General features: G+C 40.1%; 1 protein-coding gene across 2 annotated transcripts; it reads right to left on the bottom strand.

Annotated features, from left to right (window-relative positions):
• Positions 1 to 99,573: 99,573 nt before the first annotated feature.
• Positions 99,574 to 143,090, bottom strand: MACC1 (MET transcriptional regulator MACC1). 2 transcript variants are annotated; one of them, XM_089533103.1, is made up of 5 exons: positions 143,001 to 143,090; positions 120,363 to 120,472; positions 116,256 to 118,306; positions 110,854 to 111,042; positions 99,574 to 101,855 (listed from the first exon to the last, which is right to left on the bottom strand). In XM_089533103.1, the coding sequence occupies exons 2-5, from the start codon at positions 120,460 to 120,462 to the stop codon at positions 101,643 to 101,645; spliced, it is 2,553 nt and encodes an 850-aa protein (XP_089389229.1). In that variant the 5' UTR covers positions 120,463 to 120,472; positions 143,001 to 143,090; the 3' UTR covers positions 99,574 to 101,642. The 2 variants fall into 2 exon arrangements, with proteins under 2 accessions (XP_089389229.1, XP_089389231.1); XM_089533105.1 differs by lacking the exon at positions 143,001 to 143,090 and adding an exon at positions 138,336 to 138,403.
• Between the last annotated feature and the right edge of the window lie 1,089 nt (positions 143,091 to 144,179).

Genomic DNA, 144,179 nt, shown 5'->3' with positions numbered 1-144,179 from the left:
TTGCATCTTTAAATCACACACACACACACCAGTGTTCTCTTAGCAGTCTGTTAAAAACATAAAACCACCAGCAAGACAAAAGTACAAAGGGGGAGAAGTTCTAAAATATGCAGAAGCACTGAAACATTTAAATCAGTGGATGGCTTACTTCCACTTTTGCAGACTTCAGATTCTTTACAGAAAAAAATTCAGAAAATATGAAGCACAGATACAATGTCTCACACAGTGTATCTACGTAGATTTCAGTGTGAACTTTCATCATATTCTTTCTCGTATGTGAATGCCAAGTCATTTCTTAACAGATGCCCACCATCTGACCAACCACCTGCCAATAGATTATGGTTGATTTTCAATGACCATGTCAATTTGTTTTACACAATTCATTTCTCCTAAATATCCCCACTACTGCAGCATTTTATCAACACTCTTACATTCCTGCAGAGAACAAACACCTCCTGTCATAAATCTAGGGTTCAGTTCTTAAGAAAACCAGCAACCAGAAAGCCATCCTGCATAGTTCTAATAGATATTAAAACCATGTAAAAAGTAGAACGTCTGGAAAGAACCAGGCCATTAGAACAACTAGAGATCAGATAGGAGAACTAAAAACTGTGTGGTCTGTCTGACATGCTGCACCCTGTCTGTGGAGTTCTTACATTCACAAGTTTTCAAAGATGCATGGAATGGAGCCATTGAGGACATAGAAAGCACTCTACTCCTCTAATATGGAACTTGTGTTTTTATGTCTTTGGTGAAGATTTCATGTTTTCATAAACTAGGAAATAAATTTGTATGTTTAAAACAATGGCTGCTATGATGTTGTGATGAAAAATAGGAGAAATGTCTTTCAGATAGCTAGATAATTCCAGGAGTAAAATAATCCAGTAGCACAAACAAATCAGAGCTCTCTGCGAGATCAAGCTGAATACCTCATCAAAGTATAAATCTCAAGATTCTGTAGGATAGAGTCATGGCCGTAAAAGTGGTATCAAATTGCTTTCATTCTGCAATGTGGATCCATCCTAAGTGGTTGTTCTTGCATTGTGGCAAGGTTTCACACCATCCCTTCTTTTTTTGTAGAATCTGAAGCAAACTTCAGTGGAGTACACTTTGGCGGGATACAAACGGGCAGGGGAAGACGTCTTGGAGGTGTATTCTGCTGAATACGGAGCCTCCAGACCGCCCGCCCCGGGGGCGTGGCTCAGGAGATGGGGCTTCCACATGGGGGGCAGTGAAGACGCCTCACCTGGGGCCGTTTCGGACCCGCAGTTTCCAAACCGCCACCTCGGAGGACGCTGCAAAGAGAGAGGCAGCTTCCTCACGGGCGGCCAAAAACGGGGCTTTTTTTTTTTTCCTTTGCCGGCTGGCAGATGCGCAGCTGCGCAGCTGCAGCACTAAGCAGCGGCGGCAGAAAGCCTATGGGCACATTTAAAGTGCCCAAGCCCCTTTGAAACTTTTTCCCCCGCTCTGCCCAAGAACAATGGTGGTCTCCTGCGAGCTGGTGATCAGCTGGTGTTGGCATCCTTGTCCGCTTGCACTTTGCCAGTGTCACCAGCATCATGGATGCCTCCTCTCCTTTGGTCCCCGCGCTCCTGCTGAATCTGCAATGCACAGCCACAGCTGTCGCCACTGCCACCGCTGTCCCCCTGCCATCCCCCATCACCTCCCTTGTATATATGTAAATATTTACAGTTTTAGCGGTTTTTATTGTTAGGTGAAAATGGCACAGGAATGTGTGTAGGGGCTCACTTTAAAGTCCAAACTTTCCAAGCAGCGCATGCGTACATGTTGCTCTAGGGTTAGGGTTAGGGTTAGGGTTAGGGTTACGAGTCTTAACATGCGCTGCAGCTGTGCTGCAGCTTCCACACCTGCATGGCAGCTGACGCTGCAATTAAAGCCTGACTGCAAACTGCGCATGTTCCAGGACCCCAACTCATTATGCGACGCAGCAGACACGGAGCTTTTAAATGGGCAACTTAAATTAGCGGCATAGCAATTCTGGCGTACCGGTGCAGCAGCTTACAGACGGAGCTGCGCAGCTGCGCATCAAACGGAAAAGAAGCAGAGAAAAGCAGCACCTTTTTAATGCCGCCTCTTCCCGCTTGGGGCGTGCAGGGGGCGTGTTCATGGCGGCATTCAGGTAAGGCCCATTTGAAGGCTCTACCTTCATGACGTCATGAATACACCCCTTTTTGCCCGTCTGTATCCCGCCCTAGTTTAAAATAATAGTCTTGTTAGTCTCTTGCTTCATAAAAATGAGGAAGGAGGAGGGGGAAATGTGGCAGCACCTTGGTTTTTATTTACAGGTGAGCTTTTATGGTTGTAAACTCAGTTCTTCAGATGCAGTAAAGAGTGATAATACATCTGCAGGTATAAAGCAAAGTTGTGGGAGTGGGATGGAATGTAAAAGGATCCAGAAAGATGCAAACCATAAATCTTAACCTAAATTTTCAAAGGGCTGCACAATGTGATACATTTTTGTTCAAAATGTCATGAAACAAATGGAAACTGTGTACTGGTTATTCATCTTCCTTCTGTCCTGAAGGAATTCTATAAACCTGTAAGACATAATCTTTGATGGATAAAATCTGTTTTGTTGAGAATGAAGGAGGTGATGATGGTGATGGATGCTGATAGTGATGGTGGTACAGTGTGTGTGTAGAAGGTAGAAGGATGTATATTTAACTGCATGTTTCAAAGATGTTTCAAATTACTGTTCCTCTGGACTATTTTATGGTAGCTATACATGTCACACATACATCTATATTGTAGGATGCCATCTCCATAACCTGCAACCATAAAGATCCAGGCACATTGTTCAATTGTAGATGATATTGTCAGAATGCTATAATGGTATAGTGTAGTGATCTGCCAAATAGTGTTTGTGTTGTGTTGTATTTTCTAATAGAATTCACTTGTATGGCATTTCAAGTGAATTCACCAAAGCTTGCTAGTAAATTAATCTAACTATTTTTCCAAATTACAAATCCCAGAATTTTGTAGGACGAAGCCATGACTGTATCAAACTGCAATAGCTGCATTGTGCAGAGGTACTCAGCAAACTAGCTGCCATGAAGCAGGTCTGGAACTTGTCAATGCCTGGATGGAAAACCACTTCAAATTCCACCACAGAAACAAGAGAGGATATAAAGGTATACACAAGATTATTTATTTATTTATTTATTTATTTATTATTATTATTATTATTATTATTAATATAGCGCTGTAGATTTACACAGCACTGTACATAAAAACAATAAATATAAAAGAGAGTAAACCTGCCTATGGCGTGCAATCTAAGAAATAATAGGATAATACATATAAAATACATAGCAATACAGGAAATTATTCAATAAAACAGGCAACAAAACACCATCAAATAGCAAGTGACAATCATGCAATGCCTGAGAACGCTGCCCTGAACAGGATGTTCTTCAACTTCGTTTTGAAGCTGGTTAAAGAAGTGATGGCCCTTGCTCATGGGGGAAGAAGTTTCCAGGAGTGAGGGGCAGCAAGTGAAAAGGGGCAAATCCAAGATGGGGCAGAGGAAATCCTGGGCTGAGACAGCAGGCCTTGACTACCAGAATGGAGAGCCCGAGTGGGAAGGTGAGGAGAAAGACGGTCTGATAAGTAAGGAGGGGCCAGCCCATGGAGGGCTCTAAACGTTGACAGCAGGAGCTTATACTGAATGCGGAAAGGGAGGGGGAGCCAGTGAAGGGATGCCAACAAAGGAGAGATATGGTCAGAGTGGTGGGTGGATGTGATAATGCGTGCAGCTGAATGCTGGACAGAAATTAAAGAACAGAGGTGAGAAGAGGAAGCTCAGCCAGAAGGATGTTACAGAAATCAAGTCGTGAGACCACTAGGACATGGACCAGAATCTTGGCAGTAGAGATGGAGAGATATGGTTGGATTTTGGCAATATTGTATAAAAAGAATCTACAAGCCTTGGCTGTGGCCTGGATCTGAGGGATACACGACAGAGAAGAATCAAAGATGAAACCAAGACTGCGGGCTTGCTGGACTGGTTGAATAGATCCTGTAGATGACAAATTAGTTGTAAATTGTTCAGCTGGAGTATTCTAAATGCAATGAAGAAGAGCTAGTATCGATATAAAAGTCTAACCACACCTGCATTCCTAAGTCACACCACAGAAATATATGGTAAAAGTAATGCTTAGCATGGCGTTGTTTCCCTCTCTTCCTCTGACTCTCATATACACATAGATTATCCAGTTCATGGTGCTGCCAAGATGCTAGCAGAGGGCACAGAAATGCTGGATGTGATGTCATAAATAAATTCCTTTTGTTAATCATTTCTGTACTGGAAAGACCATGGGGGGGAATCATTGTGTAGCTAAGCCACACGTCCTCTGTTATATGTTAGATCCAGAGCCACACTGGCAAATATTGTTTCTAGTGCTGTAGGAACACTCAACGTATGACTGTTTTCAATGAAAATGCCCCTTTTAGGCTTTCATGCTATTTTTAAAAACTCACTTTTTACTCTGCAGTTTTAGGGGGGAAACAGCTTTTTTACAAGTATGTCCTGACAAAATCTGGATTGGCATGGCATGGAAAGGAGGGGTGGATGGGTGGGACAGAATGGTCAGTGGCATCCTCTGTTTGGCAAGCTTGCTTGTGTGTGTGTGTGTGTGTGTGTTATATTTTTCTTTCTCTTCTCTGGGTGGCTACCCACACCTTGGCTGAGCCTTACTTGCAAAGTTGCAAAGAAGCCAAAGTCTTCAGCCAGAACAACGGCACAGCCACCATCCTGCCCACTAATCCCACTTCTCTCCTCATCCCTTTTGTGACTTGCAGTTTTAGTAATGTGTGTGCATGTGTTGCAATTTTAACTGTGTTTTTAGGTAGATTGTTAGTTTGTTGTAAAGCAAAATAATGACCGAGTACTTGACGTCACATACACACACATGTAAAACAAAATAATGGTGGTCGTGATAAGGGAGAATAGGGTATTAATAATAAGTGAGGCTAAACATGCCAGAGATGGAAGGAAGGGGATGGGATGGGGTGATCCTTCTTGAAGGGTGGAGGGGGAAAGGGAGAGGAAGGATGAAAGGGTTCCTGTCTCAATAAAATAAAAAGTTTAAAAATTCAAAGCCTCTCGGCAGTTAGGAGTTCAGCACAGAGAGGCACATGAAGGCAAATTCCATACAGAAATGGGATTTTTAAAATCTGCAAAACAACCGCAAACGCAGGTTGTTTTTTAGACACATTGGCGGAAAGAGAAATAACATGAAAATAACCCGGACAGAAAAGTGACAAAAACCACTCCTTTCTACTTTCAGAATTTCCCGAAAGTAAAAAAGAGCGGGTTTTGTCGGCTTTCCATTAAGATTATTTTCACGTTATTTCTCTTTCACGCAAATGTAGTCTGAAAAACAACCTGCATTTGCGGGTTTTTCCTACTTTCTGTCCGGGTTAACCCCGAACGTCATGTGAAAAGGGACCCACAAAAGCGGATTTTCACTTTAAATCTAGTTTCTGCGTGGGATGGGTCCTGTGTGATAAACTCCTTAGAGAGAGAAAGAAAAGGAGGGAGGGAGAGAAACAGTTTGGGCAATGACGTTTAAAGTCTCTCCCCCCTCCCCCATCACTAGGGTGGGATTGGATGGGGGAGCCATCCAATGGAAGTGCAGAAAGGGTGGTCCAAGAAAGGCTATTGGATTATTTGAGTTCAGATGGAATTAAGTACATTTGCATGCATGGTGATAATAAGAAATAAAAGGCAGAGCCACTGCATTAGTGTGACCGAAAAAATCTCATGCAGTGATCATATGGACCTTGTGGAACTCTGCCTTTTCTCCTGAAGTGAACAGGGGTGGGAGATGGTGTACATGTTAAAACATATTTGGTATGGGTTATAACAGTTAAATAGGACACTAAAGGGAGTCAAACCAATGCAGGATTCAGTGGAGCTGAATTATTTGGCTAGTGTGGATCCAGCCTTTGTATCTGACACTACTTTGGCATACACCATTGCTTTTGTTCATGGAGAGAATGTGACTGGGGTTATACATTTCCAAAAATACATTTGCTGTCCTAAACTGTGGCCTTAAAAGAACCCATGGAGAAAGAAAAGGCCTTCGGTGTCCAGTAAAGAGGGAAATGCCATCTACAGAACAGGATACCAATCACAGTGTCTTTTTTTCACACCCACCTCCCTGCAACACTTGGCCTCTGTATCTCAAGGCAAGAGATGAAAAATGGCTGCTTAGGGAAAGATTGTTTTTCAACTGAATGTGCTCATGTTATCTTCAATTCTACCAAATGAAGGTAATTGTATTTATTGAAACTCCTCCATTCCCCAATGCACAGAGGGTTGGGAAGGAAATTAAAAAGGAGACTCGATGTAAGGTGGATTGTTCTTGGAGAAGGCTAAACCTCCTTATATTCTGGGCCCTTAATTTTTTAAGATGGTGGGTTGCTTATGCCTCGTGAGATTTTTCTGCATTAGTGGTGAGCAGACCAATGGATGATTCACACTACACAAATATGATGCTCTTATTCCATTTTAAATGCCATGGTTCCATACATGCTACTGGTAACTGTAGGTAACTGGTTGCTGCAGAATGTAAATGGGTTGATAGTTCTTGTGCTATTAGTTCAAACCAATGAAAATGGTCTTGGAGCTGGGATCTATCAGTGATAAGTTAGAGAACTACTCCCATCTCAGTTTTATCTTCCTTTCCACTTTGATGGATACTTCAAACACTCTATGCATTTCTATAGGCTTGTGTATTTTGTGCATTGTTGGACATTTGTGTATTTTGTGCATTGTTGCACAGCTCAGCCTATCCTTCCTCAATAAGGTATCCTCTAGAATATTTTAGACTGCAACTACTACTATCCCTAGGCTGCATGCCAAATGGCCTGGTGACTGGGGATGATAGAGATCAAGCTCGACACACCCAGAGGTGCCATACTGCAGGAAGCTGATCTGAGAATTTGATTCTCAGATCTGAAAGAAAAAAGGTTGTCTGAACAGCACACGAAAGCAACTGAATTGTTTACAGTGCTTTTTATCTTATTGGGTATACAAAAACAAACAAACAAATAAATAAATAAAAACAAGATGTGGTCAAACTAACAGATAAGCAAGGATTTTAATTATAACTATCTGAAGACTCATCTACTGAATGTACGTAAAGGTTAGCCAATTATAGACTCTGGCCTCATTTGGCAGCACTTTAGGTCACAAATATGAAATATCTCATTCTCTCAATCCTCCAGTGCTAAAGTTCTAAACTCTAATTAGCTGGCTGTGGTTAGTTTTAATAGTTTAAAAATCTTACTTCTGCACTCTCACATCTTAAGCCTGGTTATAATTAAAAATTCCACGAGCCCATATGTCCCCTTGATCTTTTAGCTCGAATCCTCTGCAGGTCAAGGGAAACAATAAAGTTGGGTTCAATGCAGATTTTATATTTAATAGCATATGCAGACATATGTCAGTTTACAATGCCAGAGACATAGAAACTCCTTTTTACAAAGTCTTTTAATAACCACATAGCCCTCCTTTTCCTCCTCTGACTAGTTGCAGATCTTTTAGCAGCTATGGCAAATTATTCAGCCAAAAGTAAGGTCTAGAAATTTTTACATTCTCATACATGCCATTATTGGAATCTCGTGTAACAAAGTAGAATTACTCTGAGCAGAGACTGGAAAAGTTTCAGAATCATTCAGTCAGAATAACTGGAACAATCCAGTCAATATGGAGTTGGACAAATGAATAGTATGGTTCTGAAAAAATTATCCATAACCTGCAGACTATAAAGAGGAAAGCCTCACTAATGTCAGATGAATTTACTTCTGAGCAGTACATATAGAATTGACCTATAAGGGTTATAAGATGTTTGGATGAAAAGTGGAAAGTTGCTTCAGTTGTAAATGTGTTCATGATGTGCAAGGCACGTCTTCCTGGATAGTTTTTCCTTGTTAGAACAGCAAGTATATATTCACTTGCCTTCCTTTCAGTCTTCTCACTTCATTCCTGACCTCATGTATAAGCACAGCATGCACAGTGAGCCCTAGTACCAGTGGGAAGCTTTCTGTCATCCAGAATTTAAAGACACCCCCCCCCCGCCCCATACACACACACACATTTCCTTCAGCATTGCTTGCCTGGTGATTTGTCTCGCTGCCCAAAACCTGGGGAAGGATAGTAATTCTTTCTGATTTCAGTTAGTACCCTGAGCTCTAGCAACCCTAGAAAAGATACATAAAACAGGACAGATCTGGTAAATGTTTGTTACAGTGGTACGGCTGAATCTCAAATAATGAGGTGTATGAGTTCTGTAACAGAATGGACTAGCCAAATTTAATACCACAGTAGATTAGCACAGATTGGTCTACACATCTGAGCATTAAAAATAAGTGGCAGAAAGCCAGACATGTTGGATACATGCCCATATAATGAAAACACCAAAGTGATGGGATGCAAAGGAGGAAGAGGGGAGACGGATTTGCGCATTGACAGCTCTGTCACGCAGGCTGGGGCAGGAATCTCACAGCACTCTTCAAACACAGAGTTTATGGAGCAGATTTATGTAAGGTCATTGACATTACATATTACTTACCTCCTCCCAGTATCCTCTTTATTCTTTGTTAGTAGCACTCTATAAAAGAGCAGTAGTAATGAGTGGTCACTAGTTGCTTGTCATCTGCATTTGCCTCATTTTTTTTCAATTCTTATTGTTTTGTTGAATAATTTACCTTAATCTTCTGTTTTTCTTGTTAATTTTTTTAATGAGCTTCTGTCCATTTATGCAATATCACCTCAATTGCCCTTAGTTATTGACATTGTTCTTGGTGATACTTTGTTGTTAGTTGTAAAGTAGGCCATCTGAGTCATCAGAGAAAAGTCAGAGAATTATCTAGGGTCATTCTGAGGTTGGAGCAGTTCCCAAGATTGCTATCTGGCTTCATTGTAAGCGACAAATAGGCAGGGGTAAAAACAGAAAAATAAAACTACCTCATGGCATCAAGAATCTGATGCAGCATCTTAAGAAGCAGAATCAATGAGTCTTATTCAAGGAAGAGGCAGATGAAAACTCTGAGAAGTCACTGGTAGGTTGAAAGGCCTGATTACCTTGAACAGCTCCTGTTCTACTTGCACTATTGTTGTTACTAAATATATTTTAATTATTCTGCTATAGCTTTCCCCCCTCGATTTTGTTTTTAAAGACTGTAGCTATGTAGTATTTTTTGTTTTGTTTTAATCCTCAATTATTTTTTTAAAAAAGAAATAAAGCTAGATAGAGGCAAACATTTTTAAATGATTTGTGTTTTACTTTGGCTTTCCAAGGAAAGGTTGGATATATAGCTCTACAAAAAATAAGTAAATAAAATGAAGAAAATATATGTCCCCATCCTGGATTCTGTTTGCTGGCTATGCTAAGATATGACAGACTCTTGAGAACTAGTTTATAGACATAGATTAACTGGAAGGACAAAGCCTATCAAATCAAAATAACCACATATTCATAAATATCTAGAGCAGGGGGGGAGAGAAACACAGACAATGGTGTGTAAATTTCCATTCAACACACACTGTGAATATATGTTCTTGGCACCAGTGAGAAGAATGTATTCACAACAATCCCCTTGGCTTAGATCCATACCATTATGCTGGTGCATTCTAGGGTGAAAGTCTGCAACAAAGTAAGAAACACTTCCTTCCTTTCAAGAGCATACAAGCATGTGCTGCAAAAGTAAATTAGATGTTTTTGTTGTTGTTGTTGGATGGGTAATAAATGGCAGTTAAGTGTTTCCTTTCACCAGTTGCTTCTGAATCCACACAAGGGTCTAAATCCAGTTGGTTAGTCCTAGTTAGAATAGAATTATTGAATGTAGTCTTAAATCATGAGTCAACATTAATGAAATTTACAATGGTTCAATAGGTCTACTATAATTAGGAGTTTCAGTAGGAGTCAGGCCACAATGTGTTTGCAACTACTTATAAAGGTAAAATGAAGAGTCCAACTTCACTACTACAGAAATTCAGCCCAGGTGAATAGAGGACTTCAGGCTTACATCCCAGTCATAAATGTACTGGTCACAGTCAGCAATGAGAGATTTATGCTTATTTCCATAGATACCACTAGAACCATCACAACCTGAATCATGAGCTTTGTATCAAGGAATTTCCTACTGATTGCAATAGAAGGATATATGTCAAAATATATTTATAGCCTATGCAACTCCCCCCAACCTTTCACAAGGTTCCAAGTTAAATTTTAGTTCTACTTCTGATTAGTGCTAATGAGTGACAGCTTCAGCATCTCTTCTCAAACTTTTATTCTTTGTTAAAACCCTTGTATCCATCAGTTCCTTCTTCATTTTCTCCTAATGATTTTGCTACTCACTTCTTTGCTAATATTGATTTAATTCGCAGGTTTTGAGGCCCAAATTATAGATTTTGATATGACCCGTGGATAAGTCGAGGGTAAAACGTAGGGGCAGGCAACAAGAAATCTAAAGGAGGAAGCAAAGGAAAACTATGCTAAAGAACTTACAAAATTCCAGCAAACATTACTGTTTGTGCTCAGACTAAAGGCTGGATGGATAAGAGAATGGAGGAAAATCAGTGCTTCCAGGACAGATAACACTCTTGCCTTTCACCAAGGGATAGTTCCTGTTTTTTAATAAGAGTTCAAGTACAATACTTACAGTGACCCATGGGTAAGTAGAGTCAGATTTTTTGGGTCAATTTTTTTGACTTAAATTTCTAGACTTATACATAAGTATATACAGTATTCATTTTTAAAAATCATAACCTGATGTATCATCTACTCAGATTCCAGCATGGTGTGCAACAGGTGTGAGCAATGTGTGGGTATGGACCCAAATGTCATTCCCCATCCTTTCTGTGATCCCTGACTCTCTACAAAACAGGTTTGATGTAGTAAAAAGAAAATGAACAACAATCATTTACAAATAATTCTACTCTCAATTAGGTGAAGACACATCAAGGGGCAATTTAGACAGAATTTCAAATGTTAAATATATGTTTGAACTTGGTTTATTTTTTCCTGATTCTTCAATTGCTTTTTAGCTTTTGGATTTTGTGGATTTTTAGCAATTTTTTTTACTTGCTGTATGCCACTTTGAGTCTCAATCTCAGGGAAAGGCAGGATGTAAATATATATGGTGGTGGTGGTGGTTTAAAGTATATGGCAAAATAGAAACAGGTTTTTGTGTTGATGTTTTTACCTTGTAAGGAAAGCAAATGCAAGGTTTCACACACATGACTGCTAGACATCAGCTGTAGTTTTTTGACAGATGGTTTGCTTACATCCTAAAGATTGTATCTTTGCCCCAACCTTGCACTCATTACAGATGGTATACAAAATGAAGGTTAACAGGATCCCCCTGTACCACTAGCTCAAAAGATGACAAAGAACAGACATTTGGAAAGTGACAAAATTTATTTTGGAAGGGGAAAATGTTTGTCATGTAGGTAGTTAAATTATTATTGGAATAGGGTTTAACCACCAATAAGAACAAGAACACGAGACATACATTTTTGGAGTGAGTCAAAACATACAGGGTGTCCTTTTTCTATGAACACACCATGAATCTAGATTTGGTGCACTGACAGCTCATCAAATTGAGCTGTTTATGCTGTTTCTTTTCTTTTTCTACCTGGTTCAAAGAAATGACCCTCTTGCTTCTCAACCTTACCACATCATGTTTGTTGGAAAGAAGACCAAGGCTTTAAATTAAGACTCAAACTACACATAATCCCCCCCCCCCCACACACACACACCTTTCCAATAGGCACTGTATAGCTAATGTTATCTGTGGTCCCTGACTCTACAAAAACAGGTTTGATGTAGTTAAAAGGTGGTAGTGGGGAAACCCAGTCAAGACCATGTTATATGAGGTGGTGGATTGTTTTTTATGGTACGGTACTTTTACAGAAATTCATGGGGTCACCATAAGTCAACAGACAACTTGACGGCAACACACACAAACACACTTCTTACTATATGCTTCCCTAGTATGGCTTAGGGGTTAAGACACAAGTTCTGAAGATCAAACAGTCAGAAGGTTGGCAGTTTGAGGCCCAAGCATGATAGGGTGAGCTCCTGTCACTAGTCCCAGCTTCTGCCAACCTAGCAGTTTGAAAGCATGCAAATGCAAGTAGATAAATAGTGGGAAGGTAACAGTGTTTGGGGCAGTCATGATGGCCACATGACCACTATAGTAATCTTCAGACAACACTGGCTCTTTGGATTTTAGTAACGGAGATGAGCATCGCTCCCGACAGTCGGTTATGACTAGACATTCATGTCAAGGGACTACTTTTACCTTTAGCTAGTATATGCCAGCATGAAGTCCAGATTAAAATTTAAAAAACAACAACAAATCAATAAATAAGCAAATGAAATAGTCAGAAATTTGGGTCATTACTAAAGAGCCTGGTAAAATAGCTCAGCAACTGTGGAGCTAATATCCATCATTTCACATTTTGCACTGAAGGGAGGGAGAAAAGAGAAGAAAAATAGATTTCTTCGATCAGCAGAGGTGAACATGCAGTTGTCAGAAGTGGGATGAAGGGGGAGGTTGCATTTAAAGACAGGAGAAAGAAAGAAAGAAAGAAAGAAAGAAAGAAAGAAAGAAAGAAGGGCACTGCTTCTGCTACATACAATTTTACTTAGATTACTAGGTAGCCATCCCAGTTCTGAAAACATTATATTGAACAAAGCTTAACCTGTGAGCCAATAGGATGCATGAAGAACCAAAGTTTTAATGGCACCAAAGCCAAATGGATTTTAAAAAGAAATAAAGAAAAAGGTTGCTGTAAATTTTGCAAATCTAAAGTCACTGACAGCTGGAGAAGACTGAGTGGAAAACGGAGCTATTGAGTAAAGTACCCTCTAATGAAATAATGTTTAAGGCTATAAACCCTGAAATGTAATGCAATCTGCTTTACACAAATCTATTGCTTCTCTTAGTTCATCTCTCAGGGGAACCAGTTGTCGGTCCTAGCACAAAGCTATCTTAACTATATTCAGGATATTTTGTACACTTGACAGCCTTTGCTGAGAGTTATCTGAGATCAATATTGGTGTTATATCATACCACAAATCTATTGTCAGGGAGCTGTTTTCAAATTAAATTTTGGCATCAAAGAAAAAAGAAACATCTATCTAGTTTCAACACCAAAATAGTTTTGGATTAACAAGGCATTCCCTATGGCCAGGGAGAGAAAAGACAGATCATTTGAAAATACAATATTGTGCAGATTTGCAGAAAAGGTGCAGGCCATTTGTAGGTGGAGGGGGTTGAAATTTAATCTCCTGAACTAGATATTTGATAAAAATCGGGGAAGGAAAACCTAAAATAAACACATGATTGGTTTTTGAAATATCTCTGCTCTCCTTTTCCTGGCATGCAAAGATCTATTTTGTTTAAGCAGGCATTTAATGATTAATTGCTTGCAGGGAGTCTTTTTAATAGAGAGTGCTGTATTTTTTTAATTTTTATTGCTATATTTTAAAATTATTTTGTACTTTAAAATTAATGGCATTTTAATATGTCAGCCTGTTTAATTGCACTTTATCTTTCTTTTTAATCAGGGTTTTAGCTCTATCTTATTTTTGTCTTATGCTGAGATAAAGGTGGGATATTAAATAAACAAACATACAGTAAGATCTGCTGGTTCAGTAAGAGCCCTCTTAAGGTTAATGGTTCAGCTACTGAGATGTTCGTGTAAATGACAATCATATTCAAATCATGGTTTTGCCAGGGAATGTTTGTGTTTGTCCACAGACTGTACCATGTTTGTATAAGAGTATATTTGCATTTATGTGCAGGTTGCTTATACATGTGTGCATAATATTGTCGATGGATCTATTCCTTTTCTCAGTCTAGTGTTTCAGAATGGTATGGGCTCGACACAAGTTCAGCCTCCTACTATACTTTTTATACTTTGTGTTATAAAGACAAATATAGTAGTTCTTATATCGAGAAGTTGCTCTGACATGTTAAATTCAACATATGGGCGGGATACAGACGGGTAGGAGAAGACGTCTTGGAGGTGTATTCTGCTGAATACGGAGCCTCCAGACCGCCCGCCCCAGGGACGTGCTTCAGGTGTTGGGGCTTCCACATGGGGGGCAGTGAAGACGCCTCACCTGGGTCCGTTTCAGACCCGGAGTTTCCAAACCGCCGCCTCGGAGGACGCCGCAAAGAGAGAGGCAGCTTCCTCACGGGCAGCCCAAACCGCGGCTTTTTTTTTCCCCTTTGCCGGCTGGCGGATGCGCAGCTGCGCAGCTGCAGCGCTAAGCAGCGGCGGCAGAAAGCCTATGGGCACATTTAAAGTGCCCAAGCCCCTTTAAAACTTTTTCCCCCGCTCTGCCCAAGAACAAAGGTGGTCTCCTGCCAGCTGGTGATCAGCTGGTGTTGGCATCCTTGCCCGCTTGCACTTTGCCAGTGTCACCAGCATCATAGATGCCTCCTCTCCTTTGGTCCCCGCGCTCCTGCTGAATCTGCAATGCGCAGCCACAGCTGTCGCCGCTGCCACCGCTGTCCCCCTGCCATCCCCCATCACGTCCCTTGTACATATGTAAATATTTAAAGTTTTAGGGGTTTTTTATTGTTAGGTGAAATTGGCACAGGAATGTGTGTAGGGGTTCACTTTAAAGTCCAAACTTTCCAAGCAGCGCATGCGTACATGTTGCTCTAGGGTTAGGGTTAGGGTTAGGGTTAGAGTTAGGGTTACGAGTCTTAAAATGCGCTGCAGCTGTGCTGCAGCTTCCACACCTGCATGGCAGCTGACGCTGCAATTAAAGCCTGACTGCAAACTGCGCATGTTCCAGGACCCCGACTCATTATGCGACGCAGCAGATACAGAGCTTTTAAACAGGCAACTAAAATTAGCGGCGTAGCAATTCTGGTGTACCGGTGCAGCAGCTCTCATGGCTTCTTCCACTTCTCGATATGTGTCAGCATTCAGGTAGGACTGCTCCAGTTTCTGCAAAATGTTTGGCTGGGACCATATAGCTATGAGGTCAGCCGTCTCAGTATGAGACCAAGACGTCCCCCTGCCTTTTTTCGGGGTGCTGGTGGATGGCTGTGCCATCCTGCTTGGTGGCAAAGGGGAGCCGCCACACAGCTGTGCCAGGAGCAGCCGAACTGTGCCCGTTCCCAGGTGAAAATGGCGCAGGAATGTGTGTAGGGGGACACTTTAAATTCCAAACGTTCCCTTATCACTTTCTACAACCAAAACATCCGCCGGCAAAACTTACAACTTCCTGCGATTCTAGCAACGCATGCGCACAAGTGGCTCTAGGGTTAGGGTTACGAGTCTTAAAATGCGCCGCAGCTGTGCCGCAGCTTCCACAGCTGCATGGCAGCGGACGTTGCAATTAAAGCTTGACTGCAAACCATGCATGTCCCGGACCCCGACCCATTATGCGACGCAGCTGACACGGAGCTTTTAAACAGGCAACTTATATTTGCGGCGTAGCAATTCGGGCGTACCGGTGCAGCAGCTTACATACGGAGCTGCGCACGTACGCCGCAAATCAAAAAGAAGCGGAAAAAAGCAGCACCTTTTTAATGCCGCCTCTTCCCGCTTGGGGCGTGCGGGCGGTGCGTTCATGACGGCATTCAGGTAAGGGCCGTCTGAAGGCTCTACCTTCATGACGTCATGAATACACCCCTTTTTGCCCGTCTGTATCCCGCCTTAGTAAGCCTATTTTGCATTCAGTATTGCTATTTCTTCATGTAGCCAGCCATGAGACAGCTACACTCATGTATATTCTTAAGTACATATGAATACAGCAGCATGTAAAAAAATGAAGAAAGCAATCTTCCCCACATATTACAAAGTTACTGAGGCCTTTGTGTGCATTTCTAAAGGCAATAGTCAATAGAAAAGACAACATAAGGCATTTACGTAGCACGTTACCATTTTAAATGTCTTTCAATATAGACCAAAAATCCTTACTGCAGGAAGAAGAAAATCTCTAATAGGTGACCCCATTAAAGGAGATTAGTGCACATCTTTAAAAAGCGACTTACTGCTGCTGATTTCACTTCAAATTTGGGATACATCTGGATTTTATCGCATGCATTTTGCCGGCGATGCTGCTAGTCAGGTGCAGCCTGGGCAACTTCCGGCTAGAATCTGAGTTCAGCCAGCACCTTTACAAAACTAGGAAACTCCCAGATTTGCAAATCGGCCAGCTGAGCTCAGATTCTAGCTGAAAGTTACCTGGGTTGCACCTGGACGGTGGCATCGACAACAAAATGCATGCAATAAAATCTGGATGTATCCCAAATTCTATTGAAATTGGCAGCGGTAAATCAGGTTTTTTATCTGTGTGCTAATCTCCTAAATTTAGGATTTATTGATTAAATACTTCTCCCTAAACTGCAAATCCCATGATTACATAGGACAAAACCATGATGGTTAAAGTGGAATCATAGTGGTATAAGGATTCTCTTGCTTCTCTTCACCGGGGGAGTAGTGACACACTGAGTGTTTTGCCTGCTGCCCTCAAAGAGGAAAGGTTAAGAATGGGCAAATCCACCTTCTCCATGGCAATAACTGCAGGACTCTTCTTCCACCTTGGTCAAGATGGCATCACTCTGAGCAAACATCTCTTAGTCTAGTAAAATCCACATATAGTAAAGCCAGTTTCCCCAGGGAAGTACAGAAAAGCTCCTGGTGACACATTGGCCAGGGATTAAATGGTGCTGGGGCAGGGGTTCACCATCTGATATCAGGGGTGAGGCCCTACTCCCAATGTCATTTTACCCACGATGGATTGGTGAAGATCTGGAGAATATTTCCCACTGTAAATAAGTTATCCCATCCATACTTTATGGCAACCCTAAAAGACAGAAGAGTGCCATGAATCTTGTGCTGCAGATAGTTAGCTGAAGTTGACAAAACAAAACTTCCTTAAAATGCTGTATTAAGTTCTTTGCACTCATTGTAGTTTGAGTTCTTCCTTCAGAAACATGAATGAGCACAATGGAGACAAATGTTTCAAGAACACAAGTATCTTTACCAGTCTATTCCAGGAATCACGCCTTATGTAATATGCCCAAGAATCACACATTCTTTTTTTGTAGCTACAGTTTCTCAGGTATTTCATATGGGCTATGATCTGTTTGTGTCCAGATGATCAGACCCTATTAAAAACTGTCATGGAATGCATAGCTGTACACATTGTGTGGTTAAACAATAAGATGTCTAATCTGAACTTGCTAGTTTGGGTTCATAAAGCCATGCAACAACATTTCTGTCAACACATTTTCCCACTCTAATTTCTAAAATACTTTTAAGTTGGAGGAATGTGCACTTCTGAAACTGTGTAATAATTGTTTTCACTTAACATCTCATCCTCAATGCCAGAGGGAAATGAAAGTGCTTCTCATTTACAAGAGGCATAACATAAATACAGTTTGAGGCATCCTAAAGGAAAGCCTTGGAGAATTGAACTGTGAGTAGAGGAAAGAGCCGTTATAAGAATCTTGCACTTCCAAGGCTAGGTCAATATAAGATATATGTATTCTAACCATATTTATTTAATTCTGCCCAAACAGAATTAAATAAAATGCTGGTAACATTCTTGCCCAAGTACAGTGTTCAGCTGAGTATATCTGGGTAGCTTCCAGCTCTTTGTTTCTGTACCAGTACCCATTTTTCATTACATACAAAAGATGCACATATTAAGAAAGCAGGAAATGTCCAAACAAATGTACCACATCCCACCCTTTTAAAAACAAATGCTACAGACGTCCTTATAACTTGATTTGTGTATGTGTCACTTCAGTTAAAGTACTGTAGTAGGTTATGATTAAATTAGGTTTATGTTGTACAGCATGGAAATATTTTTTGGTATTTGGAAGAAGAGTATAGTCCTTTTAATCTTGGATGGCATGCTTAATATAAAATAATCACTGGCAATCCATACAATATACCCTCTTATGGCTTCAGTGAAGAAAAGCTGAAGGTTCAGTGACGTGCTATGCCTCTCAAGGACATGTTAATAAAAGGTAGATTGTTCATCCCTATCAGGATTTTACAATATGCTTTACGCATCTATAGGGACAGCCAGGAAGGCTGATGGTTCAGCAAATGCTAACACAGACTGGACCTCAAGGGGAAAGGGGCAGCAGTAGGATTTATGGATCACATGCCACTCCCTCCAGTTATTTTTATGGCCTCTGAAGAGGTACCAGGTAAGTCCCAAATGCTTAATTTACTGTAGTGGCAGCAGAAATATTTCCTTTTTTGCAAGGAAAATGAGGCACACAGGTTATGGTGAACTGTGCCTCCTGGAAGCCACTGGGAAGAAAAATACACCCATCTTGATTTAGCTATATTTAACAATTAGGGGGTTGCTGTTGTTATTGCGACTAAGCAGTGTATCTGAACTAGTAGCTCACCCTGGTGAGCAGTTGCAGTGAGCTCTAGATTTTAACCTAAATTTCAAAAGATTTAGCCAATATGCTTTACACTGTTTATGAAATAGGCTCAATAGCTAGAATTTGTTACAGTTAACTTCCATCAAATCAACTTGAAGTAATGTTGATCTATGAATGAGAGAGGCCTCCAAGTCACCTTATCATCAACCACTCTGCTCTGGTCTTGCATAATTCCTTCATTGAGCTAATCCATGTGGAGTGTGGTATTTCTTTTTTTCCTACTCCCTTCTGCTTTGCTAAGCATTGTTGTCTTTTCTGATGTGTCATACCATCTGATTATATGGTCAAAGTACAACAGCCTCACTTTAATCTTTTTGGCTTCTAGGGGTAATTCAGGCCTGATTTATGTGTCTTTTTAACAGTCCACAGTATCCACACAACTCTTCTTCAGCACCACATCTCAAATGAATTGATTTTCTTCATATCTGCTTTCTTCACTATCCAGCTTCACAATCATACATAGAAAGGGGAAATACAATGGCACGGACAATCCTAACTTTAGTATTTAATTACATATCTTTACACTTCAGGATCTTGTCTGGTTCCTTCATAGCTGCCTTTCCAAGCCCTAGTCTTCTTCTGATTTCTTGACTGCAGTCTTCATTCTGGTTAATGACCGATATGGAAAAGATATGGAAAATCTTGAACAATTTCAATTTCTTCATCATCTACTTTAAAATTATCTAAATAATTTGTGGTCATTATTTTTGTTTGCAATATAATCCCTTGAATAGTTTCTTTAAAGTTTGGCCTGAAACACAGAGAGAGTTAATCTTTTCACTGAAATGTGAACCATTAGTAGCCACGTTTGATAAGAATATGATGATAAAAGTCGAGGCCAGGTAACAAATGTTATAACAAATGGCTGGATGAGGGGAAATAGACTCAGCCTGAATCCAGAGAAAACGGAAGTACTGGTGATAGGCTCCCCTGGCCCGGGTAAGGAAATTTTTCCACCTGTCCTGAATGGGGTCACACTCCCTGTGAAGGACTCTATTCGCAGTCTGGGGGTGCTCCTAGACTCGTCACTTCACCTTAGCTCTCAGGTGGATGCGACGGTCAGGAGCACCTGTTTTCAGCTTCGGCTGATACGCCAGCTGCATCCCTTTCTGGGCCAGGGGGACCTTGAAACCGTGGTACACGCTCTGGTAACCTCTCGATTGGATTTCTGTAATGCGCTTTACATGGGGCAACCCTTGTACCAAACCTGGAAGCTTCAATTAGTGCAGAATATGGCTGCTAGGCTGGTTACTGGATGTTCCAGGGCCAGCCATATAACACCAGTACTGAAAGATCTCCATTGGTTGCCTATTCGCTTCCGGGCCGAATACAAGGTGTTGGTTATTACCTATAAAGCCCTAAATGGCTTGGGCCCAGGGTACTTGGAGGACCGCCTCTCCCCATACAGTCCGCCCCGCACTCTCAGGTCGGGTGGGAAACATCTTTTAGGAGTTCCAGATGCTCGACTTAATTCATCCCAGAGGGCATTCTCAGTTTCGGCCACTCAGCTCTGGAACTCTCTCCCCCATGAGCTCCGTACAGTCACCACCCTTGATGGTTTTAAGAAGAACCTGAAGTCCTTTTTATTCCGCCAGGCTTTTCCCCCATGAGCCTGCTGGCATCTTTCTTCCTCCCCTGGCAATGTAATTGGTGGATTCCATCTATCCAGCCATTTGTATGGGGTTGTTTTGCATGGTTTTAACTGTTTTTAACTGTTTTTAATTGTTAACTGTTTTATTGTTTTTTTTGTAATTGGATATTGTGTATGTTGGGGAATTGGGTTATGATGTTTTAATTGTTTTTGTTTGCTTGTTGTGCACCGCTGTGATCTTTGGAATAGCGGTATAGAAATAAATTATATTATTATTATTATTATTATTATTATTATTAGGCTTAATCTCTAATTCTAGGCCTTTTTATTCAGCAGTTTAGCATATCTTAGTAGGGAGGGGGAAATAACTCAGAAGTCAAGTTGGATTTACATCCGAACACTTTTATCTATCACCCTTATTCAAGGTCTAGGTCACACCTACTTGAGTGGAACAAGCCCAAGAGTTAGAAATACAGATATACACAGACTTGCCAGTATTTTAGAGCTTCTGGCAGAACATTTCTTAGTGGCATTAATCAAAGTGACCTGGAACTTAATCAGAGAGTTCTTGCCCCATTAATGATTGTCAGAATCATGACAACTGCCCAGAATGAAGCAAATGAACTGTAATCAGATGACTGGTAATATTTATGCATGTAGAGTAGGCTATGGTTAATGTATATGGTTCACTAGCCATAATCGATCAGCCATATCTCAACAGTCCAGCAAACATTTTTTTGTTTATTTGTTTCAGTTGTCTTCAACCCTTTGTCATTTCTGTAAACCCACAGGACAGTGTTGGACAGTTGTGAAAACCTCTAGGACAGATTATGGCTTTCAGATGATGTACAGCTTCAGATGACTTCTGACGAGCTGATAACAATTTAAGGCCTACATGTGTAGGGTTCCAGGTTCCCTATCCATGGTGCAGAATGAGCACCACTTTCCTCTTTTTATTTTTAATCTGGTTTTCTGTGAACATGTGTTAGTGACCTGACAGCACTCATTGGACCTGCACAACCTCTCTTCACTAACAGGCTCTTCAGACCAGCAGTAAGTGCCAGCTTGGGGATGGCATTGGCACATGGTGTTTGGACAACGCATGCCCCGATGCTACCCCCAAACCGGTGTCATGCCGCCTGCCTGCCTGCACAGCGGGCAGCATTACGGCGCTCCTTTGGCATGGCATTCACATGCCTCATGCCAAAAGTAGAGCAAGAAAGTGCCGCCATGACGACACGGACACCGTTTTTCCAGGTCAAAAAGATGTGGCATTTTCTCACTTCTTTTTGCCCCAAAAAACCACCAGATTGGGTCTGCAGGATGTGATTGCCATGGCCCCGATCTGGTGCTCAAAGGGGTAGCAGCAAGCCACTCCTTCAGGGCAGACTGTTTCACCCCTAAGTCTATTTTCATCCCCATGACTTCTGTCTCATCATATTCCAATACAGGATAAATGTCATCACTTTAGGGGAAGAATTATAACTCAGGGTAAACCATACACTTTGCATATCAAAGGTCTCAGGTTCAGTCTCCAATATCTCCATTTAAAAGAACCAGAGATCCTTTCTCACTACACAGTTATAGCACTATGATTCTACTTTAAGTATCATATCTGCATTGTACAAAATCCTGCAATTTGCTGTTGAAGGGGTTTGTAGAGGAGTTCTCTGGCTGAAAATGCTAAACACCCCTCCCTAAACAGCAAATTGCAGCATTCCAGAGAATGGTACCATGGCAGTTAAAATGGAATCATAATGCTATAATTTTGTAATGTGAAAGGTCCCCAATTGCTAAGCCCCTGCCTGAAGCCCAGAGGATAATATAAACAGTACCAGATGAACAAATAGTCTAATGTGCTGTAACACAACTATGTATTAAATTTAATAACTCTCAAAAACACTTGAAACATTTGGGCAGGAGGGTTCACCTTGACTTATGGATGCCCATTATTGCCACTTTCTTTTCTTTTTTCCTGTAGAGGACCTCTAAAAATAACAATGACTCTTTTTCAACAGCACAATCAGGTCCAGCAGCTAAAATGAAAACAACTTGTGCCTCAGAATATATTACTTTATGATCCTAGGGAGCACTTTTTTTTTTTTTTTTTTTTTTTTTTTTTTTTTTTTTGGATATGAGAGAATTTTTTGCTTTATCATCACCTTGGCAAGTTTGTTTTCTTTGTAAACTTTCCATCCAGATCCCATTCTTGTAAACTTCCCCTCTGGTCCCACAAAAATAGCTCTGAATTAAGAGGGCATTATTCTGTATTCTCTGTCTGGCAGGGAAGGGGGAGACCAAACTCCCATCTCTTGTGTCTGGAAGAAGAGTGAAGTCCTCCAGTTAGTGAGATATTTCCTTTAATAGCATGTTGTTTATTGTGCTTTCAAATGCAGCTTGTGTTTCTGTAAGATAATTGCCAATGACTGTCAGTTAACAATGTCCTCTAGACTTGCACATTTTTCTTCTATTCAGCAAATACCTTGTACCTATATTCATCTGCTTGTTTCAGCTCATTTGAAGCAAGTGTGTGGGACTGCTTTATACTATTACAAAGGAAGAGAGTGCCTTCTTGGAGGGCATCAGTGTACTGCCTGCAGCTAACAGATACAGGCCTCTGGAGAACAGGCTTGGAGGCTTTGTGTGGACAATGCCATGAGTAATCAACATCTTTGGTGCAGCAAAGCAAAAACAATCTTGCCCCCTTACTTTCCATGAATGCTAGAAGTACTGCTACATTCAGCATGTTTCTCACTTTTTGGATGCTGTCAGCTACTTTCCTTTTCAATGTTGGAAGCACATTAAGCCCATTGTCCATGCTTCAGGTAATTTCCCTTTGTGGATAGTGTTCTGGATGAGTGTGCCTCCATTTAGGAAAATGAAGACAATGCAGAATTGGAATAAGAAAGGTTAGTATTAGCATAGCAGCTCTTAGAATGAGCCTAAAATGATCCTTAGTGTTGGTGAAAAATAAAGAGGGGTAAGAGGACCAAGGAACAACTTTATGTGCTGATCTGCCTGAATCCTAGTGGGAGCTAGTAGCTGGATGGATGGATGATGAATCTGTTCTAAATTTCAGTTCAGCTGTGAAAGGTATTACAGTCAGCCCTCCATATCCACATATTTTTTCATCCATGGATTCAAGCATCCATGGTTTGAAAATAATTTTAAAATATATAAATTCCAAAAATCAAACCCCGATTTTACCATTTTATAGAATATTACCATTTTACTACGCCATTGTATTTAATGGGACTTGAGCATTCACAGATTTTTTGGTATTCATGGCGAGTCCTGGAACCAAACCCCATCAGATACCAAAGTCCCATTGTATTGAAGAATTTATCTGGAGAATAGTGCCTTGAATAGTTTGTTTAATGTTCAGATTAAATCCCAGCATGGATTTACCTCCACCACATGACTGGTGACATAGAAGTTACCAGTCATCACTTTGTATCTAACTCCTCTTGTTCAGCTCTGTGTTCCCATGCAGCCTAATTCTGTCCCATGTCCTATTTATAATCAACCACAACAGCTGCATATTGCATCACTGGGTCTGAGCATGATTGGAAGCTGAGTTCAGAAAGTTGTGCTTTAAAAGCAATTTGTTGTTTTAAAAGTAATTTGTTCCTGTTACTTGATACAGTGTTAAAAGAAGTATTTGTTGCTATCACCAAAACCAAGTTTGATACAGAGATGACAGGCAGAGATGTGATGTGTATCAGAAGTAGAGTGTGCTGTTCTCCCAGGTGTACTGTTGTTCTGTTTGTGCATGTATATACTGCACAGCTGAAGGTCTCCAAAAGTTAATTATGTAAGCACAGATAACACCATTTAACTATCTATATCAATGTCTCATCCACACAAGAATTGCATGCTGTTAAAATAGAGCACAAAAATAAATGAGAAAGGGTTTGTACTTTGGAGAGGCACCAAAGATCTCTGGCTGAGAATTCCAGGTACCCTTCCCTAAATGGCAAATATCAGAATTCCATAGGATGGAACCATGGCAGTTGAAATGGAATCATAGTGGTATTATTGTGTTGTGTTACATAATTCTTTTGTATAAAATGGCTTCTGGAATCCACCAGAAACAACAATCTATTTTAAAATAGGATTCAGCCCCCCCCCCCTAGTGTTTTTCATTGTTGTTATTTACCATCAAGTTGACTTCAATGTATGGCAATTCTATGAATGAGAGACCTTCAAGAGCCCTAGATTTTACAAATTAAGGGCGTTGTTTTCCATGACTGAATTAATTAAACTCTGTCTTTTCCTGATGCTTTCATTTTACTAAGCATCATCAGCTTTTCCCATGAGTGATGTCATCTCATGGATCTAGGCTTGTCATATCTCGCCTGGGGGCGGGACTTTCCTGGTTTGGGGCGGGTCCGCATGGTCCTGCCCCGGTTTGCACCCACCGCCGGGACGCCCCCCCAGCGAGGCCCTGGAGGCGGCTCCGCGATCGCGGAGTCCTCCAAGGCTTCTCTGGGGCTTGGGAGATGCTGTCTCCCAGGCTCCAGGGAGGCCCTGGAGGCGGCTCCGCGGCAGGGGAGTCCTCCAAGGCTTCTCTGGGGCGTGGGAGATGCTGTCTCCCAGGCTCCAGGGAGGCCCTGGAGGTGTCCTCCAAGGCTTTTCTGGGGCTTGGGAGACGCTGTCTCCCAGGCCCCAGCCAGGCCTTGGGCAAAAACGGAGCCCAGTCGGGGGGCGGAAAGCCTCCCTGAGGGGAGAATTCCTTCTCCCCCTGGGCTCTGTCCTTGGTGAGAACGGAGCTGAGGCGGAGAAGGAATCCTCCCTTCAGCAAGGATTCTTTTCTTCCTGGGCTCCGTTGGCAAAAACAGAGAACAGGGGGAAAAGAAAGCCTCCCTGAGGGGAGAATTCCTTCTCTGCCTGGGCTCTGTCCTTGGTGAGAACGGAGCCCAGGCGGAGAAGAAATCCTCCCCTCAGTGAGGCTCTTTTTCAAATGTAGGACCCAAAAAAAAAGGTCCTACATTTGAAAATTTTGTCCTACATTTGTCCTGGTTTGGAGGTCCTGACTAATGGCAACCCTACATGGATCTAAAGTACAACAGCCTCAGTTTAGTCACCATGGCTTCTAGTGAGAGCTGTACTGTTTACATTCATTTAAAAAGTTTTTTTTTCCAAAAGTGAAAGTGGATATCCAGTCATTTCTAGGGTTTCTCCCTCCTTGTTTTGGGCAGAAACTCATGATGGGGAAATGGGTATGTACCAGAGCTTGGAAAAGTTACTTTTATTGGACTACAACTCTCAGAACCACCACCACCCCCAGCTGGCAAGGCCACTGGTAACTGACTCATCTGCAGCAGAATAGACACCTAAGACCTCTTTGAACAGTTTTAGGCTGTTATCCTATTTGAAGAGTTTGGAGAAATTTCTTTTTGGACTTCAACTCTCAGAATTCCCAAGCCAGCATGGCCAATGGCCTTACTAGCAGGGAAGTGTGAGAGCTGTAATTCCAAAAGTCCAAGTTTTTCTTCTATGCATATCTCCTATAGGTACTGGCCCACTATACAACTGTAGTGTAAGCTGGCATTGATGGAAGTGAGAGCTTGAATGGGGCATTGACCAAACCTCCAGTTTGCCCCGAGCACTTAGGCTACCCTGGTTGATGTTCTCCACTGTTGTGAGGTGTATCAGCTTTGACTGTGTGAAATTTAGGTTGCTAGGTAGCTCTTACTTCTGCTAATACTTTGTGAAGAAAGATGACTCACTGTGGATTCACATAATTATCTTTCCTCCTCCACTTCCCTTTGCTTGGTGACTTTTTGCTCTCAGATTAAGTCATTCATGCTTCCTGCTTGTTAACAGATAGGTGGCATAAAGCCACTGTGGAGAGGAAAACATACCTCATAGTGAGACAAATGATTGGTTTTGTTGTGGAGAGACCCTCACAGGAAGGTATTTAGTACTCTGAAATTAGTTTCTTGTCTTTTTCTTTTCTTTTTCTTTTTTGTCTCAGCATTCTGCTATCTTTAAGAATGAGTGGGAAGAAGGAAACAATATACCCGGGTTAAATTGACACTCAAATTGTATGCAACACAGAAGAAGACAAATAATATTTTTATCTTTAGGAACTGACCGTGAAGCAAGTGTGAATGAATATATGTTCACTTCAGTTGTAGACATGTTCCTTTTAAGAAAAAGGAGATTAACATTGATGATGTTTTTCAGCAAGGATATCAAAATATCATAGCTTCTGAGATTGATTGGAAGAGTATATTTGTAATCTGGAAGTAATATTATTTACTAAGTGGAAAAGAGGGTCTTGACAGGCACATCTTAAAATTAAAATGGTTTATTCTACAACAAAGGTTGCATCTCGTTCTTTTGCAGAGATGCATCTATAAACATATTCTTCAATGTACTTGATGTTGCATCATTTGGACATTGTAAAATCCATGAGCAGATTCCTCCCCCCAACTGGTGGGATTTTTTCCCCAATACTGGATTCAGTTATACACAGGTGTGCATGCATACATGTGCACACATGCACACACACACATGCATGCATGCACACGCGCACACACACACACATATAGAGAGAGAGGTAGCTGAAATATACCTGGCAGTGCCCACATCAACAGAATCTTCTGTGTTTCTATTGAACTTAAAAAAAAATCATTAATTTTTCCAGAAGTACTGGTTAGTACTGTTCCTGAATGGGAGACTGGCAGTGAATATAAGGTGTGGGTGGGCTATATTTCAGAGGAAGGAACTGGCAAAACCACCCCTGAGTATTCCTTGCCTAAGAAAACCCTATGAAATTCATGGGCCATAAGGCATTAGACAACCTGTAGGTACATGCACACACATACTTCAGAGACATACCTTCAATATTCCCACCATTTTTTAAACCTCAGGAATCTCAGAAGCAATGCTTTTGGCCTCTTCTTTTTTCTGCTTCAGGAATCTTAACAGCAGTGTCTTAATAACCCTTCTCTTGTTTTCTGTAGCTTAAAAAAAATATGATGACTTATGACATGCCCCTCTGTCCTGCTTTTAGGAAGTCCCTCTTTGGAATTTCAAATTAAAATTGGCCAGAGGAATATGGACCACAATGAAAAAGACTCTATCAAAATTAGAGATAGCTATCCAATTTCACAATGATTTATGGCTAGCCCCAGTTCTGGTTTCTTTGCAATTGTGACTTCAAACTAAGCAATGCAACTTGAATGACAATCAAAGCCACTCTCCCAGATTTTGAGCTGTGAGCAACAATTTCCAGATGACTTCTGGCTCAGCCCTCCACCCATGTTTTTATTTGAAATTTGACATTGCAAATTGAGATAATAATAATAAAAAAGCATCATTCCACATTTTGATGCATGTCGCTTATAAATACAGGTGCAACCTGCTGTAGTGGGGTTTAAAGTTTATGACGACAGAACCAGAGCTTGAAAAAAAAAATACTGTTGAAATTATTTACCATTATATTTTGAACATTCACCTCCCCATATTTTGAAAATTCCCCCATTTACTTTATAGCTGCACTTCATAAAGTAAATCTTTCACTGTTCTCAAATAGCAGATACTTATAATTATTTTTAAAAAGCCATCAACATGCTATAAGTTCCTGGTCAGTGTTAGGAATCAAACTTTTTTTTCCCTGACAATCTTGCCCACCCACAACAGAGTATGACACAGAAATATGAAGCATGGCACAAACTAGCATGTAAGACATGTCATATTTCCCACATCTGTAATGGCATAGCCCTCTTAACATTTCACAGATGAAAACCAGGACACGTGTGGCCAGGCTTCAGAGTGTGGCAATGTCAGAGTGTGGTTAAAATAGCAAAAGTTATTGAGAAAAAAAACATATAAGCTAGGGGAAGCTACAGTTTTCAGCAAGTATAGTATGTTGAAGACAAAAAGGGGATGTGGGAAGAAGAGAGACAATCTGGGACATTTTCAAAGCAGCTCCAAAAGTGAAATGACAGAAGATTAATCAGGACTGTCCCTGCCAAACTGGGACAATTGGAGGTGATGTGACTATAAAAAAACCAAAAAGGTTATAGTTATTTAATAGGCTATTTCTTGAATTCTTGCTCCCTTATGTTTCCATCCACCAAAAAGTATTTTGTTTTGTTTTGTATTTCTGCATAACATATTCCCAAAAGCATCACTATTACTTTGTCTTGTTTTCCAGTTCCTTTGGGGATGTGGGGGCTACAATCATTTGAGCATTCATCTCCAGCATTCATGATCAGAAGTGATTTTTAAAATTGGTATAATATATGTCTTATAACATGTGTTTAAATTCTATGTAAAAGAAGTAGGGTTATTGAGAAACTATACTTTGGTTAAGTCGATGTTTGTTTGATTATCTGGGAATGGTATACTGGTAACTTCATTGTGTTCATTGCTTTACAGCCAAGGTAAAAAACATATGACTTTCCAAATGGGCTTGGGCTGCAACCTGCATGATCTTTCATTCCATTTTCCATGGATTCAAGCATCCACAGCTTGAAAATATTTTTAAAATGTCTAAATTCCAAAAAGCAAACTTTAATCTTAACATTTCATAGAAGGGGGACACCATTTTACTACACCATTCTGTTCAATGGGCCTTGAGCATTCACAGATTTTGGTATCCATGTGAGCGTTCTGGAACCAAACCCCAGTGAATACCAAGGACCAATTGTAGATTGATAGGGTTTTGCAATGAATCTGCTAGAAACTACATGCCACAGTTGCTCATGGTTTGTCATTCAAACACACAAATACTCAAACACATACACAGATTCAGGGAGACACACAAACCATCTTTCTCTCTAGAAATTAAAACATAAATCTTAACACAGAGGGTTGATCCCAGATCAAAGTGAAAGTAGGGAATTATTCCTTTTCACTTAATTAAGGAGATGGGACAAGGAACATTTAATCTAACCTACTTGCTTCTAACCAGAAAGTGAATTCAGAGCATGGTGGAGGGTGAGCCCTGGCACCAGCATTCCTGGGAGGGAAGAAAGAAGTAAACAAAGGCCAGGTACATACCTCCCTTTGCGTTGCCCTCATCACGTGTGAGGGTTGCCTGGGAGGCAGAGTGCCCATATACCCCGCAACCCTTGCACGTGAGGAGGGCTTAACAATGGCAGCACCCTGTTTACATGGGTGCCACCATTGTTACGTAAGTGCCATGCGACATCCGCATAGAGCTGCATGCACTTATGTAATGAGTGCGCCAGTGATGCACTTGTTACACCACTTCCACGGCGTAAAAAGAAGCTGCTTTTTGTGGGTTCTTTTTCTGCCGGTGATAAGTCTCACTATTTGGTGGCTGAGGCTTCCCTCCAGCAGAAAAATAGGTGCCAGCAGGTCGTCCTTTTTGGGTGGTCTGTAATACGCCCATGGCCTGGTACAGACAGGCCCCAAAGGATGCCCTCGTCATGTGTGAGGGTTGCCCCGCCCACACTCCCCTCGCCCCTCGCATGTGATGAGGGTGTCCTCGCTGTGTGGCACCAAATAGACAGCACTCGTAGCAATGACGTTACTGCTGTGCAGCCTCCAGATGGAGTCATGCAGCAGCGACATGCTCATGCTGCCACCAGCTGTTTGCAGTGGCGCAAAAAGGAGCCGCTTTTTAGCGGTCCTTTTTTTTGCGTAGCAGCACCATGCAGTTTGGTTGCTGCAGCACAGCTACGCAGCAAAGAGAGGTGGCTCCTGGCCGCCTCTTTCTGGAGCTCTGTACTGCGCCTAAATAAATATATAGCCTCCTTGGAGAGTTTTTGAAAGCTATAGCAACAAATTAGCCTTGCAAACTCTAGCATTGAAAGACCCATGAACTGAAAACTCAGGGTCAGACTCTGCGCTTGAACCCTATTGGAAGATCACACATTTCACCCCTGTGTAGAGCTGTATGTATTAGTCCATTCCACAGACTGAAGTTCAAATCCTAAAACAGGGGTGGGCAACTCCAGTGGATGTGGGAGGTGAATTGCTACTCCTGGAGGTTACTTTCTTAGCCTCAAAATGATTGACAGGGATGTTTGAGGGCCACATGCACCCCCAGAGCCCACCCCAAGCCTAAAATAATGAATCATATACTTCTTTTTATCATGACATATAATCATTTGCAGCTCAGTAACTATTCATTGCTGAACACTGTAAAGACCCAGCTATGCACTTGAGGTGGCAATCTCCCCATGCAAATAGTAAGGATAGAATAACTCCAAGATAGCTTTAGGCTTATAGAAGTTTTCATAAGGTGAAAAGACCCCTAGGCCAACAGTGATGGAAACTGAAGTTTTCAGCTTGTTTAAATGCAGAGTCAGCTCTGTCACCTGGAGATTAGCAATAGCCCAGCTAATTTGGCAAGTTACAAATTTCAATTTGTCACCTTCCTGATAATGGTTCTGCTCATGACTCTGCCTGAAATGAAGCAGCTTTGTTCCAAAATTAGCTTCACCCGAACCTACAAGCAACAAAGGGCAGCTATAATGTGTCACCATGCATGGAGGAGATTCTTTTGAGATTCCACTTCATGTGCAGCAGTCCAGATACTGAGGCAGTGCTGGGGAAAGTGCTAAAACAGACACTCTGCTCTGTTGCAAAACATAATGATTGTGGCTGCATCTGCACTGCAGAATTAATGCAATTTGATACTGCTTTAACTGCAATCATTCAATGCTATGGAATTATGAGATTTGTAGTTCTATGAGATGTTTAGCTTTCTCTGTCAGAGAGCTCTGGTGCCACAACAAACTACAAATCCTAAGATTCCATAGGATGGAGCCATGATAATTAAAATGGTGTCAAACTGTATTAATTTTGCAGTGTGGCAACAGCCTGTGACTTGAGTTAGGTGATTGGAACATCACTTCATATGCTAGTTTTATGTTTTCCCTAGTGGGCTTAATATCAGATGCTAAAAACAGCTTTGAGCAATAAGATTGTGAGTCAATACACAATAGAGGAGTCCCAAAATGTTCTCGGTAAATTGCTTGAATAAGCATTCCATGGACAAATGCCACTCGGTAAATATAAAGTGATTTGGACACAAAGAATCCCAACTTCTATGCACTGATGAGATCTATACTGGCAGTGTAACTGGAAAGGAATTTTGGAGTCATCTTGGTGGATAGTTCAGTGGAAACAGCTTACAACTGTGGGGGGAAACCCAAATTCCAATGATAGGGATCATTAGAGAAGGGAGTAAAAATAAAGATGCCTCTTGTCTACACAAATTGATGGTAGTACTTGATGGCAGTACCATGACACCTCATTGAAAAGGCGTATTAGAAGGTTGGGGGAAGGTGGGGGCAAGGACAATCAAAATAATAGGAGTTGAAGCAATATGTAAAAGTAACAAAGTTTGGAATTATTTGGTTTAGGAAAAAAGCAGGTAAGGGAGAAACAGCCTGAAGGTATATACAATTGGTTGCAGTGTGATGAAAGTGAAATTAAATGGAAAAGAAGATAATAGATTACCTTTTAGAAGGTTATCAGTGGCTACTGGCTCCAGGATCAGAGGCAGAGGGAAAGAGAATGTTGTTTTAATTGACCTTGATAAATGAAGTTTTATCATCTATGACAATGGACTGCATTCCAACGCTTACAGTGGCTACTTGATCGACCGGTGCTAAAAGCGCACTAAATCAATTTTGCTCTAAGTTCCACTTGTACTCATCACAAACCAACAGTGCCTTTTTTCCTGTAACTTGATCCCCACCTCTCCCATGAATTAATGTGGTTGAATCACAAGTTTAAAATATCCTGGTATGAAGGTTGCTGTCTATGGTTTCACACACTAAGTCAATGTATGGATGAATGCATCACACTTGAAGGATGTCACTGGTTGGTTTGGCTGTTAAGATATTTATTTTTTCTTTTCAACTGGGATACCTCCAGTGGTATAGATATATACATGTGTTCCTGCAGGACAGTGCATTCAGAAACCTTAGAAGGAGTGGCAGGAGGGGCTCTGATTCTAAGACTGGCCAGTAGTCTAAGCTTCATCCGAGATGTTCAGGTAAAAATCCTGGGTCAGTTGATAAAGGAGGAGGAAACTACCAGTCCGATCATTCGGTGGTTATCTCAGGCAGCAGTTGTTGGGAGGTGGCAGCAAGGTGCTGGTGGAGAGAGCTGTGTGGCTCATGGTTTAGCCTGAACCTTTTAAGTAGCCTGCTGCAACCAGATATGATGGAGGATATTTTCCCAAGAAAGATTTAACTGTGTGAGGCCTTCTGCCTTTTGCACCTGGCATAGGTAGGTATCATATGGTTTCTTGTCTCAGGCAGTAAACAAGCAGGGCATGGGATGTGGCCCATGTTCTAGGATCCAGCAGCCAAATGCACTCTCTTGAGTACTGTGCCCTGGGAGCAAATCTTTGACAGCAAGAAAGGAATTTTGCTGAGGGCAAATGAGTAGAGAAAGAGTAAATGATATATTGTTTTTGGCAGATCCATTCCTTTGTGGCCAATACATCCCAGGCTAGGTTTGTCAGAATACTCTGCACTTAGTATATATCGTTGAACCTCAGTTTTCTAATTAGGGAAAGCAAGGACAGTCAGAGGGTAACATTAGAAAGAACAAATTGTAGTACAGTAGCATCTTCTAAGGTTGGTGTGAATCTGAAGTTTTATTTCCAGGAGTCCTAGGCCTTCAAATCCTTTGCAGGAAACAAGAGATAAGGCTGACTGTTGAAAACACAAAGGCTTGAACTGGAAGCTTCTAGTGCTTCCACTATTCCATAATCTTCATTAACATTGTGCCTTTTGAATTTAAGTCACAACTTAGGGGCTATACAGATGGGCAGCTCCATGCCACCCATTTTTTGCCCCTTGGTGGTTCACGCCAGCTGCACGGCATGGCACCGATGCACTCCCTAAGAAGGAGCCATTCTAGGAGGCTTCTTTTGAAGGGTGTCATAATGGCGCTAGTGTCATGACAACAGTGCTTCCAGTGAATATTGTTTGTTCGCTTAGAAGCCCATGTGTCATCGTCATGCACCCCGTGTGGATGGGGGCATGGCAAGATGGTGCACAAGTGCCAAAAGTAGGGCTGAGCACGTACGGACATCCAGACCTACCGAGCCCTAAAATCAACCCCATGCCAGCGCAAAGTGCTAGTCTATACTCCTTAATACTGGAATTGCCTTGAAGCTCCATCGCCTCTTTGAAATGCTTATAGTGCCCAGAGCAAAATAAAAAAATTAAAAATGTAACTTTGTGGACTACAGTTCCCAAATTCTCCAGCTAACTTTGGGATTTGTAATCAAATTCTGCCCCTTCCTGCTGCAGTGACATTTGCTTGTGACTCTCCATTTTCTCTGCCATTTCTCTGACAATAGAAAAATATCATTTGCATTTAACACTACCGTGCCAGTATGTTTGCTTGAAACATTCTGTCCATCAAATGATTTTAATGGAGAGAAATGAGTCAAATGTTTGTATTGGCCAAATGCAAAGAAACTGTGCACAAAAAGAGCTCATCGGGGTGTTTTTTAATAGATGAATGAGAAATGGACAGTTTTTACCATTTCAAACAAAATTGACTCAAGAGTATATTATTTGTTGGTGCAAATCTTTGTTAGTTATGGTGCTACCAAAGTTAAAATTCAAATGGGTGAACCAAAATTCCTGTGGGGACTCCTTTAAAGAAGTGTTCTTTCAAGTCTAGTAAATTAAAAAAAAACAACAACTCTATTTTGTAAGGAAAGTAAATGTAGCACTCTAACACTATGGGGAAGTTGGAAAACAAAACTGACCATATATTATTATGGTGTTGTTTTTTCAATTGCCTCTAAAAAAGAAGGCTAAACAGTCCTTTTGAAAGCAGTTATTTTAGGGTAATGAGTTGATTATATAAAGTATCCAAATTATTCCAATTGATTACAAAGCCAAGCAAGACAGGGTCCAACTTTACATTTCTAAAGAGCAGAAATTGGAGCAGAAACCTATTGCTGGGTAAGAACAGATTGTGTTCTATTTGAAGTGTTTAATATCAGCAAAAATGTCAACTGAAATCTGCTGCTTTCTACCTTGCTATAGAGAGCTGGGAAGTTAGAAACCCATGTATAGATGATTTCTTCACTGCTGCAGTCTTGTAACATCCACAGATATCAAGACAAGAAAAGAAATTGAAATGCTGCCTTTTACTTACTACTACAAATGAATATTTTGCATTTGACCAAAAAAAAGTAGTTGTCCTATTTCGTATACATGTGTGAACAGAAACATTTGTTTTGTTTTGTTTTGTTTCTTTCAAGTTTGTTTGCTTCCTGGTTTGTTTAGAAACTATGTTTTTGCTAGTAATATCACTTAGTAATATCACTAAAAATTATATTGCTTGGACCTTCAGCCAATTGCAATATGTTGATCATCATTCTCAAAAGCTCTGAGCTTATTTGAGTGACTACTTTTCATAACTTGAAGTGAGATGAGTAACATAAATTTGTATTTCCCGTGTGTTTTGGATGACTATGCATCCAAACTCCATAATCTTTGTATATATTCAGATTTCCGTTACTCTATGTTCTGGAAAAATTTGAAACGCCTTGTTGTAATGCATATATTTTAGTTACTCTTTCCCAAAGGAACAAGTCATGAATTATGATGAGGACAGTTCAGCTATTGCTAGTTTTTGCTAGTTGTGGATGAGCCTTCTCAGACTGAGTTAACTTGGGCTATAGTCAGAGGCTGCTGCCACACTGCACGATTAATGCAGTTTAACACCATTTAACTATCATGGCTCCATCCATTGGAATCCTGGGATAGGCTGTTGTGACACCAAGGCTCTTTGACTGAAAAGGCTAAATATCTCACAAAACTACAAATCCCAGAATTCTATAGCATTGAGCCATGGCAGTTAAAAAAATATGTCAAACTGTACTAATTCTAGAGTGTAGAATTACACTGAATTGCAATTGCAGGAGCCTTTTAAGAATTACTCCTCCCATAATTCACTTGGAATGCTTACTTAAACATTATTTAAAGTCATTTTGTTAATACTTAGGGAGCTCCAATCACTAATATGTTATTCCTAATAGTGAAAAATCTTTATTCTGTCGCATTGTTAGGTTAATTGTTGCTTTTACATAAAATGATGGTCTGCATTCCAGAGCTCCTGCTCAATGCAGATCCCTTCATGTCTGCAAACCTCATGACAGGACACTGCAAAACCTTCTCAACATTAACAGTGCAGAAGAAGAGCTCTTTGGCTGAGCAAAAGAAATGAGAAGATTTTAAAAACCTGCTTTTTACACCAAAAAAACAAACAAACAAAACAAAACTGCAAGTTGGACAGTGAAAAAAGCTGAGAGGAAGAAAATCAATACATTTGAAATTGGTGCTAGCAGAGAGTTGAACATGGACTGTTAAAAAAGTAAATGAATGGGTCTTAGAGCAAATCATACCTTAATTTTCCCTAGAAGCCAAGATGGTTAAAATGAGGCTGGACATATCATGAGATAACATGACTCACTGGAAAAGACAACAATGCTAAGCAAAGTGGACAGCAGCAGGAAAAGAGGATCGCCACACTGCAGGTGCATTGATTCAATCAAGAAAGCCACAGACCTGAGTCTGCAAGACCTGAAAAGGGCAGTTGGTGACTTTGGCTCTTGAAAGTCTCTCATTCATAGGGTCACCATAAGGTGAAGTCAACTCAACAGCAAATAACAGCAGTTCAACTTCCTTAAATTAAAAGCAAAATGTGAAGTTCTTTCCCCTATTTTTTTTAAAAATAATTATTTAATATAACACATTATTCCTAACATTATTTTGAAGCTCTGCCCTATTATCTCCTGCTTCTAGTTGACTGGCAAGCACTTGGAAAAACAGTTGGATGACTAGGTAGAGAAAGAGCAGGAGGACCTCTGTCTGCTCTTCTCTCCATTGGCCTTTACTGTTGGTTGTACTGTTGCCACCAAGTATAGAGAACAGAAAAAAGTGGGGAGAATGCAACTGATGCAGGCATTCGCAACAGAGCAGGAATGGTGATACTTCCCTCCTATTCAGAGCAAACCCATATTGGTGGGAAATTATGCATCCTATTGAAGCTCACTTCAGTTTTGAAGTGGGATTTAATAAATCCCAGAAGTTTAAGAACTTTCCCCCTGTACACACCAGCCATAAAGGCCAGCATGGGGGTGTAGCGTTCTCATGATGCACACCTGATTCTGCCCCCCAGGATGCCCTGATACCGCACACCATTCCACATGGTGTGCAGCATCAAGGCGGTCCTCTGGCACTGTGTCCATATGACACAACACTGAAGGAGCGCCATTTAGCTGCAGCAACACAGCTATGGCGTCCCTTCAAGGACGTAAAAAGGAGCCACTTTTAACTTTTCTTCTCTAAAGAAGCAACAAGTAATTTTTGCAGTTTTCTTTCTGCTGCAGTCTTCCTATTGTAGTTTTCAAAAAACTGTTGGCAATTGGTCTTATTCTGCACAAAATTTGTGTTTGGTTAATTCATATAGAAAAGAGCTGTTTCATGTGCAAAAAATATTGTTTTCCATGCAAATCAACCTTTTGCAAATTTTGCACAGAATAAATCCCCAATTACAGCATTTTCTGAGCAGGAAAATGAGCAGGTATTTCCTGCACAGAATAATATTTCTCCATTGAAATATTATTTTCTGTTCAGAAAATGCTGTTTTTTGCACAAAGGAACCATGCATGAATTTTGCAAGGAATAAGTCCCCAAATCATGAAGAATTTACTCAGGCCAGGATTATTTTTTGGGGGTCTCTTGACACTCAAAAATGCCAAGCATTTTTTGAATATTATAGAAAATCTATTCTATCCCTACAATTCTGATGTTATTGTTGATAGAATTTATAATTTTTTTAATGTATTTATTTATTTATTTTATGCCACCGTTCTCCTAGAATGGGACCCAAGGCAGCTCACAGTATGAAACTAATACAAATCCATAATGCAATCTTAAAAACAATTAAAATAATTACAATTAAAATAACATAAAATCACTTTAAAACATACAAAGGCTTTTTTTAAAGAAAAAGTCTAAGAATTTCTCTTAGGCTCTTTTATGTCATCCATATGGGCAATAATCACTTGATCATGTGGCAGTCAACACCATCATTTCACTACATCCCTGTCTTCATGTGCCAATCTGTTAAAAGGAGATTACAATCAAGGATAAAAGTAAAAAATAAATGAATCAGGAAGACATTTTAAAGAACATGAATGTTATGACATGCCAAAGTTATCCCTAACTAAGCAATGGCCCCAGCACATCATCCTATCCATAGTTATGGATGGATTTGGCTTGCCATTATAATATTTCTTCTTGAGGGCAATGTTCTTAGCTCTGGAAGTAGAAGGTAAACTTGATTTTTTGAAGAAGAAAAAAAAAGACACAGAGACTATCCTATTACTAGTACAATAAGTTTCCTCTTCCTAAACCACTTTCCATGGTTGGAGCATGTTTCCCAAATCTAAGTATCAATACAGATGCTCACAATTACCAACTTTGAATGGGACTGGCAAATTAGAGCAGCTGTTTGGGTACTGGCCTGTTGTGAGAACACTTTCTTGCTCAAAAGCATAATAAAACATGAAGATGGGTTCTGAACGTGCTGGCATTCGGTGCCAGTAACTCACCTTCCTTGACCTTGCCTTAGGTACTAATCTGATGAATGCTTAATTTACTTTTTCTGATGGGATCATATAATGAGCATCTGTTTACTGTTTCAGTCACAGCTGGCCCCAAACATTTTTCTGCCTGAAGACACAGCAGCAAATGCTCCCTCCCTTCCTCCCCAAATTACATTGATACAAGTCAAGGTGCATAGTATCTAAAGAAAGTCAGATTAGTCTGGAACCTGAAGCAGAAAATCCCTTCCTAAGCATAATAAAAAACAAAAACAAATCAAATGAGCAACCTTGCTGTCCTTACATGAAACATAGAACCAGCTTCTAGAGGTGTCTGCCACAATCTGCCCAATAATATATCTGTCTCTGCTTTGACTCAATGTATGAAATCCATAAATGTTTCCAACCTGTACTACAGTAATCTTAAAAGAGCACTGGAGAGGCCTAGAATTGGCCTAAATACCCAAAAGCCAAGATCCTGTCTGATCTTGGAAGCTAAACAGGGACACTTCTGGTTAGTACTTGGATGGGAGACTGCCAATGAATACCAGGTGATGTAGGCTATATTTCAGAAGAAGGAACTGGCAAAAGTATTCCTTGCCTAAGAAAACCCTATGAAATTCATGGGGTCACCATAAATTGACAGGCAACTTGAAAGCACATGGACACAGATGCTTACAGTCATATTTAGGAGGAGCTATGTGGCTGCATACTGAATAGGGTTGCCAAATCAAGACTCTCCTCACCCTTGATAATTCAGCACCAGAACTGGAAACATAGGGGTAACCCCTTGTGATATCATAAGGATCAAGCTCTGGTGATATCATTAATCAATTCAAACCAAAAACAGCAAGTCTAACAAATGGGGAATAGGCACACACTCACACACTTTTCAAGACTGTGCTCTCACCCTGAGATTCATCACCCTGAGGACTGGGGAATAAGGTCTATAGGTTCTGATAGCTCACACATCGATACTGAAAACTTAGGAAATTGTTCGTGACATTTCTGTTGTAAACATTAGCCTTAAAAATAGATGCAAAATACCTGAATGAACATGTAACGAATACAATAAGACTAGGATGGGGAAGTGGGCAGATACTTTTGGAACCTCAGTTGAACCACTAACTAGGGTTTTTCCACACAATGTTTCATCCAGGAACTTTGTTCTTCCTACTTGCAGTGAAGCATTTCAACTGGCAAGAGCTTGCAAATGCTGACTGAAAGTTTGTGGCCTCATTCACTGTTTTCCATCTCAACTGAGGAGGCAGAGTGGTGCACAAAGAGGAATCCCATCATTATCTCCAGTCACTTCCCAACAAGTGGTGGAGGAAGGAGAGGGGTTTGGAGAAACCAGAGCCTATGGCGGGCCAGAATTTGAACTTCTGTGGGTCAGGGTAGTATCCTTTCCCCTCACCCAATATAAAGTACTGTTGGTATTGTTGTGTGCTTTCAAGTCATTTCCAGCTTATGGAGACCCTAAGCTGAATCTACCACAGGGTTTCCTGAGAGATGAGAGTGTGTGACTTGCCCAAAGTCACCCAGTGGGTTTCCATGGCTGAGTGAGAGATCAAACCCTGATCTCCAAAGTCATAGCTGAACACTTAAGCTGCTCAAGTTGAATGCTGGTAGTGATACATAAATTATAACCTGTGCATTCAAGCTTTGTAGATAACACACCACATAAGAAATGTTTTTCCTTTTACTGTAGAGAACTGGAACAAATCAATGTCTCTGGTATTGATTAAACTGCCTTAGACATATTATCACTTCAGATGCACATATAATACATCACCATCGTATTCACAAATCATACTGAAGGAATTGTGCTTGATCATGGAAGTGCATTACCACTTTCTTATAAATTGGCTTCTCTGTAACTTACAAATAACAATCTATCTAACTCAGAATCTATCTACTGTAACTCAGTTCATGCTATAAGGCAATGGCTCGTGTGCTTCTGCACACACTTTCCATTATCCATATGAAGCAGTGAGAATCACCCACCACTTTTGATGATGTCCTGTGGCCCTTTGTAATGCATAGCAGCCATGACTTCAGCTGTGGCAAGGAAGAAACAGGAGCTTTCTGAGAGGTACAGAAGAGGTAGCTGGTTCAGTTTTCTACAAGACTGGCACTTTTCATCAATTTTCTAGCAGCTTAAGCTCATCCATGGAAAGAGAGTTCAAAGCAAATGTTAAAGGTTATCTCATCAGTAACATTAAGAAGAAGCCTCGAACCATTTTTTTATTCCAGAAAGGAAATAATTGAAGAGTCAGACCTTCACCAGACCTTCTCATTTAAAAATAAATCTTTCTAACAAAATGAAAATATCTCTGCTGGATCAGGTCAAAAACTTTCTAGTTGTTCTCTGTGGCAAGATGAAGGAATGAACCTTTGTGCTACAACTTCCAACAGCCCCAGCCAGTGTGGCCAATGGAAAGGGATTGTGGGTGTTGATCCAAAAATCTGGAGGGCCAGAAGTTCCTGACCTCTGCTCTAGTTAAAGGCATGAATTAAACAGTCACAACCAAATGAACATTTAAGGCTGAGAATTATAAGTAAGCAAAAAGGTCAGTTACTAAGCAAGGTAATTCCAAATGCTCTTACTCATTCCAAATGCTCTTATTCCCTGTGAATCCAACACCACATATGTATTTCTACTTTTCATGGATGGGAAGGAAATGTTATAAAGCCTGGCATTCTCTGGACCACTTGCTGAAATCCACTGATCTTGCCAGGGCTCTTCTACCTCCTTTAAATAAGCAAGTAATTATTGAATGTTAAAAATCGACAAATATTTTTTGAATAAACACAAAATACTAATTAATATAGCACCCTTTTGTAGGACATAGCTGGGATTTTTTCTTCTAAATTCCAACATACCTAAAAGAAAGCACAAAGGTGATGTGAGGGAATGTACATTTAAGGCTCAAAGCAAATACCCTGTTGTCAGATCAATCTATCTAATTAAAAGAAAATAATGTGCTTGGACCTATTCAAATAATCAAGTTCACAAAACACAACCTGACATGTACTGAAGCTTTAGGACTTGTTCAGCCTTGTTGTCATTGTTGTTGTGTATCTTCGTTTTTTCTGATTTATGGTGACCATAAGGCAAAGCAATCATGGGGTTTTCTTGGCAAGATTTGCTCAGAGGAGGTTTGTCATTGTTTTCCCTTGAGGTTGAGAGCATGTGACTTGCCCAAGGACACCCAATGAGTTTCATGGCTGAGCAGGGAACTGAACCCTGGTCTCCAGTGTCATTGTCCTACATTCAAACCACTATGCCATGCTGGCTCTTTATCAATAATGTAGGGCGATTCTTTCCAAAATATTTTAAAATGAATTTGAGTTACTATAGTTGCACCCCATCCTTCCACCAAAAAATTAAGAGTTAGATGGCTTAGGGATACAAAGTACAATCAAATTTTGCTGGACCAGACCAAGTGACCATCTTATTTAGTAGGATCTTGTGATAGTAATGTTTGGCCAGAATCCTCTTGGGGAGTTACAAGTATGTAACTGACAGTTACAAATTCATAACTGCAAAGGATTCACAAACTGTATGTGATCTTGCATTTAGGGATTACGTAGGGACTTTGAAAGTCCACCAATTCTTCACTTACCTGTAAGCAGTTGCTAGGATCGACAGGGGTTTGATCCCATGTTGCTTGAGAAGTGGCTTCCTGATGTTCCTATTCCCTCCTCCCATGAATTCAAGAGATCATTTAAGGGAGGAAGTGGGAACATCAAACAGCCACTTCTCAATCAAGAAGATAGAGGACCCCCTTTGATTCTAGTGGGTGCTTAACAGTAAATGTGATTAGAGGGGAAGATCTGGCCAGAATCTGCTATGTACCACCAGAGCTATGGTGCTACATAGTACATAATGGTCATACAGAATTCCACTGAATATTACTACTCTTCTTCCAAATGATATTAGTGGGACAAGTCTTATTTCACTTTCTTTCCAATCCTGTTGGCTTCCAGGTATGTTGGATTTCCAATTTCCAATGACTAAGCATCAGGTTGCGAAAAGCTGACTCAGATCAAACCATCTTACATGTGCATTACTCCATGAGCCACTCTTCACTTCAATTTTGATGTTACTGTGTATTATTTTATTTACACAGTTGTCCCCCACTTGCTCGCTTTTTTTTATTTAGCTTCTGAATATGGAAGGACATAAAGATTTTAAATATTGTTAAATAATAATAAAAAATCATCCTGGACTAAAGAGTTTCTGAATCACATAAAGTATACCTTCAAATAGGGTTGCCATATCCCGCCTGGGGGCGGGACTTTCCCAGTTTGGGGCAGGGGCACACCGTCCCGCCCCGGTTTGGCCCTGCCCCCGAGAATCCCCCCCCCAGCGAGGCCCTGGAGGCAGCTCCACCCCTCCCCGTGGCTGTGTCCCACCCTCCCTGCCTCCCTGCCTGGCTCAGCCTAGAGAGCAGGTCTTCAGGACACCTGCCACTCAGAGCTATTGCCAGCCCACTTGGTATATATGTCTTGCAAAAGGCATTACTTTCCAGGTTACAGTGAGAGAGAAAAAAGGCCATAAATGGTTCATGTTTCAATGGGAGTCTAAATGTCTCATCTTTTAAATGTATACCACTCAGTATTGTTGTAATTCTTTATCACAGGATTGGTTTTGAGGCCCTAAACACCTTTACTTGTAATATGCAAATTTCTCCCAAAGCTGACCAATGGGAAAGAAGCAATCAGCCCTCCCCTTGGGTTGGTTTTCAATGGCTTGGAAGGAAGAGCTTTTGCCTTGCTTGTAAATAGGAAGGGCTTTGGGGTAGCAAAAGGCTGCAGAAATAGTTTGACCCCCCCCCCTTAAACATCCATGGCTCAGTGCTATAGGATTCTGGGAATTGTAGTTTCTTGTGGCACCAGAGCTCTCTTGACAAAAGGAGGCTGAATGGACCACAGAGCTACAGTTCCCAGGATTCCATAGCCTTGAGGAGGAGGAGGAGGAGGAGGAGGAAGGGTGCCTTGAAGGGCAGAATTGGGGCAGAGGAGGAGGAGGAGTTGGAGGAAAGCTGAGTCAGTGGCCATTAGGTCTGCCTTGGTCTTTTGGGGTTTTTTAATTATTTTTAAAAATATAAAATACTTATTTTATTTTATTTTATTAATTTTTATTATTGCTTTTTATTTTTTTATTTTATTAATTTTTATTATTGCTTGTTTTTATTTTATTTTATTAATTTTTATTATTGCTTGTTTTATTTTATTTTATTAATTTTTATTATTGCTTGTTTTATTTTATTTCATTAATTTTTATTATTGCTTGTTTTTATTTTATTTTATTAATTTTTATTATTGCTTGTTTTATTTTATTTCATTAATTTTTATTATTGCTTGTTTTATTTTATTTTATTATTTTTATTATTGCTTGTTTTATTTTATTTCATTAATTTTTATTATTGCTTGTTTTATTTTATTTCATTAATTTTTATTATTGCTTGTCTTTATTTTATTTCATTAATTTTTATTATTGCTTGTTTTTTATTTTATTACATTAATTTTTATTATTAAATATATACACCCCGCCTTCTTTTTTTAATTATTTTTTATTATTAAATATATGCAAGTGCATTTTCTGTGTATTTATGGCGCTTTGAATGCTAACAAGTCTGCCTTTCTTGGCCAATTATAGTGGTGATGATGATGATGATGGTGGTGGTGATATTGATATCAACAAGCCTCTGAGGCACGGCCAATGTAACTTGCTGTGATTTTTACAAACTCATGCGCAGTGAAGAAAAACCAAAGTCCCTTGACCAAGTACACACTTCTGAGAAGTACAGTTGAACCCGAGGGCAAGTCCATTTCTGCCATCTGTCTAGGAATAATGCCAAAATGTCCTCCATTTTGATCATGCCTAAAAAACATGCATTTATATTAAGATTTTTTAAAAAAAACCTCAATTTTTTCGCATGTCCTCCATTTTTTAAAAAATGTGTCCTACATTTGAAAATGTTGCCCTACATTTGTCCTACATTTGTCCCAGTTTGGAGGTCCTGACTTATGGGCAACCCTATCTTCAAAGGATTGTAGTAGTCCTATGGTTGTAATATTCTTTGGGATAGATTGTGATCTCCCTCTTTAAACAGTCTTGTCTACTACTCCAATTACTTCGAAATGGCCTCACGATTCCACCATTTTCTATGATGATAACAGAGCTCAAAAAGTTCCTTTATCGGTCACTGCACCTCTCAATCATCATGACCAAGTAGCTTTTCCAATACCTGCCACGGTGCATAGTTCTTCATATAATTTATTTCTAAAAAGTCTGTTAAAACAATTTTATTCAAAATTTAATACATAAATATAGACAAACAACCCAACTCATTTCCCCCTCCCCTCCCCTCCCCTTCCACCCTGTTTTTATAAAAAGACTTACTGCTTGCTCTCTATTTGATTTCTTAGATAGTAATATTTACCTCACCCTTCATTCTTCTAAATTCCTTTTCTAATCTGACTAATTATAATATTATTAATCCACATTCCTTCCATTTACTTTTTAGTAACAACAACAAAAACAACACTTACACACAAACACACACATATGCACAGATAAGAAAACATGCACAAGAAAAACACACTAAAGGAGAACTATTTCTTCATATACATTCTAGCACAATAATGTTTTTGGAACCCCTCTTGCTTCTTCTGTTGTATTAGGTCCTGGCCTTTTGCCCTAATGTTCTGTGTGAGGGCATGGCTGATCATCAACTTTGAGGTACATTAGGGTGACAAAGAAATACTTGACCCTAACTATAACTTCAGAGGTGGTACAGTTTGTTTTTTTAACTTGGGTTTCTCACATCCATATTATAGATGTTATTTCGCTTCACACATTGCATGACACTCTGAAAAACACGACATACTGCAGGTGGTCAGCAAAATTTGCCTTCATGCGTCATCATAACGCCAGACCATGTTTTGTCCCCCACACCATCTGCCCAGGGGGATATTTGTGGGAAGGCAAACCTACACACTCCCTACTTAAAATGTGCAGTGAAATGAATATGTCAAAACTTTTCTTAAAAGTTTCCAAGTCCCCCTTAAAAAGAACATTGACACCATAAGTGCAACAAAAAAATCCCTCCAAAACTCTCACCCCATTAAAGTTATTTTTTAAAAATGTGGGGTTTTTACCCTTAGATTGAAACAGAGAAAAAAAAAACCCACCCCATGAAATCATAGGCCAAGTTCCACTAGTTTGGTCTTTATACTGTTGGTAGTAACCCATCATTGTATCTTGGAAGATCTTATAGTACTCTTCACACTTGGAAGCATCTTTAGTATCTGATCCAGAGAACTGGGAAACCCTCCAGAACAGAGTTTCAAGTGGTGTAAAAGGCTGGGGAAGAGGGAAGGAACAAGACTGCTGCTTTGCTAATGTGCAAGAGCTATATGAGGAGTGAGATTGGATGATGGGATTCTTCTGTCAATGCAATGACTCAATTAGATCCTGGACCCAGATAAATAGCACAGTCCTCCCAGATGAAGATGTCCTCCCACTTTTTCAGCTGCTCAGATCTTGAACCAAGCAGAGAAGCATTAACAGGAAAACATGACCACGCTGAATGTTCCACAGTTCATAATTATTTTATCGTTGTCTCTAGGAACTTCTGTTTGACTGCTCATAAAGCCACTAAGCCCGCACTACATACATCTCTACAAATGTTAACACTGAACCAGTATATCCTGATTTTGGCCATGAACCATCAAATGGGAACAGTGAAAGCATATTTCACATATTTCAACACCAGCTGAAGGTCACTTTTGAGGATTCTGAACTGATGGCCCTGAAATGCAGTTAAGCCATGGTCTTTAGCAAGGAGGGCCAAAGCTGCAATATTAATAATTTGATAGCTGTGATCCATATTTAAGACACACTGTCTCTGTAGATGTACCCATGTACAAGCTCAGGGGAGGAGTGCAGGCTACATATTTGTTATTTTGACAGAAATTATAGAAATTAATTTGCCTTAAGCAGAACATGGATCCTATTCCAATTAGTAAAAAGGACATCATTTTTGCATGTATTAATTGAGTCCCAGTCCTGGGAAAAGAGTGGGATGCAAATAAATAAATAAATAAATAAATAAGGTTGTTGAATTTGTTTAAAGATTCATATAACAGACTATTTCAGATGATGATGATGATGATGATGATGATGATGATGATGACTGGAAAATAGGGAATTCAGTGCACTGGAAAAAATAAAAAGTCTCATGCTGTAGAAATAGATGACACAGCAGATGAATCAAAGCACTAATTTAACCATATTTCTTTTGAGCATTCTACTTCCTGTATTAGTTAACACACTAGTAACTACATGTTCATTTCCCCCCTTACCACTGTCTTTGTAAGAATATATTTCTGCATTCTTTCCTAAGCTCCTCCAGTTTGCAGACTGCCAAAATTAGTGCTTGCATGAAAAATAGAGGCCATGCTTCCATGAAACTGTGCAATGACTGTATCGGTGTTTTCTTTATTTATTTCCTTGAGGGAAATCAGGCAGAGCACTAGTTAGAATTCCGTTTGAGGAAATCCTCGGTGGTTGAATGTTCTAGCTACAGACACTTCTAGCTACATGTCAGTTTCTAATCACTGCTGGTAAATATGTCTGCCTCTAAGAAACCCTATGAAGTTAGATATCACTTTGTACACAGGGTTAAGTTAATTTTGTAGATATTGTTTGTACAATGAAAATAAACTCTTCCTCCCATGTACTGTGTAAAGGTCAAATTACAAGTTTAAATTGTAATATGCAGTTGCTTTTCTGTTTCTGTTTTTTCAGATGTTAGCATGCGGGCGATCTAGACAGCGCACAATGTGGAGGGTATTTAAACTTTTTCCAGCTTGGATTCCACCCCTCAAACTGCTATTCCGCTGTGGCAATTACCTATTGTGAAAAGGCTCCCAGTAGAGCCAGTTTTGACCTTCTTACTAGACGAGGAAAATATTAAACCTCTGGAACAGTATTGGATAAAACACAAACTGAAAGGATGCCCTGGTGCATCACCTGGCCTGCATACAAGATCCATCATGACTGTATAGTTTGGGCCCAAACAGACAGGCGAAAATAAAGCTGCATTGGGTCACTTTTGAGGTATGCTGTTTAAATGACACACCCTATGTACAACAAACCAACCGAAGTCCCTATAACCAAAACCCCAAGATATGTAGCTAAAATAAAACAAACTGAAGGGTTCTAACAAAAAAAGTAAATAGCCAGGATAAATTGTATCCCACTTCCAATTACAAAAAGGCAATTATAAGAAAAAATAGGAGAATAACTGAACCCTGGAGCAGAAAAGCCAGTATCATTTCTAAAAGGATACAAATACCCCACTGAAAAGTATGCAAATGCAAAGAGTGAATATATAATGATAATAAAAATTTCAAAATTCAAGGCCAGAGTAACTAAACCCTGGAAGAAAAAAGCCAGTAAAATTTCTAAACAGGTAAAAATACCCCCACTGAAAATTATGCAAATACAGAAAATAAAATGATATAGTAATAATAAAAAACTGAAGGCCAGACACGTTTCGACTACAATCTTCCTCAGTGGCCTGCCAGCATTCAATATATGTGTGTGTGTGTGTGCGTGTGTGTGTATCAACTCCTCAGCTCACACAATGTGACTATGCTCAATTCAAAAGTAGCAAATCTTAGCACTGCAGCGTGGCTTTGGCGCAGCTTCCGGCCTCTTAGGACACATGCATAATTTAAACAGCATGCCTTCAAAGTGACCCGATGCAGCTTTATTTTCGCCTGTCTGTTTGGGCCCAAACTATACAGTCATGATCAGACATGCATAAAAAGCCATGCAAGATCAATACAATATGGTGCATGAAATGTGCTATGTGTTATGTAACCTAGACCTTTGATTTTCTGGTCTACTTAGACTGTGACAATTTCTTTGATCCTTTGCATTAGCTGCAGTATACAAATGCACCTTGCTTGTTTTAAAAATATTGAGATGGGGAGGAGACCTTGTGTCCCTGATTCAGTCACTGACATTTTCATTTAACATAGGGATGGGAAAGATCCCACTAGAGGTCACAAAAAGGGTCTAAATTCGCAGGAAATTGTGTCCATTACATCCTGGCTTTTAAACTGTAGATACCTGTTTATTATAGACATAAGATACTTGAGGAGTATCTACATCAGCCACTTAATCCAGGGCCAGTCCTGCACATATGCCCCATACTGGCCCTGGACCAACTATGATGCAAGGTGCTGCTTGTTTGGTGAGTCAGCAGTGGCAGCAACCCCAGAGAGGATTCGTCTGCTTCCCTGTACTGCTAGCGCAAGGTAAGAGGGGTGGTGAAGCATTTGCTGTCTGGACAACTAGAATGGGCTGAATCAGAGCCAATCCAGCATTCCAGACAGCCAACACAACCAGAGGAAACCATGAGTTTTCTCATGCCTGGTTGACAGCATAAAACAGTGTTTTTGCTGCGGGTGTGGATAGATCACAATGGGACTGGGGTGAGCCCAGTGTATTTCCTTAGTGTAGGCAAGCCCTTATTCAAACTGGTAGTACCTCTGCAGCATCTCCTGGGCTGTTGGCAGACTCTTCAGTCATTCCAGCTGGAAGCTCTGTGGCTGTCTAGCTATTTGTTATCTGTTCAAGTTATTTCCTTTGTTTTGTCTCAATTTTCCTCCAGTGATCTGAAGGTAGCATATCTGATTCTCCTCCTCACCACATATTTTTTCACAAGAACCTTGTGATATAGATCGGGTTGACGAAAATTAGGCAATGAGCATGTTTCATTGAGGATTGAGAGTACTTGGATCACCCAAGTTACTATCCAGCACACTTAACACTTGCACTGCTCTGGGTCTCCAACATTTGTGAGGGTCAATCTAAGCCAGGCAAAGTCAAAGGGACTAGTGTCCTCCAGACATCAGGAGAATTTTAATTTAAGCAATGTCTCTTTCTCAAAGATAAGTCCTCTCTCTTGGGAAAATAAAAACAAGAAGATATGGCAAATGAGCTGAAATGGCAGAAGAAATTGGCACCTCAAGTATTCAAGTGAAAAATACTCAAAAGTTATATTTAATATAAGGCTTGAAAAATCAAGCCATTCAACTGTATTTTGGTCTAGGAACCTCTGTTCACAAATGCCCAATTATTTATCCAGAGGAAACATTACCATTCTATTCATAAGAATTTTTAAAAAATCACAAAATGTATCTCTCTGATTATAACTATTTTGAGAAGCTGCTGTATAATTATGGGTTTTTCCTCTCCCTTTGATTTAGTCAAAATATAATAAATCCACTTTACTTTAGAGATTAATTATTAATACTGATAGGGCAATCAATAGATTACTGGCAGCTGGTGTCCTGCCATTTGTTTTTGTACATTAAGTTTTGTAGATGGACTTAGAAAGCTGAAGCTTAATATAGCTGCAGAAGTACAGCTAATATTAATAGTATTTGAAGGTTTGTTCAAAAAGGGAGAATTAACATTAACAAAGGATGACATTTCTGGAAAACTGCAGAAGTACTATTTTTACAGTTAAGTATCAGCATGTCCTTCAATATGGCACATCTTAAAGAGCCACTATTTATCTGGAGAGGCCCTCTAGGTGATGCAACATATTCCTGAGATCTGTTCAATAGTGGAGCCCATGTCATTGGGGCAGTAAATCCATTCTGACTTTTATTTTCAACCTTAAAGTTGGTATCCTAGGAACTGAACCTGTTTGGGGGACAGGATTCCACACATTGGATAGCTCCTTTATATTCCAGCCTAAAACCTGGAGCAGATTCACCACTCCACTGGTGTGAAAGCTACCACCTGCTACTGTCCTACAGGAGACAAAGGTGCACTGCATTGGAAACATAGACAAGGAACTAAAATTGAATGGTTATTTACATATATGTTGTACAAGCATAATAGAACGTTTCATTTTGCACCTTACATGCATCCTGGTGACATCACTTCTAAGCATTCCTGAGTATGGTTAAATCAGTTATTCTGTTCATTAGAGGAAAGGTAAATGGCAATACAGGTCCTGGCCACACCATATTTATTTTATTTTATTTACTTTGTATGCCACCTTTCTTCCAGAAGGGAGTCAAAACGGCTAACAGATGAACACATTTTTTAAAACATTGCAATAAAAATTTAAAACAATTAAATTATCTAAAAACACTATACAAATATATATATAGAAATATACAAAAGACCATGGCAGAGGAGGGGTTTTTAGAAGCCTGCTTACTTCTTATGTTGGGTTTTGAGGGGTTGCTCCATTCCCTATGAGCTTCTTTACAATTCCTGCCTGGTTACCTACACAGCTACCAATCTCATATTTTAATAAAAGGATGCCTGATTGGCCTTACCTTTGTGTATTTGCAAACAGGGGTATCCCTAATGGGTGGATGGGGGGTCTTGGATGTTTCAGTTGACACCCAAAGGAAAGGTGACACCACTATTCCCCAAAGGTACATATTTTGGGGCAGAAGTGGGTTGTGCTGTTTGCCTGCATCCCTGAAGAGGTGCTGTGGTGAGTGGGGCAAGACTCAGTCGGAGGAGAAAGGAGATGCCCCAGAATTTTTTTAAAAAAATCAAATGTAAAATTTATATATATACTATATATAGTTCCATATACTATTAAAAAACAATTATTTGTTTTATATTTTCTTTAAAAACATCACAGCTAATCAAATTTTCATCATAACCACAAGAAACTATGTATGCATAGCTACATTTAGACTGCATGTTGACTGCATGTATGATATTGTAATTTAAAGGTATAATTTTAATTTTGCTAGCTATTTCTGTCACAACTATTGCCCTTACATTCTGTGGTATACTGAAATCACAATTTATGAGTAACATTAGTACAAAAAAATTACTAATTACCAAATTACTAAGGAGGGGTAACATCATGACTTACCACACTGGGTGATGCCAACCCTAGTGACATCACTGTTTGCAATCTCTCTTATAGGATAGAGAAAAGAAGAAAAGAAATATTATTACACATCTAAGATGAGAATCAGTGTGGCATAGTGGTTTGATAGTTGCGATACAACTCTGGAGAACAGGGTTCAATTCCCTGATCAGCCATAAAACACACCTTGGGTAAGTCAGACACTCTCAGCCTTAGAGGATGCCAAAGGCAAACCTCCTCTGAACAGAACTTGCCAAGAAAACAGCCTTAGGGTCACCATAAGTCAGAAATGACTTGAAGGCACACCACACACACACACACACACAAAGACAGATGGACCAAAGGACTGTTTCTTTAATCAGTTTTTTCCTGTGAATGTGAAAACCTCCTCTGAACAAATCTTGCCAAGAAAACTCCATGATAGGGTCAGCTTAGGGTCACTATAAGTTGGAAATGACTTGAAGGCACATAACAGCAACAAACATGTGTCATCTTGAGAGTCAATGTGGACTAGTGGTTTGAGTGTTGGACTCTGGAGACCAGGGTTTGATTCCCAACTCAGCCATAAAACCCACTAAATAATCTTGTGGAAGTCAAATGCTCTGAGCCTCTAGAGAGGGCAATGGCAAACCTCCTCTGAACAAATCTTGCCAAGAAAACAGTCTTAGATCAGAAATGACTTGAAGGCACACACACGCACACATACACACACACACACACACACAAAGACAGCTGGACCAAAGGTCTGATTCCTGTTTCATTTTGTGGTCATGTTGCAATGACTCCTCCATATACTTTAGTTCACCAGTTATTTCTAATTTGCTTGCATCTGAAAAAAACGATTCACTTGCTCTGATTACTTTTCTCCTCTGTTTCCTTACAAATGAATCATTTCCTTCCTGTGAATGTGTCCAGGTTTGTACGGAATATGTGCTACATCTATTTCCTGATTCTGAAGAAGCACCAATAATCCCTTGCATGGGATAGCCACTGTGAATTATTACTCAAATACTGGCAATCTCACACTGACGGTTGCAGTCAAATTGTTTTATACAAGGCCTATTGGGGCATAAAACAAACTGGAACACCAAAACAAGAGGAATGTTGACTAAGGCTGAGGAGAAGTGTAACAATGAATTTCAGGAATGGCTTCAAGAAATCTTTAAAACCCATGAATCATTTCCTTTGGTTATAAGATCCCTAGAGTAATTTTCATGGGTTATGTGATACTTCTGTACTGGTTCTTCTATCTTTTATTACCATGCTAACCTGAAAAGCTGGTAGAATATGTAACCTCATAATTTCAGCTTCTTTTGAAATCAAATGCTCTGAGCCTCAAGAGAAGGCAATGGCCTTTGAAATCAACCAACCATGGTCTGTACTGTCTTTTTATTTTCAGCATCAGATGATGAAGTCACACATTACATTATTAGACATGGATGTAATTCATAACCAACTTGAGCAGGATATGTATGTGTGTGTAATGCCACCATAAAATAAATGAAACAAGTTATTATCTTAGAGGGGTAGCATTACTTATTGGCAGAGCACCTGGTTTGTTTGCCAAAGCTCCCCGTTTTATTTCTTGTCATCTTCGTTAGAGGCGGCTGGGAATCAGAAGAAACACAGACAATGCCTAAGATGCTAATTTATGAAACTTAGTGTAAAGGTCCACCCAAGCAGAACTACACTACATCTTCCTCTGCTTCAGGACTGTGGGAATCCTGACATGGCTGCTAACTGGAAGGTAGGGTGTATGTGGCATAACATCTGGCTGTGTCTCTGTAGCCAGGTACACAAATACTGTGGTGCATCTGCACAGTAGAAATAATGCAGTTTGACACCACTTTAGATACTGTAGCTCCAAGCTATGGAATTCTGGGATATGTAGTTTTTCAGGATGCTTAGCTGCCAGTGCTGGTGCCTCAGAAAACAACAAATCCCAGAATTCTGTAGGATGGAGCCATGGCAATTAAAGTGGTGTCATGTGTTATTTCTGCCATGCAGATGCACCTTTGGGACATCCAAAAGACCTCCAGAGTCCTGCAGAATGCCTTCATTGTTCTTCATCTGGCTGATAAGGAAATAGGCAGATGCTTCTTCAACACACACATCATTGTCCATTGGCCACTAAATGGCTGTTTAAGCAGGGGGGCGCACAGAAGGAAGCAGAATCTTGTGTAGCTGGGAGACATTGTGCAAGGAAGGCAGCAAATTCTACCCTCTACAATGACCTCAGAGACACTCTGATCTAAGCTGGACATACACCTGGATATGCAACTACCAGAATCTGGAGCTGTTTTGGCAACTCCTAGAGACCCTTATCCCATTAAAAAAACAGACAAACACTAGAATTGTATCTTCAGAGACTGGCAGGGAGCATGATTTTCTCTAAAATAAGGCATTCACATACATACACCACTGCACCTTGTTTTGCTAGAAAGCATATACAGAGCAGAAAATGTTGCAGCCATGAGCAACTCCAAGGGTTGAAAAATGCCTCCCAAACCCAATAAACCTGCCTGTGCTTGAGTTAGAAGGATCAAGTGATGGAAAACATGTCTACATAAACAGCCACTGCCATACATTCAGTGTCTGAGTGTTGAGCTATATAAGAAGACATTAAAAGCCACATCCCAATGGTTTTAGAGATAATAGCTTTCATTATCAAGGTAAGCTGATGATAAAGGTCATTTTGAGTACAGGCAAAGGCTTGACAAGGAAAACAGTTATGTGAATGAGCTTTATTCTATTTCTTGTAATCTTTCCGTGCCATTTTATTCTTCCTTCTGACCTACTTTGACATTATCAGCAAATGCTGTGCTGTCACCAGTATGGCATTACATATTCGTCTTGATCTGAAAAAATGTTACAGTGCACCTGACTGGTTCCATACCCATGGTCACATTTTGTCCCCTTCAGTGAGAATGTGTGCAAGCAACCTTGCAGTAGATTCCATGTTTCTGTTCCAACTGCCTCTGTGCAGCATTATCCCAGTGGCCAGTAAATGGGTTGAAGCCGGGCTATTTTTAGTCTCCAAATTCCAGCCAAATTACCTACAATGAAATTCACGCTCAGCCCTACAGTTTGCACTTCAGGTTCACAAGGTTGATGTTATTGTCCAAATTAGCAGGTGCCTAGCTCTCTAGTGGCAAATACATAGCTTCCTTCTGTACTTTTACTCATCATCAGCTGATATTTAGAGGAGACAAAAAAATGAAAAAATGCTGTACAGCAGGCAAGGAAGGAATAAAATAGGATCAAATATATATTCAAGCACTTGTAACATCTTGTGGATTGTGTTTCGAAATGACCCCTTAACTTCTCTCTCTCTCTCTCTCTCTCTCTCTCTCTCTCTCTCTCTCTCTCTCTCACACACACACACACACACACACACACTCTACCGGGGGGGGGGGGAGATTACAAAAATTAGTCCTTTCTATTATCTTGGGATGAGCAATGCCTAGCCCTCCCTCTGATCCCATAAGGTAGCCATCCACTATGGCAGCCCCATGAAGGTGAGGGTGAACATTTTGCAACAAGCTTGTGAATAACATCTCACCCAATATCCAAAAGGAGATGGTAACCCCAAATGATAACAACATCATCATTAACAGGATTCCTGCCCATGAGTTATGGTTTTGTATCTTCAAGTCTCTGGTTTATGGTGACCCTGTGGTGAATCTATCATAAGGTTGTTGCTGGGGTTTTTTTTATTATCAAGATTTGTTCAGAGAGGGGTTGCCTTTGCCTCCCTCTGAAGCTGAGAGAGTGCGACTTGCCCAAAGTAACTCAGTGGGTGTGTATGTCCCAGCAGGATCAAGCACTAGTCTCCTGGGGTCCAACACCCAAACCACTACACCACTCTGGTTCTCAGCCTATGAGTTACTTGTAATAATTTATTTCTGCAGTATACAGAATTGTTACATCATGATTGTCACAGAATGAAAGACAGCATCACATTTACTGATGTAACTTTCCAAAAAATGTTTTTAGTTACAGGGGATATGTGGCCCACTACTTACATGAAGTTTTTGCTACAGGTTTATCACATTCTCTTTCCCTCACCCAACCCCCACCCCCAAGTAACTAGGAGTAACCGTTTTAATTATTTTTTTCATTTTGGGAAGCAAGGAAATAGTTTTGAAAATCATTTCAAGCCTTGGAATTTTTTAAATTTACTTTAATACCTACTGGCTTCCAGAAACAATGGCTGAGGTTCAGTAGCAGCATAGCTTTTGGATAATGTTCTTCCATGCTCTAGAAGACAGTCTAGGTAAGCAATAATGGAAGCAACACTCCTTCTGGCAATCTCACTGCTCGTTTTCACAATTTCCCCCCCAGATCAAGGATATCAGGACCACATCTAGGCTGGGATATAGCAACTTTATGGATATAGAATTTGTACCAAATCCACCATTAAAAATTCAGTTATTGTTGTTGTGTTTCCAACTTTTGTTTCTGACTTATGGCAACCCTGGCAAACTTATCATGGGGATGTCTTGGTAAGAGTTGTTCAGAGGTGGTTTGCCATTGCCTTCCCCTGAGGTTGAGAGCATGTGACCTGCCCAAGGTCATCCAGTTTTATGGCTGAGTAGGTAATCAAACCCTGGCCTCCAGAGCCATAATCCAGCACCCATGCCACTATGTCATGCTAGCTCTAATATTTAAATTCAGTGATCTGCCATTGCTCTAGAAATTAGCCACTAGCTTGGATCCAAATGTAGTCAGAACAGATCAATCTGCACTATTAACTCTGGTTACATTGACTTCAGTGGTCTACTCTAGAGTCAGGGTGTATTCATCTCATCACTCACCCACCTATGTTATTCTTGTGTGTCTGTCACAAGGATTTCTTGGCAAGATTTTTTCAGGGGTCGGCAGTTGCCTTTGCCTCAGTCTGAGGCTGAGAGTGTAACTGGTCCAAGATCACCCAGTGGATTCCATGACAAAGTGGGGATTTGAACCCTGGTCTTCAGAGGTGTAGTGCAATGCTGAAACCACTATACCATGCTGGCCCCTAACACCATGACCTAAAATATAAATGGTGTAGCGGGGGGGGGGGGGGGGGAGAGATATACTATGGTATGATGGTTTGAGTGTTGGACTATGACTCTGGAGACTAGAGCTCAAATTCCTGCTTGAGCATTAAAACCCACTTGGGGTCCTTGGGCAAGTCACATTCCTTTCTCTGAAAAAAACATGCCAACATTTTTTTGTTAGATTTGCTTTAGGGTCGCCATCAGTCAAAAATGACTTGGAGACACACAACAACAACAAAGTGGAGGTGGGGCAGGGCGGTGAGTTAGGGAGAGAAAGACTCTTCATAATATACAACTGTTTACGCTTTTATATGAAATTGCTAGTAGACAGATATCTCATAATATTTAAATATGCAAAAATGCACAAAACACATATTTCAATGTGATCGTTTCAAAACTTCCCTAAAGTGCATTGCTAAGTACTTTGACAGTAACTTATTTCTTTAATGAGAGGTATGTAGCTCCTTTCAGTTATAGAAAGTGGAAGTGAGTTTTCTTCCAGAAATCTTTATTGGTACAAATAAATCAAGGCTGGCATTTAATTGTTGCCAAGCTGCTCTGAGTATCATTAGTTATAATTAAGGTGCTGTGTGAATTTTCTTCTCCACACTCTGGCAATTGAGATGTTGAAGGTGGTATATACAATATACAATGAAAGAACACATGAGTGGATAGCCAGATTGAGTGTTGGACTATGACTCTGTAGACCAGGGTTTGATTCCCAGCAAAGTCATGAAACCACTGGGTGACCTTGGGCAAGTCACATGCTCTCAGCCTCAAGGGAAGAAAATGGCAAACCTCATGTGAACAAATCTTGCCAAGAAAACCCCATGATAGATTAGCCTTGGGGTTGTCATAAACGAGAAACTCCTTGATGGCACACAACACAGGATGACACCACAATACAGTCTTCACCAAAAAGGAGGACATGGTATCATGAAATGTAGGACATTCAAGAAAAATGGAGGACATTACAAAATAAAAGCTAAAAACACTCATGCTTCCTGAATTTACTTTTATATGCTGCCTTGAGTCCTTGTACCAGGGAGAAGGTGGGATATAAATAAACAGAATAATAATAATAATTCTTAGTCATGCTGAAATGGAGGATATTTTGAAATTCTTCTTGGACAGAGGGCTGAAATGTAGGACATGTTTTGGAAAAGGGGAACCCCCGGTTACCCTGAGACAACAACAAAACATTTGAGTGAAGGGGTAATGGAAAGGATAGCATTGGTGTGTTTGTCAGCAACAGTTTATAGAAATAACTACATAGAGACTATGAAACAGCAGTGTTTTTGAATGGGCTATGCAATTCATATGTTGCATTGCTTTTGCATTTCCCAGAGAGTTATCATCACAGTATGAATGACAAGTGAATGAAAACTGAGTGTTAATGTAAAGATGTGGCTTCTTGAGATTTTGATTTCTGCTGTTCATTTCTTCAGTGCAGCTAATTTCATGCTCAGTTTTTGTTTTACCTTATGGATTTTCCTGATATATTAAAAGCAAAGGTCTTGAACAAAGCTAATGGAAAGAGCTTAAACAAACAGGTTAACTGTTCCAGGTACTCTGCAGGCATCCATTTGCAATCTAAATATGCACAGGTAACCTAACCGGGTAGAAAACAAACATAATGAAAATCAGTGGCATGATTATGAGAAGCCTTCCAGTTCGCAAGAAATTAAATACATTTTTTAAAATTTTATTATTGATATATTATTGATATTAAAGATAGATAGATAGATAGATAGATAGATAGATAGATAGATAGATAGATAGATTAGATAGATAGATAGATAGATAGATAGATAGATAGAGAGAGAGAGAGATATATAGATATGCATGTGTGTGTCTATGTGTGTACCTCTCCTACTGTCCCTCTAAAGTGTTAGGAGAGAATTTCTTCATCCATTCCATGTTCATTGTATCCTTCACTTTTATGAGGACATGGTGATTGAGCAAGGCAGAGAATTTAATTTTGTATTTTATACGCACTGGATTTCCAAAACTTTATTGTATGGTAAATCATCTGGATTGAACCTCTCTCACTCATGCACACATGCCTGAAGCATGCCTGTGAACATGTTTTTTTCTCTCTCATTACATCCAAACTAGGGCATTTTGTATTGTATTGATTCAGTGAAATGTTCCCTTTATTAAGTCACCACAAGCAGAGGTCTGAATGAGGAAGAGTATTAAGAGCATGCTTTGGTTTAGTTTCTCAAATATGCTTCCACTCCCCAACCCCAAAACAAAACTTCTCAGCAGGTAAGGAGAGAATATTTTAGAGATTTTCCTCTAGCAGCCTTTTCCAAGTTTTGTCTTAACCATTCCAGAATATTTTAAAACCACATCCAATCATTTTATGCAACATTTGAGATAGTTCCTTTTTTTTGGAATCCAGCACCCAGAAAGGTTGGGGAATTCTGGTAATCTCCCCCTCCCCCTCCCCTAAATCCTTATCCATTATTACTGGAATTGTGTGAATACGATGTTTTATTACACAGGCATTTCATTCCAGCTTTTCATTTGATAACCCATATTAACACAAATTGGGAAGAATCCCAATAAAATAATATAAAATGATCAATCAGATTTATTATTGTTATTACTTTATATTTGTAACCTGTTCTTTTCTCAGAACTGGGACTTAGAACGGCTTTAGCCATCTCCTCTCACATCTTTTATATACTAATACTGTAATACTTTAAAAATTCTAAATGAGAATGTAGCTAATATATGTCTGTGTGTGTGGAAGAAGAAAATACAGGTTATTTATCAAACATCATGCTGTGGCCATTATCTTCTTTTGAGGATAACAGGGAAATGCTGTAAAACTGACAGAAACTGTAGATCTTATTTGGGAAGGCAGGAATGATTAGTCTATTTTAACCTTTGAAAGAATATTATTATTATCTAGCCTCCTTCCTCTACCAGCTCCTCTCAGGTACTAATAATAGATCTTCATTTTCTTCCTCTACTCTAACTTCTTGGGAAATGTTTCAGGCTAGATTGGGAAAGGAACAGTATTTGTAAAAGGAATGAAAGGTTTGAGGCTGCCTCCAAATTGTTTCCTTCCAGCACAGTTTCAGCTTCTTTCTTTCTTTCTTTTTTTAAATCTGGCCTAATATTCCCAGTGATTCAGGAAGAGGTTTGCAGATGAAATTTTATTAGGCACCTACTGAGGTCAGCAAGAACGTTTCAATGCATATGGGAAGAGACCATCAAAGAACAACACAGAACTTAATAAATCTTGCACTACTGCATAATTTTAACTCTGATTATCAACATAATATTTTTAACTGTGAATGCATAACGTCTGGGTAAGACCAAATTTACTGCTTTTGATTACAAAACAATATCAGCAGCAGTACAGCCAGATCTCCATAGTCAGAATACAACAGCCCAATGGCATAAAATCTGATATATTAAAGCATATGTGTTAGGGACTATTTCATGATCTGGTATGTAATCTAATTTTTGTAAGCTAATTAGTAGTTTGGACTCATTATATAATTCCTGTAAATTCTAATATATGTTGTCAAAATGGGCAGATAGTGGAAATCCATGAAATCTCTGTTGATTATAGTTCTTCTATTAACTTATTTAACTATTGTTCACATTATATTATATCCTGATTACCTCTTACTTCCACTGACTGTAGCGCTTTAGCTGAAGATGCATAAAGTTTTGGGTGAGCTAGCAGCAACAAGGGCACTTGCTTGTGCTTCCACTAAATCCTAACAACTCTGAAGCTGAATAGTTTGTATGCTGAACTTAGAAATCTCTGAAGAATACACTGCTACAGAGATTCTGCCTCTGCAAATAGGTTTTAGGATGCAGGAGCAGAAGCCACAGCATTAGCCTGTACTTGAACTGTGATGTTTCTCCTATTTCATTTAGTGATGCCACATGCTGTCACTATTAGGGAAATTAGTTCCTTATAAAGACCTGGTACAGACCAGTGCTTTGTGCCACCTGGGGCCGAAAGTAGGGCTCAGGAGAGCACAGCATCCACACACTCCTGAGCCGTACTGCGCCATCTTGGCATGCCACCCTTTACACAGCACGCCTGATGATGACATGGCTCGTGTGCCGCATCCAAACAGCATGGTGCATGAGAGACATCACAGTGCCACTCCAGGGCGCTTATGGCATCTCAGTAGCAGCGTAGAAAGGAGCAGCGTTTTGCGGTTCCTTTTTCCTAGTGCATCGTTGTCGCACCATTTGGTTTGTGCAGCCATGAACCGGCGAAGAAAGGGGGGCCTCTGTCTGCCCCTTTCTCCCAATCTGTATGGGCCCAAAGTTACAATCATAATGACTGCTGCTTCACTGTAGAATCAAGGCATATTGACCACTTTAACTGTCATGGCTCTATCCTATGGAATCTTGGGATTTGTAGTTTATTGTGTCAAAGCGCACTCTGACTGAGAAGGCTAAATGTCTCACAAAATTATAAATCCCAGAATTCCATAGCACTGAGCCATGGCAATTAAAACAGGGGCAAATTGCATTAACTTTGCAATGTAAATGCAGCCAAAGTGTTTTATTTATACCTTCATTATAGCCAAAAAAGTGCTAAAGACAAGGAAATATATATTTCTAAGGAGTTACTTCCTCAATTCCAGGGCACTGACACAGTGTGAACAAGTAGCTGTGTGCTTGTCTTCAGTCATTATAATATCTGCTCAGTTGTACACCAGCACATAAATAGACAGACAGGCAGACAGTGTGACTCAACAATGCTCAACAAAGGTACTGACTCTGAAAGGTTACCTTGAACTTTCCACAGCTCAAGGAAAGGGGAAACACAAAATAAGATCACACAGCATGGCCCCAAAGAATTTTCATGTAAGAAAATAGGTTGGGATTGGGGGGTGGGGAACCTCCACTTTGGCTGGCTGTTGCTTTTTTATTATATTTCTTCACAGTACATTTCAGAATCTACTGTTGACCTGGTAGCAATGTTATTTTTAGCTACAATTTACTTACACTGTGCTTTTGTTTCTACCTTCTTGGGGCTTTACCAGCCATCAAAAATGCATGATTTGTCTGTTGTTCTGTTGAATGATATATCTCTTCAAGTGAAGAGTTACAAAGCACAAAGGATGCAGGAGTTAGATCACACATGCTGCAGTATTGTCAATGTGCATTCTGACAATAACCTCATGTAAAACCAAGAGAAAAAATTAACTTTTGTTGTAACAAGCATTACACTGAAAAATAATTGGTATCCTGAGTAACTTGCAAGTGTTGGCAAGGGGCAGAGGATGTGAGTTCTGTGAATTCTAAATGATGATATTACCCCAAGATCTGGACCCCCTGCACTCCTGCACCCCTCTCTTTTTGTTATCAAGGTAGGCATTAAAAAGTTTAAGGTGGCATTAAAAAAGTTTAAGGTACGTAGCCATAAGGTGCCCCAGTGTGGGAAACTAGCCTTGCTTTAGAAGAAGATCCGGAAGACTTGACATGGGAGCGCTCAAGAGCATGTAGCCAAGGACAGATCAATCAAGATAAGGATCTATTATATAATCCCTTCACCAATAAGAATGATGGTGTGTGATAGACCTTGTGCTTGCAAATGAACAAAAATTAAAGTGCGGTTCAGTCTGGGAGCAATACTAGTCACAACTTCCCTTCTCATTTTTCTCTCCTGGAAGTTACCCCTTAATCCCAAATTCTGACCAGGACAGGTTTTGCTCTATAAATATGCCTGTTTAGGCACCCCCATTCAGTCTCGCTTGAGGTCAGACAGATACTCTGTCCATATCTCACTTGCCTCCTCAGTATTACAAGCCAGGCCATAATTCTAAAGCAAATTACTAAATCACTTCTCTTGCTAGTATCCTTCAATTTCAGCTCGGCACTGGGAATCAATACAATATCTCCCTCTGCAACCCTTTAACTCACTACCGAATACCACCTTTCATTTTGTTAGTCCTTGGATATGTGCATGAGTGAGTGTCTTTGCATCAATGGTGATTATCATTGACTCATAAAATAAAACTATTTTGGAACTTACAGTCTGGAATTCTGGTTCTCAGAGCCAACGTACACAGGCTCGATCCGAGCTTTGAGTTGCCCAAGCCCTTTCAGATGTTTTTCATTAAACTGCTATAATTTCCCTATTGAATATTAATTGTGAGTACCCTCCCATGACTCTCGCATTTTGCGTTAACAATGGTAAAAAGATGGGAGGGTGTCAATTCCTAGTTTTAACATTGTTATTTGAAGAAAATCTCCACAGTAAGCTTTGGAAATGTATTGCCTTTGACAGAAACGACAAGAGCTCATCCACACTTGCAACTTGTGCTGCATGATGCTGCACCATTTAATGTTGCTTCTTCCATTTTTGTTGTTTCTTATCACATCCTTATACAAGCATTCACCGAGGGTTACAGAGAACACAACAATGCCTCTGTTGAAACAGCTCCACTGGCTGCCAGTTTGTTTCTGGGCACAATTCAAAGTGCTTGTTATGACCTATAAATAAAGCCCTATATGGCTCAGGTCCAAGCTATTTGAGAGGCCGTAGCTCTCTGTATAGGTCAGCCCGGGCTCTGAAATCATCAAGAGAGGGCTTTCTTTAAGTCCCACCACTATCACAAGCACAGTTGGTGGGGATGCAATACAGCATCTTTTCAGTGGCTACCCCTAAACTCTGACCTCCTCCTTGTTGTCCTTCCACTGACAGGTTAAAATCCGCATATGTATGGGTCCCAGTTTTGGGAAAAGAGCAGGATACTAACAACAACAACTTAGGGCAAGGAGTCTGATATTAGTAGTTATAGACTCTAATCTGAGCCACAATTGAAGACTAAAGATAGATTAAGAATTCAAAGCAGAGGGAAAGTTCAACATTAAACTAATGAAGAAGAAGCTGCAATGACTGACAGGAATTACTGAGACATATTCCTAAATCTCAAAAAGAATAAATTCCTAAAGGTTATCCTGCATGTAAAATACTGTACTTCTGCATTAATAATACAAAATCTCACAACAAAAATGAGCAATCAATAGCCCTCCAGAAGTTCTTGGACTAGAGCTCTACACCTCTGATCAATGGCCAAGCTGGTTGGGCTTTACAACAATTCAGCAACATTTGGAGGGGCACAGGTTTCCCACCCCTGTCTTTTTTAAAAATTTTAAACTCTCTCTCTCTCTCTCTCTCTCTCTCTATATATATATATATATATATATATATATGATTACATATATGATTATATATATTATATATATATATATATATGATCACATTCCATATCACATTCCATACATTATTTATATCATTTACTTCCTAAAGTCATCCCAGTAGTTAATCCTATAAATAGGATTGAGAGTGTGTTGGCTACTCTGCTTACAAAAGAGTCCTAAAAGAATGGAAGAAGTCATCTTACTACATTTATGCATACCAAAGTTACTTTTTGGATTACAGCTCCCAGATTCCTCCGGTAATTATTATTAATATGGTTGTTGTTGTTTATACCTCACCTTCCTCCCAGTACAGGGACTCAAGGTGGCTTCACCAGGACAAGGCATCAGAGCAGAGGTGTGCCGATGCAGATGCTGGCAAGGTATAACAAACAAACAAACAAACAAACAAATTACTTATAGCCCGCCCAATCACAAGGAATCCGGGTGGGTTACAATAATAAAAATACACAGAAAATACAATAAAGTTAAAAATTAGGGCCTTCCCAACCCCCCCCCCCCATCCCAATACTAAAATTACAATTAAATAATTAGCATTTAAAAACAATAAAATACAATAGTGTTAAAATTAAGGGAATTGGTGGACAGAGTGACGAAAATCACAGTATACAGGGAGAGGAGCTAGACTGGGAAGGTCTGCTGGAAGAGATCCAACTTAAGAGCTTTCTTAAAGGCTGTGAGAGTAGAAATGTGGCGGATCTCTTCCGGCAGGTCATTCCATAGCTTTGGAGCAGCAGTAGAAAAGGCCCTCTGAGTGAATGAAGTTAGTCTACATCTTTTAGACTGAAGTAAATTCTTCCCCAAGGACCTTAGTGTGCGGGATGGACAATACGGATGCCCCCTTCACCCCATGTTCCCTCTCTGACTATCTGTTTTGTCTATGTTGTACTCATCTCCATGAGAGCTGTCACAGTTTCTCTTTTGGACATTACCACACTCACTGCTTGGGTATGGCAGCTCCATCACTTTTAAATGTGTTTCTGTGATGGGGCATTTACATGCACAAATAGGGAAAGAGCTTAGAAAGAGCACCCTTTTAGAGTCACCCTGGCATTGATACATTTATACGTACATGTGAAGGTGCACATTTTCCAGGAAGAAGCAGAAAAATCTAGCTTTTATTTATACTGGCTTTTCTCCCCGTAAGGTGGCTGGTTTTTTTTTCCAGCTAGCCTCAAGGTGTGCATCATCTAAATGTCCTGCCTTGAAGCTGTAAACCTGCTTATTTTGACCATCTATTTTGCCCCATAGCTGCTATAATAATAATAATAATAATAATAATAATAATATATTCTGTGTTTTCTTTGCGGAATCAAGTTGGATTACAAGTAAAGGCAACAGAAAAATACATACAAACAAACAAACACATACACACACACCTCAGTTACAGCACAATAATATAGAGAGGTATAGTTATGTAAGACACATTCATGTCCCAATGCATGAACTTGGCCAAAGTTCCTAATAAAACTACCCTGATATAGTATCAATTATCTAATGACAAAGCTGGACAATAATACTTTGGGAGGTAATTGAGCCACCACTTACACACAGTCCCCTAGGCTAAAACAGCTACCTTTCAGCAAAAACAAGCAACATAATAGATGCACAAAAACACAAAGACTAGACCTTGCCATATCATAAATCCAGGTGCCAATTCCATTACCTTATCTAATCAGACAAAAGCAATACATAATTAAATAGCATTGGGGCAACATCAGGGGATTATTAACAGCTTATCTTCCAATAGAATTTATGGGTATTTTCCACTGCAGTAAAGCAGGGAGAAAATGAATTTGCTTGCTTTTGTGCAGGAAATCCAATTTGCTTGCCTTTGTGTAGGGAATCAATTCCACAAGTTCACACTTACATTGGGAAGGTGAGGTGGCACTCTATTGAAAGAATATTATTGAGCTTCACTCTTTGCAAATTCCAATTTGAGAAAAATAGGTGTAATTTGCACACTGAACAACTATCTTCACCAGTGTGGGAGCTAGATAATTACTGAATGGACCATAATCATGTACTCAGCTAAAGACTGGCACTGCCTCAGGCAATCTGAAGGAAAGGCACACATGCATGGATGATAAAGGGCACTAGGAGATTTAGAAGCCAAAATAATATTTCTGTTTCACCTTACAAAATAAAGTTATTTGATACAGTGCAGAGCTGTAACTCGCCTTTTTCCTGAGGTTTGGTTTGATTTACTGAGAAAATAACAGTGTGCAAACAAACAGGAAAAAAATCTATCAGATTTTCTCCCAAGGCTTGGCTCATTAGAAGTCAAGTGGAACAGACTCAGACCACAGTGTTTCTCTCAAAAGATCCAATGTCACCTCTTCTGCAACTGTAAGAGGCAACCCATGAACTGGGAAAGAGTGGGCTGCAAAATAACCCTCTATTCCCCACATCAGTAGGTTTAATGTGAAACTGTTGTTGAGCGTGGGTGTTTTGACCTCCCCCTCTTTAGCAGTAGATTCTGGCTGCCATTCCAGAAAGCAAACAAAGGCACAGCTAGATATTGTGCAAGAGAATTTCTAAGACATCTGAAGTAGTCAAACCACCCTAAACTCAAGAACCGTTTTTGCCTGTGCACTGATAGATGTAAAATACAAGGTCATGCCATGACTGATAGCAGTTAAATTCTACATTTTGAGTTATTTCAGTCACTGTCTCAGTGATTCAGTCATTGTTTGTCGCACTATTTTCCACTAAATTTTTTCATGGTGTATATTGGTCATGGGATTGGTGCTAAAAAACTTTGGACTGGATCTTACACTTTAGTACCCATGGTATAGAAAAATAGAAGTCCCTTCCCACTCTTCATTTATAGGAATGTTTGGCACAAGGCAGCCTTTGCACTGAAAATGTGGGGTTGAGGTAGGCTTTTATCCTGATAAAATTCTACTTTTATACCCTAATGTGATAAAGTCCTCAGTCCACCATTTTAATCACTATACTGACCTCCAGTACACACTGAGGAATAGGAAGATGAATGCTCCCAATTTCCCATGCTGAATCTGCTCACTGGAGTCTTCAAAATGCTTTACTAAATGAAATATTAAGGCATTTCAAGTTTTAATAGAGGTTTCAGAAGACTAGCAAATAGACTGAAAAGAAATGTGTAATTAACATTTGGCTTGAGAAAGAGGTAGAATCAGCTAACAGCAGGCACCAGAGAGCATAAAATAGGTCATTTATACATCTTCTGTATAGGATTGTAGACTGTTTCCCTGCTCCCAGCTCCTGTGCTTTTACAGGAGAGTGCCATACAGAAAGTAAATTCATGGAAGATTTCCTGGACTGGAAATAAAAGCAGTGGGAAGAAAGGTTTCAGATCTATCTTTCTCTGTGACATCATGGCAAATAAAAATGCTCGCAACCTAATGTCCTTAGCAAAGAGAAAAGAATCTAATCTTAATGCAATTTCTTCACTTTGTAAATTATTGGTGGAAGCCTCATAAACTGGCTTAAATCAAAGTAAGTATTAAGCCATTTCTCTATTTCTGTACCTATAAAGATAAGTCATGTGGATTTTAAGAGGAACAACAAATGGGGAAAGAGTTCAAATGTACTGGTTTCTGCCATGTCAGCTACAACTTTGGATTGCCACAGCAAAATCTATTTTTAGACCTGTTCAGCTATTTTCAACTTACTTCCACTATACTAACTCTTCTAAATGACCATAAATTCAGTCTATTCGGAGGGCATATGACAGTAAATTATAGCTGTTCCTTTTAAAATAATCTGGGGGATTTAGACTGGATGCTTGTAATATGTGTGCACACTGGGGTTTATTTGTGGAAGTATTCATTTATATTTGACAGTATACCCAAATTTTCTGGCCCAAACAGCAGCAATTCAAAGTTGAATTTAAAAAATCAACTTCTAAACAATCATCAATCTTCACCTTTTTAAACTATAAAAATATTAACAGAATACTTCAAAGATAAAGGACTCAAGGTAGAGGAATAGCCACGAAAGCCCTGTTAGGCTTGCACTAGATGGCAGAGAACCAAGTTGTTGATGATAGAGGGATGGGAAAGAGATACACTAGATCCAGGGTTGATACATTTGCCATTCTAGCCCAGGCAAATGTCAGGTGAATGGGGGATTCTTTGGATAACAAGGATTCAATCTATCTTTAGAAAATCCCAAGAAAACTACCTTTTATCCATACTCTCCATTGGAGCACTGATCACAGAATAAGAACAGGGAAGGTTCCCATATCTGTGTTGGTGGATGGGGGCAAGGAAGAAGCTTACAAGGATAGACCAATTTTTCTGTCCATGGACCTGCCTCCCTATGGATGATCCTAAATCATATTTCCATACATTTAAGATGTAGGATTCTGTCCTGAAAACTTTAAGAAGAAGAGAATAAGGACCGTAGTCATATTTGGAGCACAATATAGGCATTGGCCCCAAATAAGAATCCTAGTCCTGCCTCAAATAAAAAAAAATGTATCTTCAGTCTCCAAATTTCTAGCATTGTAAAAATTTAGACACTGGAAATCATTCACACCTAGAACTCTCATATTTGCTGTTGGAACTCCCTTGGCTGCAAACCTGTATGTCTCAGTGTGGCATAGTGCATGTATACCTCAGTTAATTAAGTAAGTGTGTTCCTGGACATTATTTCTTGAACAGAAATAAGGCACCAGAAACAGAAATAACTTGGGAAAAGAGATAGCTCCTATACTATAGAAAAGAAGAGCCATTCAGCATGTTTCAGCAGACCTTTTATTCACAACTAACAATATGCACATATGAAATGGAAAAAACAGATCAGATAAGCCTTGCTTACAAAAACATTTTTAACCTTCTGGAGATCAACTCAAAGTCGCTCCTGAAAGGTATTTAGGGATTATTATATTCAGCCTCCACTTTTCCTTTGATTTCCATTTGGGTGGCCAGACTGGTAGACCTGTGCTTTCTTAACATGCTAGATGTAACTGACAGGCAGGCCTACCTGTTCTCCCCTTTCCCTCTCTTCTGTTCTACATACATGCTCTTTAGGAAGGGATTTCTGAGGCCACAGTGTACCTTGGCTGATGGATGCTCAAGTGCCATTTCATAAAGTGGCATAGTAAAATCGTATGTGGAGAGATCATATAGCAACTTTGAGACTCACTGAAAGAAAGAAATTGTTAGCATGAGCTTTCATAGACTTCAGTTACTTCCTCAGATGCATTTAGTGGAGACTAACACAGCTAACATGGCTATATCTTAGAATAGTAAAATATTATCTCTTATATAAAATGGCAAAATCAAGATGTATTTGAGGAATAATAATTTTTTTTAATATTTTCAAGCCGTGGATGATTGACTCCATGGATAAAGAATCCATGGATACAGAGGGTCAACTGTACAATGAAAGGACAGCTTACCATGAATACTGTATTATTCCCAGAGGCCTGTAAAACACATACTGTCCTCTTGTGTCCTAATAACATATTATTGAATCCCAACATTTCCTTTCAAGTTCTAGAGATAGTCAGAAACATGTTCTCTTCTGTTGTGCATTGCTATTGCAATTTGACCTGAATAGGCAAGAAGCTCAGTTTCAGTAGACCTTTTTTTGAAAAACAAAAACAAAAAAAACAATGCCTTCACCATAATCTCTCCATTTTATATTGCTTGGACAGAGTAGTCTGGGACATTTTAAGGGCACTGGAAATGTGTGGGGAGAAAGCCATATTTAGATGCTATATTTATATGATATCTTTGTGTAAGCTTCCAGGGCTGGGGGCACGCAGTATGAGGACACTCAAAAGCGTGTGAAATGGTGTGGGGAGAAGACTTGCCTGGGACATCCCTTCTATGGAAGAAAGCTTTTATTATAATGACTCAGTTAAAGAAACAAAACAAACCAAAAGGGAGAGATTTCATACAGATCTTAATGAGTACAATTTAACAGCTTCATAATAAAAGCAGAAAGCTTTTGCTTCAGCAAAGATCTGCATGAACAAATTAGTTCATTACTTGTAAAATGCTTCCCAGTATTATGTGACTCATTGTCCCAATCTCATTCAAGTTATCTTGTGCCTGTGTGGTATGAGCAACTAATTTATGCAGTGTGAATTGGCCAGTCTAATTGTAGCAAGATAATATCACAATGAGCACCAAATAAATGAAAACAGCTTTCATATCTTTCTGGACTTCAAAGAGAATAAGTATGCAAGGATGTATGGCCACTGGTTTCAACTATTTCAATATGCTCTACATGAAGTGCCCTAGCAAGATGGTAGTACCAACTGCCGATTTGAGTCATGGTCAAGAAACCCACATTTTCAAATCTCAAATGTAGAAAATGTGGTCTGAGCAACCCCAGAAATAAGTGGTTCTCTAGAGAGTATTTAATAGATAGAGGCTTGGTGAACTCTTCCGTTGGGCTATCTGTAACTTACAATGGCCATGCTGGCTTGGAAATTTTGAGAGCTAGAACCCCAAACACATTTTCCTACCTTTGCAATGGTTATATGTCATGATATTTCAACAAGGAAGAAAACTGAGTCAAAGAACAAAAGATGTTCACCTCAGTGAAAAATTATTTATTTATTTATTTATTTATTGTGATTTGTGGCAAGACTTTTTGTCAACTGAAGTTAATTGTCAGCAGTATGACAGTCAAATTGACTCTAACAAATAGACCATTTAAATATTCCAGCTGAATGCATAAGTATCTATCTCTCTACAAGTGCCACTGCTACTAATCTTATTAATGTATGTGTATGTGTTTCAAGTCACCTGACAATTTACTGTGATGCCACGAATTTCATTCTCTATCAACATATGGCAATCCCATGAATAAGGAATATTTAAGGTGGTTTGTCACTAGCTTCCTCTAATATAACCTACAGCACCTGGTCTTCCTTAGCAGTCCCCATATCCAATGGAGTCACTAGGGTTGGTGTCACCCGGTGCAGTAACTCATGGTGTCACTCCCCTTATTGACCACCTCCCATTCCCACACCATACAGAATCTTTAGAAATTGTTTTGTACGAATGTAACTTGCAAATTATAATTCCTGCATATTGCTGAATGTCATGGTAATATTTGTGACATAAACAACTAGCTAAATTAAAAATTATACCTTTAAATTACAACACCATGTGCCCAGCCTTAGTGTATTTACATATGCATAGTTTTACGTGGTTGAAGTGAAATTTTGGTAAAAGTTGATGTTTTTAAATAAAGTTTTAAAATAGTAAATTAAAATTTATTTAAAGCAAAAACCCTGGGATCTCTCCTTTTCCCTCCCACTGAACCTCACCTTACGGTGTCACCTGGTGCTGTCCACATCCTCCCTCACTCCCTGATGACACCACTGCCCATATCCAAATACTAAGGAGGCCTGACAAGATCAGACAGGATTTGTCTGGATATTTAGGCAGAGCTATTAATTTCATAAACCAACCAATTTTTTCCAAGATCTTCAGGTAGCATATCTGAACATTCAAAAAAAAAGTGGTGGAATGAGTGTAGTCCATTTCTTTTATCACTTCTCTGGGCACTTTGGATGTTGACACCAGTTACAATGGGCTAAAAATGCAGGATGGGAACTGCACACAGAATTTATTTTCACTACCCTAGATTACCTTTTAAAAGGAAAATTAGACAAATACACAATAATGCATCAGCAGCAGCTATTTGGATTGCTAGCCAAACAATTCAGAGGTAATATGGCTTTCATTATCAGGTCAGGACAGTCCCAGGGCAGAAAAGTAACTCTCAAGTCCACCACAGTTGGCTGCACCTGCATAAATATAGCCATTTCAAAATATGCATAGAAATAAAATAACTTGGAATAGACTTGTTGGTGGGGGAAGGAGGAAACAGAGTTTACAGATCTGCCCCCTCACTAGCCCAAAAGTCCCTATGGAGTGGTACATTATTCCATCTACATGTTGGAACTAGTGATTCATGGGGCTTTAACTTTCCTTTTTCATCCTCTTTCAGTGTGTTTTTCAACTCTACCTGCAATGCCCTATGTTTTGATCTACCAGTAAATTAGATTTCTGTATATTGTTATACATCATGATGGAACTAATCATTGATTGGAAAGAAGCTTGTTCAGCCTTTGGGAAAAGAAATTAAGGTAGAATCAGATTTGTCCCACTTGGGGCTAGCAAATAATTAAGAAATAATTAACTGAAAGTAATAGCATTTGTTCAAATGGCACCCAATAGTACAATGTGCTACTAAATAAAATAGTGCAACTCTAGTATAAATACTGTTAGCAACACCCACATTCTTCCCCCCCCCCAACATAAAATTATTTTTTGTAAATAAAAACAACAGAACGCAAGGAGTCAAAATACAGCACATCTAGATATTGCAGTCTTGGAGGACAAAGTTCATTTGATGTGATTTTTAATTAATGTCTGTTTCTATATCCTGATTATATAGGTTAGTTTCTATCTTGTTCACATATTAGTGGCTGATTGAATTGGGATTTATTTTCTTCTAAAGGTATTTGTGTTCACTTTTAGGGCCAATTCCCATTATAACTGTGAAGAAACTTTAGTAGCAGAAATTTTCCACATATAAACTGTTCTACAGATACTAATCTGAAGCTGAAGATGGTAAAATATCTAGGATCAGATCTACATACTCAGATCTACTTTGGCTATGATAGCATTTGTCCCAGATAACCCATGTTCACTAATTAATCCATTGAAATTGAAAGCTGTCAATAAAGACTCAAGAATTACTTATTTTCAGAGAGATGTAATCTCCCATGTGTTTGCTTTTACCTAATGACAGATTTCTGGCTGGGTAGGGGCACTCTGATCAAGGGCTGATTGGAATGAAGGTGGGGACCAAATGCTTTGCACATTGAAAGTCTCAGGTATCCCATGCATTTCTTTTTAAAAGGCCATAAAGGCCTCTTGAGAGACGACCTCTATTTGAGAGCCCATTGAGTTGCCCTCTTGCAGTGTAGTCTATCCTTGGCTAGTTTGTTTCAGAATGGAGTTTATCATATGGGGAAAAACTGGAAGTTTAAAATGGTCAGAACCTGTTATTAACTCACAATTGCGCAAATGGTTTTCACACGCAAAGCACTGTTATCCCGTGCAGAATCTGAGATCAATCTGCACTTGTGCACAAATGCGCAAATGGTTTTCACACGACAGGACCAAATGTGCCTCCATCCCAATAATGATAAAAGTGCATGCATCCCAAAAAAATGATCATATGCACAAATGATTTTCACATGTAGACTGCAACAACTCTGTGTGTGCATCTGTCCCTGCCTTCTATCAGCAGCTGTTCCTTTAAGAGGCCTGGCTTGCTGATTTACTCTTATACTGACAAGTTATCCAGTCTTTCCAGAAACATAAATTAATTAGGTCATTACAGTGTAGTCTGATAATAAACATATTTTGTGAAATGAACAGAATGGAATTAAAGTAGGTAGACAGACAGACAGACCACTCAATCTAGCAAAACTTTTCAATTAATGAAATGATTATTTTTCCTACCAACAATCTTACACATTCAGACAAAAAGGCCCTCTTTCACCCAAAACAGGGGCCCTCCAATCAACCTGTGTGGTAAAAGACTCAGGAAGTCCTTCTTCACACAATATGTAATTAAAGTACAAAATCCACTTTCACAACATGTGATATTGGCTACCAGTGTCTTTAAACAAGGTTTAGATATATCGATGAATTCATGAGAATAAAGCTTTCAATAGCTATTGTCATCATGGGTATATCAGAAGCAGCATATATCATAATGCTACTTGCTGGAGAACAACATCAGGAGGGCACTATTGTGCTCATGTCATATTTGGCCTTCCAACAAGTATTTGGTTGGCCACTGTGAGAACAGAATAATGAATGAGATAAGCCCTTGCTATTTGTTTTTATGATAGTAGCCAAAATGTACTGACATCAATTTCCAAAGTGTTGACAGCTTAGTTGTTGCTGTCTGACAGTGGTCCCTAGAAGTGAGTCATTTAGTATCTAAAAGGCAGGTTGAGTTTCATCAAGACACATGGGCCATAATCCAAAACATTGTCCTTGAGGCCCATTGATTTCTTTCTGAATTAAGGGTATGTAATGCTTTGCTGTATTGTCTTGCTGGCAACTGGTGCTGGATGTACTCTTGGAATATGTAAATCAGGCTTCGGATTTCACAGAAAACTGTTGGATGACTTGCTTTTCCACAGTTTTGTTTTTTCTCTCTTCTGTCTTCTCACCCCTCTCTCCCACTTCCCAATCTTTCTTTCAGTCTGTTTTGAAGTTGGCTCTTTGCCTTCCATTCTCCTCAGTGCTCACTCAGCACTCCATAAACTACATTTACAAAGTGATGGAGACACCATCTGGTATGCTGCCAATATAGCTCAGCTGAGAAAGAGAAAGGATGTAGCACTCTGGATACTCTCCCACATGACTAAAATAGTGAAAATAAAAATCATATTCCTAAGGAGTCATATCTAATTTAAAATACACGAAAATGTTTTGTAACTGTAGATTTCTGTCACTTCATTTGTTTGCAACTCATTTCCTTAAAGATGTTTTTTGTGGTGCTTTGCTAGCATGAGGTTCAGCTGGGAAAGAATGGGATTCTGAAGAGGTCTTTCTTTCCCTTGTAACTCTGGCAGAAATTAGAAGATGAGAACTGGTGAATCAAGGACCTAATTTTATTTAAGGAAAGAAGTGCATTTTTGTCCCACTCTGACTAACCAGAATCTGAGAAAAATGAAGGCCCTGAGCCACAAGCTCTTGCATCCTGATACAGTTTTCTAAGGTTGTCAAGCCACTAATGTAAAGTGCATGTGCTGTGGAAATTTCATGAAGCTAACAAATTCAACAGACATTTAGACTTCTAGGCATCAATAGGTCATAAACAGGCCCCAGTAGGTCATAAACAGCCTTTCACTGCCCTGGTTATATACTCATTCCCCAGTCTCTTTTCGCGGTAGGAACCATGTAACCTTCACAGTGTCAGCTTGTTCTTTTGAAAGAACTTGTCTAGAACCATGAATCACAAATAGAAGAGATGCAAGTAATTTTGGGGGGTTAGCACATGTAAAAGCCATGTTAGTTTTCCCTTCAGCTGTTAGTATGTAGTGTGACTACCAACAAAAGGCAGCAGCTGCCTCCTGAGTCTCTTCCTGAGCATGTGCAGAAAGGAAAACAGAAAGGGGAAAACAGATCAGGCTGCTTCACCAACTACCCTCAGAAGATTTTAAAAAGCACAGGCCTATATTTTGGCCACAAAATTGAAAATAATAAGAAAAGTGGAGGATGGGGAAAGAAAAAATTATCCCTGGATACATTTTTGGAAGAAATTTTCAAGTGATTCAAAATGTTTGTTTATGTAAGGTTTAGCTGATCTTGTTGTTTCATTTCATCCGATTAAAGAGTTTGTTGAAATATGTTGAATTGCTCTTCTTTTTTGTACTGGAGGAAGTTTTTCTATTCTTTTCATGGGGCTGTACAGACCGCCCCAAAGGGGGGTCTGTGTTGCCTCACCAGCAGCCCTGTGGCCCCAGTACGGCGTTTTTCTGGACACCGGAAAAAGGATGTCCTTGGGGCTTCATACCCCCAGACACCCCATCACTAAAGAGGAGAAAGGGGTGGACACTTTCTCCTCTGCATCGTTGGTGTAGTCATTCGGTTGCTGCGCCAATGATGCACACACCCAAAAGAAGCTCGAAAATGGAGCTCCTTTTTGTGCCACAGGTAAGGTACGATAAGTGCCCTCCAGCAATGTGGTGACATGTCCTGGGAAAGGGTAGGATAAAATTTAGTCCAAAATGTAGAACATTTAAGAAAAATGGAGGACCTTAAATGTCCTCCATTTTGGGCTAAATTTTATTCTACAATTGTCCTAAATTTTGGTCAAAATTTTGTCCTACATTTTGTCCCGGTTTATAGTAGAGAATTATGGCAACCCTGTTGGTGGCACCATGCCGCTTTGGGGCCGTCTAACTCAGCCCCATGTTTTTTTACCTCTGGTACTAAATTTTCTAAAAAAGAAGTAATGTCCAGGAACACATCTACTTCATTAACTCATACAACAGAATTCTGACAAGAGGGAGAGAGGGAGGGAGAGATGGAGGGAGAAAGGTAGCTGTGTTTGCAAACCCTCCAACATTTCACAGGTGAAAACCAAGCCAAGCAACATCAGAATGTGGTCAAGATGGTAAAAGTTATTAATGAGAAAGAAAATACAAACTAAGATAGGCTGCAGCACTTTGCCATTGCCTGAGTCTACAGGGAAGTGGAAGACTCCTTCTCTCCTGTCTCCACTGCTGAGTTAATTGAATGCTAACTACTTTTGCACTTTGAACATAGTTTGTAGCAAGTAAAATATGCTGTGGACAAAGAGGACAAATGATAGATGAGGAGAGAAACTGGAACATTTAAAAAGCATCTGAAAAAGCCTGATGATGGAAGAATAAATGAGACTGTCCCTGCTAAATCACAACAGTGACAGGGTATGAGTTTAAGAATGTGGTGAAGAGAGGTTAGGTTCAGGTAAAAGCCAACCTCTTGCTGGCCCTGAGGAATTTGGGATGCAAAAAATAAGTCAAGGCAGTACTTTTTTTCTCCATTGTTAGAAACAAAAGCAATTCCTTTGAGATCTAACCTGTATCTGTCCTGTGTGAGGCTGCAAGCCCCTTTGTAGACAGAATATAGTGAGTCCCTCTGGAATCCTTCTGTACTGACATATCTGGGGATAAACTCAGGTGGTATAAAAAGTAAAGTTTGCAAATGATAGCCAATTTCAATTGTTTTATTTTATCTGGAGCCAAAAACCTCAGAGAATTTCAGTCTGTGTGCTCCTTCTAATTCAAGATTCTCATGACACAACTGGATTTGGTATTTTCAGATCCAAGTGTTATGTATCCAGGGTCAGCTGTGTTAAGATAAGAGAGAGATTTGATAAATAGGTTGTTTCTGGCACGAAGATTTAAGTAGATGGTTTTTTCTGGCTGAGATAGCTGGTTTACAGGGTTTAGAAGTGTCCCTCAGTTCAAATATGTCCCTGAAAGCCCACGTGGCCTCAATGATCAGAAGAACTTAGGAAATGCTAAAGCTGTTTTGTTTTCTGTGGCTATTTCTAAAGCAACACAACCTCTATACCAGTATTTCATACATAAATGAATTGTGAATGTGAGTGTTGACATGCTTTTGACATGGGAAGCCATCTTGAATCCCATTTGGGGAGAAAGAATATAAGTTGAATAAATAAATACATACATACTTTCCTTGACTATCACCAGTAGCTAATGCAGAAAGATTCAACCAAGATATTGTCTGTTTGCTTAGTTTTTAATACACACACTCACACACACACACACACACACACACACAGCTTTTCCTCAATGCCAGGACTCAAGGGAATCTACAAAGTCAAAACTAGTACAGTGGGCCCTTGGTATCCTCTGGGATTTGGTTCCATGGTTGCCTGTGGATACCAAAATCTGTGTATGTTCAAGTCCCATTAAGTACAATGGATAGTAAAATGGTGTCCTTTCTATAAAATGACAAAATTAAAGTTTGTTTTTTGCAACTTATATGTTTTAAAAATATTTTCAAGCCATAGATACCTAAATCCATGGGTTAAGAATTTGTGGATATATCAAGAATTTCCATCTAATTGAGTATATTCTTGTATTCCAAGGATGGGGTGTGTGTAACCCTAAAAGTACTCTTCAACTTTAATTCCCATTGCCACTCCTCATATACTGTCTATATCTTATGAGAGTTGCAGTCCAACAACACCTGGAGGACCACATATACTCTAACCTTTGTCCATTCACTAATACAGGCAATGTTACTCCAGGATTTCAGACAGATATGTTTTCTACTCTTCTCAAGAGATTTCAAAAACCGAATCTGAAATTTATCATGTGTGGCAAACTACTGGGGGCTGGTTCTTCTCTCCCTTTTCTGCCCAAATTTTATTTCCATCAAGCCAATGGACATTGCAATGATATCAAGTACAAACAAAAACTGAGGATTTCTCTCCTTTTTTCCTTAGCTCTTAAACCTTTAAACTGTATTAATCAACATTCCCCAATGGAATCGCCTCCAGATTTTTGGATTACATCAAGATACTACAGCCAGCTGTTTATGGGCTTATAAGAGTTGCAGTCTGATATATCTGGGGCCACTCTGTGGGTGGAAACTAATGTAAACAACAATTTTGGAAGATAAATTCACCAGGGAAATTACATTGACTAGATGGTGTAATATTCCACTTTTCATCAAGCCCATTCCTCCACAGTTCAAGTACAGACAGTTTGACTCTAATGGTGGGCACTCGGTTGAATATTCACAGTTGTTCTGGACCATGGAGATTCCATGTTATTGGCAGTAGAAGATGAGAAAATATATCTTAAAAGAATTGGTGAAAAAATTATATCCCCCCTGAAACGTTTTGGACAGCCCAGTTATTTTGCTTCCTGAGACAGAACTTCTTTCCTACCACTTCCTCAAGATGCAGAGTATTTCCTCACCAGCTGTTTGTTTCCTGAAAATAGAGTTGTGTGTGGGACCCAATTTAGTGCACTACCCAGGTGGGTCATTTTCATCTGGATCTAATTCAGATTGAATAAATTCATATCCATTCTGTTTTGATCTGGACCCGGAATCTGAAACGTGATTCAGGAATTCAGATCATCGGGCATCCTGCATTGACTTGTATTGAGGAAACAAAAATGGCTATAAGGGTTTTAACTGATTTTATTTTACACATCCACATATAATTGGGAGATGTGGTAGGCTACAACAAGGGGCTTAACGCAGCCCAATTTCACCCAGGGTTTTTGGTGCTAAGCACTTCTAAATATTTATTATTTTTCAAAACAATGAGAAATCATTTTTAAAAGATTCTTGGCAACTAATTCTATTTCAGACTTGGCCATTTCCAAAAACACAGTAACATTGTGGCCTAACACCTTGAAAAGAGACAGGTAGGTGCCATTACGTAGGTGGCCATTATCCATGTCACTACCAAACAGAAATCTATGAATAAGAAGGCTTCGTCTTCATTATGGCCTGGCAGCCTGCCATGAGGAAGACATTTCTTGAGCTAACCTGGTCTATCAAAGACCAAAGCTTTGTTTACTAACAGAGCTTTGTAAATTAATACCAACACCCTAAACTAGTGTTTCCAAAACTTTGTTCTTCCAGGTGTGTTGGACTTCAATTCCCAGAAGGTCTAGCCAGTTTGGCCAACAATCAGGAATTCTGAGAGTTGAAGTTCAAAACATCTGGAGGACCAAAGTTTGGGACCTACCTTGGTAGCAGATCAACAACCAGCATAGAATGGGATGGAAGCTAGCATACCAAGTTTCAGCAGCCAAACCATCATCCCCAAAGCTGCAAATTCCTCAATCAACCAAGTGACAAAGATATCAGTGTGCCCAACATTTCTCTGAGAACAGGCAATATGAATTGACCAGGCCATTCAGAACCTGGAAGAATTCTTCTGAATGCAATTGTACTCCACTGAAAATGTTAACAAAGCTACCCAATTCTACAGTGCTCAATATATCATGGTTCAGATATGTTTCAGAGCAGGTGCACACCTAGTTCACACTACGCCATTATAGTGCCATGATTCTACTTTATCTGCATGGTGACATCCTAGCAAATCCTATTTGTAATTTGGTGAGACACTACAACAAACTGGCTGAGAATTCTAAATGTCTTTCTCTACACTTCATAACCTAGGATTCCATAAGATGTTGCCATGGCATTTAAATGGAATCATAGCAGTATAACCATGTCATGAGAAAGGGTCTGGAAAAAGCATCCTTCTGGCCTCTTCGTGGTATGCTGAGCTTGTTTCCATAGTGATGTTGAATAATATTAAAGGCCGGGCTTTTAATTTTCAACTCCAGCCTAGATGAGGAGATAGAGGAACCGCACATGTCTGCCTTTGAGAAGTTAATTTGAATAAATGCCATAAATAACATCAAATATACCTTCACAAAATAGAGAGCTGTGTGAGTGTGTGTATTCTCTGTAGTGTTTAAAGTTGCAGTCAATAATCAGTATCAGCTAAGTCAATTCAGTCATTTTTGCCATACACAATTAATAAATCAGTAATACAGATGACAAATCAGGAAACAGAAGAGTCCGTGGAACAGAAACATTATGCCAAGTGCCATCTTCATAGTCCTATGATTTAATAATGTTCCCTGCATCACCAAGCAACAGAATACAAATAAAGGGCAAACTGAAAAACACCAACCCCCATGAGAAAACTGTAGTTTCCAGGTTATGATTAGACATAACAACAATAGCAGTGAATAAAACTGCATTGTGCAATTAGTGATAGTGAATTTTGAATACTAATGCCATTGAATATTATTGATTCGCTAGGCAAAAGTCTATGGAAACAAGGGCCACTGAGAGATTACACACTCTGGTTCCAGAGAAAATCACAACTAGGGGAAGACTAGTATGTCCTCAACTATTGGGTAGAGGAGCAGCTATAGGAAGCTTGGTTCCTCCTACCCTGCCAGAAAGAACAGTCAGAGTGCATTTACATTCTAGAAGCAATATAGTTTGATACCATTTTAAGTGCTGTATCTCCATCCAATGGAATTTTGAGATTTGTAGTTTTACAAGGTCTTTATCCTTTTCTGCCAAAGCATCTGGTGCCTCACAAAACTGGAGCCATGATGGTTGAAGTGGTGCCAAAATGCATTATTTCTACGGTGTAAATATACCTTGACTTACAATTACTAGTTGGAACTAGTTTAGGCAATAATTGATCTTTAAATAGTAAATCAGAGAAAGCATCAAAGAGAGGATGAAAAGCTCTAGATTATTTGTTGCACCTCACCACAGGGGCTGGGAAAGTATACATAAACACCTTAAATAACTATACCTTAAACGCAGTAAGAAGTTTTTGTTTGAGGAGGATTTAAAAGAATTAACTTTAAGTTAAAAAAATAGTCAGTAGGATTGCTTAGGAAGTGTTAATGTATAAGTTGTTGTTTTATTATGTTTTGTGATGTCGTGTGTGTAGCATATGTTATATGTTGTAAGTCTTAGTATGCATGTTTGTTTTTTAGTGTGTGTGTGTGTGTGTGTGTGTGTGTGTGTGTGTATATATATATATATATATATATAATAAAAATTATATGAATTGCTTTTTGAGAAGGGCGTTATTGGAACCATATGTAAGGTGGGAAATTGAATGACTCCTTACCACTTGCTACTGCATTTGAAAAAGTACATTTATATCCACAAAAAAACATGAAGATGCTGCCACGTTTTTTTTTCTCCCCTCCCATCTTCCTTTTTATCCTTGCCATAAGAACTGGAGAAGAGCCTGGAAAGAGACTATTTCACTTGCACTTTCTTGAGCAATTTTTTTTGGCAAGACTTCAGTCCTTGCTCATGGCTCACTGCAGTCCTATACATTTACTTAGAAGTACCATAAGTCCCACTTACAGCAGGTAAACCTGTATAGAATTACAGCTTGAGGAGGAAGGCTTTTGTCATCAAAACGGCTGCACCATTCCTGCTGTCATAGGCCAGAGTGTGTACTGACAGGGCTTCTCTTGAGACAAAGCAACCAGGTGCAGAGGTCTTCCTTTCAGTTGGTTTTATAACTTTTATTGGAGGCTCTTTGTCTTAGGAGAGCTAAAAATAGTCACAGAAAGAATTTTTCACTTTAAAAAAGCAATTGTAAAACAGTCAAACGGTTTATTGTGATTCTTTACTGGAGGGAGCTGCTGGTCTAAAATGATAAATCATTAAATAATCCTGCACAGCTCTTTGGGGGGAAATTAGCTACTCAAGTTTCAAACAATATATCCAAAAATGTCACTCAGCATCCTGGGTTAATTTTACAAAACACTGAAGGGTATTGCTTAGAGCGTGGATAATAAATTAACTCTGAGATCTTCTAATCCTTGTATAGTTTGCACTCACATCTCTTATGCAAAATTAAGACCAACTAGCATTACTGGGTTATTTTTTGAGATTGCTTGCAAGAGAGCCAGTGTGGTGCAGTGCTTTGAGTGTTGGACTGGGACTCTGGGAAAGCAGGGTTCAAATCCCTGCTTGGCCATGGAAACTCACTGGGTGACCTTGAGCACGTCACACTCTCTCAACCTCAGAGAAAGGCAAACTCCCTCTGAACAAATCTTGCCAAAAAAACAACAACCCTGTGATAGAGTCACCATAAATAGAGTCACCTTCAAGGCACCCAACAGCAAACTGCATCAGAAGCTGTGATGCATAATGTTAAAGTGGCAGAGCTACATTGCTTACATAATACGCAACCATGCTAGTGAATTGTGTTAATGCACAACAGAGAACTATGCAAGATGTTTAGTTCCACAGTGGGGACTACCACTATGCAAGGGGGACTCCCATTGTGCAATGGGGGGTTCCCAACGAGCAATGGCGTGTGTTGGACATCAGCTCATGTTGTGTATCAGGACCCTTGTGCAATGCTCATGTTTTTGGCTCCTCTTGTGCATTGTGCAAATAAATCTTGCCAAAAAAAAACTCTGTAATATGCTCAGCTTAGCATCTATAAGTCAGAAATAACTTGAAGGGACACAACAACAAATTTGCTTGCAAATTTCTCATTGTATAGGGACAGCTCAGAAAACACTGAGGAGGAGTACTTTCACATGATCTTTTATCATGAAAACATCCTGCCTCGTTCACACAATTTCACTACTGCCATGATCCTGGTCCATGCCCTAGTGGTCTCACGACTTGATTACTGTAACGTCCTCCTGGCTGGGCTTCCTCTTTCTCACCTCCGTCCTTTAATCTCTGTCCAGCATTCAGCTGCACGCATTATCACTTCCACCCACCGCTCTGACCACATCTCTCCTGTGTTGGCATCCCTTCACTGGCTCCCCCTCCCTTTCTGCATTCAGTATAAGCTCCTGCTGTCAATGTTTAAAGCCCTCCATGGGCTGGCCCCTCCTTACTTATCAGACCTTCTTTCTCCTCACCTTCCCACTCGGGCCCTCCGCTCTGGTAGTCAAGGTCTGCTGTCACAGCCCAGGATTTCCTCTACCCCATCTCGGATTCTCCCCTTTTCACTCGCTGCCCCTCACGCCTGGAACCTTCTTCCCCCGTGAGCAAGAGCCATCACTTCTTTAACCAGCTTCAAAACGGAGTTGAAGACCATCCTGTTCAGGGAAGCGTTCCCAGGCATTGCATAACTGTCACTTGCTATTTGATGTTCTTTTGTTGCCTGTTTTATTGAATCATTTCCTGTATTGCCATGTACTTTATATGTATTATGCTACTAGAGAGGTTCTTTCCCCACCACCACTCCCTTCTCCTTTTGTGTCATCTCTTGTTAGATTGTAAGCCTGAGGGCAGGGAACCGTCCAATTAAAAAGATTGTATGTACAGCGCTGTGTAAATTTACAGCGCTTTATAAATAAAGGTTAATAATCTCTCTCTCTGGCTTTGCTTCGCGAACGAAGATTCAGGAAGGACTCATCCCGTGCTTTGTACAAGCGCGTTGGTGACTAAAAAGGCCAATTCAGGATAAACAGGTCCGGTTGCAGAAAGCACAGCAGAACGTCTCCTTGGGTGATGTTTCCAGGTTGCGGTTCTTTCTGCGTTGTCGTTTCTCTTCGAGGCTCATTCGGCGTGAGCTTTTGAAGAAGGCTGCAGCTTCATGGATAGTGCATCTCCATGCCTCCCGATGCGAGGCCAGGGAGGACCATTGTTGGTGATCTATCTGGCCAAGCCTGAGAAGTTGTTTCAGGGAGTCCTTGTATCTCTTCTTTGAGGCGCCCCTCTTACACTGACCCGTGGCGAGTTCACCGTAGAATACTATTTTGGGGAGGCGATGGTCCTTCATCCTAGAAACATGTCCTGCCCAGCGCAGCTGCGTCCTCAACAGCATGGCCTCAATGCGGGTGATTCCTGCTTGCTCGAGGACAGCAACATTTGTCACATAGTCAGTCCAGTGTATATTTAGAATTGTGCGTAAACAGCGCTGATGAAAGCGTTCAAGGAGTCGTAGGTGTTGGCGATAGGTGACCCATGTTTCAGACCCATAGAGGAGAATAGACAGTACAATGGCTCTATACACACTGATTTTTGTACTTCGCCTCAAGTGTTTGTTACTCCAGACTCTTTTGTGAAGCCTTCTGAATGTGCTATATGCCTTTGCCAGTCTGTGATCAATCTTTTTATCAATCTTGGCGTCTGAGGAGATGATGCTTCCCAGGTATGTGAACTGCTGGACGGACTTAAGCACAGATGTGCCTACAGTGATGTGGGGATGGTAGTGTTCTTCCTGTGGTGCCGGCTGGTAGAGAACTTCTGTTTTCTTCAGACTGACTTCCAGCCCAAAGAGCTCTGCAGCTGTTGCAAAACAAGATGTGAGGCACTGCAGAGCTGCTTCCGTATGGGCAACAAGGGCAGCATCATCAGCAAAAAGCAGCTCACGGACTAGATAGTTTAGAGTCTTAGTGCGGGCCCTCAGGCGGCTTAAGTTAAACAGGCTACCATCAGTACGGTAGCGTATATAAATGCCATCTTCTTCTCTGAGATCTGCCGTAGCCCTTTGGAGCATCATGCTGAAGAAGATTGTAAATAAAGTTGGAGCAAGAACACAACCTTGTTTTATACCATTAGTTATTAGAAAGGGCTCCGAGAGAGCATCGCCATATCTGACTTGACCTTGCTGGCCTTCATGTAGCAGGATGATCATTTGGAGGAATTTGGGGGGGGGGGGCATCCTAGTCATTCCAGGATCTGCCACAGACCTTTTCTACTCACAGTGTCGAAGGCTTTGGTGAGGTCGACAAATGTTACATAGAGTCCTTTGTTCTGCTCTCTACATTTCTCTTGCAGTTGTCTGAGGGCAAATACCATGTCTGTAGTGCTCCTGTTAGCGCTAAAGCCACATTGGCTTTCAGGGAAAAGTTCTTCTGCAATGGCAGGGACTAATCTGTTCAGCAGTATCCTTGCGAGGATTTTTCCAGCAATGGAGAGCAGTGTTATACCTCGGTAGTCCGAGCAATCCGATTTTGCTCCTTGTTTCTTGTACAGGGTGATGATGACTGCATCTCGGAAATCTGATGGCAGTTCGCCTTTTTCCCAGCAATTCACAAGGAGTTTGAGGAGTTTAGCATGGAGTGCATGACCTCCATGTTTCCAAGCTTCAGGTGGAATTCCATCAATCCCGGCAGCCTTGCCGTTTTTCATCTGCTGTATGGCCTTAACGGTTTCTTCCAAAGTGGGAGCTATGTCCAATTCTTTCTTCATCGGTTGTTGTGTCAACTGTTGAATAGCTGAAACTTGGACTACTCGGTTGGCACTAAAGAGGCTTTGGAAGTGTTCAGCCCATCGGTCCAGAATGGAAGCTTTATCTGTGATTAGTGTTTGACCATCTGAACTGTATAGGGAGCTTTGGGTCTGATATGTAGGTCCAAACACTGCTTTAAGAGCTTCGTAAAATCCTCTGCAATCACCCAGATCTGCACAACGTTGTGTCTTTTCTGCTAAATCAGGGGTAGGCAATCTTTTTGAGCCGGGGGCCGGGTTGCTGTCCCTCAGACAACTGGGGGGCCGAAGCCAAAAAATAAATAATTAAATATTTTTTTTAAAAAAATAAATATATAAATAAACCAGGACAAATGTAGGACAAAATTTTCAAATGGAAGACACTTTTTTTAAAAAAAATGGAGGACACGCGAAAAAATTTGCTGATTTTTTTAAAAAATGTTAATATAAATGCATGTTTCTGAGGCTTCTATAGACAATTGCCCCCCAAAGGTCCCGGCGGCAATGGGTGGCAGGACCAGGCTGGGGCCGGTCCCAAGGCCTCGCCGGGCCGCATCCGGCCCGCGGGCCGCAGGTTGCCTACCCCTGTGCTAAATTGATCCACCACTTGTTCTGAATGTCTCTGAGTTTGTGTTGGAGTTGACTACATGTGAGGCGAAAGGCTGCTTTTCTTACATGGCAGGATGGCTGGGCGAGGTGTGCCTGGTGAGCAGTTCTCTTCTTTGCCAACAGCTCCTGGATCTCTTGGTTGTTTTCATCAAACCAGTCTTGGTTTTTCTTGAGGGAGAACCCTAAGGATTCTTCTGCAGACTGCAGGATGCTGTTTTTGATATGTTGCCAAAGCGCTGTAGGAGAAGAGTCTATAGGGTGGTCTTCAAGTTTTGTTTGCAAATTTGCCTGGAAGTTGTCTCTTATGGCAGCTTGTTGAAGATTGTTGACTTGGAGTCTCCTCTTTAGGATGCCACCCCTCTTAGGTTTAAACTTAAAATAATGATTTAGTTTGCATCTTACGAGGTGATGATTTGTTTGACATTCTGCACTGGGCATCACTCGGGTATGACGGACATCGCAAATATTTCTCTGGCGCACTAGGATGTAGTCAATGTTTGGATCTGGGGTGCATCCAGGTTGTCTTCAGGCTGTCTTTCTGCTGAAAGATGGTGTTTGTAATAGCTGCTGTTCTGCACAAAATTCTAGCAGGAGACGTCCGTTATCGTTACAGTTTCCAACACCATGCTTGCCTAAAACACCTTTCCAGGCTTCGAAGTTCTTTCCTACTCTGGCATTGAAGTCACCTAGGATAATGATTTTGTCTTCTGCAGGGACTTTTTGTATAAGGTGGCGTAGGTCTGAGTAGAATTTGTCTTTCTCCAGAGGGTCAGCTTGCATAGTTGGGGCATATATACTGAAGAGAACAACATGTGGGAGGCGTAAGGAGATAATGTGATCAGAGTGTCCTGTTGGCAAGGTTTCGAGTTTGGAGGCAATGGAGTTTTTGATTATGAAGCCTACACCTGAAAGATGTTTTTCAGTTTTGGATTTGCCAGACCAGTAGAGTGTGTAGCCACTAGCCGGCACCGTGTTCTTTAAGGTTGCCTTCCTCGTGGAGACGAACTTCACTAAGAGCAGCAATGTCGATGTTAAGTCGTGACAATTCATGGTTATTAGAGCAGAACGATGCTCAGGACGTCCACTGTCTGCAGAATCTTGCATGGTTCTGATGTTCCAGCATGCAAGCGTTAGTCTGTTTGCACCTTTGGAGGCTGGTGTGTGCCTTTGTCTCTTTGTCTTTGTTTGACCGCATCAGAGGATTCCCATTGGCCGCGGCTAGCCAACCGGGTTGTTGGGGATGAGCTTTCTTTAGGCCACCTTTTCTAGGCCCCTCTCCATATGGAGCAAGCAGTGCTCTCCTTAAAAAAGGCTGCTTGGTCATTCAGGATGCTGCCGAACAAGACTATCATCCCCGGTCAGTCTCGAGCGACCAAAGTCCTGAACCGTCTGCATGCAGGGTTCGGTCTGCGGCTTCCAGTGCATCTTTACACCTGCCGTTTTGTCCCTCGCCTATCGCTACAGGGCTTTTTTGGAGACTGGATGTGTCCTTCGAGCCTGTGCAATGGATTTTTCTGGTGGAGCGCAGTGTGCACAGAACTGGCCTCACCCTTTAAACCAGAGGTTCGTCTGCTGAGGCCTTGACAAGCATGGACAGTGGCAGCGAGGTCCTCGGGTCGTAGGTTTGATTAGAGTTTTCTTCCCTCTCCATTGACGCCCCCTTGTCATGGGGGAGAGGCTTGCATACCCTAATGAAGCTGTGAGCTATGCTGGCGGTGGTATAATAGCCACTGGCAGGGCCCCCCATGCCAGACAGGTCACAACTGAAGGGTCTGACCAAGAACGCCAAAAGGCAGGATGGGCTCTCTAGCCTTATGGCAACCATCCTAGGAGAAGGAAAACTCTCATCTCAAACCCGGGCAGATGGTGCTTGTCTAACCCTGCAAGGTCAACCATCTCAGAAAAGGTTAATAATGATAATAATAATAATAATAATAATAATAATAATAGGCAGTCCATGCTAGACATCATTTTTTTTTCCATTTCTTGCTCCATTTTTATAAAAAATAATAAGGAAAGAAATTTAAAAATGGAATAACTCCATAATTTTTTTGATTGTTAGTGCTAGGAGTCACCCCTTTGGAAGCATCCCAAATATCACTTGTACAAATAAAAACTGGAGTGTGGTGTAGTGTAATTTTACGTATGAAAATTAAAGACTTCAACATTTCAATCTGTGTTTCACGAAGCATGATTTGTAGTAATTTTAAGAAGCACTGTATACACATTTGTAATAATGGAGGAAATGAAATGTTCTACATCACCTGGAGGGCAGAGAGGGAGAGGTCAGTGTGCTGCTATCCAACTCCTGTCGTTTTCAGCTCTTATCTTCTCCTCAACAGCTGTTTTTCTTCTTTCGAACTTCATGCTATTAAACTTTTCCTACTACTTCAGCTTTGGGTTGTAGTCACCTATCATCTACCAGGATCACCTACTAAGTTTTTGTCAGATTTCAAGATCTGGCTGACTTTCTTTTTAGTGGATGAAGTTCCTCCTTGATTATGGAGGACTTCAATATCCATATGGATGACATTAATAATCTTATGACTGTACATCTCTGCTCTGTGTTCTCTTCGTTTGGTCTCAAATTCTGTTCTAATGCACCTACTCATTCTTCTGGTCATTGCCTTGATATTACTCTTACGAAAAAATATGTAACCTCCTATTTCATGGCTTGGGATTTTCCATTCTCTGATCATTATTTCATCTTTTTTGCCCTCACCCAAAATTTACCTCCTCATCAAATTGTCCAACGCCACTTTTGCAACCTTCATTCTATTGATCCTGTGACTTTTGGCCAGGCTCTGGATTCATCATCCTTAAACCTTGGAGACTCTGTGGATCGAGTGATCTCCTTACTCAATTCTACCTTATCAACAACCCTCAATAGTTTTGCCCCTTTATTTATACGCAACCTCTTCTAATAAGCCACAGCCCTGGCTCACTCCCATTGTTTGGTTTCTTCATTCTTGTTGTGAAAAAAGGCCAGGGAATGGGCTGATTTTATTCATGATTAATTTGTTTTTTCTTTTTCGCTCTCTATCTCCTTGGCAAAGCAGAATTATTATAAATCTGTGACTGAGGCTTACGACCGGTGGCCACAGCATCTTTTCTCCACATTCCATTCTTTACTAAAACCTTCTTCTCTGTTGGTTCCATTTTCACCCACTGGTTTTGCTGATTATTTTACTACTAAGATTGAAACAATCCATTCCAACCTTGATTCCCTGCATTCTTCTTTTACTCCAGCAACTCAATCATCTATAACTGGAACATTTTCTGCTTTTTCTCCTGTTTCTTTGGGTGAATTATCTAAGCTCCTGAATTCTTCTAAACCGACAATCTGCCCTCTCAATCCGCTTCCTTCTCATCTTTTGATTTCTGTTGCCCCCTCTATGTTACCTTCTCTTATTTATACTACCAACCTTTCTATCTCTAATGGCTCCTTCCCTTCTGACTTTAAGTATGCTTTAGTTTTGCCAATCTTGAAAAAGCCTTCTTTTGATTCATCTTCTCTCTTGAGCTATTGGCCTATCTCACTTCTTCCTTTTCTAAGGAATAAACGTGTTGTTTATTTATGCTGCCTGGAGTTTCTTACTTCTAGTTCTATTCTTGATCCTTTTCAGTCCACCTTTCACCCATTGCATTCAACTGAGACTGAGACTGCTCTTACTAAGATGACTAATGATCTTTTACTGGCTAAATCTAAAGGTCTTTATTTTATTCTAGTCCTCCTGGATCTCTCTGTTGCGTTTGACACCATTGATCATGATCTCTTGGTGGATTTACTCCGAGACCTGGGCTTTGCAGGATCAGTTTTAAATTGGTTTAAATCCTACCTGTCAAAGAGATCTTTTGCAGTGGTTACAGGAGGTCAGGTTTCTGCCCTGTCTCATTAGCTGTTGGAATCCCTAAGGGTTCTATCTTGGGTCCTTTACTGTTCTTCCTTTATACCCTGTCCCTGGGAAATCTTATTAGCTCCTAAGGCTTTCAATATCACCTGTACACGGACGACACCCAGCTGTAACTCTCTACCCATGAGATTTCACCAGATGTTGAGCAGCGATTATCATCATGTCTTGCTGCTATCTCTGAGTGGATGATTCACCAGTGCCTGAAAGTCAACATGGCCAAAACTGAGTGACTTGTCTTCCCACCCAAGCCATCTTTGCAATGTTCTTTGTCAATTACTGTGAATGATATTTCTATTCAATCTGTCAATGAGGCCCATAGTCTTGGCTTTCCATTTGACTTTTTGTTATCGTTCATGCCACAGATCCAGGCTACAGGCTACAGCCAAGTCATGCAGATTCTTTCTTTATAATCTTGTGAGAATTCGACCATTTCCTTATGTTTCTACAATAAAGACTTTGGTGCATGCATTGGTGATATCACGCCTGGATTATTGCAACTCATTGCTAGTAGATCTTCCTATTTCCCACTAATCTCTTTGCAACGTTCAGCGGCTAGGATCATCTTCTCTGCCCGTTGCTTTGATCATGTTACCCCCTTGCTTTTAGCCCTCCATTGGCTCCCCATTCCTTTCAGAATCCGATATAAAATTCTTCTCCAGCCGTTTAAAGCCTTTCATGGCTTAGCTCCTTCTTATTTGTCAGAGCTCATCTCTCCTTACCACCCTCCACACACATTGAGATCTTATGACACTGGTATCCTGACCCAGCCAAGGGTCTCCTCCTCCTCTGCTCAAATCCACCCCTTTTTTTGTGCTGCTCCTCATGCCTGAAATCTCCTCCCCACACAATTAAGAATTACTTCCTTGGCTAATTTTAAGGCCGAACTGAGACACTCTTGTTTAGGGAGGCATTCCAAATTCCTCGTTGTTAATCTGCTGCTTACTTTGTTTTTATTGTATACTAATTAATATTTTAGTGATATTTTAATCGTATAATTTTGTTGGTTTAGATTGTATGATACTTGGCAGGGTTTTTTATTCTTTTTTTCTTATTTTATTTAACCCTTACTATGTAAAACGCTGAGCAAACTTTGCAGCAATCTATAAATAAATGTTAATAATAAGTTATTACTTTTACTTTATTGTATTTTAATGTATTTAGTCTTGTTATTTAAATGGTACTCTGCCATTTGAAGACTTTTGTGTCCTAATACATATTTGAGAAATCTAGATAGACAGACAGACAGACAGGAATAGCCTTGGATAAGCTGTTCTTCTCTCCTTCCATTTTTCATATGAAGGTGATCAGATGAGCACAGCTTATATGGCCCATATGAGGACAACAGAGATAATGTTTATCAGGACTGGAGGATGTATATCCCTTCAGATGTTGTTTTACAGCAAGCATGATCATGCTAAAAGATATAAGGAATGTAGATGTGTCCTGCACATAATGCTTGGCTGCATTACAAAATGAATGCAAATTAAGAGCCCAAAACGTCTTGTAGGCACCTTTATAAATGTTCTTAAATGCTAAACCTTCTACCATCTATAAAAGTCTCATTGATTATTGTGAACAGCTTCTGGTCTCTTTCCAAGCTCATTTGAAAGTGTTTGTTATGACCTTTAAGTCTCTTTGTAGTTTGGAAACAGGATCCTTGAAGGATCATTTCTTCTCATGTACTTAGGGTTGCCATAAGTCTGGACCTCCAAACTGGGACAAATGTAGGACAAATGTAGGGCAAAATTTTCACATGTAGGGCACATTTTTTAAAAATGGAGGACACACGAAAAAAATTGATGGTTTTTAAAAAATGTTAATATAAATTCATGTTTCTTAGGCATGATCAAAACGGAGGACATTTGGGCATTATTCCTAGACAGATGGCAGAAATGTACTTTCCCTTTCTGGCCACCCCCTCCCCCCATTCCAAACAGCGCATTTGGGCATTGAACATGGCTTTACTTAACATGGCCTCTTGCATATTTCAGAGGCTTATTCAAAACCAAACTCTTTGGGTTTCACACTGAACATGCTATGCATACTGAATATGTCAAGGTGGTTTAACAAGAAGTGGATTTGCCCTCGGATTCAACTGTATTCTCAGAAGTGTGTACTTGGTCAAGGGACTTTGGTTTTTTTCCACTGCGCATGAGTTTGTAAAAATGAGAGCAACTTACATTGGCCGTGCCTCAGAGGCTTGCTGATATCAGTATCACCATTAAAGAACCAAAAACACACAGAAAATGCACTTTGAAAGGTGACACTCTCTCGGCTTCAGAAACAGTGCCTGTATGTCTCTGAAGCTGACTCATATCATCATCATCACACTATCATTGTCAAAATAAGGGAGACTTGTTAGCATTAAAGACACCCCCCCCCAAAAAAAAAAGCCACCTTGAGGCCTCTGGCCACTCACTCACCACCTCCTCCTCTTCTTCTCCTTCTCCTTCGTCTTACTCCTCCTCCTTCTCCTCCCCCCTCCTCCTTTTCCTCCTCCTCCTTCTCCCCCTCCTTCATTTGCTGGGTGGCCTGGAAGGAACGGAGGAGGAGGAGGAGGAGGAGGAGGGGGCGCGGGCACGCGCAAGGCGGGGAGGGGGCGCGGGCGCGCACAGGAGGCGCACCGCCTCCTCCTTTGCCTCCTCCATGCGGCTGCGCAGCCTGGAACAGAGGAGGAGGAGGAGGAGGAGGAGGTGTGCCTCCTGTGTGCGCCCGTGCCCCCCTCCCCACCTCCCTGCCACCCTCCCCCGCCTCCCCGAGCAGCCACACCACCCACCTCCTCCTCCTCCTCCGTTCCAGGCCACATGGCCGCACGCAGGAGGCACACCGCCTCCTCCTTCGCCTCCTCCTTCGCTTCCTCCACGCAGCTGCATGGCCTGGAACGGAGGAGGAGGAGGAGGTGGGTGGTGCGGCTGCGCGGGGAGGCAGGGGAAGGTGGGTTGGTGCCGCGCAGGCCCCGAACCGGGGGCTGGGGGCCAAACCGGACTGGGACCAGGAGGGGGCCCCCAAAAGCGGATTTGTCCCAGGGGCCACCAGGATATGGCATCCCTACATGTACTCAATACCTTGAGATTTTTCGTGGATGCCCTTTTCTGAGTAGTTCCATCTTGCAAACATTCCTTCAACAGAGGCTTTGGAGGAGAAAAGCTTCCTCAACAAGATTGATTGACAACAGAATGCCTTTCCTAGAGATGCTACCCTGGTACCTTCATTACTATCTTTTTGGCAATGTGGATAATCTGTATGTTTTCTTGGATGTTTAAAATCTGTTGTAGCTTTTTAAAAAAATTTCAGTACCATTGGACCAAATGAGACAGACAAATCAAGGCAATAGGTTATGAGAGCAGAGACTTGTGACAGCAAAGTGTTAGATGTCAGAGTTGTGTGTTCCATGTGTCTTCTTTACATTCATTAAACTAGCCTGCACTGTCCCATTTCGGGAACATTTAGTTGCCACTCTGACCATCATCTGTAGGTGGAACAGTGTGAGCACCATCTTGTTTTTTACCTCAGGCAGAAAAATATCTCGGGCTAGCCCTGCTAATTCATATTGCTTTAGTTTCCATTGTTTGCCTTTGTGATTTTGAATGTGATTTCCTAATGCTGGAGTTATTACTATTTTTAGTATTATTGGTTTTAATTTTGCTAGCTTCCTTAAGAACCTTTTGTTAAGGACAGCTATATGAAATGTTGGCAACAGATGAAAGAAATGATTAACCCACCAGACTAAGCAATCTTTTTTTATTATTTAAGATAAGAGGTCAGCAATTTGTGGCTCTCCAAATGTTGTTGGATTGCAATGGCTATCTGCCTTAGCTATGGGAAAATCAGTTGTAAAAAGTGCCTAGAGGCAAGTCCATCAACATCTGAGGGAGCACAGTTTCCCTACTTCCAAGATGATTGTGGTTTTCTTTCCAAAGATAAAACCTTCTCCTGTTTCTGGCTCTGTTTAGGGCAGGAAGATCTGGATTTCTAAGCACGCCACCAATGCTGGAAACTGCAGTTCCTAAGGATAAGGCAGTGAGTCATAGTTATAAACAGTAAGCAACTCATGTCCCCAGTTCACTCATGACTGAAAATCTGTTCAGTATCACAGCAGCCATACAAAACAGATCCTAGGCTTCTGTGAATTCATCACCCTTCAATCTATGCTCTAGTCAGCACTTTTACCACCTGAGGAGAAATTTTAGGCATGCCTGATTAACTGGATGCCATGCAAATTAGCTGCAATAAGAACCAGAGTGATTTTATGGGCATGAAATGGATGCAGAGGGGTTTGGGGGTTTTTTTTTGGTTTTCTGGTTGTGTGTGTGTTTTTTTAACAGAACAGGAAAGCCAAGAATGCACACATCAAGAATGCAATTTTTCTAGGAGGTTTTAGGAAAAACAGAATCTTGCTTACTGATTTACTGCCTTGTAAAGTTGAGTACGCTTTAATAAAAGTTCTCAAGCTTTCAGAAATTGTTTGGACAAACATTTACAAGTTCCCCTTGTCAGATAAGCTATGGATTGGCCACACAGAACCATATCTCATCACTATAGGAAAAAGATTTATGCTTGGTTCATGTGTGATATAACAGCGGAATAATAATTATTTGATGCAACAAAGAAATGCTGAATAAAGCACAACATTCAGTTCCTTAACCTGAAGAGCACATTTTAAACTCATAATGCCAAATAACCCAAGGGAATAAAGTCCTACGCATACCTTCAGGCAATCTTATGTTCTCAGTGGGCATTGCTGAGGCATGACCTAGTTCTAGATTACTAGTTCCTATTTCTCCCTCTGTTGCATTGCATTTTATTTTAAGTTAGAAAGTGTTTTAATGGTCTGTTCGCTGCAGATGATGATGATGATGATGATGATGATGATGATGATGATGATGATAGAAATGAAGCAAATGGTAGGGGGAGACAACTGGCCTGACTTTACCTTATAAAGGCCTACGCCAAAAATAAAATGATGGAGAGGAGAAAGATTAACACTCCCAAGCAATCCTTAAAAGTAATTCACTTCAGAAGGAATTTATAGCATCCATGTTAAAAGTTTGTCAGATGTATATCAAATAGTCCATTATTCATGATGGAATTCAAGGTAGACTATATAGTATCCCACCTCTAGTTCATCTCCTATACAAACACTGGCTAATGTTTGTTGTTAATTGCCTTTGCATCAATCTTGATCCATGGCAATCCTGCTGATGAGACATCTCCAGGACCCCTGTCCCCAACTGCTCTGCTCAGGTCTTGCAAACTCAGACCCATGACCTCCCTAATTGAGTCTATCCATCTAGCATAAGTTATCTCTCTTTCTATTACCCTCTACTTTTTCTAACATTATTGTCTTTTCTAATGAATCATGTTTTCTCATGATGTGGCCAAAGTATGACAGCCTCAGTTTGATCATCTTGGTTTCTAGGGAGATATCAGGCTTGATCTGTTCAAGGATCCATTTGTTTGTCTTTTTGGCTGTCCACAGTATCCTTGGCATTCTTCTCCAGCACCATATCTCAAATGAATTTATTTTCTTCTTGTCCAGTTTGCTCAATGTCCAGCTCTCACATGTGCACATGATGGTGGGGAATACAATGGCTTGTATCATTCTAACTTTAGTTCTCATTTGTATATCTTTACTCTTTAGGGTCTTTTCCAGTCCTTTCATAGCTCCTGTTATCACACCCAATATATCCTGCATTATTTTGGGGTACAAATATTTTGTTCTATTTTACTATAATAGCAGTTATACAGAGGCCATAAGCATGAACCTGGAAATGTCAGATGCCCTTTAAGTGAACTTCTGATAACTGGTCATAGACCTGAGGGCATGTGGAAAGGATCCCTGTAACTTTATGGCTGTGAATATTGCTGCTTCCCCACCCCTTGTAGTGTGCATTTCCTCTTGAAGGTCACAGACAAAGGTTTGTTAGCCTAAAACGTTAATCCAATCTTTTCCCATTGTACTTTCCCACACTCCATGCTATTCCAAATCCCCTGGAGTGGTCCTGATCTTATTACTGCTTGATTAAATCAATATCACTGCCATCAACCAAAAATATTCCTTTTGTAACTTTGAAATTAAGCACAGGAATGCTGCTGGATTTCATTTTGACCCATCAACACAGCTGGCTGCGTCCCCCAGTCCCCAGCATTTCAGGCAGCCTTGTTGAGCCACTGTCACTTTCATCATCCCCTAATTGGACATACACTTCTGGACTGGTAAAGTTTTGTTTACATCAACCTTGCCACAAACTACTACCTTTAATTTTTTACTTCTTGTGTGTGTGCATGTGTAAATGATATTGTGCGAATGGTGATTTCCCCCTTTGCTGTACTTTGCACTCTAAGATGTCTAGTTCTTGGACCTGTTATACATGGGCGAGATCCCAGCTATCATTACCATAGTCATCTCTCTGGTCCCAACTGAGCTAAATTAATTTCCCCATTGAATACAATTTGTGGTTGCCCTGTCATGACCCTCTACAATTTAGGTAACACTGCCTTTCCCATTCCTAGTCTTCTTCTGATCTCTTTACTGCCATTTCCATTCTGATCAATGTTAGAACAACCAAATTTTGCTTATTCTGGGTGGAAGGTAAACTTCCCTAAATGTCTGTTCTCACAATTTCTTCTTCCTTTCTTCCTTCTTTTTATCCTGTTTTCCCTGCAAATATATTATTTTTCAACACAATAAATGTTAGGATATTATTATTATTAAACTTTATTTATATAGCGCTGTAGATTTACACAGCGCTATACATATATCATGACCCACATGTATTTTCCTTGACAAATCCTTCTCACAAAGTTGCTCAATTTGTCATGGCTGCAGTGGAGACTGGTAGCTGCAATCTCAGTGGGGTAGTGAAGCTACTCTGGGTTTTAGTCTGAAATTAAAGAGCTATGCAAGATGTTGAAGCCATCTCTACAGTAAATTCTTCTTTTTAAAAGTGATTCTCTTGGGATTTTTTACTCTGTTTTTTGAAGAATAGTCTTAGGAGTTTATTGCATGCCAAAATAAAGTGACTTATACCTGTCAGGATACAGTTGCTTATGGGATGCAATTGGGAATTGTCACATGGAAAATGCTGCCAATGTGGCTGGGTGACTGCATCCCGGCTGCATCCAGGCTCCCAGCCATGCTCAGTAGGCTGATTTGCAAACACAGAAAGCTCCTGGTTTTGAAAAGTGGTGGGCTAAGAGTGGCTGGGAGCCAGGATACAGTCACCCGGTGGCATTGGTGCCATTTTTCATGCGATAGTTCCCAATTTCATCCCATCAGCAACTGTATCCTGGCAGGGGTAAATTGCGTTATTTTTGCATGTGATAAGCTTCTTAATCTGCTGTGCATCAACTTTGGACTACTAGCAAGATGTGAAGTGATACACAAAGAATGTCCATGCAGTTGCTTTTGTTGCATAAGAAGTCTGCTAATTGAGATACAAAGCAGCTTTGTGGCGAAACAGTTAATCTATTTCATACTTTTCGGCCATAGTTTGAATTTTGTGATGAATTTGAGTGCATAAGAATCAAGCCAAAACCAATTTTATGTATCCCCACACAACCTATCATACAAATGTTTCCTTGCTGTTATGGATGAGGGCTGTGAAAACACTCCTTAGAGCCCCTTTATCTTGCCTGTCTTAAGCTAGGAAGCACAACCTATTCTCAGTTTTATGAAGTTCAGCTAATTATGGCAAGCATGCAAGGAAGCTTCTGGCATTTTGTGGAAAATGTCACCAGTTACTTTGAAAAGCTGAACTGCCAGTAATCCTGTTGGTATATTATTTATAATGTCCCACTTTCATCAATATTACATCACTGCAGTGAACTATCCAAATCTCACAACTATTTTATTGCTATTTGGAAACTGAAAAGTAATTCTAGCCTTTTTCCCCTCCTCTGTGCAGACTTTAAACATGTCTGGATTCTTGAAGTACTGAAAAGTGGTACTGGTGTGTGTGTGTCAAATATCTTGTCAACTTCAGGGTATGGAAAGCCTTGCCATATCTTTAAAGTAAAGGCCTCCAGGTTTGTTCTGACTTTCACCCTCACCTGCCAGTTTTTCATATCTTCAGGGAGACTTGAATCTGGTAGTAATGCATGCTGTTCTGAAGCAGACCTTTCTATATGATTCTTTTGACTATGTGAATTGATTGTCCACTATGATTTGAATGGTAAATCAGCCCAGGAATCCCATTTCTATGCTCAGAATTATCTCATTACAGCAAATGACTCATTTTATGGCACAAGTGGAAACCCTGCAATTCTCCAGAAATTCCAGATCAAGCCAAACTACTTGGCATTTTTAAAGAGATGGCTCAAAACAATATTTCTATTCCCAGTAGCCCCCCAAAGCCTAGCTGATGTTTAAGGATTTCTAATTCAACAACATCTGGCAGACTACTCTTGCCTTCGGGATTGGCCCAAACAATGTGTTACAGAAACTGTGTGCATATGTGATTTCAGGTCTATCTCCAAACTTATCTGGACTGCAGTCTTCAGAAACACCAGCTACTCAAACTATGTGTGTTTCTCAACGTGTTTGTATCTGGCAAATACAATCAGACGATTGTAGATTTGCAAGGGGATAACAGGCCAGTATCATTACCACACAAATGCAATGAAAAAGTATTGCCTGGAGTGCCCCCAATCCTAGTGTGTCTGTGGATGGTGATATCATAGCTATATAAAAGATTCAGGCTTGGAGCATGACTTTATTAATACAGTGAAATATATTATAGAACCTCCAGAAGCAAAGCACACCACAGACAACCTGTGGAGTTGCCTATAGTCCTCAAGAACTATTTGTGTGGGTTTCCTAAAGGGATTTAATTTGGGATTTCTAATTTAGAATCTGATTTGGGCCTTTTGTAGGAAGCAAGGATATGAACTGAACAGATCGTTGGTCTTCCCTATCTGCCTCCCACAATATACTTCCTAATGCAGATGATATGGTAAGGAGAATAGCAACAGTGCAGAAGTATCCTTAAAATAAAACCAGCATGAGCTGTAGCACTGTAATGCTAAAATCTGCCATGCAGACACTAATTGAGATAATCTTAACAGTCATGCCTCCAGTGAAGAGTTCAATATGCAAGTAGCTATGGTCATCTGTATCAATAGGTATTTTCAAACATATCCTGCATAGGTAGACATATATCCAACAAGTAATTGGACTACATCTCCTGGAGTAAACCATCACTATCCTGCCTTTTCAGTGTGGCAGCATCCTCTTCCAGTATGAACATTTCTGTGTTGGTGGAAAGTGGAGGGAAGCAAGAGGATGTATCCAGCTGCTTTTCTATAGTTTTGTAACATGTATTGTAATATGTATTGTAACAGGAATCCTCCGGAAGATCCCAAGGGTCGTTGGAAGGTTCCTGAAGATTACATTATTGCTGGGCACTCAGCTAAAGCAGAATAGTTTGACATATCTCAGTTGTTCCCACTGCTCTCCATCAAAATAGATAGGGCTCTCTTGGGACCATCACACTGAAAAGGTGAAGGGGGGGTTTTGGGTCATTGCATGGTTGGACTAGGACCCTGACCTTTGAAACAATGAAAACAGTAGGTTGTGAGTTGTTATTTATAGCATTTTAGTTTGTTCACAGAATGCCAGCCATGATGTTGTTATTCTTATCTCCCTAGAGCTCATGATGGGATGTGAAGTTGTATAAATACTACATCAGTTTGACAACCCTTTAACTGTCAAGGCTCCATCCTACAGAATCCTGGGCTTTATATTTTGGTGTGACATCTAGAATCTCTGCTACTTTTCTAGCAGAGTTCAGGGCAGCATCCACTAGAGCTCCTTGGCAGAGAATTATCACCAAACTGCATGTCACAGGATTTAGAATAGAACCATGACAGTTGAAATGGCATCATCAGTCTTTTGATTCATAAGATCTTTAGACTTACAGTGTAAAGTAAGAAGTGATTAAATGCCAAAATCCAGTCTTGTAAACCATTAAGCATGAAAACAGATAATGTAACATTATTTCCAATAACAAATGGGAAATGTATGCCCCCACTCCACCCAATGCTGTCAGAGTACCAATTCTATCATCCTTCACCAGTGGGTATACTTGCTCCAAACTGAACTAGCAGTGTAAATCTGTGCTTCATTTATGGAGAAAATCTGTGCTTCAGTAATAACAAAGACATCCCTGCCAAATTTTATTTTTAAAACATTTCTCATTTATATTCAACCGGAGAAACTGGAGTTGGAAAGGAAAGTCAACACCAATTTCCAGCTCTATATAAATGAAACTCTTAACAATACCTAAAGAATACTACATATTGAAACCCCATTTCCTTTCTTCCTCTCTCTGCTTAGGATTGTGTGTGTGTGTGGGGGGGGGGAGGCACCTTCAAGTTGACTGTCAATTTATGGCAACCCCATTAATTTTATAGTTGTTTTTTCTTTTAGGCAAGGAAGACCTAGAGGTGGTTTTGTCAGTTACTTTCTCTGGTATATTGGTGGTCTTCCATCCAAGTACTAACCAGAGTTAATCCTGGTTAACTTCCAAGGTCAAATGGGATCTGGTGTCTTTAGGGTAATTGGGCCCTCTGTTCATTTAATGTGGATTGGATCACATCACCTAATTCCCATCCAATTTGCTTGCTTTGCTGTTTTTAAATAATCTTGTGGTTTTGAGAGAAGTATGTACATTTCAGCTTCCAGGCTCCCTTCAATACCATATCTTACATTAATTTTCGATAACATTTTTTCAGAGAGTCTGCTACATAATTAATCATGCAATCCTGTCATATTTATGCAACAAGTTCTCACTCTGTTCAATAAACTGTCATGGCCACAGGACTGCAACCTAGTAAAATTTCAGTAGTAATAGAGGCACACACAAGTATAAAGATATAGGTCCAATGAATGGCATCTTAGTTCTGACATGTCCTAGCTCCCAAATCAGAATCAAATGAGTCTATTTAATTCAAATATACAAAATTTATTTTCAAAATGGTAATAACAAAGAAATCAGAAAAAGAACTGATAACACCAGTTTCAAACCATGCTTCAAGAAGGAATAAAGTATATTACATACAGGGTAATCAAAGCTGCCTTTTTAGAGGATTGTTCGTCTCGCCTCTCTTAAATTGACCTTTAGTAGTCAAAATCCAACTGGGATCACTAATGTAGTAGTTGGAATCCCTTGGACTGAAACAAGATACTGGCAAGTCATCCAACATTCCTATGCAAACTCAAGTTACTATTGGTGGAAAAGTCACAACCAAAACAAACTATTTAACAAAAAGCATAGGATTTGGACAGTTTTGTTGCACAGCTGGTAATATTTTATTATCCAGAATGGTGAACTTTCCTAAGAGAAGATAATCTCTTAAAAAGTCCTTCAATTATCTTAATATATATTAATAACATCCTTCTGTTTGTTAATTTTGCAGTGTAGAGCTAGACATTCTATAATTATTTCTTTTAAAAATTCATTAAACATATTGGTTATAACAATTGTAATCTAGAATACACACAATCCCAGTGTGTATGGAGTTTGTAAGCGGTGGGTAATTACAGTTATGCAAGAAATGTTTTGTGTAGTTTAACAACATAGACGGGGAGTGTACTAGCATTACATTATTCTTCTCCACACAACCAGGAACCTATTTTTTTCAAGGTTTCTGATCTAGCTGACAACATCCAGCTGACAGTATCTCCCTGTTTCTAAATATTGCTGTCTATGTGAGAAGAGCAATGGGACTGTCTCTTCTCTGCCTGCATGTTTAGTTAAAACTACGTAACATCACAACTCAATGATTTTTTAAAATGAAAAATATGTAATGTATACATTGCATGTGAGACTATTTTTCTAGCCCCTAAGAAGTAATTTTTAAAATTGCAAAAAGGTGGTGGATTGTTTGTTTTTTGCAAAATAAGCTTTTTGTTCCAAAATGTTTCCAAAATGACTTCTCGGGGCAGCAGAGGGCACTTTCACCATGTTAGGAGCATCCTTGGGCCCCACCCAGTAAAAACAAATTTTTCAAAAGAGGCCAGAAGTTGAAAAAGTATTTGGGGGGGGGGGGATAAAACTACCACTGGCCTTGTCCACTAGAAGATTTTGGGAACTTCAGTGCACAAAGTTTACTTTTCCAAGCTCTGCGAGAGAATTATCCTTCCCCCAGACTGAGAACTAGATGTTTTGTTGCCAGTAGCAACACTACCTCATGGGTAAATGTGGGCCAGTGATAGACAGCCAAGACAGAGGTCTTCAAAACAGCCTGGATCTACTAGCATGGAAATAGCCAGAGAAGTCTTCCGGCATACTATCGAACAATAATAAAATCAAACATTGAAATAATCTTCCTGTTTTTTTTTTTAACAGCAACCATGTGCATACATGATGATTTCCTAACTGACTTTGGGGCAAAACAGACCACCCATTTGGAGAGGTGTCTCGCTGCCTTTTTCCTCACTGCATCGGGGCCATGGCAACCATACGCTACGGCTCCGATCCAGCAGTTTTAGATGCTCCTTTAGCACACATGTCTAAACACTGCACCAAAGGAGCACTGTGACGCGACACCCCCACTCTACCCTGAGGCTGGTGTTAATGCCGGTCTGTTTAGCCCCTTTGTCAGGAATGACACTAGCAGTTGAATGCAACAATTTCTAGTGAAAACTCACTTTTCTAAAATAGTTTTCTTAACTTTGCTCCCATTTCACTAGAGCTGCATTTCCAAAACATTATTCTACAGTCAATCACAGGCTATTCAACTCACAACTGTTGCCATCAACAAGTACTGAGAAATGTTGCACTCGGTATACAGATAGGAATGAAACAGGTAAAGTTGGTTGTGCCTGAAAATTAAATGGCTCAGTTTTTTGTTGATTTTTAGACTTTTTTTTTTTTAAAAAAGCTATACCCAGGAGGCATAATTTTGACAAAAGGCACTAAATGGTTCTTAATGGAAACGTCCCCAATTAATGTCTTTGCATTTCAGGGAGATGAATTCTAGGACACCTTTCCAAAATAGAAGACAACATTTATTCTTCATCCATTTTAGAGAAAGCATTTGCTTGCAGAATCTCCATGCAGTTGACCAGAATCAGAGCTCCAGTTAGTTCTCGCCACTGTTTGGTCACAGGATTTTTCATTTTATCTAATGCAGACTGCAGATCTTGCAACATGTCTCTGTAGCTATCTCCATAGTGAGCTCCCCAGGTATACAGAAAGTCATACGCTGGTTTCCACATCATCTATAGTTGAATAAATAGCAGGGAAGATATGTTTAGATTCACAACAATCCAACAACAAACAGGAAACTTTGGGTGTAACATTGGTTAGAAATCCTGAAACTACACTCAAAGTGTTGTCAAATACACATTGTCCAAACAAAAATATTCAGTTTTCATTCCTAATTAAATCAGAAACCACATGAAATTTTTTTAGATTACTGTCAGCTTGAAAAGTATTTTGAACCTGAAACCAAAATATGTATAGCTTTCACATCTCACTGGGATGTCTCCCCTAAAGGTGAGTCTATCCAAAAGGGTCTGCTCTACAATTTAGTCACCAGATCCATTTATCCAGTTATACCTTTGTTTCTACACATCACATAATTGGCTCTTAGGCTAATTTTCTATGTCCTACTTTACAGAGGACAATCTTTCATCTGACAATTTTCCAGGAGACAGTCTTACATTTGAAGGGCCTGAGAAGAAATCAAGCTTGAATTCCTGCTAGAATCCAAAATGACTAAATTGAAGCTGTCATACTTTAAATACATCATAAGATGGCATGGCTGATTACAAAAGATGATGATGTTCAAAGAGTGGAAGGGAATAAGAAGAAGACCACATTGCAGGTGAACAGACTCAAACAGGGAAGAGGTAGTATTGGAGGTTCCTCATTTATAGGGTCACCATTAAGTTAAAGCTGGCTAGATGTAAATAACAACCTTCTTGTTCTGACGATGATCATTGAACAATACATTTTAAAATTGTCCAGGTAAGCTAAGATTCAGAGCACTTCTACAGTGTGGGACACCAGTCCTCATGGGTGGGATGTGAGAAGCCTAATGGAAAGGGAGAAGAAAATGAGACCTCAAGCTACAACTATTTCTAGATATGACATTTTTCATAATAAAACTTGCAAAACAACTGTCAGACAGAAAGAGAGAACCAGGCTAAATGAACCATTATTCTGATTCATACAAAGAAAAATTTTAATGAGACATAGAGATCACTTGAGAGAACTATCTTCTTCAACAAATTAAACAGAACTCCTTGGTCTTATTGTTCCCACATTTTTACAATGTGAATTTGCCCCACTAGGATTTCTATTGAGAGCAAAGGCCCGTTACAGACCGCCCAAAAGGGGCGGTCTTGGGCCGCTGCCGGTTGCAGTGCGGAGGAGCCACAGCAGCCAAACCGCATGAGTCCTCCGCGCTGCAAAAAAGGAGTGCAGAAATCGCACTCCTTCCGGCAACCCGGAAGAGCCGCCGCAAGTGCCAAAGCGTGCACTCGCGATGGCTCTTCCGGGTTTAGACGTCTGGACGCTGTGCGTCCATTACGTCAAGATGGCCGCGCCCGTCTGTATAGGGCGCCGCCATCTTGCCGTATGGAATACGCGCGAGGGGCAAGGCGCGTCCGGAAGCGCCACCCCTTGCGCGTATTCCTGGCACAACTACGGCGCCGCTTAGTCCCGTCTTTAAGGCGCCAAAGTAAGATTGCCAAGGCACAAAATGGCAGTTCAGGTTCAGCCTATGTATTTTTCTCAAGTCTCCCCTTACAATGTCAATAAACAACAGGCATGTAATGGATGTCTATGACATGAAATTCACAATACAAGTACTGACAATCCTGAAATTAACTTGATAGGGCACAAAGCAGTTCTAGAAACTGGTACTTATCTTTAGAGATAACTAGTACTTGTCCCTAGAAATGTGCACAGAGTAGTTTTGAGAAAACTTGTAGGAATGCAGAATGGAGGGATGGGGGTGACAGTGAGATTCCAAGTTCCGAGATTAAATATTTTTTAGTGGTCTTTCAAAGGGTGCATCAGATTATATTTCAATATATATGGCATTTCTACTCTGTGCCTAGAAAAGTGATACAAACAGAAAATGAGAACTGTTTAAAAACTGATATTTAGAAGCATCATTTAAAAAATGTACTGAACTCCATCTGTGAAAAAATATCCAAGACATCACCTTTAAAGCTCATCCAGAATTGGCAGTGGGGGTAAAAAGTAGAGCACTGATTGTAACAAAGCCAGAAGGCTACCATCAGAGATGACTCTTACACAGACAGCTGCTGTAAAAATAACCTTGAACTTGTAGGTCTTGGACTTCCTGGATCAAATGTGTTAAATTAAGCTTGATTCACAAATAAAACTAGATCCTAGTTGTGCAAACTCAGCCTGTACTGTGAAAGTCAAGCTGTGTTTGTGCCATCTTGTTCCTTCTCATCTATTTTACAATTAGAACTGGAGGCAGGGTGGAAAGAGACACACTCTTATCACCCCTGCACTTAGCAGTCAGAAGCTTTTTGCAGAATGGCAGAAAGTAATGCAAGAAGAGCTGCCTCTGTACAAACAGACTAAATAAGCAATACTATTTTTAAAGACAGAAGTCTACATCTGACAAATGTTAACTGAAGACAGGAAACCTATCAGTTGACCTAATCAGTTAACTGATTCAGAAAACCTTATGACATTTGGAAAAGAATCAAAATAAATAACAAATTAAAATGAAAGAGAATGCTAGATATTTACAGATCAAACTGGTGAAATCAAAACACAGATCTCTGTTCATTTAAGCTACTCATAACAGAAAAATAAGCAAATATTAAACAACATAATGAATAGATTGAAATAGTTCAAGATTTTCCATACTTGGGCTCAACAATCAGAGCAGAGATTTAAGTCAAGAAATCAGAAGAAGACTAGGACTTGGAAGGGTAGCTATCAAGATCCTGAAGTGTAAAGCTTAAATTATTAAATTATTTAATAATGATTAAATAATAATTAAATACTAAGTTAAGATTGTCCATACCATCACATTTCTCATTTCTATGTATGGTTGTGAGAGCTGGACAGTGAAGAAAGCTCATAGGAAGAATTTCAACTCATTGGAGATGTGGTGCTGGAGAAGTGTTCTGAGAATACTGTGGACCACTAAAAAGACCACTGAGTGGGTCCTAGAGCAGATCAGGCCCAAACTCTCGCTGGAAACAAAGATGGCTATAAATTGAGGTTGTTGTATTTTGGCCATATCATAAGAATGAAGGATGTACTAATACTTGGTAAAGTTGAAGGAAACAGAAAAAGTGGAAGACCACATACCAAATGGATAGACTCAACGAATCTGCAGGAATGGAGCAGGGTGGTTGAGGATAAGGTGCCTTGGAGGTCTCTCATTCAAAGGGTTGCCATGGATCAAAGTTGACTCAAAGGCAGTTAACAACAACAAGAACAATAGAAAAAATGAGGAAGGGGATTGTCAAACAGCCAAAGGCCAAGTTTGCTTTAAGGAAAGAGCTATCCAAATGACAAATGTGACATTATTTTATAGGTTTGGCTCTTTATTCCCTGGCTTGCTAGATTAGCAAGTGTTAATTTTTTCCTTACTCATGGGAAAAATTCATTGGGCTCTCTATATTCATGCGATCCTACCTATGGTAATCTTCATTAGAAGTCCTGTTCAGCATGGTTTCTCTCTTCTGAGGTTAGCTGTCTAGGATCTAAAGGGGCAGGATTCTGATGCTGCAAGATCAATGGATAGAGCTTTCCATGTCCATTTGCTCAGCAAACCCTCTACAGCTGGTTTTCAGATGAGAGCTGAACCAAATCCTGCTTGCCTAAATACAATTCAGCACATCCTGAGCCATGTCAAATGCTGTTGATCAATGTTTCTCTTCTGGTTTAATACAGGCTTTGTGCTTTATTTTGTTGGTATATTTTTGATGTATGCAATACTCAGCCATATTGGAAATGATGACTGATTGGACAGTATGAATAAATTTAAAAATATATATTGGCACTACTTATTGAATGCAGCTACATGTCTCTAAATGAGAATAGACAGAGAAAGTACAAACACTACAAGGTTCAAGATTTGATAATTTTGAATTCTTGAACTAAAATGTCCTAAACTGTACCCTGCAGATTAAAATGCCTATCAGAATGTAACCATTCAAGCCATTTTGCATTGCTCAACAATTTAAGCCATACTAAAAAGCATGTTTAAATATGTACAGTATTTTCTGAGAAATTTCACATCTAGAGTCCTATTTAAATATGACTTCTAATAACTATTACTGCGGGCCCTTGCCTTACGCAGGAGATCCATTCCAGACCCCACCAGGTAAGGCGAATTCTGCCTATCCTGGAGCCCCATTCATGTGAATGGGGCTCATGCACGGCAGCTCAGGTTTTAGCCTGGAAACCTCAGGGTCTGGGACATTCCCTGAATAAGCACCTCTAAAGCTGGCTCCATATAATATGGGAGTACAAAACAGTACAAATTATATGTGTTCTGGAAGCCTATACACAAAAAACTGTATGTGAATAAACTTCCCATCTGCTGATAGTCATGTGTATGGAGGAAGAAGGGGACCACATCTCATATGGCTTCAGGTGTGCTAGCCTGATCTTGGAAACTTCGGTGGTTTGTAGACCACCCTTTTGGGGCGACCTGTACCCGCCCCTTTCCCTGCTGGATCGGGGCCTCAGCTGCCACAGTGGCAACCTCTGAGGCTCCGATCTGCCGCTTTCCAGGCCGCAGGGAAGCAGCAAAAGGCCGCTTACCCGCGGCCTGGAAAGGGGTGTCCTTGGGGCTTCATGCCCCAAGGACACCCGATGCTGGCGGGGACAAATAGAAAGGGGCCGTTCGGCCCCTTTCTGCTTTGCGTCGCTGGTGCAGCCGTCTAAAGGCAGTGCCCAGCGACACAAAGCTGGAAGGAACTCCGTTTCGGAGCTCCTTCCGGCACCGCAGAAAGGGCACCCCAGGCGCCCTCACATGGCACCAGCACGTCACATTCACGCCGCTACATTTGGAGGCAGCACGATCGTGACGTCCCAATGGCGGCACCCATGTAGAATGGGTGCCGCCATTTTGTACGTACTAGGTATGTACTACGGTTAGGGCGTCTGGAAGGGACGCCCTTTCCTAACCCTAGTATGTACCTAGTACATACTTTGCGCGCGTTTGGAATGCGCCTTCCTTTCTTGGAGCACAACTCCCAGACCTCCTCAACCATCCTGGTTTATAGATTCTAGGAATGGCTATGAGAAGAAACTTTTTCAAATTCTGATCAGGGTGTAGCTCAAGTTTCCTAATGGTAGTGCTCGGGCTGATGTGAGAATGTTTTAAAGACCTTGAGCCTTAATTCCTTGAAAAAAGAATATCTATCTATCTATCTATCTATCTATCTATCTATCTATGCATGCATATGGAACAATGAGAATACCCATAATAGTTAAAAACATTTACATACCTGGGGCTGATCTTTCATCATTCCCTGACACAGAAACCTCACGTTGAGACTATTTCTAAGTAAGTGTAAATAAGATCATCTGCAATTTTCTGAATGAGGGGCCTCTATATTCCATCAGCAATTAAAGTGTTTAATTCCAAAAAATAATGGTATTATATGCTTCCTGTATTTGGATAGGGGGGTTATCTCCTAAATTGGATAAACAACAGGCGAAGTTCCTGAGGTCACTGTTTCAATTTCCAAATTGTGTTCCTAATTGTGTGTTATTGCTGCAAATAGGAGAAAATCCCTTATCTAGTAGATCTTGGTGGCTTGCCCTCAAGTTATGGGTGAAGCTATACTCAAACATCTGGCACAATGTAATTATATTAGCTCCTCGTCCAAATACATACTGATGTAAGCTGCATATATTGCTCTCTTCCCTTCTTTCTAACCTGGGCTCAGATATTGCTCCTAAATCCTTTATATTAAGACTACTAGAGATAGCTTTCTGTAAACTGCATTTGTGTTCTTTTGTTTCTTGATCCCCCATTATGATGCACATACATTATGACAGCCTTTCCATATAGGGACGGGCGCTTTCCATCCAGCTTAAAATTGGCCATTGTAAAACCGCTGATAAAAAAGCCCTCCCTAGACCCCCTGATTCACAATAATTATCGGCCTATCTCTCTGCTGCCATTCTTGGGAAAGGTGATCGAGAGGGCGGTTGCCATTCAGCTTCAATCGGTCTTGGATGATACTGATTTTCTAGACCCATTTCAAACTGGCTTTTGGGCGGGCTATGGAGTTGAGACTGCCATGGTCGCCTTGGTCGATGATCTCCGTCTGGGCATGGACAGGGGAAGCGTGTCCCTGTTAGTGCTCTTAGACATCTCAGCAGCTTTCGATACCATTGACCATGGTATCCTTCTGGAATGCCTGAGGGAGTTGGGAATCGGGGGCACTGTGCTCCAGTGGTTCCGTTCCTACCTCTTGGGTCGATTCCAGATGGTGCAGCTGGGGGACGTGTGGTCTGATAAGAGGGCCCTTACATCTGGTGTCCCTCAAGGAGCCATTCTGTCCCCCATGCTATTTAACATTTACATGAAACCGCTGGGAGAGATCATCCGGAGACACGGGGTGCAGTGTTATCAGTACGCTGATGACACCCAAATATGTTTCTCTGTGTCTCCGACTGATGCAGTGACCAGGGATGGCATCTCTCCTCTAGATGCCTGTCTGGAGTCAGTAATGGGCTGGATGAGGAAAAACAGACTCAGACTGAATCCAGAGAAAACGGAAGTACTTGTGATAGGTTCCCCGGGTCCAGGTTTGGAAATTTGTCCACCTGTCCTGAACGGGGTCACGCTTCCCCTGAAGGACTCTGTTCGCAGTTTGGGGGTGCTCTTGGACTCGTCGCTCCACCTTACATCTCAGGTGGATGCGACGGTCAGGAGTACCTGTTATCAGCTTCAGCTGAATTAGAGCCCAGCTAACCTCCCCCTACCCTTCGACAGCGATGGCAGCTGGTTGTCGGGGTTTTAATGTTGATGATGTGTTTTATTGTTGATTTTAATATTGTTATTGATATATGTATCTGTATTTTATTGTATTATAGTTTGTTGTTCACCGCCCTGATCGTTGGAAGGGCGGTATATAAATAAAAACTTTATTATTTATTATTATTTATTATATGCCAGCTGCGACCCTACCTGGGCCGGGGGGACCGTGAAACGGTGGTACACACTCTGGTAACCTCTCGGTTGGATTTCTGTAATGCGCTCTACATGGGGCAACCCTTGTACCAAACCCGGAAGCTTCAGTTAGTGCAGAACATGGCAGCCAGACTGGTCACTGGATGTTCCAGGTCCAGCCATATAACACCTGTTCTGCGAGATCTGCACTGGCTGCCTATTCGCTTCTGGGCACAATACAAGGTGTTGGTTATAACCTATAAAGCCCTAAATGGCTTGAGCCCAGGGTACTTGGAGGACCGCCTCTCCCCATATAGTCCGCCCCGCACACTCAGGTCAGCCGGGAAGCAATTTCTGAGGGTTCCACCCTCGAAACGCTCTACAACTGCACAGAGGGCGTTTTCTATCTCAGCCCCGCAGTTATGGAATTCGCTTCCCGAAGAGCTCCGCTCGACCCCCTCCCTCAACCAATTCAGGAAGATACTCAAAACCTTTCTCTTCAAACAAGCTTTCCCCCAGTTGCAATCACTTTTTCTCCCCCACTCCTTTTGCACCTGCACTTTGGCTAGTTTTTGTAAGGTTTTTAATCTGTGTTTTTAATTCCTTGTTTTAATCTCTGATTTTGTTTTATATTGTATTGTTGATATTTATCGTTTGTTGCTCTATGATGTTGTAACCTGCCTTGATCTCATGGAAAGGCGGGCTAGAAATAAACGATTTATTTATTTTTATTATTATATAGCCAGTTATTTGGTGAGTCTGTCTCTAGGATTGTTTTTTCTCTAAAGCTATGTGCAATGTATATTCCATAAAACTACTTCATTATAGATTTGCCGGTGTTCCTTACATTGAAAGAAGATGCCCATGTAGTAACTCAGAAGTAGAGTCTATGGAACATATTTTATTATACCATAATTTTTACAACCAGATTTGACAAGCCAAAATCTATCCATTAAAGATGAATGGAAAATCTTTCTTACATAACATTTGTGTTGGAAGATAAATGCCTAAATGCCACTCCCAAAATTGCTAAATTTTCTGTCTGAGGCAGCTAGGATTAGGACCTTCTATGTATAAAGGGACATTTAGAGACAGATTTAGATAGGGCTGAAGCAGATGGGGCAGTAGGAGCGGCCAGAGGCCACTCCCATCCCAATTGCCCTGGAACTGCAAGAACCAGATGCCGTGGTCTAGATGGTGCCCACTGCCATGGTCCTCAATGGGCCACAAAAAGGAGCTGTAAGAAATTGCTCCTTACATGGCTGGTTTTGGGCTGCATTCTGTGGCCCCAGCGCAGCCTTGGTGCAGAGTGATCCGGGGGAAGGCTCTGTGCACTTCCCACCCCCCAATGGGCCTGATGGTGGCCCTTTGGAGCTGTCTGTTTGAGGCCTTAGATTTAGCAACTTCCTTGAGTCTTGTTTTATCGTGGAGAATTTTATTGCAGGAAATTCTGATGACTTGTATATCTTAATAATAATTTATTATTATTATTATTATTATTATTAATATTCCACTTAATCTCTAGGAATCCAAGCGGATTGCAACAGTAAAGCAAAATTCAGTTAAACGAGAATACATTAAAAATTCCAAGATCCCCATCCCTCCGCCCAGTCATAAAAACATAATTAAATGCTAAAATGAGATTAAACCAAGAAAAGTAGTTAAAAACATTAATATACAATTACAATTAAAATGAAATATGAGTTTCAAGCAGGGTCTGGGTAGAATAAAGATAAAGATGGGGGATAATGGGAGAAAAAGGAGGGAGAGGCAGGTCAGCAATATCTTGACTGAATGCCTAAATTTTGGGTCTATAGACAATAAAAATTATGACTGACTGACTTATAGATTTTTTTTAAATCCAGCTGGAATGCTCAGTATGTGTGTACTTTTCCTACTTTTACAAATGTAATATATTTTTATATGATTTCAAAAACATGCCCAAATGTTACATCAGAAAAAAGAGCAGGATCAAAGAAATTTGTGTAGAGGACGCTTTCTGATCTATCTCTCGAGTCTAAAAATGTATTGGAACCTTTGTAGCGAAATAATATACAATGAAAGGATCAATTAAACCTTACCTCTGGAGGAACATCTCCACTTTTTCCCCGGTGGGGAGCTTCATAAGCTTCAATCTGTTGCTTTGTGAGTCGGGCTAATTTTTCAGCCAGCTCCCTCCAGCCTTTTCCAAGCTTCACGGCTGAGGTAAAAATGACTGTATCCTGGGTAATGCGCGCTAGCAATCCTTGGCAATCTAGTTTCAGAAGAGCCTGCAACCACAAATTTGATGCTTATCTTTTCAAGCAAATAATTACCAAGTGCTTGTGTTACAGTTTGGAAGATTAACACTGAGGAATTTTTCTGTTTTTTTTTTTTTTTTAGTTATATGGAAAAGAATGTGTATGATCCCAGCCACAGTTTAGAAGGGTTATTTTAGTGTATCATAATTTCCTATATTTCCCAGATCCTAAAGTCCAAAGTAAGTTTTCTAAACTTAGGCTCTGGTATTCCAGTGAGTTTTCAGAATTAACTATATCCCTTTAGGTTCAGCTGAATTGACTCTCTGCTTATCCAATTACATGTATTATTTGAAACATATTAGTAAAATTTTATTCTTAAGAGGAAAGAAAATTCTACAAACTCTATGTATGATGTTTATCACACTATACTCTTAACAAGCCATGATTCCAGTGTGACTCCTCTAGCTGCCTCCTGCTGCATTCTGGGATTGGCAGTTTTAAGGAGGGGTACAGTATTTAGAATTCTCAGGCACAGAAGTTCTCTGCCTGAGAATTCTGAATACCCCTCCTTAAAACTGCCAATCCCAGAATGCAGCAGGAGGCAGCTAGAGGAGTCACACTGGAATCATGGCTCGTTAAGAGTATAGTGTGATAAACCTCTATGATTCCTGGATGTCTAGACACTCTGTGTGTGTGTGTGTGTAGTCAGGTCGAATAAAGTTCAACAAACGTGACTATGTAAGGTCCAATACACTATGCAGAAATAATCCAGTTTGAGACCACTTTAACTATCCTGATTCAATGCTAGGGAATTCTGGGAACTGCAGTTTTCTGAGACATTTAGCCTTTTCTGTCATAGAGCTCTGGCGCTACAATAAACCATAATTCCCAGGATTCCCTAGTACTGAGCCAGTCAGTGAACCCTCAGTGATTCTATGTTTCAGAAATATAATTGAAAAGTACATGTGTGTCAATAATATGTGTATGATCTTGTAGCATATGACATGTGAGAATGCCCATTTTGTACGGTACAAGTAAGCATCATCTTACATTGCCATTACATTGCCAACATTTAGTTGAAATAGACAATTTCATTCTAAAGAAATACAGAAATGAATTTTTGGCCATATGGTCTGCTTCTAAATGCCTAGCTCCTATCTAATGTACTTCCCTCTTTCATTTGTCTTTTTTTTTCCACTCCTTGAATTATAATTTAAAGTCCAAAAAAATTATCATATCTCCAGCCACAAAAGAGAGTGCTTTTGAGGTGGTGCACACAACTGCCATTGTAAGTTACATACAGTTATGTCCACTACTTATACATTCTTATTTAAGAGATACTGCCTTTCTTAGGCAGAAAGTTGTATTTGTTTAAAAAAAACAGCATAAATGATACAGGTTGAAATTCCCTTATTGGAAATACTTGAGACTAGAATTTTTGAATTCCTGTATTTGCATAGACCAGGGGTAGGCAACCTGCGACCCGCGGGCCGGATGTGGCCCGGCAAGGCCTTGGGACTGGACCCAGCCCGGTCCTGCCACTGATTGCCGCCGGAGCCTTTGGCCTCTCGCATGAGGGTGTGGGGCCTTTGGCCTATCAGGAGGAGGCGGGCAAGGGGGGGCAAGCGGCGGGCAAGGGGGGCAATTGTCTATAGAAGCCTCAGAAACATGCATTTATATTAACATTTTTTTAAAAATCAGCAAATTTTTTCGCGTGTCCTCCATTTTTTAAAAAGTGTCCGCCATTTGAAAATTTTGTCCTACATTTGTCCTGGTTTATTTATTTAATTATTTTTTTTAAAAAAAAAATATTTAATTATTTATTTTTTGGCTCCCCCCCCCCCCCCCAGTTGTCTGAGGGACAGCAACCCGGCCCCCAGCTCAAAAAGTTTGCCTACCCCTGGCATAGACAGACAGACAGACATTTTGGAGATACGACCCAATGTATATATGTTTCATATATACCATGTTCACATAGCTGAAAGGTAATGTTATACATTATTTTTAATAATTAGAGTCATGAAACAAACTTTGATAATACTAAACCATAAGAAAGCAAAGGTGTCACTGTCTCAGCCACCCAAAGAGAATGTTTTGGTTTTTTGGAGTATTTCAGATTTTGGAATTCTAGATAAGGGAGACATAACCTGTATTGTTAGCTGTACCAAAACTCCATCTGGATAATGAGGCTGGAAAAAAAGTCTTAAGAGAAGAGAAGCTGAAAATGAGAGAGAGGATTTTTACCTGCATAGAAATAATGAGAAGTCCTTATGAGGGAGAAAACACACATTTGCAGTTTCTAAAGTTTTTGTCATTCTGTGCAAGATGATAATGAGCAGGTCAACAGCAAAACAGGAATAATATCGTGGAGGTTTATTTTTCAAATCCACATACCTGACAGTTTTCGCTCTTATCTTTTTCCTTTCAAGTTAGTGACATTAATTATTTATTTGACAGTTCTATAAGATCCTGTTTCAAAAATATGTACTATGCCAAATCATCCTGACTTTTCTACCAGTAAAAGTGTATCAAACTTTGGAAAATGTCACAGGGTACACAGAGATTTACCCTGTTATAGCTTTAAATAGATTGGAGTGGGCAAAAACACATGTACACACTACTGTCATAACTAGTTAGCAAAATAGTCAGACCAAGAGATGATTAATCAGCCCTAAAGCATCTAGTAAACTTGATTAGTGACTGGGAATTTTAACCTATATTGCTAGTTACCTATGTAAAGCAGGGAAGAACTCTGGATCACCAAGGATGACGGATTACCTGGTAAATTCAGTCCTCTAAACACCACATTACATTGGATTACACTCACTTAATTGGCTTGACTTAAAATTGGGAGCCTGCCACAGTATTTAATAATAATAATAAATAAAACTTTTATTTATATACCACTTTTCCTCCAGATCTATTTGAGACTATCTGAATAAGTAAAATTCAAAACATACATTTATTAATCAATCCACAAAGATTTTTTCCACATTAGATACCATGATACATTTTATTCCAACAGTTAAAAAAAGGAATCCTAAGAGGTGGGTCCTTTTTCATTGTGGCAACTGAACTGTGAGATCCTCCTGACTGTTCTTAAAAAATGTTGACACATTTTGGGGTGATTTTTGACTGAACCACTCAAATGTGCAACATCCTCCTAACCCACACAACACTGTACATTCCAGATTTGGTAGGATGATAAAAACTGGTCTTTCTTACAGCCCACCCTCCCCATATGTGGGGAATCCGTTCTGGACACACACACACACACACACACGGGGAAAAGAGCATATGCTCAAGCCCCATACAAAATAATGGGGTGCATGCTTGTGGTGGCACACAGGGCATAAGCGCCCCATTACTTCTGCTGGGGCTTGCCTTCCGTATAAGCTCAAAGCTGCAGAAGGCAAGCACGCCTAAGGGGAGGGCTGACTGTATTTGATGTCCATAATACAGAGAGCTAAACTCTCTCTCTAGCTGTTACAAAACGTAATGAAGTTGGCTAATCAATTTATCATAACTTTTCAATGTGCAAGACATTTTTGACAATGAGAAATTTAGAGTACTTATGTGGTCAAAAGGTACATTGGGGAATGGAAGAGCTCTCTTTCCTCATTCTTGTTTCTTGCTGGGAGTGGTCTGAAGAGAAGAGGGCAAGGGAATTACTACATTAGAATTTTTAAAAAGAAGTTACTAAACATTTGTAGCTGATCTAAGGAATGGAATTATTAGAACTGAATGAGAATGGTCTACCAAATGTAGGTAGTCTGGTACCATCCCATTTTATAGAGGACAAACACCCTGATTTCAGAAGGGAGGAGACAGAAGCAGAGCAGTGGAGATGTCTGTAGATTGTGGGAAGGGAGCAGAACATAATGGACAACTGAAACTGGATTCCCCATGTGAGGACAAACTGCAGATCAATTAGGAAAGGGAAGAGAGATCAAAGTCCAACCTGGAAATAGTAGAAACAGAGCCTCCATTTTCCTCTCTTGTTAAAAAAATAAAAGAGCTGGTTGAAAAGCAGATTCTAAGACTTGACAGATGACAGTAGTGTTATTGATAAAAGGCAGAAAAGAGATAGTGCAAACCAACTGAGCAGCTGTAGATCAACCATGTAGAACTTGTGGCTTCCAATTAGCCTATCACTATGCAATCAAGGAGTGATGGAAGTTGATCCTACTTTATATGGGGAAAACATGTTCCTCAACTCTATAGTCTAGTACTGGGATCTTGGGAGTTAAAGTCCCCAAATTCTGGAGGCCACAGTTGTCCACCCCTGACTTAGGACTTTAAAAGAGTATGGTGGTGAAGCTGAATTAAGAATAAATGAATTTGTCAGGATTGGAGGAAATCAAATAGTTATCTCTGACTCTGTCCAAAAATTACAGTGTGATCCCCCCACCTTCATTTGTACATACAGTGGACCTTTGTTATACGATGGGTTTTAGTTCCAAAATCCATGGATGCTCAAGTCCCATTAAATACAATCATCCCTCCATATTTGCAGCTTTGATATTTGCGGATTTGATTATTCACCGATTTCATTAATATGTTCTCTCTAGGACTGTCTAGGTCCTCCAGTGCAACTCTGTGGTCAACTTTAAATAAAAGTTGCACTGAAAGACCATTTGTAGCTACTCCAGTGCCATTCTATGGTCAGTGTATGTTGGACATTGACCACAGAGTTGCACTGGAGGACCTAGAGATTCCTAGAGAGGGGTCCTCTCAGGTTAAGAACAGTCTTTTTGTTATTTGCAGTTTTTCCCTATTCACGGGGGTCTTGTTCCCCTAACCCTAGCCAATATGGAGGGACAACTGTATAATGGCATAGCAAAATGGTGTCCCTTATAAAAAATGGAAAATCAAGGTTTGATATTTGAACATTTTCAAACCATGGATGCTTGAATCCGTGTAAAAAAAATCCATGTATAAGAAGGGCTGACTGTAATTATATAAATAGTGAACATTTCCACATGCAGCTTTGTTTGAACATCTCGGTCAATTAAACTTATAAATGTGAACATGAGAAAACCATGAAAAAAGGCCAGAGTTTTCCAAACCTTTCCATTGCAGCTGTAGCCTGCATGGCTTACAAGGCAAGCTTTTTATTTTATAAGAGCTTTGTTGGCCTTGAGTTACAGTAGGATAGTCATATTAATGACAAATTATCTCAAGTAATTCCTGCCAACCTTCATTGCCTATGAACTAATATAGCCCATCGAAGCAATACTTACAACAGAGAGCTCATACAGGAAACGCCTTGTACTCCTGTTAGCATGGCAAACTTCCTTGAGTTTCTTCACAACATATGCAGTTTTTTCTGATTCTTTCTCAGCTTGTATCTCACTGAAATCATCCAGGGACATGTGTGAAAATTGAAGGGCATTAGCCAAAGCTTTCCAGTCATACATTCGCTCTGATACTGTAGATAAGATAGCTGAATAGATATATGTCAGTTTTCTAAAAGGCAATGTAATTTGTTCAGCGAGGCTGTTAGTTGTGATTGCACTATCATCAGTATCTATAGCTTGGTCCTTGGATATCACTTTGATATTTTTGCAGTGTACAAGCCCAACCTTTCTTCTAAGAACACCTACATACCAATCTTTTATTTTAGTTTGCCCAATGGCTTTTACTTTATCTTCACTGAGAAGTGCTATTGTATCCCCTTTAAAATATTCCAGCAAATAGTCAATTTTACTTTGACGTAACACAGTTTTCAAAGCTATGCCGTAGCTCTTAACATTTAAAGCCTTATCTTGAAATGTGGGATATTTTATCCTTGGTAGAGATAGCAATGGTGCAGACTTGATCTCTTTGCGCTTTCCCAGTCGGTTTGGATGGTTGAACAATCCAGTTAATGGCTTTGGAGCTGGTTCAGGAGTTGTAATATAGAACTGGCACACTAAGTTGTTGTTTGGGACTTTAACTTGGATGCGGAAGACAAACAGATGTATTTTTCTTGCACTGATTATGGAAAATGGGAAGTGTTGCTGAATCACCTGGCCACCACTTTTCAATGTTTCTTCTTTAATTTCTTTCCTTTGATCTCCTTCCTTAACTTCAAAATCAGGGTCACAAGAAGCCACAAATATGTTCAGATCTTGTGGCTTCTCAAGTACAAATGTGTGTTTCCCCCATAGCTGGAAAACAACCGGGGGCATACTCTTCCCACCCTTTTTAATGCCACATACTGTAAGCTTCTCTGGAACATAGCTGTGGCCAAAGAGTGCAAAAACAACAGTGAAAGATGGATGAATATGTTTGGGCCCATATATTCCCACTGAAAGTTTTCTGTGGATGTATTCCCAAGCACTTGCAGGGGAATTCACTGCATTCGCTTGGGCTACAGCTACAATGTACATCAAGTGACTCAGATCTGTCAGCTTCACTTGGATAGTATCTTTATAAATGTAACAGTTGTGTATTTTTTCAAATGGACCTTCTTTACTGGAACTACACAGACAAACAATTTCAGTCATAACTTGACTAAAAGGATCCTTTTTTACTTCAGCTGCAATTTTCATTTCTAGTAAAATGGCTTCTGTGGTATTGAGGTTACTTAATGTCAGTTCAATCAGTGGACTCACAGTGGTTGAAAACTCATGGTTAAGTGATGATGGAGAGTCAAGGATAGCCTGTAATCCAACCTCTTGAAATTCACCAAAAGGTACATGACCTTCAGGGAAATGAACAGCAATATCTGAGTCTGGAAGCTGCACTGAACCACCCTCATGATTCACTTTGCATACTATATGAGTTTCTATAGATTGAGTTTGTGCCCATCCTGGACTCTGATTTATCACATTCAAATCCAAGCAAGATCGGGCCAGCTGCCTTTGATTCAACCATGCTGTCTTATAAGCTTCACGGTCATTCTGAAGTGATTCATTATCTGGAGGTAGAATGTGGTTGGATGGTGCTGCATTAGGAGGTTCAAAAGTCTTGGCACTTACAATATCCAAAAGATCTGAAACGCTCCGAGATTTGGTCGATCTCCTTGATGCTTTACGATGAAAAAGATAATCAATATTTAATTCATCTCCAGATGAAGCTGGAGAATATCTGATATTTGAATCTCTTAAAAATAAATAAGGATCTTCTTTCAAAATTGATATACGCCTGTTACTTTTTTCTTTGTTGCTTGACTGAGCTACATCGTCTAAAAATGGGTTAGAGGCTGACAGTTCGTTCCAGAATGGATTTGTCTTAAACACACTGGGGGCACTTTGCTTAAATTCTTCAGACCAATAAAACTTCATATCATATTCATTTTCCTTTTCATCTATTAAAAAAAGAGAGAGAGAGAGACATGGAGGTAAGTATCCTTACTGTATATTTGTCCCCCCTACCAGTGGTAAACTGCATATGACAAAATACTTCTGCTTCCTTTGCATTCCTAGATACAATGTGAAAGAAAAAAACATTTGCAGTAAATTCCACTGAGAGCTTACTCCTAAATGTGTATCAGTTTACAGGCTTATGTGTCTGTATATGATTGCAGCCTCATATGTTTATGAGCATCTCACTATGGCCCTGAACAGACGGGCACCCAAGTACGTACTCCGTACATACTAGGGTTGCCTGGGGACGGCTCTTTTAGATGCCTGCAACCCTAGTACATACAGAGTACATACAAAATGGTGGCGCCCTGTTCACACAGGCGCCGCCATTTTGACGTAACGGATGCCTAGCATCCGCACGCCATGGCGCCCAGGTGATGTCGCGAGTGCGCCAATGGTGCACTGTGGCATCACTTGCGCGCTGCAAAAAGAAGCCACTTTTTGCGGCTTCTTTTTCCGTCACTGGGAAGCCTCGTCATTTGGAGGCTGAGGCTTCCCGTCGGCAGAAATGGAGGCGGCAGCAGACCACCCTTTTTGGGTGGTCTGTATCCCACCTATGACATTTAAATAGAAATATACAAAACATAGCAGCCCTAACCAATGAGATTGGGGAAGACACAAAGAGAAGGAATGTGCTGGCCTTGCCTCGTCTGTTATTTGCTTCTATCACTCCCCTTAAGGAGAAAGTGGTTTTCTAAGAGGAAAACCTCTTCTATACATGGAATTTCACCACATAATCCAGAACTCCATGAAGTCTACAAGCAGAATCATATGGAGAGTTTTCCTTTCATAGATAGAGAAGGGTTTCCTCTTCACTTAAGGGGTATAGCAGAAATAAGTGACTGAGATGAGGCTAGCATATTCCTTATCCTTGCATATTTATTTTGTTGTTATTGTGTACCTTCAAGTCATTTTAGATTTATGGTAACCCAAAGACAATGCTATCATGGGGTTTTCGTGGGATGTTTCTTCAGAAGGGGTTTACCATTGCCATCCTCTGAGGCTGAGAGAGTTTGACTTGCTCAGGATCACACAGTGAGTTTTTAAGCTTGAGTGATCTCCAAAATCATAGTCCAATGCTCAAACTACTACATCACACTGGCTCTTATATTTATTATCCATAGATTAATAAAACCTGAAGAGGGCTCATATTGTCATTGTGCAGGTTTTATTTTAGGAAAAAATGTTACTGCTCTTAAAGGGCAGCTGTGTGCTACCAAGTGGCCAAGCTTAGACTCTACTACTATGTATACACTCAAGGGAATAATCCCCTTGAACACAGTAGGGCTTGCTTCAGAGTAGGACTGTGGTATTTTCTTTGCAATCCCATAACCAGTTACCAGGGAGTTAAGCCCCAAGAACTCAACACGACTGACTTCTAAATAAATGTGTATAGATTAAATGTGTATAGATTAAATGCAATATCAATGAAACTATACTTTTTCATTCTGCCCTCTAAAAGACCCCCGAGAAATTGTATTTGTGACTTAGAGGAAAAGGGCATTCAAACAAACACCTGATTTGGACAGCATATTTTCCCTGATTGGTCATACTCAAAAGATGATGTTAAATAGCTGCCGCTTTTTTTGTTCTTTGTGTTGTTGTTCTAACAGATTGCAAAGTTACCTTTCCTCCAATTACTACAATGATTTTCTATATGGAAATTTTCTGCATCAGATTTCATCTGGTTTGGCGCCAGATTCAGTAGTAGACAATTTAGATGACAGTAACAGACTTCATCTCCCTGAAAATGCTACACAGTTAGGAGAGCCAGCTGAATGGGGTGAGTTGAGTGCAGGGGATGGGATCTGTAAAAGGGAACCAAGGTTCCTTTTAGAAGTGGAACTCTTCTGTTAACAGAATGCCATGCACTAAGGGAAATGCAATTTGCTTTTAACTTCATGAGTGCCTTGACCATATTATGAATGCAACCTTTTGAATACAAATATCAACAGTGATTAAAATTTTGCTTGAGAAGGTAGGCTACTGGCAACATACCTGACCAATCTTTCCTTGCAGGATTTCCATTGTCCAAGTCAATCAGAGAACCCTCTGATTTACTCCACGAAACCTCCTTCATGTAACAGGAAGCAGACATTTTCCTTTTCCTAACAAATTTAAGATATGTTGGTTTATAAGTTGAGAAATGTTTAACACTACAAATCATCATTCAGTATATGCCAGTGTAGAAATAAATATTTAAAGCAAAGGTAGGAAATCTTTGGTCTCCCTGATATTAAAATGTTAGAATTCCCATCATGCCTCACCATTTGTCTTCCTGAGTAGGGCTGAAGGGAACTAGAGTCCAACAGCAACTGGTGGTCCACAAGTTCTGCAGCCCAAAGGATTCCTTAGAAATATGCCCAACAGATTCACAAGGGAGATTTTCCTGCTTTATGGTAAATGGTCTGTCAATCATTGTCACATTTTATATGGGGTTCACCCCATGTCATCATCTCCAAGTACACTGTTCTCAGAAATCCTTACAAGAAGCAGTAAGATTTGTTGCCACATGGCCGAGGGGGGGGGGGGGGGAGAGAATGAGCAGGAACTTGGGTTTGCAATTCAGTTTTAATGTCTTGCACAACTCGGTGGAACAAATATTAACAAAATTATTGTTAATAACAGGAAAAATAAGAAAATGTAATACAGATTGAATCTCACTTATCCAAAATGCTTGTAGCCAGAGGTATTTTGGAATATTTGTATTTATATAATGATATATCTTGGAGATGGGACCAAGTCTAAACACAAAATTCAGTTTCATATCCACCTTACACATAGCATGAAGGAAATTTTATACACAATATTTTTGATACTTTTATGCATGAAACAAAATTTGTGTACACTGAACTATCGTAAAACAAAGGTGTAACTATTTGTATTTCGGAATTCCAGATAAGGGAGACTCAATCTATAGGAAGAAGAAATGGAAGTGATCCTTTTCAGAATGTTATGAGGAAAGTCTCATACAGGAAGTGAGAAGTAGAATAAATTTTTACAACTGGTGAGTCCGTCCCATTGAATTTAGACTTGGAATATGAGCAGACATATTCAGATTTGTACTTCATGACACAGAGACATGCAGAAAAAATGACCAAGCAGTTTGGTCAACAACAAGTTAATGTTTCAATATATTTGGGCGACTATTTCTGACTAAGGGTGTGTTTCCTTATTCAATTAAACATTTTTGTTTAATGTGTCATATTAAGAGCCTTCTATACTCACTTAAGCTCCAAAAGGTCGCAATGCTATTTGTGGAAGGGTCAAGACCTCTAAGGACACACTACTTAAACAAACACTACTTAAACACACAACTCACATATCTCTGTCAAGTGTGGATTGACCCTTACAAAAAAAAAATTCTTTAAATTATAACAACTAAACATAGTACCTATGAAAAGCCCTTCCCTCTGCCCAAGTGATAAGTGTTGTTGGTAGTGCTGCTGTTGTGTGCCTTCTTCAAATCATTTTCAGTTTGGGGTGACCTTAAGGTGAAACTATCATAGGATTTTCTTGGCAAGATTTGTTTGGAAGGGTTTTGCCATCAGCTTTACTCAAGGCTGAGAGAGTGTGACTTGCTCAAGGTCACCCACTGGGCTTCAATGACTGAGTGGGGACTTGAACCTGGTCTCCCATAGTCTTAGCCCAACACTTCAGCCCTATACTATACTGGTGATCAATGTTGGTCTATACTTTTTTATTATTAAAGTAATGAACATATTTATTATTTATTATTTTATTTTTATTTATTTCATTTCTATGCTGCCTTTCTCCCAAAAAAGGAACCCAAGGTGGTTCACAAGATGCGTGTTAGTATAACTAACATGTATGTGTTACTATAAATCTACCTCCAACTTGCCGCAAACAGAATATGATACCATCTTTACAGATATCAATTAGCAAACTTACAGCAGGAGCTATGACAGCAATATATTGTTGCAATGATATTTCCATATTAGTGATACAAAGTAGGTTTTACAGCTTACTCACCAAATGTCTTTTGATACTGTCACACCGTGAAGCAATAAGGTTACATTGCTTCATTTACCATGAAATAAACAGCTATAAGGATCATCAGGTCCATATTAATCATTCACATCAATCAGTTTTGCTGCGAAAGCTCTGTGAATCTTAATTAAAATATTTCTGACTCAAATTGATATTGGCCACAAGAAGAAGACCCCTGTTTCTATATGGCACCTTCTGGAATTTGACCTTGTTCTCTCTTCCATTATATCTGCCTCAAACAGAGATGGAAAGAAACCAGAGTGGCTCATTTAAGTGTCTAGGTAAAAACTGTTCTGTGTGGCAAAAAATATGCAGAACATAACAGGAAAGCAAATAAAGTATAGAGGACAAAAGTACCACAGCTTTATTGCTAGACTAAGGATATGTTGTTGAGTACAAAGGGCTTGCATTCTGTTCCTGAATTCACAGCCAAAAGCAAATTGTATATGTGTTAGAAAGAGAAAGGTCTTCCTTACAATAAAAATACTAGCAGGTTTTCAGTTTCATTACATATGTAAATATTACTAAACAGCATTCAGATGTTTTCAGTGAACAGTGGTATTATTCAGTGGTATTATTCATCAGTCAAGCTGATGTGATTCAGACGAACAGAGACATTAAATAAGGAAAGTACAGAGGCAAAATAAATGGGACAGCACAGCAGAAAGCAGACAAACAGCTGCTAAATGATGCACATTCTACACCTATCAAAATAAAAGTGCCTGAGCAGAGTAACAAAAAGAGTGTATTTTGTAGAGTGGGAGTATAATGACAGTATTGATGTTAGGATTTAATTTTTCACATACAACCAGCACATAAACACAGAGCAAACCATCCCTCCCTCCACCCCGATGCAAATTCACTCTTGGCATTTTTCCAATATACTTCTAAATTAAATACCTGTATTAGATTAGCCCAATAAACTTTCTCCAGTGTGAGGAAGACTACTACAAAAGAGGCCCATAGATATCCCAAAAGCACCACTGAGGTAGGCCTATCATTTAAGTCTCTTATTAATCAAGGAGGTAAAAAGTGATCATGACCATTTTATACCTTGCCTTTTCCCACCCCACACAGAGATTAAATTACATGTTTCATTCCAATTCCTATTCTAGGTTGAGTTTCCCTTATCCAGAATTCAAAAATAAAAAAACTCCAAAATCATCTATATGGGTGGCTAAGATAGTGACATATTTGTTTTCTGATAGTTCAGTGTAAGCAAACTTTGTTTCATGCTCAAAATTATTTAAGGTATTACGTATAAAATTATCACCAGACTATGTTTATAAAATGTATATGAATTGTATATGAATTGTAAATGAATTTCATGTTTAGACTTGGGTCCCATCTCCAAGATATTTCATTATATATATGCCAATATTCTAAAATACCCTCCCTCCTCCCAAAAAAATTTCTGAAATCACAAACATTTCTAGTCCCAAGCATTTTGGATAAGGGAGACACAACCTATATATTTACTACTGAAATAAAATGAGTAGTTTATAATCCAGACAAGAAGTACCCTGAATCTCATTGGCTGCTTCAGTTTGTGGCACAGACTGATAAGTAAGGGTTTTATTCTACAATGCACTTCAAACACAACAGTCATAGGTGAAACCAACATGATTTTCTCAACATTTCAAATCCGATTTTTGAATTTTCTGAACAGTGTTACTCAATTTCAGAATCTTCAGGAGGATCACAGTTAGACTCACATACCTAAAATTCACCACAAACTGAAGCAGCCAATGAGATTCAGGTTGAGATTTGTATTGACACATACAAACAAACAGAACATTTGTCTGAGCTCCCACATAGAAAACCTACTTTTCTTTTCCAGTTTAATAGAAGAGTGGGCAACTTGTGGCCTTCCAGCTATAGTCAGACCACAATTCCCATGAGTCCTAGACAGCACAGCAAACAATGCCCCAGTCTTGACAACTTGTTAGGGCAATTGCTGGACTTCAGACGTAGTCCAATAATATCATCAGCACCATACATTGCTCACCGGATTTAGAAGGGAAAAGACCAACAAGCAGAACAAATACTATTATACTATATTAGCAGCTTCAGTTCACTACATTCATCTCTAACTGACAGGTCAAAATAAAGCTGCCTCAGGTCACTTTGGAGGTATGCTGTTTAAATGATGCATGTGTCCTAGGAGGCCAGAAGCCATGCCAAAGCTATGCTCCAGTCCTAAGGATTAGAGCACAGCTTTGGCTTGGTTTCTGGCCTCTTAGGACACATGCATTGTTTAAATAGTATGCCTCCATAGTGACCCGAAGCAGCTTTATTTTGGCCTGTCTGTTTGGGCCCAAAGACGAGGAGCTATAGCTCAATGACAAAGAGTGTGCTTTGCATCAAAGTCCAGAGTCAATCCCCTACCTACAGATTCAATCCCCTACCTAGAGCCAGAAGAATGCCCAGCCCAAATCTCAGGAAATCCCCTACAGCTAGTGCAGACCAGGAGTGGGCAAAATGCAGTCCAGCCCTTCAGAGGTTATTAGACTGCAATTTCTAACAACTCAAGTCAGCATAGCCAATGGCAAAAATGTTCGGAAATGCAGTCCAAAAAGATGGTCAGATTTTTTAGCACCACTGTATTTCATACCATTACCCTGCCATACGGCATGACCTCAACAAATCATAAAGTCAGAGTGGGTGCCAATGAGACAATCGACATCAAGGTATTGGACCTGCAGGTACTCAAAGGAAGTATGCAATTAACTTCTGACAATTTTCTTCAATTACAAGTGTGTATGATGTATAATAATGATATTATTGCATGATCTACATTTTACTACAGGTCGAGCATCCCTAATCTAGAAATCTAAAACTAAAACACCTTCAAACACAAACTTTTTGCTATCAGCCACCCACTTCCACCTTCAAAACTGCAGCTGTGGCACTCCTGCTACTTCATCTCTCAGATCCTGTCCTCAGTCTCTCTCCAGCCTTGCCTGTTACACACAACACAAATCACAAACGAATGAGACACAAGGCTGGAGGATCTGTGAAATGGCAGGAGTACGCTGGGATTTCTGCCATTTCACAGATCCTCAGTCTCACTCCAATCATGTCTCTCTCCAGTCTTGCAAACAGCACATACTATGCCACTTAAGATCTGTATTCTGTGTTATGAATATGCAAATGAAGGTATTCAAAAAATGGGGGGGGGGGGGGAGAATCCAAAAGACAAAACACTTCTGGTTCCAAACATTTCAGAGGAGAGGTACTCAGCTTATGGTAGGTTATCATGGTTTTGTACCTTACTGTTCAGTGGTTTGTTTAAATTGACAGGTGGCTAGTTGGAGTTCTTATAAAGATGGGAAATAAATTAGACAGTCACAAGATGTTTCAACATGGATACACAAATACACTTACCTATACACTTCTGTAGAGTAGCACTTGAGGAAAACAAAAACAAGACCAAAAGCCTCCATGTTTTCCTATCTATGTGTGCATGCTATATCTTTGTGACACAACTGCTGTCTTCTCATCTCTATTAACATGACAAAACAGCCGCCTCACTTAGCTAATGGTTTTAATGTATGCCAAGCCTTATAAGAATAATACATGGGTCTTTAAGCTGCTATGGCTGACACACCTTTAACAACACACCTAAAATTCAACTTTTTGAGTGGTGCACTCCTTAAGACCATTTCCAGAAGAAGCTTTTTAAAATATTTAACCCCAAGAAGCAGGATAAGGTTCAATTTATGTCCTGATCACTTAAGGACCTTTAAAAACAGATTGCAGCTATTTAAAATGGTATGTGTGACATCCAGGTTTAAAAGTTTTTTTATCCACTTTTTTGATCCATTTTTCTAATATGGCAAGCCTTAGTCTGAGCAAGAAAATAACTTCAATGATTTATAGCAAATAACTGACACAACAGTAACCTGGAAGCATTCCTTTTTTTGCTGGAAGGAAAGCCCTAGACTTTTCATTTTGATTGATACCTTTGGGATCAAAAAGTTCCTGTCAAAGTGAGAGAAGAAGAAAAAATCCTCAAGGAGGAAGATATTTTGGATCTAAGCTATGTAACCAATGATAGTCCAGAGACCTTTTGACTATTTGTCCCTCTGTGACATTATTATAGTGGTTCAGCTAGTTACTGCCAGAGGCTTCATCACTACTGCTGCAAAATCCCTCAAGGCAATTACCGAAGAAAATCAGAAAATTGACACAACTGGAAGCCGCTGACTGAAGAAACTAGAACATGCCTTAAAAAGGGAATGTCTAACAGAAAACCTGACTGCCAAATAAATGTAGCATTGAATATGGAATCTTGTGGTCTAGATCAGGTGTGTGTGTGTGTGTGTGTGTGTAGATTTGGGGAGCTAGTGTGTCATAGTGGTTTGAGTGTTGGACTATGCTTCTAGAGAGCAAGGCTTGATTCTCAGTCAGTCATGAAACCCACTGGGTGACTTTGGACAAGTCACATGCTCTCAGCCTCAGAGGAAGGCAATGGCAAACCTCCCCTGAACAAATTTTGCAAAGCAAACCCATGATAGGTTTGCCTTAGGATACCCTAAGTCAGAAAACGATTGGAAGGCACACAACAACTGCAAATCTAGTATGCCTTGTCTATGAAAACCCTATGCAATCCATGGAGTCACCATAAATTGACAGGTGACTTGAAGCAGAGACAGAGAGAGAGAGAGAGAGAGAGAGAGAGAGAGAGTTAAAAAAAAGGAATTTATCTAAGCTCCAGTCTGGATAGTCTACTTAGAGCTATCTAGCACAATGAAATATCATACACTGTCTTTTTGCTGTTGTTTAGAAAATATTGTTTTGTCTTTAGTAGAAATGGATAGAGGCTAATACTGAGTCAAGGGTGGGGTGTGGAGGGAGATGAGATCTGACTAACAATGGCATAAAATTGCAGGATACTGAGAAACAAAACACTCACTTCATTCACCCTAATCATTCCTAATGAAAGACAAGAGAAGAGAATGCCATTTAAAAAATGTTGAACTGTCTACTAGATCTAAACTGTCTATTAGGGGAAGGACAGGATGGGGCAGCATGAGGGGGAGGGAGTGTGTGTCTACTCTGTTGGAGCCACCTTGCCTCATCCTCCTCATGAGGATGGGACAGGATGGCACACGGGGAGGGAGCATGCATGATCTCCATTGGTGCCATCCCACCCTGTCCTGCCCCATCTTTTTCCTCATGAGAAGAAGGATGGGACAGCATGGGATAACCACTGTTCTGTTGTAGAAATTAAGCAGCCCACCAGATGTTTTTGGACTGCAATTTTCAGCATTCCTTACTATTGGCTATACTGGCTCAGGCTGCTGGGAATTTGCAGTCCAAGAACATCGGAAAGACTATACATTGCTCACCCTTGTTCCAGCTGGTGTCTGTTGGTAAATGTGTAATGAGATTAGGTTTTTTCCACACTTCCCACTTCAAATGGAACCATGTATTCTGCTACATCAGAGCTCTTGTATCATCTTCTGCAACATACATACATATAATAATAATAATAATAATAATAATAATAATAATAAAGATTTATTTATAGCCCGCCCAATCACAAAGAATCCGGGCGGGTTATAACAATAAAATACATCAATTACAATAGAGTTAAAAATCAAACCCTAGACCTACCGCCCACCCATACCCCGTACTAAAACAGAATTAAACAATAATAGTATAAAAAACATTAAAAGCATTTTAAAAAGGCAGAAACACAGGCGAGGAAGAATAGACAAATGAGGGGACAATATCTCTACATCTGGGGAGGGTAACTAAGTTGTACCCCCCAATAAAACATCCCATGCAAACAGCTTCCCATTTTAACTCTGCTCCTTGCTGGATTCCATAGACCAAACCTAGGGAAAACTAATTGACAATCTGCACTCCTGTCTCCCCCACCCCACTCCAGTCTTCCCAATCAACTGCATGTTAAAAGTGCAAATGAAAGGAGGGAGGGAGTGGAGCAAGCTTGTTGTCTCTGCTCTGGAAACTAGGACAGGAATAAATGCATTCAAATTACACACACAAAAGATTCTACCTAAATATTAGGAAGAATGTCTAAGTAGTAAAAACTGTTCAACAGTGAAATAGACTGTCTCGGAGGGTGGTGGACTCTCATTCTTTGGAAATCTTTAAGCAGAGGTTGGATGGCCATCTTTCTGGAGTGCTTTAGATGTGCATTCCTGCATGGCAGGGGATTGGACTCAATGGCCTGTCTATGTTAAGCTGCACAAGAAACCCAGAGAAGCCCGGGTTGCATATGAGCTGCCATCTGCCCTGCGATGAGGAAATGAGATAGGATCTGTTTTTGAGTTTTAGAGCCCACATCCCTCCCAGTGCAGAAATGGCATGTGGTACTCTCCTGAGAGCTCTGTGACCATAATAAATTACAATTCCCAGGATTCCCTAGCACTGAGCCACAGCAGTTAAAGCAGTCTCAAACTGGATTGTTTCTGCAGTATGTTTTGGACCTTGGTGATCTTTCCCTTCCTGAGCCATTTCCACAACACAATTTTTCTACAACTCATCACTTTATTCTGTTTTAGAAGCCTGTTTTATTGTTTCCCATTGGAGCTAAAATCATGGCTTCATAATAAACTGAAGAGGAGTGCTGAAAGTTGGTATCTTTAATGCCAGTCCCTTGTAATCTATCTATGATGTTTATCACACTATACTCTTATAGTGCTACTATTCCACTTTGACTGCTCTAGCTGCCTCCTGTTGCATTCTGGGATTTGCAGTTTTAAGGAGGGGTATTTAGAATTCTCAGGCAGAGAAGTTCTCTGCCTGAGAATTCTAAATACCCCTCCTTAAAACTGCCAAGTGTCTTTATAGAGTGAATTTATCTTCATAAAAATGGGCAAGTCAGCATGATTTGGCTCTGCTTTTATGTCTTCAAATTCTTTCCCATTAGTGCTTCCAATAGCTCACAAAAGCACTCATATTACAATAAACCAGTTCATCTCAAAAGTACTGCTGGATCGCTTAATTCCCACTCCCCTTTTTCCCATTGTATATTCATACAGGATAATGGCAGGCATCTCTTGGAAGACTGCTTATAAAAGGCAGAGAACCTGAATGCGAGAGGCATCCTGGGTGTTTAGAATCATGAAAATCTAGCAAGCTACTGGATATCATCTTCTGGTTCAAAATGAGATCTAACAACTTTGGCTTTGTTCTGATCTTGTTATGACTTTCTCCCTATGTCTCACTTTCCTACTCTATTGCTGAACCTCAAAAGAAGTTACTTTTCTGTTGCTAATGGAGTTGAAATTTTATTATCTGTCTTCCACTGGTCTTTGGCTCTAGTCCTCACACAGACAATAAAGGGAGTAGCCTCTGTCTACATTGAAATCCCTCAATACTATCATAACCGACAACATCTCAGAATGCTGGCCTGTGACTCCGACATTGTCATCATTTTTCTCCTGTTTCATTTCTAACATCTTCACCTGTTGACGAAATCAGTGAAACTGCAAAAGTTTGCATAATGTAACCACTGCTTATGGATTTTGAATTTGGTTCAGTGTTTTTCCCCAACTGCAACTGTCTACATCTATTCATTCTATCCTTTTCCTCGCTACCATTGCCTGCTGAAAAAATTAGGCCAACACTTTCATACATAAAAGACAGTGCTAGAGGAGGAATATTCACCTTCTCTGTGGACCCCTGTCACTCCTGCCTCTCTCCCTTGACTCAATCTATCCCTCCCCAGACCTTTACCTAACAGTGGAATTCCTCTCTCCCTTCCTGTTGTCCACCTGGAATTAGGGCCATGAAATTTTGTGTGGCGGTGGAACGGTTAAAGTGGAGGAGAAAGCAACATAGCAACCAAGACTGGTACAGATTGGTAATGGTACAGTGCTGGTACTTCTTCCACCTGAGCTGGGAGGAGAACTTAAGGATTAGGCAAAAGATCCCACCCATTACTCATGGTACATAGAACAGTCTCTGTACCTTGCACACACATTACACATGCAAGTTGTAAGGTGTAGAATGCTGGGGGGCACAGTATACCATTGCACCCCTATTCTTCTCAGCCCTACTAATTCAGTGTGCAGTATTCTATTTTTTAGTTGGTTGGACAGTGCTGTTTTTTATTTTATTTTGGCAGTTATTTTTATGCTACTGTATGATATAGATCATCTGTTTTGTTAACCAAACAGCATGAATTTATCAAAGCAATCCATTACAGCGATTCAGCAAATGCTTTGCTTAGATCTGATTCAGTGAGCTCAGCTCAGTTTAGAAGGCTTACACAAAAACCATAAGCTACTAGATCAAAACAGTACCTTTTGGAAAACACAGAAGCTTACTAACATATACTTTACCACATAAGGTTTAAAGGCCATGGAAGAAATGTTCATCTTGGAATCTTAATAGAGTTGATCTGTATCTAAGATCAAACACTGATCAGAATGTGGACTGTAGTCAAGAAATAAAAAGATCACCAGGAATGGGAAGGGAGGCCATGAAAGAACTAGACAGGATCCTAAAGAGTAAAGCTATACAAATGAGCACCAAAGTCTGAACAGTTCAAACCACTGTATTCCACATCAACATGCACGGATGCGAGAGCTGGACAGTGAAGAAGGGAGATAAGAGGAAGATTCAAAATGTGGTGCTGGAGAAGAGTGTTGAGGATACCAAAGAGAAAAGGCAAACAAATGGGACCTTGAGCAAAAAAGCCAGAAATTTCCTTGGAAGTCAAGATGATCAAATTGAGACTGTCGTACTTTGGACACATCACGAGAAAGCATGACTCAGCAGAAAATGCTAGAGAAGGTAGAGGGCAACAGAAAAAGAGGAAGACCACATGCTAGATGGAAAGACTCAATCAAAGAAGTCACAGGCATGGATTTGCAATAACTAAGTAAAGTAGTAGAGGACAGGGGCTATTGGAGATGCCTCATCCATAGGGTCTCATGAGTTGGGGGCCAACTCAAGGGCAGTTAACAACAATAACAAAGAGTTGAGCACTACAAACATATTCTTTTGTTGTTGTTGTTATTCGTATTTTTAAGAACAATCCTTCAGCAAATGGATATACTTAAACATCAACATTTGTGGGTTGACCTTAATCTAGACTGCCTCTGCATTGAGGGCTCCCTTAGAAAAAGCCATCTTATGGCATCCCTAGCATAAACACCTTAGTAAAGGGCAGTAGTGGGTTCATAGCTGTCATATTTTTTTCCCAACAAAGTCCTGGAATTTTATACTTTCAGGACAGTGTGAAATGGGGAAGGATGATTCTCTGTGGGTATGTGCCTTCAAGTCCTATGTCGACTTATGGTGACCCCATTAATTTCATAGGGTTTTCTTAGGAAAGGAATATTCAGGGAAGGTTTTACCAGTTCCTTCCTCCAAAACAGAGCCTACAGCACCTGATATTCATTGGCTTTCTCCAGTCCAACTACTAACTAGGGCACACCCTGATTAGCTTCAAAGACCAGACAGGATCTGGTGTCTTTAGGGGACTTTGGACTACCAACACAGAAACATGGTGGCCACCCACATATTGTGCCATGTTTCTAAGGCAGGAGCATTTCGCCCCTGCAAAACACTCTGGGTATTATGTGACACTATGTGAAACCAAGATGATAACCACTCACAGCCCATTTCTGATATGAATATAATTTGGGGTTGGTGGGGGTTTTTTGGAGGGGGGATACATACTTTCTAGCCTAGTGTAGCAATGGAGGTACTAAGGCACCACAGTTACCTGAGAATGGTACCCAGTTAAAACAGAGTTTCCATCAAGGATGAGTCAAATTGTCGGGATTTTAAGATCAAAAGAATTTTTTTATCGTATCTGTCATAATGAAACAAGCATACTTCATGCAGCTCAGAACTTGTTATGTCTCTGTGGTATATATATATCTGGTTTCCCTCTAGATAAAGAAGCAATTATCTTTATGCAACACTTTGGCTTTAATTAACTTTGTCACAATATAATGAAAAATGAGGAGTAATGTTCACTAGGTGAGAACCATGTATAATTTGATAATAATTGCTGTCATAGATTGCATGTTCAGTACATGCTTATACCATCTGCCTTACACAGAGAGAAAAACTGGCAGACAATTTGCCTGGAAGCTAATTTTAATTTTATTGCATTACTCTGAAACTCAGAACAGTATAGTTTTGCAATGAAAGCACCGCATAAGCTTTCTGATGAAGAAATAACTGACCACATTGAACTGGAAAAATACGCACCAGAGGTTTGTGATTAAGCTCTTGACAAGGTTTTTTTTTTGTTGTTGTTTTTAAGAAAACTATGTTCCTTTCAGTTAAAACGATTTTCCTTAAGAAAAAGTGGTGACAAATATTATTGGTAAACATCAAATGTTATCAAATGGGCATGTATTTATAGGAAGCACTGACCATTCGTCATCTTCCAATAACTTTGCAAGCTCAGATTTGGCCATTATTCACTCAGGAGTAAAGCATGGTTTTAGAACTGAAGAGAAGCTATCAAAAAGTTTCTCAGACAGTAACAAATACCTTTATTAATTAATGGTAATTCTAAGAAATGCCACAGACTTTCAAAGAATTCACATCACTATATACACATGTATTATAATTTGAAGGAGCTGAATCAGAGGGCATCTTCAAACCAGGGCTGCCACAATGAGATGCTCAATCTGTGCTAATGGAGGGTGGGCCACTGGCCAAGACCAACAAATATACTTTTAATGTGGCAGTATGGCTATAAGTAATCAATCCATTCTGGAAAAGTTAAACACACAGTTGTGAGTTGATTCTGTATCTTACTCTTAAATACTCAGCAAGCTGGCTGGGAGTCTTTTGTTAGTCCCAGCTAGAACATACCCATTGAATCAATTGTTGAATTATGAGTCAATATGTTTGTAAATTGCACTGGTTTAATGGGTCTACTCTAGAAAAGATTATCAACAGGATGCAGGTCTCAATATCAGTGTCGCCAATTTTCAGGTAATAAAAAGCCTTTCCAGGTAATTTCCGAGTATAAAAGAATTATGGGGAATTTCCGGGGAATTAAACCTTCCTATTGGGTAATTAAAAGCCTTCCCGTTTATGTGTAATTATTTCACTTCCCGCCCAAAAAATTGGCCGAAAATGCCTTTCCCACCCAAAAAAATGGCTGATCCAGAAGTCCCCACTCCCTTTTGCCTTCCCATAGTGCTTTGCAGCCCCTTGACCCGAATGTCTCATCCCTGACCCAGATGCCCCGGGGAATTTGGGGGCATTTGGGGGATTTCCTTCGAGGGTGATTGGCAACACTGCTCAGTATGTTCCACAACACTCTGAAGATTGGGTGACTTATTCCAAAATACATTTTGTGTTTAAAAGTAAGATTGAAAATGTACTGTACCATTAATGAGCAGTTTGATAGGATGAAAAAAGCTTAGAAAGATTTAAGTGTTCCATACAAGACAATTAAATTTTCTACAGGTAAAATGCAAAATACAGCACATTGAAAATGCTATATAGACACCAAACATCTAGGAATTAAGCCAGAGCTCAAAAAATTCAAACATCTTAATGGTCAATTTAATGAGGATGTCCACCAAGTGCACCATCTACTGAATTTACCACTCAGTCAGTCAGAAATGTAAAGCACAGAATGGTTTTTAAATGTAGAGGTTTTATATCTATTACCATTTATAAATTGGTAATATAATCTCATCTGGGCACTTTGATTTAGTTTATTAAGAAATAATGTTTCACAAGTAATAGGCAGAAATAAAAGCATTAAAGAAAAAGTAGCAAGCTTTCCAGACTGCTAACCAGAAATAAGTAAGAATGATGAATGAACACACCGCCATTTGTGATACAGGATACATAAACCTCAGCAAGAACTATGCTACCTTAAATGTATTTTTCCGCCCATCTCTTTTCTCAACTGTTTTCCTACAGCAGTTTAATAGCAACTCTGTTACTTTTTTTAAAGAGAAGGATATTTTTAATGCAAGGAATAAGACTATCGCACCAGTTATTCTTTTGAACACATTGCCACAGGATAAATTTACGGTAGCTAATTTGAAGCCACTGTAAAGTAAACTTGAAGGCCAGTGATTATTTAGTTGTTGTTGTTGTTGTTGTGTGACTTCAAAACATTTGTGACTTCTGACAATCCTGAGGCAAATCTTATAGGAGTTTTGGTGCACAATTTGTTCAGAAAGAGTTTGCCCATTGCCCTCCTCTGAACCTGAGAGAGCGTGACTTGCCCAAGATCACCCAGTAGGTTTCCACGGCTGAGCAGGGATTTGAACCCTGGCCTCTCACAGTCATAGTTCAACACTCAAACCATTATAGCACACTGGCTCTTCATTTAAACTAAAAGTAAATTCCGGTTTATCCTCCAGCTCTCAAGCAGTTTGGCATGCAGGAGACTACAACACTGGAAAAAATGGCACTGGAGCATTTTATGTAGCCAATCACTATTAGAAACATCCAGTTATATAATGCCAATCTGTTACATATTTCTGTTGTTCGAGAAGGTTGGGATCTAAGGTCCAAAACACACTGCAGAAATAATCCAGATTGAGACTGCTTTAACTGCCCTGGCTTAGTGCTAGGAAATCCTATGAATTGTAGTTTATAGTGGCAGACTAAATGTCTCACAAAACTACAGGTCCCAGAATTGCCTAGCACTGAGCCAGGGAAGTTAAAGGGGTCTCAAATTGGATGATTTCTGCAGTGTGTTTTGGACCTAAAATCACCAGCAATGTTTCACATTGATGCAGCAGTTCTCAAATACAGCCACAGGGACACAGATGGAGACCACAGGTATTCCTTAGGTAAGCCAATGCACTCTCCCACATGATGCACTCTTAAATTCTATGGTGACATCACCCTCAGTCTGCATCAGTATTACAGAATAATCAACTGCATCATTCACCTGTTTGGCATCCACAACTAGCCATGGAAATAATATTTTAAAATATTCCTCAAATTGGTTGAAAATGGATTTCTGAGTGTCTTAACAAGGAGAATTCTAGTCAAGTGAGAATCTTTGGAGTGCAAGAGTTATTCGGTGTAAAAATGCACTTGGGTTTTCTAGGTAGAAAATAGTCTTTTCTATGAAGGAAACTTGTGTTCTACACAACTGCACCTACACTTTATTTTACACATAATAAGTCTTTAATTGCAGGTAGGCTTAGAAAACTGGCTAGCTTTTTACAATTTCATCACAGCAGGAGGAAAATGCTAAAATTGTTTGTTCTTGCCTTCAAGAATAAAATTTACCAAGTCTACATCCGTATCACAATGCATTTAGCAAAACAAGATGAGATTAAGCTTTACTGCCTCTCAGAATAGGTCTTATCAAAGCTAATAAAGCCTCAGGTGGAGTCTTCAACTGAGTTCTAAGCCCTGCCAGGGCCCTAGTGAGCTGTGGCAGTTCCCGAACCAAGCTTCACAACCAACCAGAGGATTATTGGATTCATCGCTACAAGCTCTCAACCAGAGACAAATACATAAGGCTGCAAATTGCTGTATCCCTTTGCTTGTTATCTCCATATGACATTATGTTCTCTGGCTTCTTTTATGCCCAGCAAAACTAAGCAGAAAGTATCCAAAACTATCTTCAGTCACAGAGGAAAGAGGTGGGCCTGTTTTTTAGAAAATGGCCCAGGGCATCTTTCAATATGCTAACCTCAATGTGTATCTAGGATGCCTTGCCCAATAGAAAGACAATAAGCAAAGGAATGGGAGAGGTGTTGCAGACAACATTTCATGTTACACATTTTTTTATTTGGGATAGGTCATATTAATTCCAAAATCACTTATTAATCTGAGACATAAGAAAATATTAATATGTGGGCCCTTGCTATCTGCTGGGGTTTGGTTCTATGACACCCTGTGGATACCAAAATCTGTGAATGCTCAAGTCCTATTATATACAACGGCATAATCAAATGGTGTCCTTTATACAAAATGGCAAAATCAAGGTTTGCTTTTTGGAATTTATAGATTTTTAAAAATATTTTCAAGCACTGATGGTTGACTTTGTGGATAAAAAATCTATGGATAGGGAAGGCTAGTTGTACAAACTTTAAACTCCACATATTGAATTTTATATATACAGAGAGACAGAGAGAGAGAGAGAGAGAGAGAGAGAGAGAGACTGTTAACAAACAGAACATGTGTTCTGAGAGCAGTCACGAAAGTAAAAGTTCTGGAAACTAAGCCCTATGATGTAAAATTTAGGAAGATATGTTTAGCTTGGAAAAGAAAAGAAGGAGAAGTGATATAATGGCCACAATTGAATACTTGAAGAGATGTCTTGTAAAAAGATGGAGTGAACTTGTCTTCTGCTGTTCCAGAAGCTAGAACTTGATCCAACTGATTCATGTGACAAAAAAAGAATTCCACTTAAATATTAAGGAAGAACTTCTTGACTGTAAGAACTACTTGACAATGGAGTAGACTGCCTTGGAATGCAGTGGAGTCTTTTTTGGTGCTCTTTAAACTGGTTGGATGATATCTTCTGGAAATGCTTTAGTTGTGTATTCCTGCTGGGCAGTGGGTTGCATTATAGCTCTATGATTCTATATTTCAATGAGTTGGCAGAAAAGGGATAAAAGGCTGAAGTAAAGTATAAAGCATTTCTACTTGCACACGGGGGAGTTCACAACTTCCAATTATCCTCTCTGATGACATCCCCTAGCCTACACCACATTTGATAAGTGTTCATGCAGGTCTCCCAAGTCATACAACTAGCTAACAAAAGAGCCAGGAGAAAGCAGAACTGCAGGTGGGGAAAGAGCTGTGTGAAAGATGGGTTCCAAACTATAACAACTGTTAATATCCAAGTCAATATGTTGCCAGTTTATTCATTTATAATGTGGAAAATGCAGCAGCCAGACTGGTCAGGCATGCATTCTAGACACCATATAACACTGAACTGGCTTCCTGTCTGCATATGAGCTCAATTCAAGGTGCTAATGTTGATCTACAAAGCCCTGAATGGCTTGGGGACAAAACACCTGAAATATTGCATCCTCCCATATGAGCCTGCTAGAAGTTTGAGATCATCAGAGGAGGCCCTGTGGTATGTCCCAACATCTCATGAACTTAGGTTAGAGGAAATACGTAATAGGGCTTTCTCTGTAGCAATGCCTCGACTGTGGAACCGCCTACCCAAGACAGCTAGGCTGGCCCCATCTCTTTTAAGCTCCCGGCAGGCAGCCAAAACAATGCTGTCCTGCATGACACTCAGTGTTTGAAATTATTGTTTAAACTGTTTCAAAACTGGGTTCTAAGTTTGTTTTTAGACTGCTTTTAGGAGTTTTTAAAGAGTATTTTAATATCTTTTAATATGTTTCCATTTCTGTATTGTTTTAATTAGTTTTTATTTTTTCATCATCTCAGGAGCTCTCATATAAATAAATAAAAATAAATAAAATTGATCTTTTCCCCAAAAGATTGGCCAGAAGAGTACAACTTTGATAACTCTTGGAATTAAATTACAAACAGTTTAAAGCTATATGATAATTAGATGCACCTTAACTTAGATAAAACTCTCTAATATGTTGCACTTGTTAAAAAGAAATGAAAGTTTTATTTAGTGTGGCTGAAGTTAAATGGACACAACATTTTTAGAAATCTTTTTTGTTTGTGATGTTATTAGCAAACAGATGTTACTACAGTCGCCCCTTCTTTCTTGCGGACTTGAGGTCCACGGTCTTGAATATTCACAGAGGGGTGACCTCCATTATTTTTAATGGGGATGCCCCTACGCCCCACATGCATTCGTGGGCACATGCCCCATTCAAGCCTATGGGGCTTGAATATACGCGAGTCTCCATTTTCATGGGGGGGGGGGATCTGGAACGAATCCCCACAAAAACGGAGGGCCAACTGTAGTTCAGTTACTAGTGTAACAGAAAGAGAAAAAAATAAATCCTTCCTTCTAACAGTGGTAGCTTTCCAGTACAGTCTTAAGCATCAAAAACAAGTCTTTTCATGTCCAATGGAACTTACCCCCAAGTCAGTATGTTTAGAAATGCAGCTTTTGTTTCTTAATCTGTGCACTGCCTTCAAATGGTCCTGTGAGTTACAGTATTAAGCTTTAGTAAAACAATATGTAGATTTATTTTCGGTTGATCAATCACACACCTGCCTTCTAACAAATTTGTTAACTCATATATTCTAGGTGAAACTGCAGGTTTACATTAATATTACTAACTAAGCATCTGAGAATGCAGACCAGGGGCTAGTCTACATGTAAGTGTATTATGCAAACTTCTGGGGATATTCACACCTTCATATCAACACGTAACTGCTTTCATCTACCTGTGCAAATTTGCATCTATTCATCCTCCCTCTGCCAAAAACGCAGAGCCATGCAAAGCAGGTGGATCGCCACACATTCAATAATGCACATCCTCGCAGGTAGTCTGATAAAAACAGCAAATGCATTTTTAGTGGAGTCTATAGAGTTTTTCTGCGGGGAAGGGGGCACAAAAAGCCTGAATTCCTCCAAATTGCATGTGGTTGGATTGCAGTCTATTCGATCTGAATGAGCATTTTAATCATATACACAAACCCCAGGTCTATAAAAGCTTAAACTACAATTCTTTCACACAGTTATTTTCAAAGATGCTTAAAAAATCCTTTCATGCTGATATTCCAGACTAACATTGCTATGTCTCTCAATTACTTGTCCCTCCACATTTGCAGCTTTGACATTTGCGGACTTGATTATTCATGGATTTTATTAATATGTTCTCTCTAGGAATATCTAGGTCCTCCAGCGCAACTCTATGGTCAACTTTAACCAAAAGTCACACTTAAGGACCTAGAGAACACTCTACTAGGCATTTGTAGCTCCTTCAGCACAATTCTATAATCAATGCCTGGCAGATGTTGACCACAGAGTTGCACTGAAGGACCTAGAAATTCCTAGAGAGGTATTCTCTCAGGTAAAAACATGTTGTTTTTGTTATTTGCAGTTTTTTCACATTCATGGGGTTCCTGCAAATGTGGAGGGATGAGTGCATTAAGTAATGCTGTACTGTATAGGACATGCCTTAAAAAAACAAGCAGGCAAAGTGGGGCTATACAGCTATATGCTTTTTTGCAGGCCTCAGGACTCCTTAAATCTCTCTTTATCTCATCATAAAAGAAGTGGTGTATTACCTTCTCTTAAAGCCACCAAAAGCATCAATCCAGCTTTTAAACAGGATGCAGGACCCTCATATTCTATTTAATAAAAGAGAATTGGGTTTTTATTTTTTATTTTTTGTAACTGAGGGATTCTTTTGCAATGCACAATTATGACACTATGATTCCATTTCAACTGGCATGATTGCATTCTGTAGAATCATGGGATTTATCATTTGGTGAGGCACTAGCGAGCTCTAGCTGAGAATTCTAAATATCCCTCCCTGAACTACAGATCCCAGGAGAGAATCATAGCCGTTAAAGTGGAATCTAGCACTATAATTGCTTTGCGTGAAAGCGTCTCATATGTGGACATCTGGCCATTACCAAGGTTTGGCCTTTGGGGCAGCCATAAAGCCCCCAAAAAGTTCCCAAGGGTGACAAGTCCCTCCCCAAACCAAAATATTAGGATACCATTGGATGGAGCCATAACAGTTAGCGTGGTAGCCAACTGAAATAATTGTCTAGTGTGGATAGAGCCACTGGTAACCAGTAAGATTCATAATTGAATATTTCCTTTTTGCATTATTTAAAGTGCAAGACAAAATATTTAAGACTATTATTTGTTCAAGGCTGAGCACCTAATCTTATAATAAGGATAGGATGTATTTGCCTTGAAAAACGAAACAGTCCATAGAGTAGTAAGACATAGCTAAGGAAAGTACAGCCACTGGTAAACAGCACAACATAACCCATACAAACCAAGTGTCTCACTTCAGTTCTCCTGATTGGCTTCATATTCTAATCTGACCCTGTTTGATTATAATTTTGTACCTTTATGTTTTTCATGATCCTTGCCACTTCACCACACATTTTATGTTCACAAAAGAGATAGGGTTAGGTTCTGAGTTGAGAAGCAATCCAAAATCACCAGAAAAATGCCATGGGCAATTATTGTAAATGTTTTCAAAAAACTAGGTGTGTTAGTCTGTAACAAAAGGAGGAAGGGGGGGGGGAGAGAGGGGGGGGGAGAGAGAGAGAGAGAAATGAATGTAGTAGCACCATTAAGATAATCTGGTTTTTATTTCTGCATGTACTTTTATGGATATAAACCCACTTCTTTGGATGTAGTACAGAGCAATAAAGTCTTAAAGGTGCTGCTACCTTCTCTTCCACCCCACTCCAGCTCCCTTCTTTTTATGAGCAAATATGGATTTGAGCCTGGATCTCTCAATGCCAGTCCTAGATTAGAAAGCTGAGCATGAATGTATTCCTTGTCCCCAAAAAAATCCTCTGTATTTGAAATATTTGTAATAAAATTAATAAAATTTTAAAAAATCCTCTGAAATTAATTGGGGTCACCATAAATCAACATGAGACTTTAAGGTATACACACACACACACACACACACACACACATTTGATATTGCACCTTATGCTTTTTAGACTGAGGTTCTCATCTGGATTTGCAGCTTAGCCCAAGAAATCACTCACTTAGGCCTATCTGAAACCACTTAGGGTCTTTTCGTACTCCACAACTATAGCACTATACTTCCACTGCTATGAAAGTATCCTATGAAATCCTGGGATTTGTAGTTTGATGAGGCACTAGAGCTCTGTGGTTGAGAACTGTAAATATTCTTCCCTAGCAAATTCCAGGATTCCACTGAATAGAACCCTAGCACTTAAAGTGGAATGCTAGTGCTATAAATAATAATAAGTAAATAATAAAACATTTATTTTTATCCCGCTTTTCTGTGATGGGACAATCAAAGCGGCTCACCACACATTAAAATATTCACATTCAATATTATATCTCAAATCCCCCCTTAAAACACGATTAAACATGATACAATTCAAATTGGAAATTAAAATCTGTTAATATTAATATATTAAGACAATAAACATATAATGAGGACAGAGTGGTGGGCTAATACATGATGTGTAGTGGGAAAAGGTCTCTTAGTGGGCAAGAGCCACCCCAAGAAGAAACATACAGAAAACAGTAGCCTAAAATAGTAACCTAAAGAAACACTAAGTTTTTAGTAAACAGTGCTTTGAGCCACTGTGGTCCAGTTGTTTGAGTGTTTGAGGACACATTGGGGACCAGGGTTCAAATCCCCATTTGGCCATGGAAATCCACTGGGTGATCTTGGGCATGTCACACTCTCTCAGCCTCAGAGGAATGGTAGAATCATAGAGTTGGATGAGAACTCCAGGGCCACCCAGTCCAACCCCCTGCAATGCAGGAATACACAATCAAAGGACCCCTGACAGATAGCCATCCAGCCTTCCTTTAAAAACCTCCAAAGGAGACTCCAGGAAGGCAATGGCAAAGCTCCTCCAAACAAATTTGGCTAAGCAAACTCCAGTGATAGTTTATCTTAATAACTATCTGTAAGCCATTCTGAGCGCCTTTAGGACTGAAGGGCAGAGTATAATAAGTACTGTAAATGAATGAATAGGGTTGTAGTAAGTCAGAAATCACTTAAAGGCACCTAACAACAAAAATGTGCTTGAGAAAAACTTTTTATATGTATGAACCCAACCTTGTGGAAATCTTTTCATAAACATGTCGGAGGCAGAAAGAGATCCTATAGACTCTGGCCTCAAATTTCAAATTTGTGAGAATGCAAAGCTTCTCTGGTTCAGTGGTCTCTTATTATCCTTATTCTTGTTGCTCTTATTCTCTTATTCAGAAGTTTCTGGTTGAACTATCAAATATATATATCTATATATACACACACACTCCTACACTGTGTGCGAATATATATATGGCAAAACTGTCATATATATATATATATATATATATATATACACACACACACACCCCTACATTGTGTGTGCGCGCACGTGTGCTTACACACTGGCCTGTTACAGACAGCCAAAATAAAGCTGCTTCGAGTCACAGTGGAGGTATGGTGTTTCAAGGATGCATGCGTCCTAAGAGTCCAGAAGTCGCATCAAAGCCACACTCCATCCCTAAGGACTGGAGCGTGGCTTTGGTGTGACTTTTGGACTCTTAGGACGCATGCATCATTGAAACACCATACCTCCACTGTGACTCGAAGCAGCTTTATTTTGGCTGTCTGTAACAGGCCACTGTGTGTATTTATATATATGGCAAAACTCCTCCAAACAAATTCTGCTAAGCAAACTCCACTGGTAGTTCACCTTACGATTGCCATAAATCAGAAATCATTTAAAAGGCACATAACAACTCATATACACAGTTTATATACACACTGTGTGTGTGTGTATCCATCCTCAAAGCACTGCTAAAAACAGATTTCGTTTTTGGAAAAAATTAATAGACAAATCCAGTTTGGGACTCTGCTTGTCCTCAGCCCTTCAAAGAGGAAACCTGGATCAGAGTGAAAGCTGGAAGCTAGGTTTTTGCCAAAGCCAAACTTGCACCTCAAACCACAAGTCACCATTTTATGAACAGGAACATCCAAAAGATTTCCTTCCCTGTCCTCAGATGCCTCTCACCCATTCCTAAATCAACCTGCAGACAGACATAGACTTGGAAGGCCAACTTACCTTTTTATTCCCGCTCCAAAATCTCCCACAGTTCAGGTACATGAAGGCATGGCTTTGGAGAACTTCTTTATGGAGGGCTCCAAACCTGTGAACAGGTTGCCTCTCTAATTGGAAGCAGACATACCTTTTTTGTGTGGGTGGCTGCAAGGCTTTGTGGGACTTTGAGTCCCAGCTCTATTTCCCAGCGCCCATGGAACGTGCCACTTGCCCAAGACTGAACTACATTACCCATAGGTCCCCTCGGCTCACCTGGGCGTCTACCTGAAACCAGGAGAACCCGTCTGGGCCCTGTAGTTTCGCCTTAGGGCGGGGGTGAGGAGGAGGTGGGGAAGGAGTGTAGCCCTTCTGTTTTGTTTTGCTTGCCTTTGTTTGTCTTGGCCGCCTTAGAGCTGCCTGAGCCTTGAACTCTGAAGGGATGGAGGAGAACCACAAAGTCTAAACCAGGGGCTGGGTGTCTAATATTCCACTTTTTCCAGAATGGCTGGAATACACTTATTTAAAACAACAACAACTGTGTCTGGGGCTGGCACCAATGTTTTAGGTCAGTGGTTCCCAAATTTTGGCCCTCCAAGTGTTCTGGACTTCACTTCCCAGAAGCCACAGCCAACTTGGCCAATAGTCAGGAATTCTGGGAGCTGAAGTCCAAAACATCTGGAGCACTGGTCCACAGACTGTGCCCTTTTCCAAGAGATTTTGGACTTCAGCTCCCAGAAGCCTCAGCCATGTTGGCCAATAGCCTGGGATTCTGGGAGTTGAAGTCCAAAAGCCCTTAAAGGGCACATTTTGGGGACCACTGATCTGGAGGATCAAAGTTTGGGAATCACTGTTTGAGTGTCAGCTGGGAAGAGAATAGATAAGCATGACTATCTGAGTGGGGAACAACAACAACAACAATAATTATTATTATTTGTATCCCACTTCTCCAAAAAGATCGAAGCGACTAGCAATAAAACATACATAAAATACAATAAGCATACAATAAATGTCTCATTGTCCATTGTATCCCAAACCTTCCCAACCTTCCCACCCACAATAAAATACAATTAAATTAAACAACAAAAAGATAAAATCTAGTCATTCCACTTCTGAAGATGCATCAAAGCATCATCCACACTAATCGTCCCCAAACTGTGTCCTTTAAGAGATTTTGAACTTCAGCTCCCAGAAGCCTCAGCCCTG

Source organism: Sceloporus occidentalis, unplaced genomic scaffold, assembly GCF_023333645.1.
Source record: "Sceloporus occidentalis isolate IW3139 unplaced genomic scaffold, rSceOcc1.0.p SCAF_7, whole genome shotgun sequence".
Lineage (NCBI taxonomy): Eukaryota > Metazoa > Chordata > Lepidosauria > Squamata > Phrynosomatidae > Sceloporus > Sceloporus occidentalis.
The sequence above is the reverse complement of the archived record's forward strand: the minus strand, read 5'-3'. Positions and strand labels throughout refer to the sequence as shown.

Coding starts and splice junctions, on each gene's coding strand:
- MACC1 (XM_089533103.1), bottom strand. CDS start 120,462: ATGTCTGCTTCCTGTTACATGAAGGAGGTTTCGTGGAGTAAATCAGAG. Junction 118,307..120,362: donor TGCAAGGAAAGATTGGTCAG/GTATGTTGCCAG, acceptor TTTTTTTAATAG/ATGAAAAGGAAAATGAATAT. Junction 101,856..110,853: donor GTGGAGATGTTCCTCCAGAG/GTAAGGTTTAAT, acceptor ATTCAACTATAG/ATGATGTGGAAACCAGCGTA.